This window comes from Rhinichthys klamathensis, unplaced genomic scaffold (assembly GCF_029890125.1).
Source record: "Rhinichthys klamathensis goyatoka isolate OS25496 unplaced genomic scaffold, OSU_Roscu_1.1 h1tg000223l_1, whole genome shotgun sequence".
In the NCBI taxonomy this organism is placed as follows: domain Eukaryota; kingdom Metazoa; phylum Chordata; class Actinopteri; order Cypriniformes; family Leuciscidae; genus Rhinichthys; species Rhinichthys klamathensis.
In genome coordinates this window covers 3,841,484-3,942,500 of record NW_026606747.1, presented here as the reverse complement: position 1 = coordinate 3,942,500, position 101,017 = coordinate 3,841,484, and the positions used below count along the sequence as shown (strand labels likewise).

The 101,017-nt window shown below is 42.5% G+C and overlaps 5 protein-coding genes across 6 annotated transcripts in view; 2 read left to right on the top strand and 3 right to left on the bottom strand.

Moving 5' to 3' along the window:
- The window catches only part of bud23 (BUD23 rRNA methyltransferase and ribosome maturation factor), a 14,487-nt gene extending 6,644 nt beyond the window's left edge, over nucleotides 1-7,843 (bottom strand). The window contains exons 1-6 of the mRNA XM_056264612.1: nucleotides 7,694-7,843; nucleotides 6,308-6,345; nucleotides 6,069-6,164; nucleotides 5,886-5,968; nucleotides 1,963-2,059; nucleotides 108-204 (exon numbers count right to left, since the gene is read on the bottom strand). Of these exons, the coding sequence (XP_056120587.1) occupies nucleotides 108-204; nucleotides 1,963-2,059; nucleotides 5,886-5,968; nucleotides 6,069-6,164; nucleotides 6,308-6,345; nucleotides 7,694-7,735 (453 nt within the window). The 5' untranslated portion in view covers nucleotides 7,736-7,843. The remainder of the gene's footprint in view (nucleotides 1-107; nucleotides 205-1,962; nucleotides 2,060-5,885; nucleotides 5,969-6,068; nucleotides 6,165-6,307; nucleotides 6,346-7,693) is intronic.
- A 1,130-nt stretch (nucleotides 7,844-8,973) lies between these two features.
- dnajc30b (DnaJ (Hsp40) homolog, subfamily C, member 30b) lies at nucleotides 8,974-9,777 on the top strand. The gene has a single exon (XM_056264611.1). It carries the CDS (start codon nucleotides 9,103-9,105, stop codon nucleotides 9,760-9,762), a length of 660 nt encoding a protein of 219 aa, XP_056120586.1. The 5' UTR covers nucleotides 8,974-9,102; the 3' UTR covers nucleotides 9,763-9,777.
- A 13,427-nt stretch (nucleotides 9,778-23,204) lies between these two features.
- Nucleotides 23,205-47,788, bottom strand: LOC130097742 (SH2B adapter protein 2). The gene is made up of 9 exons (XM_056264683.1): nucleotides 47,639-47,788; nucleotides 42,583-43,477; nucleotides 39,465-39,566; nucleotides 39,243-39,334; nucleotides 37,787-37,887; nucleotides 37,054-37,185; nucleotides 34,327-34,532; nucleotides 32,189-32,360; nucleotides 23,205-23,615 (listed from the first exon to the last, which is right to left on the bottom strand). The coding sequence occupies exons 2-9, from the start codon at nucleotides 43,444-43,446 to the stop codon at nucleotides 23,284-23,286; spliced, it is 2,001 nt and encodes a 666-aa protein (XP_056120658.1). The 5' UTR covers nucleotides 43,447-43,477; nucleotides 47,639-47,788; the 3' UTR covers nucleotides 23,205-23,283.
- A 12,876-nt stretch (nucleotides 47,789-60,664) lies between these two features.
- On the bottom strand, nucleotides 60,665-89,155 carry cux1b (cut-like homeobox 1b). Of its 2 annotated transcripts, none has more exons than XM_056264681.1 (23): nucleotides 89,002-89,155; nucleotides 87,291-87,401; nucleotides 86,744-86,791; nucleotides 86,581-86,659; nucleotides 86,334-86,471; nucleotides 82,862-82,985; nucleotides 82,406-82,482; nucleotides 79,961-80,027; nucleotides 79,354-79,402; nucleotides 78,355-78,447; nucleotides 74,986-75,177; nucleotides 71,907-71,965; nucleotides 71,543-71,591; nucleotides 71,381-71,477; nucleotides 68,976-69,103; nucleotides 68,433-68,496; nucleotides 63,761-63,873; nucleotides 63,540-63,656; nucleotides 61,996-62,079; nucleotides 61,851-61,907; nucleotides 61,061-61,141; nucleotides 60,916-60,980; nucleotides 60,665-60,832 (listed from the first exon to the last, which is right to left on the bottom strand). In XM_056264681.1, the coding sequence occupies exons 1-23, from the start codon at nucleotides 89,068-89,070 to the stop codon at nucleotides 60,781-60,783; spliced, it is 2,013 nt and encodes a 670-aa protein (XP_056120656.1). In that variant the 5' UTR covers nucleotides 89,071-89,155; the 3' UTR covers nucleotides 60,665-60,780. The 2 variants fall into 2 exon arrangements, with proteins under 2 accessions (XP_056120656.1, XP_056120657.1); XM_056264682.1 differs by having other exon boundaries at nucleotides 74,986-75,174.
- Nucleotides 89,156-89,930: 775 nt separating this feature from the next.
- Nucleotides 89,931-98,391, top strand: srprb (SRP receptor subunit beta). Its single transcript, XM_056264610.1, has 7 exons — nucleotides 89,931-90,112; nucleotides 92,058-92,152; nucleotides 93,553-93,630; nucleotides 93,722-93,804; nucleotides 94,147-94,283; nucleotides 96,196-96,250; nucleotides 98,141-98,391. The coding sequence occupies exons 1-7, from the start codon at nucleotides 89,971-89,973 to the stop codon at nucleotides 98,352-98,354; spliced, it is 804 nt and encodes a 267-aa protein (XP_056120585.1). The 5' UTR covers nucleotides 89,931-89,970; the 3' UTR covers nucleotides 98,355-98,391.
- Nucleotides 98,392-101,017: the final 2,626 nt, after the last annotated feature.

Below are 101,017 nucleotides of genomic sequence, written 5' to 3'. Positions count from 1 at the left end.
CTACAACAACATCATCATCATCATCATCATCCCCATCATCATCATCATCATCATCATCATCATCAGTCTGAGAGTTCCTGCCGTGTGAAAGTGATGACTGAACTCACCAGTGTGGAGTACAGCGAGCTGAAGAAGCGGTACAGTCTCTTCGGGGGAATGTGTGTTTTCTTATCTGCGTTACACAGCCACTGCAGCGCTGAAATACTGACGCAACAACACACACACACACTCACCATGTGACTCCACACAAGCTGCTCACACACACCTCTCCACGAGCTCATACCTCACACACACCTCTCCACGAGCTCATACCTCACAAACACACACCTCTCCACGAGCTCTCACACACACACACACACACCTCTCCACGAGCTCATACCTCACAAACACACACCTCTCCACGAGCTCTCACACACACACACACACACCTCTCCACAAGCTCATACCTCACAAACACACACCTCTCCACGAGCTCATACCTCACACACACACACACACACCTCTCCACGAGCTCATACCTCACAAACACACACCTCTCCACGAGCTCATACCTCACAAACACACACACACACCTCTCCACGAGCTCATACCTCACAAACACACACACACACACCTCTCCACGAGCTCATACCTCACACACACACACACCTCTCCAAGACCTCATACCTCACACACACACACACCTCTCCACGAGCTCATACCTCACACACACACACACCTCTCCACGAGCTCATACCTCTCACACACACACCTCTCCACGAGCTCATACCTCACACACACACACCTCTCCACGAGCTCATACCTCTCACACACACACCTCTCCACGAGCTCTCACACACACACACACACCTCTCCACGAGCTCATACCTCACACACACACACCTCTCCACGAGCTCATACCTCTCACACACACACCTCTCCACGAGCTCATACCTCTCACACACACACCTCTCCACGAGCTCATACCTCACAAACACACACACCTCTCCACGAGCTCATACCTCTCACACACACACCTCTCCACGAGCTCATACCTCACAAACACACACACCTCTCCACGAGCTCATACCTCTCACACACACACCTCTCCACGAGCTCATACCTCACAAACACACACACCTCTCCACGAGCTCATACCTCTCACACACACACCTCTCCACGAGCTCATACCTCACAAACACACACACACACCTCTCCACGAGCTCATACCTCACAAACACACACACCTCTCCACGAGCTCATACCTCACACACACACACACACCTCTCCACGAGCTCATACCTCACAAACACACACACACACACACACACCTCTCCACGAGCTCATACCTCACACACACACACACACCTCTCCACGAGCTCATACCTCACAAACACACACACCTCTCCACGAGCTCATACCTCTCACACACACACCTCTCCACGAGCTCATACCTCACAAACACACACACCTCTCCACGAGCTCATACCTCTCACACACACACCTCTCCACGAGCTCATACCTCACAAACACACACACACACCTCTCCACGAGCTCATACCTCACAAACACACACACCTCTCCACGAGCTCATACCTCACACACACACACACACCTCTCCACGAGCTCATACCTCACAAACACACACACACCTCTCCACGAGCTCATACCTCACAAACACACACCTCTCCACGAGCTCATACCTCACAAACACACACACCTCTCCACGAGCTCATACCTCTCACACACACACCTCTCCACGAGCTCATACCTCACAAACACACACACCTCTCCACGAGCTCATACCTCTCACACACACACCTCTCCACGAGCTCATACCTCACAAACACACACACACACCTCTCCACGAGCTCATACCTCACAAACACACACACCTCTCCACGAGCTCATACCTCACACACACACACACACCTCTCCACGAGCTCATACCTCACACACACACACCTCTCCACGAGCTCATACCTCACACAGCCGTCGAACGTGCCCGGTCTGAAGGGCATTCCCTGACCCATGTCTGCCAGCACCAGATCTCCCTCCACCTCCCGCCGCAGCGCCACGTCTGTACACACACACACAATATATATCATATCAATCTGATTCTATAATGAGAAGATGTGTGTGTGTGTGTGTGTGTGTGTGTTGTAGCACCTCTACATATTAATATTTAATTAATGTCAGTAATATATGTAAAGTGAAAAGAACTAAGGTCGTCAAGTCTTTATCTCTTAACTGATAAAACGATGATGTTATATTAACTCCATTTCCCATAATGCTGTGCTGGACTTGGACAGTTGTGTTCCCGAAGGCGTCGTAGTTTATTTAAACGAACCAAAAGTGAGTACGCTTGCCGAGGCGGCAGTTGTAGCAGACGAGTGTGTGCCGACAACCGTCTTCCCTTCTGTGCCTTCTGTCATCAGAAGAGAAAACTGCTGAGAAAGTCAGTGGCTAACCCTGTTCTCCAAGGCTCAGAGAAATACGAGGATAAGCGGGTGTGTTTCTACTGTCTCCACCCAGGTCATCTCTTTTCAAATTGCAAAGCCTGGAAACAGAAAAACTCTAAGTCTAAGAGCGTAGCGTTCGTCAATGTCACTCCGGAGAGTAGTGCCATCAGCTCTGGCCCGAATACTCTCAGTCCATTTGTAATGAGGTTCGGTAGCGCTCTCTACTCGCAGACTCTACTTTAGGACAGTGTGCTTTCGTTCCCTGCCGTCTCCTACAGTGGTTCTAGCGTTTCAGTCCGCGGGATCGAACTGGGCTGCATGCACAGAATTCATCTAGAGTCCGATCTGGTTTCGGGACTCGTGAACATTGCCGTGCGTTCGCAACTGCCTGTCGAAGGGGTAAGCATGATTTTAGGAAAAAGGAAAAAGTCTTTCCTTCACCAATTGTTTTCTGCTATTTTCCCAGCGTGTGCCGAAACTCGTGCTCAATCACAAAGCTTTAACATGTGATCGATCTCTCTGATTCCTTCTCATCTTCCCCACAGCCTGTAGAGAGTGAACATCATCAGTCCTGTGTCGTCAGAATCAAATGGCGCGGGCAGCGAAGGTAAACTCTCTTTAAGAGTGAACACAATTAGATTTTGAAATTGGCCCATGAACATGTGTGTTCAGGACATTTAGGTGTCACAAAGACATATCATCAAATTTCCAGACACTTCTTTTGGCCGGGCATGAGAACTGCTGTGTCTAAGTTTGTGCGCTCATGTCACGCCTGTCAGTTAGGAGGAAAGCCCAATCCAACAAGTCCACTCGCCCCACTACAGCCCCTTCCAGTTTTTGGGGAACTGTTTGAGAAACTCATTATTGATGGTGTAGGCCCATTGCCTAAAGCTAAAACTGGTCACCAATATCTTTTGCCGATCACGTGTGCTAGTACTCGTTATCCTGAAGCTGTTCCTCTGCAAGCTAAACCTGTAGCTTGTGAACTGATTAAGAACTGTTCAGTTTTTGGCTTACAGAGAGTCATTCAAAGCAACCAGGGGTAAAGGAGGTAACAAACGAGTTGAGCGTCGAGCACCAGTTGTCCACTGCGCACCATCCAGAGTCACAGGGAGAGCTTCCCCCAAACCCTGAAATCTCACACACTGCAGTGACACTGACTAAGACTGGGTGGAAGGGTTGCCATTTCTGATGTTCGCCGTGAGAGAAGCCGCTCAAGAATCCCTAGGCTTTAGCCGCGCTTAGCTGGTCTTTGGCTGTTCGGAGCCCGCTAAAACTCCTACGCTAGCAGTTCCTAGCTAAGGAATACCCTCGTAAGTCTGTGCTAGACTATGTGAGTACTGTACGAGAACATCTACACAAAGCGTGGGAGTTAGCTAGTTCATCTTGCTGAAGCCCAATCCGGAATGAAGCTTCGCTACGACAAGGGTAGTCTTCAGCCTGTACCCAAACCAGACGGCTCGAGGCGATCTTGTGCTGATTTCCGCAAGGTGAACGCCGTAACTAAGCCTGACTCCTTTCCTCTTCCTCGAATTGAGGACAGTGTTGATCGGGTGGGATCAGCTAGTTTTGTGACCCCCGACTGTTTCCTTCGGTACACGTCAACGGCTTTTGGATTCAAATCACTCTGCTCAGGCAAGAGAGACCTACCTTGGCAAATGAGTTGGCCAGGGCCAGGTGAGGCCTCTGCAAGCGAAGGTAGAGGCTATTGTGGAGTTTCCAAGGCCAAGTAACACGGGAGCTACGCCGATTTCTGGGGATGACGGGATACTACTTTGCTACTGTTGTCACACCCTTAACTGATCTTCTTAAAGCAGAACGAATGCTAAAGCTAAAGATCTGTTACGTCATGCTCGTGTGTTGTCTGCTCCAAATTTTGACATGCCTTTTAAGCTACAGGTGGATGCTAGCGGGACTGGCGCTGGCTACAAGAAGACAAGGCGGAAACACCCAGTATGCTACTTTCCGAAGAAATTCACCAGGTGCCAAAGAAACTATAGCCCCACCGAAAAGGAGCTCTAGCCTTGTAGTTGGCTCTGCAAAATGTTGAGGTCTACCGGCCCCTACTATTGAACACACCCACCACAGCCCTCTAGTCTTCCTGTCCCGCGTGGCAAACTCAAACCAGAGATTGATGAGATGGTCACTCGTCTGCAAGAGTTTGTTCTTGATATAAGGTTTACAAAAGGAGTGGACAATGTAGTAGCGGATGCTTTGTTAAGAGCTCATTGCGATGACTAGCCCACTCATGTAAGACGTGTGCTAAGCTCTTTCTGTACAAACTAAGATTTTGGCAAGTTCATAGTTTGTATCTACGGGTGGGGGTGTTACGTCCAGAGACACATTATTATTATCGTCATGGTCCATCAGAAGAGCTGTGTTCTTTAATGTGTTCTTTCTGTGTTTTCCCTTTGGCGGATCATCCTTAATCAGCCCGTCGTTGCAGTTTGCAATCTTGTTGTTGAACATGATAACATGAGTGTGAGTGTCTGTATGTGTGTGTGTTTAAGTGTGTGGGTGAGTGTGTGTGTGTCTGAGAGTGTGTATATATGAAGAGTTTGGTTCCAAAACACGATAAACGCCTTTTTTTTTTTTTTAAATAGTTACTGCAAAAATCAGTATTGTATCTGGTTGGTTTTGAAAAGTCAATGTTTAATTTTAAGTAAAATGCGATATCCGCCGTGTTATTCTGTCATGTTTTCTCCCTTTCTTTCCAAACCGCGACAAACGCCAGTCTCCCTTCTCTGCAGAATGCGATATATCCGCTCTCAACCAATCACAACGCACCATTCCACTCTCAACCAATCACAACGCACCATTCCACGCACTGTAAACAGTAACGGCAGCGCCTTAAACACACTCGGCTTCCTAGTTCTTCTTAACTATTTTGTACTTTTCGATCAACAAACAAACAAAAAAATGAATAATTTTGAGGGCATTGATGAACCTGTGGTTGTTTCTGCGGTGGGTAAGAAACGTAAGGCATCGAAATCAAATCATTTACGTGAGGAGATTAAGAAGACGAGGCACTCGGGAGGAGGACAAATGTTTCAATCTTCTTTACAGTTCTTAATAAAAATATTATACTAATAAACTTACGTTGTTGTGTATTTTCAACAGTTTCAATATGAAAAAAAAAACTTTTATATTGATTCAATGGATTAATTGCATTTTTATTTTAAAAAAATGGATTTATTGCATTTTGGGGGGAAAAATCATCTGTTTTTATAATAAATCTTTGAAAATCAAAACCTGGATTTACTTTTTTTTTGTTATTATGACCTACAAATGCTATGTGAAAGTTTGAAACAGAAAATAGTGGTTTTCATCTTTCCACTTTCTTAGTAAAGAAAACACATTTTTACTCAAATAAATCTAAATGGATTTATTGCGTTTTGGAACCAAACTCTTCATATATATATATATATATATATATATATTCACCCAGCATGGCTGTGCTGATGTCCACCCCGACCCAGTAGTGTCCGACCTCAGATAAATGATCTCCACTGAGTCCAGATCCACAGCTGACGGGTTCAAGCAGGAGAAACCAGGTCAACGTGATGTTACCAGTGTAATAACAGTGTATGAAAAATATAGATATTTTTTTCTTTATGTTTCCATTACCCCACATCCAGCAGATAACAGGCCTGATCCTCCGGCAGACTGAGCAGCTCCACCGCTCGCTCCGACATCTGAGTCTGGATCTGCATTATCCGGGAGCTGCCGACACACACACACACACACACACACACAGAAAGCAAGTAATTTGTTAAATATAGACACAAAAAATTAAATGTATCATGTGCAAACAATGCTTCTAACTGTGGATGTCAGACAGTAACGGCCGCTGATCCGCTACTCACTTCTGGGAGTACTTCTTGGCCTCCTCTTCATTATAGTACTGCACATGAGAAAACAACGACACGCATTTGTGTAAATGATACACACCAGCACACACAGTACAGCCACACACACCATGAATAACGTTTGACTAATGTTATTTTCTTTCAGCATGCCTACATATATGATTGGTTGTTGTTTTGTAAAATCTGATCGGCCACCGCGCTCCTTCACAGACACACACACCCGATCAAGCGCTGTTTGGGTCACTACACTCGGGCTCCTGAAGCGCTTCGGGTCGAGGTCACTCAAGGCCAGGGTCTAGCAGACGCTCTTCCGGGGTTTAGTTGCTCATGGTTGTGGTCAGCGACTGCTGGAGCTGCTCGTACTCTTCATCCTCTGTGCTCTGGTCAGTTCACTGCACGACCTGTCCATCAGTAAGGGCCGATGATGTTTGCCAGCTGAAACTGATCTTCAGGGCCCGGCTGTTCCACAGGGATCTGATTTCAGTGACCGGATTGGGTTAACCCAGAGAACGGGTTGATTTAAAAAAGAAATTCTGGATCAAACCTCTGTTCAAAACGCTTCAGTAAGATTCGGATACTTTTGACCCAAATAATCCAAAAGTTATACCGATCCCAGGATACTTTTGATCCAAATTAGGGTGGATTCAGGTACAGAACTGAATAAAACTAACAAATATTATTACAGTGTGTTCTTGATGTGGTTTAGATGATGTGTAGAGCACTTCAGATCGGGATTGCTCATCTGCGATTCTGATCCAGAGTAAACCTTATGAACAACTGTCCAGTGGATGTTTTACCTTTATAATGGCTTTTTTAAACACCTTATGTTATGAAAAAACACGATATGCATGTTTTGAGTCAGATTTTTATATGATCTATGCATCTTTTTGACAAATCCCTACATTTAACAGAATAATATGACGCTGTCTGTTACCAATCAGATAAAATCAACATCAACAAAATCAATCATTGAAAGGCTTATCCAAAAGGTTTTTTTTAAAATGTCTTCATTTATTCTGCAAAACTGTTCAAATGTTCACTGTCTTCTTCAGATATGAATGTCAAGATCATTCGGTTAATTAAAAACACAAACTGAATCCTGTTTCTTTAAAGACTCAATCATTGATCATTGTTATGATGAATTATTCGGATCATTTAGCAGTTAAACTCATGGAGAAGAACAGAACACAGAAATGACTGAAATATGCACAGCAACTACGGCGGAAATAAAGAATAATAACTCATAACTAGTGTGTCAGTGTCGCGGATATTAAAGGACTGGTCGTCAGGCTCGTCTGTATGTGTTTTGTATATCGTTTGTTGTGTACATGTTCAATGATAACAGCACATCTCAGCACTGGAAGAGTAAGTTAGTTCCCTCACCACCTCTGGAGGAGCCATGTGCTCAGGTCTGCGGCAAGACATGATGATACTGACGGAGAATAAACCTGTAACCAGCGACTTCAGATCACAACACTACTGTAACAACACATGTGGAGAACAGCGGAGTCTGGCGAGCGCTGATGGCGTCATCTCCAGGCGACAGACACAGCGCCATCCACCCTCGAGACCATAGGCAGTAAAATATTATATAATATTATATTTTTGTTTTCTTTTATGAGCATGTAATTTTAAAAAAAGTGACAGTTGCGACGTGCGTTATTTACATCGGAATTATGACAAAAATATTACAGTCGAGCGTTAAAATTGGAGAATGGTTATTTAGACCCAATTTAACTGAAAAATCAGAGACAACAATCGAGCCCTGCACTTTTGATCATTTATTTTACTTTCTTTTTTCTTGCAAAACATACAAAATGACATGTTTATGATTTGTATACAATATACTTTGTATACAATATACAATAATAATAATACAATATAATAATAATATAATAATAATACAATAATGCATTAATAATATGTACAATGTTATCAGAAATACACATGAGAAAAGAAGAGTTAAAGAGCCGAAAACTAAAAAAATAATACAAATAATGAAAGAAAAACACGAGGGTAACATATTTATATACATCATTGTTCAAATTAAAGTCGTTCTACTTGCTTTCTTATTTACTGAAGATGTAATTGTATTAAGATACATTTTAAACTCATTCAAAAACACACACAAAAATTGGTTTGTTGTTGGTAAACTTACATTTATGGATATAAAATTTGCAACGAAGATAAATTAAATTTATAACAACGCAAGCATTACTTTTAGTAGGGTCAGAATCAAAGTATCCAAAATTTAAAAGTTATGGATATATCTTGTTGGATATGATCTATAATAAATGTGTCAATATTTTCCCAAAGTTGTCCAGTATAGAAACATGACCAAAAATAAATGATTGACAGTTTCTGTGTTTTGCAAAAAAAAAAAAAAGAAGAAGAAACTGTAGAGCACATTATTATGAATGAAAGGAAATGTCTGATTTCCAACTTTAAAACAACAAACATTTTACAAAAGAATTCACATGATGAATGAAGGAATATCGGAAAATGATTTTTTATTGCAAATTTTAACAATCAGAAGATACAAAACAGAGAAACTTTCAGAAAATAAACTATTTATAGCTCAATAGTCAACAAGAAAAATTATATAATTAACCTATTGAAAATGATTTGATTACCCTTGACCAGCAGGGGGCGGCAATGCACCTACAAACTGCATTACACATAAAGAAGAAGAGCTCTTTAGCCAATAGTACGCCGTTTCCAGTGTATCCTGTCTCTGATTGGTTGATATTTTCATTGTTTTGCCGGAAGTGAGGTCTGGTGAGACTGTGGTGATGGCGGAGGTCAGCGGCTGTGTGAGGAGTGGCGTTCACAAACTCTGCGGTATTAAAACACTGCGGTCGCATTACTATCATCCTCCCGCGCCACCGGGAACACGCGCGCACAGCAGCCGCAGCACAGCCGCTGACTCGGACTCCTCCGCGCCGCTCCACCGCAGCCGCACCGCGTACTACGACATCCTGAAGGTTTCCCCGAACGCCACGCAAGCGCAGATCAAGAGCGCCTATTACGAGCAGTCGTTCGTGCATCACCCGGACCGGAACCTCGGGCGCAGCGAGGAGGCGGCGCGGAGCTTCGCGCTGGTCGCGGAGGCCTACAGTGTGCTCGGCAGCAGCGGCCTCCGGAGGCGTTACGACCGCGGCACACTCGAGCAGAGCGACGTGCAGAGCGCCGGGAGACCGGGCTCCTCGGACGCGTCCAGACAGCGGCCTCGACGCGCCGCCAACGCGCACTTCGACTTCGACGCGTTCTATCAGGCGCATTACGGCGAGCAGCTGCAGAGAGAGAGGGAGACGCGACGCCGGGAAGAGCTCCGCCGGAAGCTGCAGCAGGACAACTTCCGGAAGTGGAAACAGGCGAAAGTGACGGAAGTGACGGTGACGTTCCTGCTGATCTGTGGAGCTGCTGTTCTCATCAGCCTGAGGTCCTCCTGAGGGAGGGTGTGTGTGTGTGTGTGTGTGTGTGTGTGAAAATTACTGACTGACTGTTTCACAGATGGAGAACTCTTTTATCAGTGAACGGGTTTGTACATTGAACACTGTTCCTGTGAATGTGTGATTTGTTAGCCTAAGCAAGCTAAAAACAAGAATAATAAACCACAAGCCTGTTTATGGTTATGCTAATGTCCAGTATGATGGACTGGAAGCACTTGACAAGTTAAAGTCACCATGAAAGCAAAATGGACCATTCTTGTGTGTGTTTTTTGTTGGCAGAACTCAACGCAGTGCTTCGCTGCGGACAGGCGTCAAACTAATATCTGTTAATTATCACAAATCTGCTGGTTTGTCATGTTCAACAGAGGAAAACCAGGGATTGTGTCCCACACATGTGTGTATCCATCCGTTCAGTCACGTGACGTCTGCTCATCCCCCATATCTATGAGCAAAGTAATGACAGTGAATACAACAACAACTGAACAGGGGAATACATGTCGATCCTAGCAGGTCCCATAAGACATGTTTACAGATCTGAAGTCAGCACAAGCTCACCATATCTAACACTGACACACACTTGTGGAGGAGTACATGGAGACACACGGACACAGCGCCAGGGTTTCAAACATCAAGCTTTTAATGTTGTGTGTCAGGGCTCTACGCTTGCATTTCTTCAGGAGTATTTGTGCTCCTACTTTAAACAATGTAGCAGCGCCTTCTGATCACACAGAGTGAACCTTCCCATCATGAGCTGATATTCGACTCTTTAAGTTTAAAATGAGTTGCTGGGGCATTTTTTTAACCTCATTGAAATCTTTTTTTGTCAAATTCGTAAATTTATATTTATAAATTGAGTTAGAATAATAAACGTAATCAGGAAGAATAAGTTACCAATCAAATGAAATCAATAGAAAATTCGTCTCTGCACTGCATAAGAACCAAAAGGTAGCATTAGGTGTACTTTATATTTATATTGTATATTTAATGAGACTCAGAAGTGGCATGAATGTATTTAAATTCATAACAACAACGTTATGAGATTAATGTTTCAAACAGAAGGGTTTGAATATAGAAATATTAAATGATTTAAATAACTGAAGTGAAAGTAAACCGCCAGTAGGGGGCGGAGCGTCTCTGTCTCTGAATCATTCATTCATTCAAGTGATTTGTTCAAACGGCTGATTCATTCAGGAACAAATCAAGCGACTGTGTTTATGAATGGGTTTATTGAATCGTTGACTCACTAGATTCGTTTGAAAGCGCAGATTGATTCGTCAGGGAAACGCCAGTGTTTGCTCGGAGACGTGCCGCGGTTCAGCTGGGATTTTGTTTTGAACTTTTTTCGCTGACGAAACAGAGCAAAATCGGACAAAACTGTTTCCTAAATGTAAGTCGCTTAACATTAACTTCATGTTTATTTAATTTTTTGTATAAAAACAATATTACATTTGCAAACTCCCTTTATAATCATTTAAACGCTGTCACTCGTCTCCGTTCATCACGATCTCACACACTTCCCTTATAATCAACGAAGAAGTGGTCTAGACTGCACCATGCACCTGTTATTTACATGGTGTAAATTTCCTTCGTTATAATGCATAACTCGGCGCTGATGAAACTCCAGCGGTGTGAGCGGGTTTGAACTGAAACGCCTCTGATTGGCCATTGTGTCTCAAGATGTCAACAGATCTGTCTGTGATTGGCTACATGTCTCAACGCTGTAAAACACATACTCGTTACTCTCTCCAGAGTGCGAACACAAATACACACTGGCGCTTTTCAAAATCTGTTTGACCTATATATGCTGTCACTAGTTTTTAATTTGAGGGTGCGCCTCACAGAACCGGGCCTGATCGGGTCGGTCGCACTAAATACTTTCAGTCGCATGCAGTCATTTTCTGTGTCAAATGTGACTGAAATGGTCGCACTGGAGAGCCCTATGTGGTGTTTTTAATGTGCTTTAAGACACACCATGTGTAAGTTCATAAGTCGACAGCATTGCTGAGTATTTTCTGCTTAAAACTGCAGTGAACCAAAGACAGTCTCAAACACACGGTTTGAAATCGCTGGTGTTTCTGACGTCACAAACGACCTCGTAACCAATCAGATCAACGTGTGATCGTCAACCAGTAGATCTCTGAGGTGAGTGAGTGGAGGCGGGGCTCATTTGCATATTCATAGAACCGCGCATACTAAATGAGGCAAGGGTGTCGAGTTACATTCAAGCTATTTTAAAGGTGCATTGTGTAATATTTAGGAGGATATGTTGACAGAAATGCAATATCATACACATAACTATGTTTTCAGTGGTGTATAAAGACTTTACTTAATGAACCGTTGTGTGTTTATTACCTCAGAATGAGGCGTTTCTCTCTACACACACCGCGGGTGTCCTTACATCCACATGTTTCTACACACACTGCGGGCAATTCGCAACCTCACCACTAGATGCCGCTAAACATCACACAGTGCAGCTTTAAGGCATGAAGACATTTTTTTTCAAGGAAAAAACATTTAAATATGTAATTTTGGTGATCAAAGATGAGTTTTAAGGGATAAAACTAATGACTACAGGGGGGCTTTAAAAACCTTTAAATATAAAAAGTGGCCATTTACAACTTCAAATTACACTTGATTATACGGTCATTTTGCCTCCTCTAGTACATTATACCTCATATTCTTTTCAGTTGACATGGGCTTCATTATTCAGCATATTATGTGTATCATATATCAGTATTGATATGTGGCTTGAGAAGGAAACACAGACATGGACGCTGTACGATCACTGAAGTGTATGTTTAAAAGAGTGTGTTGATGAATGCTTCAGTCATAGTGTTTGATCTAGTGTGAGAACTTCACTGAGGACAGAGCATCTCTCTTCATTCCCCAGACGGTCTCGTCAGTGGCTTTATTCACAGAAATATAAAGTTTAATGTGAAGGTCATCACTTCATACAAAAGCTCAGAATGATCAAAACTCATTCCACCACTAGCATAAAAACCTAATATAAAATCAAAGACAAGAAATAGTGACTAAATAAAACGAGGGAAATGCATGCGAACTACAATGCAGCAATCATGTTCAGTTATTAAAATGATTATGATGATTGGCGCATGTACCAGCCTGTAATGTTGAATAAGACATCGAGCACAACATACTCTCTCCCCAAATGTGCGATTCAAGGACTCATAAATGTGAAATTTGATCAAGCTTTTGTGATGTGAAGTGTGTCCTCAGAGAAATGACTGACAAACCCGTTAAATAGAAGTGGGTTTCCACTAGGGTTCATGAAGATCTACCTCGAGAGAACAAGTCCACAAAACCACATCCACTCTACTTCATCTAAATAAAGCATATTCCAGCTCTGAAGCAGACTGTGGTGTGTTTAGGGGTCACTCAAGAACACACACCTGTGCTGCAAACAAGACGTATCGTGACTAAACAGCCACAGCGAAACACTATAGGCCACCCATGAGGAGTCACGTGACCGCCTCAGAAACAAATAAAGTAATCCCAGCATGACCGATCTGACCCTGAGACCAGCAGGCCTACTTTACCTCATCTGACAGTATATCTAGCATGTCACATTGAAATATATATATATTTTTTTTTCAAATGTAGTCAATTGAAAATTATACAAAAACTCTTGATGCTTGAGCGACCCCTAAATATTCACCAAAAAGAAAACAAAATGTGCAAAAAAACTAAATGAAGTTGTGGACGTCTTTTGGACCGCCCTAGAAAAAACCCTTTGGCATTTATAAATTGAGCACACTGCAGCCGCTGCTCCACAGGAACTGTGTGTGTGAACGGCCCGCATCGGTTCACCAGAGGCTGCAGGAAGTGGCTATTGTTGGGCTGACACTGTGGACACCAAAAACCATCTAGATTTAAATAGTGCGCTTCTGCATAGAGGTCCACCAATGTATTGTTTTTACTGATTAATCTGCTCAGATAGTCGTTTATCGTTTAGTCGTTTAGCCATCCATCCATCCACCCACCCATATATCCATCCATCCACCCACCAATCCATCCATTCACCCATATATCCATCCACACACCAATCCATCCATTCACCCACCCATATATCCATCCATCCATCCACCCACCCACCAATCCATCTATTCACCCATATATCCATCCACCCATATCCATCCATACATTCACCCACCCATATATCCATCCATCCATTCACCCACCCGTTTATCCATCCATTCACCCACCCGTTTATCCATCCATTCACCCACCCGTTTATCCATCCATTCACCCACCCGTTTATCCATCCATTCACCCACCCGTTTATCCATGCATCCAACCATCCACCCATCCATCATATCCATCCATCCATTCACCCACCCATTTATATCCATCCATCCATTCACCCATATATCCATCCACCCACCCATATATCCACACACCCATCCATCCATTCACCCAGCCATATATCCATCCATCCATCCATCCATCCACCCATATATCCATCCATCCATTCACCCACCAATCCATCCATCCATATATCTTTCCATCCATCCATCCATTCACCCACCCATATATCCATCCATCCATCCATTACCCACCAATCCATCCATTCACCCACCCACCCATATATTCATCCAACCATCCATTCACCCACCCATATATCCATCCATCCATTCATCCATCCATTACCTACCAATCCATCCATTCACCCACTCATATATCCATCCATCCATCCATTACCCACCCACCCATATATTCATCCAACCATCCATCCATCCATTCACCCACCCATATATCCATCCATCCATTCATCCATCCATTACCTACCAATCCATCCATTCACCCACTCATATATCCATCCATCCATTCACCCACCCATATATCTATCCATCCATTCACCATCTATCCACCCACCCATATATCCATCCATCCATTCACCATCTATCCACCCACCCATATATCCATCCATACATTCACCCACCCATATATCCATCCATCCATTCACCATCTATCCACCCACCCATATATCCATCCATCCATTCACCCACCAATCCATCCATCCATTCACCATCTATCCACCCACCCATATATCCATCCATATATCCATCCATACATTCACCCACCCATATATCCATCCATCCATTCACCCACCAATCCATCCATCCATTCACCCATCCATATATCCACACACCCATATATCCATCCATTCAACCACCCACCCACCCATATATCCATCCATTCACCCACCCACCCATATATCCATCCATCCATCCACCCATCCATTCATCCACCCATATATCCATCCATCCATTCACCCACCAATCCATCCATCCATATATCTTTCCATCCATCCATCCATTCACCCACCCATATATCCATCTATCCATCCATTACCCACCAATCCATCCATTCACCCACCCACCATCCATCCATTCACCCACCCATATATCCATCCATCCATTCATCCATCCATTACCTACCAATCCATCCATTCACCCACTCATATATCCATCCATCCATTCACCCACCCATATATCCATCCATCCATTCACCATCTATCCACCCACCCATATATCCATCCATCCATTCACCATCTATCCACCCACCCATATATCCATCCATCCATATATCCATCCATACATTCACCCACCCATATATCCATCCATCCATTCACCATCTATCCACCCACCCATATATCCATCCATCCATTCACCCACCAATCCATCCATCCATTCACCCATCCATATGTCCATCCATCCATTCACCCATCCATATATCCACACACCCATATATCCATTCACCATCCATATATCCATATACCCACCCACCCATATATCCATCCATTCACCCACCCACCCATCCATATATCCATCCATCCATCCACCCATCCATTCACCCACCCATATATCCATCCATCCATTCATCCACCCATCCATTCAACAACCCATTCACCCACCAATCCATCCATTCACCCACCCATATCTCCATCCATCCACCCACCCATTCACCCACCAATCCATCCATTCACCCACCCATATATCCATCCATCCATCCATCCATCCATTAACCCACTCATTCACCCACCAATCCATCCATCCACCCAGCCATATATCCATCCATTCACCCACCCATATATGCATCCATCCATTCACCCACCCATATATCCATCCATCCATTCACCTTATCCACACACCCATATGTCCATCCATCCATTCAACAACCCATTCACCCACCAATCCATCCATCCACCCACCCATCCATCCATCAATTCACCCACTAGGCTTGTTGCGATAATCGGTGTTAGCAGTGTTCAGCCTCAACACCGGTTACATCACTTGCCCACCGCGGCACCGCCGTCATTTTGATTTCTTTATAGTAATGACATAATTTAGTTTAGTTAGAGAACAAACACTAGAATGAAAAGCTGAACATGTCTGCTCACTGCAGCGTGAGCCGAACAAGAGTCGCAGCGCAGACCAGCAGCCGGAGTCAGATCTCAGTCATCACCAGAGAGAGGAGCTGACTGACAAGATGTGGGTTCAAAGCGAAATGTAAAAGCATCTATTTGCCAATATTTTGGATTTAAACCCAATGCTAATAGGGAACATTTGAAGGATTCATTTTGTTTTTCTGTAACTTTTATTACAGACTCAAGGTCCAAATCTAGGCCATTTTATTAGGAATAATAGCCCAATGAACACACCATTCATGCAATTGCTGCCCTTGATTTGGCGCTAATCCAAAAGCGAAAGTAAAATGCGCACGGCATTTATAGCAGACAGTGCATGTCCACTAGTGCGGAGCAGAGCCAGTGTTATCAGTTCATCCAGTTTTATCAGTTCATCCAATTTTATCAGTTCATCCAGTTTTATCAGTTCATTCAGTGTTTTCAGTTCATCCAGTGTTATCAGTTCATGGAAGCTCCACTTCCATAGGGATTGAAAACGCTCGCTCTGCTCCACACCGTTATAATGACCGGCCGTATTAGCGTTTTAAAAGCGAAGTTGAAGAGAGAAAAAAGCTCCAATGTCTCAACCCCCCATCATCCATCCGTCCATCTATCATTCACCCACCCATATATCCATCCGTGTACCCACCCACCAATCCATTCACCCCTCCATCTATGCATCATCCATCTATTCACCCACCAACGCACCGACCCATCCATCCATTCCATCCACCTATCATCTACCCACCCATATATTCATCCATCCATCCACCCATCATCCATCCACCTACCCATATATCCATCCACACCCATCATCCATCCACCCACCCATATATCCATCCACCCATCATCCATCCACCCACCCACGCATCCATCCATCATCCATCCACCCATCCATCCATCATCCATCCACCCACCCACCCATCCATCATCCATCCATCCATCATCCATCTATCCACCCACCCATATATCCATCCACCCACCCATATATCCATCCACCCATCATCCATCCACCCACCCATCCACCCACCCACCCATCCATCCATCATCCATCCACCCACCCAGCCATCCATCCATCCATCATCCATCTATCCACCCACCCATATATCCATCCACCCATCATCCATCCACACCCATCATCCATCCACCCACCCATATATCCATCCACCCATCATCCATCCACCCACCCACCCATCCATCCATCATCCATCCACCCACCCATCCATCCATCAACCATCTATCCACCCACCCATATATCCATCCACCCACCCATCATCCATCCACCCACCCATATATCCATCCATCCATCCACCCACCCATATATCCATCCACACCCATCATCCATCCACCCACCCATATATCCATCCACCCATCATCCATCCACCCACCCACCCATCCATCCATCATCCATCCACCCACCCACCCATCCATCCATCATCCATCCATCATCCATCCATCCATCCATCATCCATCTATCCACCCACCCATATATCCATCCACCCATCATCCATCCACCCACCCATATATCCATCCATCCATCCACCCACCCATATATCCATCCACACCCATCATCCATCCACCCACCCATATATCCATCCACCCATCATCCATCCACCCACCCATCATCCACCCACCCACCCACCCACCCATCCATCCATCCATCATCCATCCATCCATCCATCCATCATCCATCTATCCACCCACCCATATATCCATCCACCCATCATCCATCCACCCACCCATATATCCATCCATCCATCCATCCATCCACCCACCCATATATCCATCCACCCATCATCCATCCACCCACCCACCCATATATCCATCCACACCCATCATCCATCCACCCACCCATATATCCATCCACCCATCATCCATCCACCCACCCACCCATCCATCCATCATCCATCCACCCACCCATATATCCATCCACCCACCCATCATCCATCCACCCACCCATATATCCATCCATCCATCCACCCACCCATATATCCATCCACACCCATCATCCATCCACCCACCCATATATCCATCCACACCCATCATCCATCCACCCACCCATATATCCATCCACCCATCATCCATCCACCCACCCACCCACCCATCCATCCATCATCCATCCACCCACCCATCCATCCATCCATCATCCATCCATCCATCATCCATCTATCCACCCACCCATATATCCATCCACCCATCATCCATCCACCCACCCATATATCAATCCATCCATCCACCCACCCATATATCCATCCACACCCATCATCCATCCACCCACCCATATATCCATCCACCCATCATCCATCCACCCACCCATCATCCATCCACCCACCCACCCACCCATCCATCCATCATCCATCCATCCATCCATCATCCATCTATCCACCCACCCATATATCCATCCACCCATCATCCATCCACCCACCCATATATCCATCCATCCATCCACCCACCCATATATCCATCCACCCATCATCCATCCACCCACCCATCATCCATCCACCCACCCATCATCCATCCATCCATTTCATTCACTCACTCCTCTTTTCATTCTCCAAACCGTGGAGGATTTTAAACATCGACAGAGAAAAAAAAGCCAAGATATGAATACAAGACATGTTATCATTTGCCGTGTTCGGTTTGGCTTTCATTTATAATGTTAAAATCTGCCAAATAATCAGTTTTTGGCCCGTTTCCCCACTTATTATCCCAGAGTTATCGTGTTGACCTCTATAGCCGCATTGATACGTTTTGTTTAGCCCAATTTTTTTTCTTCAAAACTTCCATTTATAAGTTTAGGTTTGGTGACACTGACCTGCGGAAACACAACTAGTTCACATTTAACAACAAATAATCCGGTTAAAGGGGAAGTGCATGCCATTGTGCTTCTGTCATTATCAACAGATGAGAACATGGAGGTTCATGAAGCATGACGACTGCTAAAACATCCGAGGTTCAACCACACGAGTGAAAGAGCTCTGACAGCACACAAACCAAACACATGAGAAACAAAACCACTCGTCTTTAACGGGTTACACGGTTCATGAGAGCAATGACTCATGGGAACATGTACTCAAACAGATGCGCCACTAGTCACTGGTTAACACTGACAATATTGTGAAGGTCTGTTGATTTCATCCATTTTATGGATGATGGGAAGAATGTCGTAGATGGTCCACAGTGGGAATCACGTACGCAGGAACGAGTTCAGCACGTCACCCCAGGACAGGAAACAATGGTCAGACGGCTCGACATCACTTCCTGTGGAGATGAGAGAGAGTCTCCTGATATCTGATCCTCATCTGTGAACGCTCCAAAAGGAGACTTATTTAGCAAACAAAGCTTTGTTTTGAAATGTAACTGTATAAACCGAGTTCATACTGGTGACGTGTGTGTTTGTTAAATAAGCCCTTCGTGCAGAAAACCTTCGCAAAAAATGTTTCACATAAAAGTGAAGTGATGTGCAGGTCATCACATCCCGTAAAAAGGTCTTTTTTGGCTCTGATTTGAAAAATACAGATAGAAGAGTGATGAAAAATATCACATTTTACACTCAATTGTACTGTATAAGTCAACAGAAAAACAACATCCCAAATTCTATCCATGTCCTAAATGACAGATATTAGAAAAGCACGTGGTTAAAAAAGATGAACATAATTAGAATATGTTTAACATGAAGTTTGGATTGCTAATAGACACTTCAAGAATAAAATGAAGAACTGACAGAATGCCGATGGCTTATGAACGCATCTGAAACCATTAGTTGATAAACTCTATTGTCTACAGACTTCAAACAGGCTATCCCAGCAAGAACATCTACAGGAAACCAGTCCGACGCATGAATCCTGATGATGATGATGATGATGATGAAGGGTGTGTGTCGTCAGTTGTGCGATGGGAAGACATGTATCATCACTGAATGGAGAACATGAACATCTGTGCACCTGAAACACACGACTGAGTGTGATGGAGTGACGGATCCCACACACCAGCTCTGTGTGTGTGTGTGTGTGTGTGTGTGTGTGTGTTGATGACTGCGAAAGAGGATTTTCATGGTGTTGGTCGGTGAAGTAAAGATCCAATATACACTACTAATCAAAAGTTTGGAATAATTAGGATTGTTTAATTCTTTTGAAAGAAGTCTCCTCTACTCACCAGTGCTACATTTGATCAAAAATACAGTAAAAACAGTGAAATATTATTACAGTGTAAATCAGCTGTTTTCTGTGTGAATATACAGTAAAGTGTAATTTATTCCTGTGATCAAAGCTGAATTTTCAGCATCATTACTCCAGTCTTCAGTGTCACATGATCCGTAAATCACTCTAATATGATGATCTGATGCTCAAGAAACATTTATGATTATTAGCAATGGTGAAAAGAGTTCATAAAACAGCTTTTTTAATTTTACAACCACTCAAAGCTTGGGGTGAGAATAATTACATTAAAGAAATTAAATAATCTGACACTTTTATTCATCAAGAACACATTAAACAGATCAAAAGTGACAGTACAGACATTTATAATGTTACAAAAAATTATATTTCAAATAAACGCTGCTATTTTAGAACTTTATATTCATCAAAGAATCCTGAAAATTTTTATGTAGGGAGAGCGGGGTAATGTGAGACATCGGGTAATGTGAGACACCCCCTGTATCTAGTCAACGGAACACATTTGTGGTCATGTGACCATTATGCTTTAAGGAGAGGACCTCATGGTGCTGTGATAAACATGTTTTTTTCACAAAAAAAATTTTTTTGCACATAAAAGTAAATTTTCTTGCTGTCAACTTAATCAACTGTTGTGCCAAAGCAAATTGATTCAGGTAGAAAAACTTATATCAAACATGTTGATGAACTATTAACATATAAAACCATGTGATGATGCTAGCTGAAGAGTCTCCTGAATTACTAAGAGAGATCGTTTTTTTCTAAAATGTGGCAGTGGGGTAAAGTGAGACAAATGCTGTGGGGTAAAGTGAGACATGAGGCACAAGTTAAGTTTAGTCTTAAACATATTTTAATGTAATATTACATTGCATATGTTTTATTTTTTAATGTCATAAACATTGTAGAAAAGCCATCATGCCTAGGTAATACACCAGGAAGACAACCTGGGGCAAAACACCCCTCGAGGAGATGAAGAGTGCAGCCGCTGAGGTCAAGGAAGGAAAGAAGTCTATAAGAGCAGCTGCAAGGGATAGAAATATTGACAAGCCTGACAAAATATTGACAAGATATTGAGAAGAGGAGGCCTGTTTTAAAAATGTGAAATATTGAAGCCAAAATTTTTAAAACGCAGTGCAGCTGCACAGCAGACACAGATGAACGGCTAGTGCGGTCATTGGATGTGCTGCGGCAACTGCACAAACCTATGGCGAGGCGGCTCAGACGCAAGAACCAATCAGGCTGCTTCGCGCCCGGGCGTGTCAGAGCCCTCCAGAATGGGTGTGGCCTAAGCCTTTATATTTGCCAGATCAGCCAAAGGTAGTCAGGTTAAGTCGACTGAAGCGATCCCCTGATCAAAGCCACATACACTTTGAACGTGGAGGGGGTATGACCCGCGTCCAAACGCCCTTGTAAGAAGGCGAGTATACTCGTCACTTCGCACAAATAGGGGTCCAGGCTCCGTGCAGCGCACCAGCCAGAAAATACCACCCGTTTCTGAGCGTAGAGGCGTCTAGTTGACGGCGCTCTTGCCTCAGTGATAGTTTTCAGCACCCTTTCCGGGAGACACCCGAGTATCCGTTGAGGGGCCATACATAAAGGGCCCACAAGTCGGGACAGGATGGCAGATTAATCGTTTTGCCTTCATGAGGAGGTCTCTCCTCAGCGGCACCGCAGCTGTACCAGCACGGAGAACCATAACTGAGTCTTCCAGAGAGGTGTTATTCGTAGCACTGCACACTTGCTCTCCCTGATCCGTTCGATGACCTGTGGTAACATCGTGACCGGAGGGAATTCATACAGCGGGCGGCTCGGCCAATCATGGGCAAGCATGAGAAAAATACCCTGCTCTTGAGAAAAATATTCGGCAATGAGCGTTGTCTTCTGAGGCGAAGAGGTCGACCTCTGCCTCGCCGAATATGCTCTATATTAGCTGAACCGTCTGTGGGTGAAGAGACATTGTCCCTGGATAACATATCCGCACCCTGGTTCAGGATGCCTGGCACGTGCGCCGCCCTTAGGGAGCACAGGTTGTGCTGAGCCCATAAAATTTGGTTTTTGGCCATGGCGTGCAGGTTGCTTGACCTGAGAATGTCCTGGCGATTTATTTAGGACACCACTGCCATGTTGTCCGTCCGGACCAGGATGTGGTGGCCTTTTAAGTACAGGAGAAAGGCTTTCAGCGATAGAGCGACTGCTCTCATCTCTAGACAGTTTATATGTAGGCGCTTCTCCAGGCTTGACTATAGGCCAGAGACGGGCCTGCGCTTGTAAAGGGCCCCCCAACCTAGGTTGGAGGCGTCTGTCGAGATCACTTTTCTCCTCGTTACCACACCCATACTCACTCCTGACTGATACCAGTCGTCTGCTTTCCAGGGAGCCAGGGCTCTGATAAAAAGTAAGTGGATCAGTTTACCCCCAGCTGGTTCACTTTACCCCCTTGATTTCTCTGGTCTGTCTCAGTTTACCCCTAAGCTGGGGTAAAGTGAGACACAAGACCACTTTTTAAAAAACAATCATAATTTCACTGCCCTTCGTCCTGAATACATTCTGATAATTTCCATTGCAAGGAAACATCCTGAATTAATGGGAAATGTGTAAATTTTACTGATATATCATTTTAGCTCGCTTAGAGGAGAGCAAATGTAAAAAATGTCTCACTTTACCCCACTCTCCCCCTATCACAGTTTCCACAAATATATGAAGCAGCGCAACCGTTTTCAACACTGATAATAATCAGAAATGTTTCTTGAGCAAAAAATCATCATATTAGAATAAATGGTGAGCAGAAGAGATCTTTTAAAAACCCCAAACTTCTGAGTGCCAGTGTACATGCGTGAGGTGAATCGAGTCCGAGCTCGTTGTGATGTGTGTGTGTGTGTGTTGATAACGGAGCAGGACAGCAGCAGTGTGTGACTCTCAGCATCAGTAGAAGGAGTACTGGTTCTCCACAGCTCTAGTTCTCCGCGAGCCGTCGGTGTCGTGATAGTCTTCAGTGGCACCGGTGGGATCCAGCAGTCTCTCTGCGCTGTTGCTCCGGCTGTGGAGACCTGCTCCTGCTCCTCCTCCTCCTCCTCCTCCTCCTCCTCCTGTTGAGGCCGGCTGGGCCATCGGAGACGAGGACGAGCTGGAGGACAGCGCCGGGTCTGAGGGAGCGCCGGCACCGGACAGCTGATGCGGAGACTGGCCCGGTTCTGCCCGACACACAGCAGCGTCACACCGCGGGACAGCAGCTGGGACATGAGGGGACGCCACATCTGTGCACACACACACACACACAAATAATACTTGCACAACTTCAGGAAAGTATGTTATTGGTGCATATCAAACGGTTGACAAAATGTCAGACGAAATTTAGTTACAAAATAGAGAAAACAGACGGTGACAAAAGTGTAGTTTAATGCATGCATTTAAAAAAATAATCTGAACTATATGTGAGGTGTTTGTTTGAGAAGAATTCAACTACAGTGTTGAGGGTGGTTTCGTCTGGTCTGGTGTCTGTGATCATGTGGTCACTACATGTGATTTTAAGGAGTTAAGGCAAGTAACGTCTGGCGCACAATAGTGGAAAATAGAAATTTTCACATCAAGCGATAAGGCCCATTCACACCACGGACAATAACTATAATGATAATGATAAAGTTATAGTTTTTATATAGTTTTAGAAAATTGTCCTGAATATAAAAGAATAGCAGAGAGGAATAATTGCGTTGGAATCACTTTCAGAACAATTTATTTCCAGCTGATAAATGATAAAAAACACTGACAGCCAATCAGAATCCTTCCAGCTGTAACAATCGGGAGCTTTTAAAGCGGCGGACGATAAAACTGCAACGCTTATAATAAACAGAATTATATTGCGCACTGGTGTGGACGCTGATATAGATAGAGCCAAACTGTTTACTCAGCTTTTCTCTTGGAGATGACTTCAGTTCCCTTTCGAAAGGGAACTCGCACTGCATCAATGATGCTATTGGGGAACGCCTTCCACGTGAAACAGTGTCTGAAAAACTATCCAATCATGACAATCGAATTTGACCGGCGACAGCCAATGACGTCACTACTAGTGCGACCCAGAAGTATAAAAGGGGCTCCTAGAGAACATGTCATCCTCTTCGTCTTCAGGGACTGTTTTGTCTGATTTACAATCACTTGAAACGCTTGTTTTCACTTGCCATAATTGATGTGTGTGGATCCGTGTTTTAGGTTTCTGACACCAGATGACACACACGACTTGTGCGTTTACTGTTTGGGCGAAGAGCACGCATGATCAGCTCTTGAGAGACCTGATTATGCAGAATGTGAGAGTTTTCCTCTTAGAAAACTCTGCTCTCGTCTGGCCCTCTTCCCTCTTCGGGTCCGGCTCGTGCTGAGGCACTGCGGAGACTCGGATCATGGGGTTCCCATATGCAGCTCGCTGATGAGTTTGAGAGAGGTGTTTCTCTCACACGCCCGTGAGAAGCTCACGAGGGTCATCCTCCGATCCAGCAGCAAGTGCTCTGCTGGCACCCAGCCCAAGAGAGCAGGAGATGGCTGATGAGGGTGAAGAAGAGGTACAACCTGAACCCTCACAGCCTCCCTGCCCCGCGTATGATGAGCTGTTGGATGTTATGGAGGGCACTTCAGCTGCTGTGGGAGCGCGTGAAGGAAGGAGCCGTTCGTGGCAGGCTGGATGAGCGACTCCTTTCTGGCCATAACTCCCCAGTTCCCATGAGCCTTCCAGTCCTTCATTATCTGCATACTGAGATCAAGAGGGCATGGAAGAACCCATATTCTGCACGCATCCATCGTCAGCAGCGAGCAAACTACGCTGATGTCGAGGCCATGCGTGAACATGGGTATGTGTCGATGCACCCAATCGACGAGACGTTCCTGAACTATCTCGCTGCTGGAGAGGCATCGGCACTAAAAGCTCCGGCCCTGCCTTCCAAGCCACTCAAGATGACATCTCGCTTGAATGGCAGGGCATACGCGGCAGCAGGTCAGGCTGGGGCTGCCTTACACACTATGTCAGTGTTACAGGCATACCAAGCTGACCTGCTGAAGGATTTGGATAAGGGGCAGGGTTTCTCCCCTGATGCAGTGAGCGAGCTGCGCCGCACCACAGGTCTGGCTCTTCAGGCCACCAGACAAACCGCTGCCTCGATTGGAAAGTCGATGGCTGGAATAGTGGCCGCGGAGAGACATCTGTAGCTGAACCTGGCTGACATCGGGGAGAAAGAAAAGGCTTTTCTCCTTGTGGTAAGGGGGGCGTGGTTCTCGCGGCGTCTGTAGTGAGAGACGAGTCAATGAGCTGTGCGGTGAGTAAGTAGGTCAAGTGCAGATGATGAACACCTGTGTCTGATTGCAGTGATTGGCGTGGGGAGACCGATAAAAGCCACACAGTGGGAGAATGCTGGAGAGAGAGAAGGGACTGGAACTCGTGCGAGAGCTGTTCAACTGAGAAGCTGAGACCTGATCTATATCGGCGTGAAGAGAGTTTGTATGATTCTGAGTAATAAAAACCGTACGAGTTCCAGTTTCGCCGACCCCGTCTTCTTCTTCCCACCACACTACTTTGAACCTTATTACACTCCTCAATGCCCCGGTTTCGCCATCTGAACTTTTCGGCACCTCCGTTGAGACAGTGGTAGAAAAGTTCAGAGGCGAAGGTGCGCTTGGCTGCATTTAAATCATGCATTCCGCTCCGAATCCACACCCAGACAGCCAAGGGGTCCTGGCCCTTGAGGGCGCTTGAGGGAACGTGCACAGGCGAGAACATTTTCACGTAACTTGACAACTAACTAAAAGAAGAGGGACTTGTGTTTGTGTACAGACGGTGCTGGAGCGATGCTGGGGAAAAAGAAAGCTCTTAAAGCAAGAGTCTTGCAAGTGGCACCTCACATTAATTCCACGCATTGTATTATACACAGAGAAGCTCTGGCTCAAAACACTTGACCCAGATCTTAAACCGTGTTCTTGAGACTGTGATAAAAATAGTCAACTACATAAAAGCGTGTCCACTCAATATGAGGCTGTTTGCCACAAACTGAGATCGGAGCGTGAGTGCTTGCTGTTCCACACAGAAGTCAGGTTGCTTTCACGAGGGAATGTGCTCAGCCGCCTGTTTGAGCTGCAAGACGTGCGCTTATTTCTGATGGAGGATGGGTCCCAGCTCGCTGACCACCTCACTGATCCTGACTGGTTAACAAGGCTAGCGTATTTGTCTTGCATATTTGAAAAACTGAATGGTCTTAATATGTCATTGCAAGGTGAAAACACAAGCATCATGTCACCGAATGATATAATCCATGCATTCACGAGACAACTTGAGTGCTGGACTGAGCGAGTTGAAATGGGTAGGATTGACTTGTTTACTGAGCTGTACGAATTCATGGAGGAAAATTAACTGAGTTTTAACATAGTGAAGAAGTCTATCACTACCCACCTTCAAGCCCTTCTGGAACACTTCAACAAGTATTTCCCAGAGTAAACAGCTCTAGAACAATATGAATGGATAAGATCACTGTTCACTGTAACAAGGGCTAATCATCTGACATCCAACCTGGAGGATGCATTGTTTGAACTGTCAAGCTACCAAACCTTAAAGACAGCGTTTAATTCCAAGACGCTGGCTGAGTTTTGAATTTCAGTCGAGAGGGAATTCCCACAGCTATCCAAGGCCGCTATGGATGTACTGATGCCGTTTGGCACTACCTACTTGTGCGAAAAGACTTTCTCGGCACTCGCGCACATTAAAAATAAATACAGATTGTGACTGAATGTAAAAGATGAACTCCGAGGTCCGTGGCGGTCTCCAAAATTAAACCAAGAATGGACTTGCTGTACTCCAAGCATTGTGCCCACCCATCTCATTAGGTGATGTTAATATTTAAATTAAAGTAATGAGTAAATTACTATAAAACAATATTATAGTTGTTTGACTGTCGTGTTCTTTTGTGTTGTAATTATGCTTGTTTTTGGATTAGTGCATGTGCACAGTTTCACGCAACGTTTGTATACTTTAACCACCTCCCAGGATAGTAGGGTTCGCGAGTCACTCGCACCTCATAACTGAGGCCTCCACTTACCTTGGGCTTAGTGGCTTTTTGGCTACCCACAGCTCTTATTCGGCTCATTTTAGTACTCCCTCCCATTGGGGATGGGTTTGAGTACACTCCCTTAGAGCCTAAGCACTGCAATGGGCTGACGCTGTTGATAATTGAAGTTGTAGGCATTTCCATAGGCCTCCTCGATAGTCAGGTAGCGTAAGATTGTACTCCCCTTGTTTAAAGGGTGGATAGCGCTCTAGCTGAGTACACTGTCTATTGGCAATGTAAAGTAGGAAAAGCTGGGCCCACAGTATTTCTGTGAGTACACCTATGATATCTGAAGCTAGTTCTGCTAAAAAGTATCGCTATCAAGTAGCAGGCCTTCACAGGCCTCCTTAAAGGTGGCTCCACTATGTTGTGGATTTTAGCAATATTCATCATGTTGTAGGCTCCCTTTGAGGCTCCCTGATTCTAGCCCTAGAGCCTGGTCAAATTATATATATATATATATATACACACAATTTTCTTAGGTATCCTAAGTCTGGTTAGAAGGTTGAAGGACTCTCATGAGGCCTCCCTGTTTTATCAGCCCTAGAGCTGGAGGCACTCCCCTTATCTAGGGTCCCTTGTTAGAGTCCCCAGGCTCCAAAATGTTTCATACCACTGTGTAGATCCAGGATTGAGAAGAGTTACTCCCCTCATTTACAAGGGTTATAGAGCACTATCCTGAGTTCTACTCTCCAGGATGCCCGTCTCCATGATCCGGTCTGTGAGCGATTACTGCCACTATCTGCAGTCCTCCCTATCTATCGCATGCCTCCACAGGTTAGGCAAATAATGTTAGAGACTCTTTTTAGGAAACAGACAGGTTGTTGGCAAGACTAGGTCAGTAGACTTGATCAGGTCAGCCTCCCTGGTGGCATGTGACTATGTCCCCCTCAGAAAGTGACTGGACAGGACTCCTTCAGATGCCCTGGCCATATTCCCATAAAGGAACCCCTTCCATGGAAGCTGTTGGTTCAAGCCCTTAAGCGACCTTGGTAGGCTTTTCCGTGTTTGGAGGCCTCTTTAACACTTATAGCTTGGGCAGTGACCAGGAATAATGTCACTGACAGCCTGTATGTGACCCGAAGGGAGAGTGTGTTCTTGGCAGTTCAGGTTGAAACTGACAGTTCTGACGTTTTTGTCATGAGCCATAATTGGCATGCACTCCACTCAGCATGGTGGGATTGTACTTTGTTCCCCAATACCGTCATCGACGCAGTGCGAGTTCCCTTTCGAAAGGGAACATCTAGGTTACGACTGTAACCTCTGTTCCCTGAGAACAGAGAACGAGACACTGCGACGTTAGCCATAATGAAGTTCAATGCAAAGGACTACAACAAACGGCTGGTACGGATTACAACGAGCTTCTTCCCGGGTTGATGACATCACAAAACCTCAAATGTACATAAACCCTGCCCTCTGGAACCAAGGGGGTGAGGCTGATGTTGATGTTGGAAAAAGTCTGTCCTAAAGGCCTGTACACACCGGGACGAATATCGGCTCGCGTTATTCGTCAGCGTTTTTCAACGCGTTTTTTGTGTTCACACCCAAGCGATTTTCGCTGACGATGAGCCGAGTGAACACGCAAATTCATTCCCTGACATTAGATGGCGCTTAATGTAAAACAGAAATACCCCGGTCCACAAAGTGGCGCTGCGCAACTACGCTTCTGACACTCGCTTGTCACTCAGAAGAAGAGAGCAAGTTTGTCGCGTTTGTCATATAGTTCTTTATTGTCGTTGGTGTCTCTTTATAAAGACACCAACAAGACCAGCAGCTCTACATTCATCTAGCCTTGCATCTTCCTCGTCTTATTTCTTCCCGGCAGAGTATAGACGCTGTATATCTTCTTCGCCATTACGTATGTGTGCTCAGCAAGACCGTTTTGTGTTTGAGCGCCCCCAAGTTGTGTTTTACTGTAACTTCAGAAGCTCCAGACACGTGAGCAAAAGCGCCAATCTCATTGGTCGGATAGTTTTTGACGTGGCGCGTCAAACCAAAAAAACGAACCCGAGGCGTTTTTAAAAAAATGACGCTTTTACGCGTGGCGTTTTACGCGTTGGTGTGAACACTCACATTGGCGCCCTTTGTTTAGTCACGAGGCGTTAAACGTCGGCGAATAACGCGCGCGAAATTCGTCCCGGTGTGAACAGGCCTTAAGGCTGAAGAATTTAAGAGAGGTCAAAATGTATTTTTAACACTGCTCCTGAACATTATAACCTTAACGATTGTCTTTGAGCTGCACATTTTATGGAGAACAGTTTCCAGAAGAGAGTGCAGGCTAAACACACAAAAGCTTATCCTGAAATATGTAGCCACTCCCATTTTGTTGGGACAATCTGTTGTTCATAGATCACAACTTGTAGGTATGTCTTATTATTTGTTGTTGTGTTTTCTATTAACAGTTCCAATTATAAGCATTATTTAGTTGCTATGATGTAAAGCTTTGCCTCCGCTAGCCTGCTAACTAACATTACAGTATTGATGTAGTGTTTACTGTAGCTTTTGTAAGCTCTTGCTTTTGTAAGACTGTTTACTGCCCCTTAGGAAAATTATCCATGATTTTGTGATCAATTACTGTTTGTATTACCATCGTTTTCCGACAAATATAATTAAATGGTCGATATTATCGTATCTATAAGAAAATTACAAAAAAAAACATACCACTCTGAAACGTCCTGTGAAATCTGAACATCTGCTTAAAATCCGTTCAGCACAATCCTCTTGTTCGTAACATTGTCAGGGTCTGAATCGGGCTTGAAATTGTTTGAAATTGCCGCGATCATTAATATTTACATCTGAGTAGAGCTCGCGTTTATGAAGGGAAGTGACATTTCCCGAACACGCGCTAAGTTCACAAAATCCTGGGCCAGCTAACCAATCGCAGCACATTTCGTATTTCAGAAAGAGGGGCTTCATCGAAAACAGCACGTTCAACCAGACTGGGGAGAGAGGAGCTGTAATAATGTAAAAATGTGTGAAAATGAATTAATTTTTTTAACAATCAAGCATGAAAACATATTCTAGTACACCCTAAAAACAAAATCAAGACTCCATAAAAGGTCATACTAGGACCCCTTTAAAACAGGAAGGATTCTAATTGGCTGTCAATGTTTGTATTGTTCATCAGCTGAAAATAAATCTTTTTGAAAGTCATTCCAATGATATTGTTTCTATGTGATATTATCGTTACAGTTGTGGTGTGCTATTCTTTTATATTCAGAACGATTTTTAGAACTATACACTCACCTAAAGGATTATTAGGAACACCTGTTCAATTTCTCATTAATGCAATTATCTAATCAACCAATCACATGGCAGTTGCTTCAATGCATTTAGGGCTGTGGTCCTGGTCAAGACAATCTCCTGAACTCCAAACTGAATGTCAGAATGGGAAAGAAAGGTGATTTAAGCAATTTTGAGCGTGGCATGGTTGTTGGTGCCAGACGGGCCGGTCTGAGTATTTCACAATCTGCTCAGTTACTGGGATTTTCACGCACAACCATTTCTAGGGTTTACAAAGAATGGTGTGAAAAGGGAAAAACATCCAGTATGCGGCAGTCCTGTGGGCGAAAATGCCTTGTTGATGCTAGAGGTCAGAGGAGAATGGGCCGACTGATTCAAGCTGATAGAAGAGCAACTTTGACTGAAATAACCACTCGTTACAACCGAGGTATGCAGCAAAGCCACAACACGCACAACCTTGAGGCGGATGGGCTACAACAGCAGAAGACCCCACCGGGTACCACTCATCTCCACTACAAATAGGAAAAAGAGGCTACAATTTGCAAGAGCTCACCAAAATTGGACAGTTGAAGACTGGAAAAATGTTGCCTGGTCTGATGAGTCTCGATTTCTGTTGAGACGTTCAGATGATAGAGTCAGAATTTGGCGTAAACAGAATGAGAACATGGATCCATCATGCCTTGTTACCACTGTGCAGGCTGGTGGTGGTGGTGTAATGGTGTGGGGGATGTTTTCTTGGCACACTTTAGGCCCCTTAGTGCCAATTGGGCATCGTTTAAATGCCACGGCCTACCTGAGCATTGTTTCTGACCATGTCCATCCCTTTATGGCCACCATGTACCCATCCTCTGATGGCTACTTCCAGCAGGCTAATGCACCATGTCACAAAGCTTGAATCATTTCAAATTGGTTTCTTGAACATGACAATGAGTTCACTGTACTAAAATGGCCCCCACAGTCACCAGATCTCAACCCAATAGAGCATCTTTGGGATGTGATGGAACGGGAGCTTCGTGCCCTGGATGTGCATCCCACAAATCTCCATCAACTGCAAGATGCTATCCTATCAATAAGGGCCAACATTTCTAAAGAATGCTTTCAGCACCTTGTTGAATCAATGCCACGTAGAATTAAGGCAGTTCTGAAGGCGAAAGGGGGTCAAACACAGTATTAGTATGGTGTTCCTAATAATCCTTTAGGTGAGTGTATGTTTCTCATTAGAGTTATTGTCCTTGGTGTGACCGGGCCTTAAGTGGATGGTTTTTGACCAGAAATTACTTGTCTGGCCTTAAAAATGCATAATACCAGTACAGAATTTATTAATTTTTTTTTTTGAATTTTTAAGTTTGACTATGAGAGACTCATCATGGTCAGCTTGAGCAATAGTGCTGGTGATCACCGAACAGAGCCGTGACGGACAGACAGTAATCTACTCCTGCCGTTCGTTCAGGTGTTTGCTTCCCGGTCACGTGTCAGTGTGTTGTGTGTGTTGTACTGGTCATACACACCTGTGGGCGAGGGCTGCACCTGCACGTACGAGCGCAGCGTGATGTCGGTGGAGCCGCCCGACTCCAGAGGGATGGGGTGCGCGTGGAAGTGCCGAAGCATGTCGGACACCGTCTGGAACCACAGGTGATGCACGTGACACTGGCCGCTGTCGTTCACAGACAACCGCAGGTGCTGCCAAACACACACACACACACACACATACATCAACTCAACAACAGGCTTCACAATCCTCAACATCACCACCTCAACACCTCTCAGCCCCGATCCGGGCCACATCTGGCACATGTGGATTCAACACGCACGTGGGCCGGATCTGGCCCGAGACTATGTTGCTGTCTGGATTCACAATCCTCAATACATCACCAATAAATAACTTCAAGTAATTAACAAAATCAATCATTGATAACAGATTATACTTGTCCTATAAGTATATCGAACCTTCCCGGATACATACACCACATAAAGCAATACATACACTACCAGCCGAAGTTTTGAAGCGCTACGACGTTTTATGTTTTTAAAAGAACTCTCTTCTGCTCACCAAGGCTGCATTTATTTGATTACTAAAAAAAAGAAGTAATATTGTTGAATATTATTACTATTTAAAATAACTATTTTCTATTTTAATATATTTTAAAATATAATTTATTCCTGTGATCAAAAGCTGAATCAGCATCATTACTCCAGTCTTCAGTGTCACATGACCCTTTAGAAATCACTCTAATATGATGATCAAGAAACATTTATGCTTATTATCAGTGTTGAAAACAGTCGTGTACAATTTTTTTTCAGGATTCTTTGATGAATAGAAAGTTCAATAGAACAGCATTTATTTAAAATTGAATCTTTTGTAACATTATAAATGTCTTTACTGTAACTTCTGTTCAATTTAATACATCCTTGATGAATAAAAGTGTTGATTTATTTTATTTATTTCCCCCAAAAAATAAAAATACAATTCTTACTGACCCCAAACTTTTGAACAGTAGTTTTATGTTACAAAAGCTTCTATTTCTGATAAATGCTGTTCTTTTGAACTTTCTATTCATCAAAGAATCCTGAAATAAAAATGTAAATAACATTGATAATAATCATAAATGTTTCTTGAGCATCAAATAGTTTCCACAAAAATATTAAGCAGCAAAAACTGTTTTTAATATTAATAATAAGAACCATTATTAATAACCGAGTAATAATAATTGATCATCAGATCATCATATTAGAATAATTTTTGAAGGATCATGTGACCCTGAAGACTGGAGTAATGATGGTGAAAATTCAGCTTTGAACACAGGAATATTTTACACTTTACTATATATTCACAAAGAAAACACCTGATTTTAAACTGTCATAATATTTCACAATATTAATGGGGTTTTTTTGTTGTATTTTTAATCAAATAAATGCAGCCTTGGTGAGCAGAAGAGACTTCTTTTAAAAACAGTAAAATTCAAAACTTTTGACTGGTAGTGTACACTGTATAGCAAAACTCAACTGCTCGATTGTTTACATTGTAGCAAAATGTAACTATATAATCATCCAGCTCTAATCAGCTAAATATGACTATAAGGCATGAAGGTATTAAACATTAACATTATGATTTCCTGTAAAGCTGCTTTGAAACAATGTGTATTGTGCTATACAGATCTGAAAGTTTGTTTATCGGCTTAGAGGACAAACACACTTCAGCTGGTTTAAAGCGTTAGTTCCCCCATAAGTGGTGTGTGTGTGTGTGTGTGTGTGTGTGACTGTGTCCGTCCTCATTCACGGTCACTGTATGGAAAAGAGCAGCATGAACATTCTGCTAAACATCTGCTTTTGTGTTCCATTGAAGAAAAGAAGTCACATCGGTTTGAAATGGCATGAGTTTGAGTAAATGATGACACCAATAATGGGTGATTAACAATTTAAAGTTCATTCCCAGCTATCCTCAAATGATCTTCAAAGCCACAGAAACCAGCTCATAATGACTGTCCTTTCATTCAGACATGGAGGACGATACTCTGGCACTTCTCTCACACTCAGAACATACGGTAACTCAGAAACAGCAGAGCAGATTCATGCAGGCACCGTCTGAAGAACACTATGTTTCAGTGAGGGGTCAGGGGTCAGGGGTCAGGACCCCATGAAGGCTCACCTTGGCTTTGCCCTGGAAGTTAAAGGTGAGGACGTATTCTCCGGGACGCGTCTCGCTCTGGCGGATCACGAACAGCCCGTGACTGTGCGCTCCACCGGCGAGAACGAGCTGGGCCGCCCGCACCCGCGACAGGGTCCCGTGGAACCATGGGTAACCCGCCAAACTGGCGTCTCCTTCCACGTCCCTCGGCGTTTCACCTGGACTTCCTAAATGACAGAAGCAATGGGAGTGTGTGTTTACACTGTAGCGCTGCCAAGTGTTTGCAGAACTTAGAAAAAGTGGCTCTAGCTGGGTAAATCAGACCCAAACCTGCTGGTCTTAAAGGTGCAGTAAGTGATTTCTGAGAAACGCTGTTGAAAGTGGATTGGACTGAGCACCACAACACACTTGTACCCAATCAGCAGAAGGGGGCGTGTCACTCATGATGGGGGAGGAGAGAGAGTGAGCCAATCAGCAGAAGGGGGCGTGCCACTCATGATGGGGGAGGAGAGAGAGTAAGCCAATCAGCAGAAGGGGGCGTGCCACTCATGATGGGGGAGGAGAGAGAGTAAGCCAATCAGCAGAAGGGGGCGTGTCCACTCATGATGGGGGAGGAGAGAGAGTGGGCCAATCAGCAGAAGGGGGCGTGTCACTCATGATGGGGGAGGAAAGAGAGTAAGCCAATCAGCAGAAGGGGGCGTGTCCACTCATGATGGGGGAGGAGAGAGAGTGGGCCAATTAGCAGAAGAGGGTGTGTCACTCGTGATGGGGGAGGAGAGAGAGTGAGCCAATTAGCAGAAGAGGGTGTGTCACTCATGATGGGGGAGGAGAGAGAGTAAGCCAATCAGCAGAAGGGGGCGTGTCACTCATGATGGGGGAGGAGAGAGAGTAAGCCAATCAGCAGAAGGGGGCGTGTCCACTCATGATGGGGGAGGAGAGAGAGTGAGCCAATCAGCAGAAGGGGCCTGTCCACTCATGATGGGGCAGGAGAGAGAGTGGGCCAATTAGCAGAAGAGGGCGTGTCACTCGTGATGGGGGAGGAGAGAGAGTGAGCCAATCAGCAGTAGGGGGTGTGTCACTCATGATGGGGGAGGAGATAGAGTGAGCCAATCAGCAGAAGGGGGTGTGTCACTCATGTTGGGGAGGAGAGAGAGTAAGCTAATCAGCAGAAGGGGGCGTGCCCACTCATGATGGGGGAGGAGAGAGAGTGGGCCAATTAGCAGAAGAGGGTGTGTCACTCGTGATGGGGGAGGAGAGAGAGTGAGCCAATCAGCAGTAAGGGGCGTGCCCACTCATGATGGGGGAGGAGAGAGAGTGGGCCAATTAGCAGAAGAGGGTGTGTCACTCGTGATGGGGGAGGAGAGAGAGTGAGCCAATCAGCAGTAGGGGGTGTGTCCACTCATGATGGGGGAGGAGAGAGAGTGAGCCAATCAGCAGAAGGGGGTGTGTCACTCATGATGGGGGAGGAGAGAGAGTGAGCCAATCAGCAGTAGGGGGCGTGTCCACTCATGATGGGGGAGGAGAGAGTGAGCCAATCAGGAGTAGGGGGCGTGTCCACTCATGATGGGGGAGGAGAGAGAGTGAGCCAATCAGCAGTAGGGGGTGTGTCACTCATGATGGGGGAGGAGAGAGAGTGAGCCAATCAGCAGAAGGGGGTGTGTCACTCATGATGGGGGAGGAGAGAGAGTGAGCCAATCAGCAGTAGGGGGCGTGTCCACTCATGATGGGGGAGGAGAGAGTGAGCCAATCAGGAGTAGGGGGCGTGTCCACTCATGATGGGGGAGGAGAGAGAGTGAGCCAATCAGCAGTAGGGGGCGTGTCCACTCATGATGGGGGAGGAGAGAGTGAGCCAAGTGAGTCAAATGTTTTTTTTTAAACACATACTGCCCCTTTAAACCAGGAACCACTAATTCAGATATTCAAAAGCTATATTTGCATGTGGTTACACATTTCTGACATTTCACCCCTCTACTCGCTCGCAGACTGTGTGAACTGCTCTCTAACTCGTAGGCCCTGTGTTTGCAGTTACCTTTGCCTCAGTAAACAGTGTGAAGTCAGTATTTCTGTTAAAGAATCCTTTGAGAAACATCTAAAAAATCCTCATGAATTTTAACAAGTTAAAATTGAATCACTGAATCAAACCACTGTTCAGTGGACTCGACTGGTTGGCACTGTTGCCTTGTCCAAATACCCACACTTGCGGTCTTGGCCACTAGAGAGTGTGTGCAAGACTGTCCTGTCTTAAAAATGCCAAAGTGCCCTTAATGCACACTGAATACACACTTCGGAGCGGTATTCAAAGCTAAGCGTATCCCATCATGCATTATGTTCGGGAACTCATGTGCCCTGGAATCGCGAGATGACGAGGAAAACATTCCACTGTAATTTAAATTAATTAGATGCATATAATTTGGTAGTAAAACAAAGGGTTGCACATTTTATTGGTGCAAAGATGAGTATGGTGTGTGTATGCCTATTCTGTACAACATTTGCAACTGTTATCACTTAATTAGAAGCACCACGATTTTAAATTTGTGTCTTCTGTTAGTTAGCGACATAGCGACTACTAAACAGACATGTAGAGGTTTATTCTAAAATGCAAAGTATTGAAAGTATAATAAATAAAATATCTACACACACTTGCAGTCTTTACGCCTTCTTGAACACTTGGGAAAAAAGGAAATACGTCATGCAAGTGGTGAAGTGTAAAGACCGCAAGTGGGTTTTTTGGACAAGGCGTGTGTGTACCTGAAGGTGTGTCCTCTGGCGACTGCAGGAACCGCTCTAACGGCACATGTGAGGGATGCTGGGTAACGGGCGGCTCCTGGCAGTGCTGATCCGCAGCAATAGAGCACAGCCGCTCAGACCCCCGATGAGAACCTGAACAACACATCCAGAACATCAACACAATCCTCCTGTCTTCCGCTTAAAGCTGCACTGTGTAATGTTTAGCGGCATCTAGTGGTGAGGTTACGAATTGCACCCAACAGAAGTTACGGTGGCCGACAGGAAGTGATGTCGTCGTCTGAGACGGCAGAGAGGAGCCAGTTAAACAATGAGGTTTCTTTACAAAGATACATTAAGAAATTAGGTTTACTTAATTATTCAGTAAAACGATGTTATTGCGAATATTATTGTGACTTGTTCATCATTGTGTCAGTGTTATATTCGCTTCTTTGCACGAAGAACAACATAGTGACAAAACGCGTTTGTCCGTTCAGGGCCACCGCAGAAACATGTGGATGTACGGGGACCCGCGGTGTGTGTAGAGAGAAACGCCTCATTCTGAGGTAATAAACACACAACGGTTCATTAAGTAAAGTCTTTATACACCACTGAAAACATAGTTATGTGTATGATATTACATTTCTGTCAACATATCCTCCTAAATATTACACAATGCACGTTTAAGAAAGAGCAACAGAGCGGGCACTGTGTGCGAGCTCATCAGACAGATGTAAACACTGCTGAGCAGTCGTACCGTCACACAGCCGCTCGCAGCTGCAGGAGGACACCAGCGTCAAGTCTCGGGGCGGCTGGACGAGAGCGCACGACGCCAGCTCGATGTCATCGCCACTGTCCCTGACACACACACACACAGTGTTTCTTCTCTTAAAACATTCATCTGATGTCCTGGAATCAAGAGTTGTCTCTATGCAAGCAGTGTTTTTGCTATTTTTAACACATTAATGATGCAAAGGGAAAACGGTAACACTTTACAATAAGGTTCATTAGTTAACATTAGTTAACTACCTTGGTCAACATGAACTAAGAATGAACAATACTTATAACTTTGTCATTTCTTTTGCTCCCTATGTTGAAAGTAGAAGTGAACATTTTAATTGTTTTAGTTATGATTATATTATTAATCTTGAAAAAATTCAAACTAGTGAAATGTTTAAAAGGATGCGTCTCCCGTTTCTGTACACAAATCAGTTAAAAAGAGCTTGTGTACAGTGCAAAACAAAAACATTTAGAGATATGAAAATCAAGAAAAATGCCTAATAAAAGCATAATCATAAGCAGTTTGTTCAAAAACAGGGGTTATGGGAAGAGTGAGACAGTTAATATCAACTTGATAGTGAAAATTCAAAATTATACGTTTTTAAAGACATTCATACTCCTATGGGAAGTCACATGTGTCGAAATCCAGCTGTCACTGACTCGGTGCACATAGTAAAAGATACGTCACTGCAGTCAGGATGATGAAATACTGTAGTCAATAGTGATTTAGTGATCAACAATTGCTGAAAGGGAATTAAATGAACCAAAGTCAGTGGCCAAGTGCCCAACTATAATAATATGTTTAATTTATATAGCGCTTTTCCCAAACTATAGGGCTTCAACAACCTTTGTACATGTTCCATATGACAGAAATAAAGCCAAACTGGTTTGTAATTAGTGAATATGGTAATGCTGTTTTTGGAGTTGTTTAATAATCCTCTGGTGAGATATTGATTTTATTTGCAGTTGATGTCATATAAGGCTGTGTGGCTGTGAGTCAGAAGTAGTTGTTGTGTTTCTGTCTCTTCTCTTTTATCCTGTTCTTCCTGTTCCTCTAATCCTCTGTGATTCTGCTTGTTAACAGCAGGTGTTCATCACTAATGTTCAATCATCACTTATTTCACTAACTGCAACACTCATTCATTGCTTACTTTACTCTATATCCATTGGGACCATATGAAAACTGAGCCGTGTTTGTTTAACACTGAGGATGTTGCTGTGTACCAGTAAACATGTAACCATGTTTTTCTTTTGAACTCTTATCAGAGGAAGCATTGCGGCTTTGGTTTAGTGTTAAAGAAATGCTGCATAAGATTTAAAGAATTGTCATGGCCAGTCAGTGTGCCTCTTGTTTTAGTTTGTGATTGCGCCCCGTGATTCAGATGTACTGTGTAAATGTTCCCCATGTGAAAGTAAAGGTGTGTGAGGTTTACCCGGGGTCTATGCAGTCCTGGATGTCTGCGACCCACGAGTTCTTCTGCAGGGAGTCGATGGTCTCCAGAATGTACTCGGCACCATTTTCTACCTGCAACCCACAAGACAACACCACAGTTTGATCTGACAACACTGATCTAGATCCAGGAGGCAACATTCTTGCATTTCCCAGAGAACAGCTGCATATGTGATGTGTGTATGAGAGTATGAGATGACGGTACCTTGAGCACAAACGTGTTGTCTTTGTCGGGCATCTCCAGGGGCATGGTGGTCCTCACCTCCACGATAGCAGACAGAGGGACGCTCACTTTGGGTTTAGACGACTACAGACACACACATCAACACAATCAATGCCATTCCCACACACACACAGCCAATTAGGGCTGTCACTAATGATTACTTTGGTAATCAAGTAATCGGTCGATTATTTTTGACGATTAACCGAGTAATCAGATTTTTTGGGGTAATAAAAATAAACCTAAGCAAAGACCTTTATTTGTCTCATTGTTATTATGTACATTAAGTCATTTTAAAGTATCAAAAGCAAGTAATCACATGGTTTTATAAAACAACACTTAAAATACATAATATACTTTATATACGTAAATAAATCATCTTACATTATGTATTATAACAAAAGCCTGTAGAGGTGTTGTTACACTTCACAGCAGATCAAATCCTTGGTTAATATTAGCCAAACGACATTTAATTCAAATGTTCACTCGATCTTTAATATTTGGCCACTTCTAGGAACTACAGCCACTGGAATTTCCTGAACACAAACATGTTTTGATGTCCACATGTAAACTCAGAGCGAGGGTTTAAACGTTTATTTTGAAAGCGCGATGAAACATATTGATGTATTCACATAATAAAGATTATTGCAAAAAATATTTTTTTAAAAACGAACAAAACACAGCAGGCATGTCAACTGGCCTGAAACGGGACATGCGTACTGTGAGCCCTGTATCTGCTGTCACTTCTAGTGTTCACATCTGCTGGTTTCAGTGATTATACGACGAGGTCTCATGGAAGGAAAAGAGTGTGGTTTTGAAAGCACTGAACTGGTGAAACTGGTGCTGAGCATGATCTACACTGCCTGAAAACACAACAATAGTCAAACTGATTCTCTCCGGATGGGCTTCTGTATCTGACAAACCTCTGACTGTGGAGGCGATCTCACTGACAGTCGTGATACGCTACACTGTAGGCATTTATGAGGACAGACAGGAGCTTGACTCAGCTCAAACACAGACATACACAGCATTATAGTTAGCAAGGATACTCACTCACCCTCTATTTTTACCCTATCTTTAGTTTGTTCAGGAAGAGGAAGTTATTAGTACCGTCTTGAGGGACTGAAATTGCTCTGAGACCAGCTTCCCAAAATGTGGGAATAGGATTTTAAGAGGCCGGATCAAGGGAGGCTCTGACTCATTTTAATGAAGAAAACATTTCTATTAACATATGTGTGGTTCATCTGTTCATTCATGAAGCCATCTTACGCCTGATAGCACGATGAAGTTAGAAGAATAAACTCAACTATTAATGAGCCACAGCAATTGTCCAAATGCCAAGCAGAATCAAACGCCTCTTCAAATACTGAAGAGTTACCTGACGAATATCACCATCTCAGCCACTGGAAAAGCACTTGCTAGCATTACTCTACTTCTGGCAGTAAGAGCACACAAGTGTTTGCCAACCGTTCTTTTGAAGAAAAACTGCTCACTAGAGTTGAAGCCCATCAAATCTTTGAATGATATTAAAACAAACACAAAGTTAATTAATTATTTTCACACCAGTCTACCCTGTCAGATAATCCCACAGCTGAACACCACCATAAGAGCAGTCTTTACCTGGCAAAGTGGACGGTTTAGCCAAAGCTACACGAGAATAGCCTAAAACTAGCCAGTCCCTAAACCTTAACCCAGTGCTGCTCACAGTTATTGGATGATGCTGAAATTGCTCAGACATCAGCTTCCAAAAATCTCTGTTTTTATTGGCTTTTCAAAGTTTTTTACATCCGTTGACATCTGTAAGGATCAGCTCACCCTGCTGAACACCTGTTTGTGCCCTGCCGTCTGGCAGATGCTGTTCCATCCAATCACGGACAACCAGACTGACGATCATCTTTCATCTTCAAGCCAGACTACTGAACAGCCCACAGTTCTTCATCTAACACCGCGACACTTCACACACTCAGACACTACTTTCAGCATTTACCATTTACTATATAGTTCAACTATTTTGGTTGTATTGTTCTGATGATTTAATAGCACGCTACTTTTACTTTAGCTGCATTTCCATTACGTATTTTCTAAATGTCGATAAAAAACGATTGCGAAATGACAGCGTTTCCATTAATCTATGTTATGCGACTAAAACGTAATTTTTCTCTCTCGCAATAAGTACTTCCAAAAGTCATGGTGACGGATGTTGGTAGGTTTATGTATATCACAGCCGCCGCACTGGCCATTAGTGTTAATAGAAGGAGACGTGTGTGTGTTATCCAAGCATTAATGGCAAGGAAAGACCTTTATACTGAGAGCGGCACATATGAGGAGTTTCTCCACTTGATAAATTGTGGCATTTCTTTGTTGTTTAGAATCCAGTATTCCTGTAATACTTTTGTCTTTTATGAGTTTAATGAAGAACTCGCTCTCGTCTTCTGTCCAAACACAGCTCGCCTTCTTTAAAGAGTGATCGACTGTTACGTACGTCAGGTGACTGTAAATGCGGAAAAAGGTTTCCATTGCAGTCTTGCGAAATATTCCTTTATCGAATTGCCTGAAAAACCACTTCAATGCGAGCGTGTAAACTTTGTGATAAATGGGAGTTTTTGCGAAATTGTCGTGTTTTCATTGGGCGTATTTTCACTTCACAATTTTAATTTGAGCAATTTGAAGGGTAATGGAAACAAGGCATATGCCATTGCCCACTACTGTTTTTTTTTTCAGCTGTTATCTTATCTCAACTGTTCTCATCTAAATTTTTGATTGTTCAAGTCTAATACGGACCTGTACCTTCATTGTCTGAATCTGAGCCTCGTCACAAGCTCTTCGATGGCCAGTGTACCCAGTGCCAGTGACAAATAAGTGACTCACTCAATGTTCACTTTGCCCATGCAAATAACAGATTAAGATATATCCCAGACAGCAAACACAGTGTCGGCCCGATTCCGGCAATCCACGTGTACCAGAAGTGGGCCGAATCTGGGCCGACACTATGGGGATGCTATAAGAATGATCTGGTTATTCTTCCCCCAATCCATACACTTGCTTACTAATGTCACACACACACACACACACACATCAGGGCTTTATCAGAGAGCTCTTGTACCTTTGGTGGAACGTAGAACTCAAGCTGGAACTTCTCTCCCGTGTCCAGGTAGGCGCCGGCCGTCTTCCTCAGCAGTAACCGGCACTTCTGCCACTGTCCCGCCCCCATGCAGTGAGTGTCATCGGCCACCATGTACCTGAGCGCGCCCTCCCTCTGGATCTCCAGCAGCTCCACCCGGTGGCCCTGAGAGGCCCGCGGCAGCCGTAGCTTCTGGCTCCAGTGCTCGGAACCCATGGCCTCGGCTCCGTTGGTCCTCCGGGAGCCCCCCGAGGGGTCTGGTTCTGGGGAGGCCCTGCGGTGCCAGATCTCCTTCACCCCGTCCACCATGCTCAGACTCATGTTGCGCAGGGAGAAGCCCTTCTTGAAGCGCGCCTTGCGACGCCCCAGCGACACGTCTTCCGAACTTCTGGACTGGCTCACGGATGGCGTCTTACGGGTTGGCGTTTGCTGCTCCTGTCCGCTGGCTCCGCCTCCTCCGCTGTCCATGCTATCCAGCGACTCGCTCGACGCCCCCACGTCTTTGCGGCGCTGGTACAGGTTGTGGCCGAAGGGTAACGTGCAACTCTGTATGCCCACAAAGGGCACGATGCTGTACTGAGGAGCAGAAGAGTCTCCCGGAGAGCCGAGTCCTTGCACCTGCTCGAGGGCCGCAGAGAAGCAGGTCAAGAAGTGTTGCGCAAAGTGTTGCGAAAAGCTGGCGTCAGCACCAGGCGAGTCGTAGCTTGGGTTCTCGCTGATGAAACGCCGGAACTTGTGGGCGAAATCTGCAGCGGATGCTCGAGAGTGAAGCTCACAGAACTCCTTCCAGTCGGGCCGCGTGCAGGAGTTATGCTCCGGGCTGCTGGGAGCCCCGGCGCCGTTCATTACTAGGCCATGCCAATGCCCCGGCAAACCACTGGCACACAGACACAGACACAGACAGAGAGACAGGTCAGTAAACCAGAGAGTGTGACGGCCTGTCAGGTGTCTGAGAGCAACTGTAGTGGGACAGTGATGCTGCTAGATAAATCGCCCCCTTCAAGTCTAAGGCCACGTCCACACGGAGACACGTTTAGCTGTATACGTAAAAATGTAGTATCGTATCAGCGCTTCGAGAGCCTGAAACCGCTATTCTTTTTAAACCGGGTCCCAGAGTGGATAAATCTGAAAACGACACCCTTGTGTTTTCGTGTGTACAGCCAATCCGTATCTGTTGTGAAACGATGATGTCATCACCCCACGTGTTGCCCGTAGTCACACACCGCTACGTCACATGACCGCAACAACGGCGGACTACATGCTTATGCGCATGCTTCAAGTCTTCTTCTCCGTTTTTAGTGCATCTCAGTGGCAGAATTACAGCGCCACATACTGGTCTGGCATATATACTACATCGTTTTGAGTCGGTTTCAGTGGTTTCGTGTGTACGCAGATATTTCTTGAGACAACGCAATGTTTACAGAATTTTTTTTTAGAACGAGGGGAAAAAAAGATCGGATAGGGAAAGCTCTGGCTTCGTGTGGATGTGGCCTAAATCTGGTCAGTCCAATCAAATCACAGTTTTTGTAGATCAAAATGTATGCAGCTTTTTTACATACAAAGATAGTTCTTGCATGGGAAACAGTTTTTTCCCCCCAATCTTCAGAAAGTCTAAATCAGGCCAATGGTTTGGTTTATCGCAGCGAAACTTGGTATATGTCATATCCACCATGCCCTGAAGGTATCGGAGCAGTTTTAGTAACAGCGCCACCTACTGGTCAAGAACCATAACAAATGTCAGAGTATGGCTGAATCCGAAATACGCCCCCTCAACCCTCATTTACGATTCCCTACGTTAGTCCACTAATACCTTTTACTTGAAGGAGTGAATAAAAACGAGTCAGTGAACTCGGAAAGCCGTTGAGCATACATCGGTTGTACAGTTGTTATTGCAGTGCATTGTGGGATTGAATAAGTGCACTCAGTTACGTCCACTATGGTTTCGGACAGCACTACTAATGGCTGTTCCCTTAAATAATGCCCTATTTGAGGGTATAGGGGGTGATTTCAGATTCAGCCTATGTTTATAATAGATTATGTTTGTGTTTTAAAGAACATTTAATAAACCAAATGTGGTCGGAAAACTATAATCAGAGAAAATCCATCATAAACACACATGAGCATCTTTACTATATGCATGAGGCTCATTTTCCATGCAAGTCAATTTAATGTGGTTTTGAAACATTTTGTTTAGATCATAATTTGTAGAGAATTTTTTTTATGACACTTTTGCAAGTAGAAGCACTATTGTCATGCATGGTCATAGCCTCGGTTAATAACAATATTGACACTAGTATTAATGTCACCTTTAAAATGCTTCATCAAAATGAAACTGAGAAAGCGTCAGAACATCAGTGAACGAAGCCTAAATATGAACATGATCATATAAGATCTATTATATGTGAACACTTATGACTGCCAAAGCAGGACTGTATTTCTGCACTGATCAAATACACATTTTATCATCTGGGATGGTTGGAAGTCTAAAGGAAATGTCTGCAATATTTGATCTTATATGTCATGCCGAAGCCACACTACCGAAACACTACCACAGAACATACATGCAACACTTACGCAACACGCATTGAGTAAATGTTACAGCATAGACAAAGAAGAACACAAACTGTCATGAGACTGAAGCTGCTGCAACATTATTCATGTTAATCAAAGCATCGGCTCTCTCGGCTTGGATGACATCTGTATTATTTTTATTTTTTACATTAAAGCATATTTGTCATGCTAAACAAATACAGTATCTGCATATCCCTACTATTGTAATGAGTTTACTGTACTGGCCGTGTGTGTTTCCAACTATGTGACTAAGCCACACATAGCCTGTGTGTTATTAATATTAGCATCTGTCTGAAAATAAGACACTGACACAGAACAATACAGCACTGGAAACACTGGAACAAATGTATCTTCTTGAACTTTTCAAAATATTCACAAAAATCGAACCTTTAATTCAAGTAAAACATTTGGAAGAATAACAATATCACCAAACAAATGTTGCTAACACTTTATTTTGATGGTCCACTTTAGACATGAAGCAACTCCATGTCAACTAGAAGTCATTAGAGTATTATTAGAGTAATATCTGCAAACACTTTATTGTGATGCTCCCCACAGACCATCAGCAGTGTATGAAGTGTGTCAAAGCTCTTGTGGGACACATGCTAATAATACATGTCTTTATGGCAGCGGCTAGCCTACTGAAAAAAGCATATTTTCTTAGCAATATATTCTAAACACTATGTAAAAATACTATTTGCACCTCAGTATTTTCCATATTCATGGTTCTGCATATATTAAATAAGTCATTTTGGTGATCAAAGATGAGTTTTAAGGAATAAAATGATTGATTTCAGGGGGGCTTTAATTTAATGTCCGCTCCATTCATATGGGTGTATTTTATCATCTCTTTATGAAGGTTGTGAAGCATCAGAGTTTCTTGGTAATAGACTGTCAACAGAGGGACAGAAACATCTTAGGTTTCATTTAAAACATCTTCATTTGTGTTCTGAAGACGAAGGAAAGTCTTACGGGTTTGGAACGACATGAGGGGAGGAATTACATTTTTGGGTGAACTAACACTTTAACACCTCCAGTTGATTTAAACTTCGTAATTATTGGCTAAAAGGAGGAAAAGAGCATTTCAGAGACTGAACTATCCAGCATTTGGTGCTGCTGGGGTGTTTGAGGACTGTGTGAATCTGGCCTGTGTGTCTCCTCATATCTACAGCCCAGTGAAACAGGAAGTCATGGCTTGATCAATAAAGTGAACTCAGAAACACTTCCGCTAGATCTGGACTCAATACTCTTTTAGGTTATGGTTTTTGTGAATATTCTGAATAGGTGTTTGTGTACACACTCATGCTCATGTTTGACAGAAAATAAGTCATGGAAATGTTTACTTAGTTGACATTCAAGTTTACTGTTGAACTTTGAAAACACTTTTGGAATAATATGAGGAAGGTCCTCAGAAAACACAGTTCTGCCCCACTTTTTGCTGACACTAGTCTAAATGAATATGAACACACATTTTATTTACAGAAGTGACACAATTTCATTCACTCAGCATATCTGTATAATACTTATACATGCAGTTGCTATGTCCTCGTATTATTAGAGAGACTATATTGTTTATTTACTTGTAATAATTCATTTGTCAAACCATTTTTTGTTTGTGTACTGCGAAAGCTAAAAGGTGATAAAATGGTGAATAACTAAAAAGAAATAGCAACCAGTTACAGCATATCAAATACACATTTTGGTAATGCTTCCTTTTACAGTACAGTACTTAGGTGTACTTACAGTGTACTTACCTAGAAAGTACTGGCTAATATAAGGTAAGTACATGGGTTAGGGGTAGGTTCAGGGTTAGTACCAAGTTATTACCCAGTAATTATAATTACTATAATAAGTAGTACTAGTAAGTACATGGGTCACAGGACTGTAAAAGGAAGCGTTACCCACATTTTCATATTGAGCATAGTGTCAATGTAACCTACAATCTTGGTGATGAAAGGCGTCCTTGTGTGCAGTGGTGTTATGGATGTTTACGTTATGGCCCCTCAAACCCACAGAAGGGCCTTGTATGTGTGTGTGTGTGTGTGTGTGTGTGTGTGTGTGTATCACTTGATTATTCCAGGTTGTCTGTTATTGGGTGGGTGATGCATGATGCTGTGAATCTCTGTGAATGAAGCCGGTGCACGAGGCCTGAATCAATAACACACACACACACGCGCGCGCGCGCGCAACACTAAACACTGTCCAGATGAACCAGAACACTGAACCAGAACCAGCGAGTGTGACCCACTATAGCTGAACCAATCATCAGTTACTCCACATTAAGCGCTTAAACGCACACTGAACACAGGTACAGCAGCGCATAATGAATGAGTGCGAAGGGCCGTTCATTCAGGACGCGTTCTTCTTGCGCTCCAGCTCGCGTTTTTGAACGCGTCCTGTGAAAGCTGCGCGCTGAATCATCATCATCATCATCATCATCATCATCATTACACGCGTCCATTCTCACCTCCGTTAAATGCGTCACTGCATGTGAGGCCAGTGCTGTTAATCCAGGTCCATCGCCGCGGGTTTGTGGAGGAGTCCAACACATCGCATCGCTATATCATCCATCTATAGAGACTGATACATGACGCGTCAGGCGCGCGCATCTATTCTCCAGGCAATGCAGCTGCTCTTAAAGGAGAAGAGCGCGATTTCTGATTGGTCCTTAAATGAGCCACGTCATGAAGTCATCGGTCACCACTGAGTGAAGGTGATTCAGAGCACCATCCTCTTCCTCCTCCTCCTCCTCCATCAGGCCTGAGACTCACTGGGATCACATCACATCATGAGTGGACACACACACACACACACACACACACACACACTGCAGCTGCTGTATGTTCATGGAGACACTGACTGGAACACCATATGCTAACAGGCTACTATACTGTATGCTCTCACTATAATACAGTAATATTAAACAGCAATGGATGTGAGTGGTGTCCAAGTCTTCTTCAAAAAAATGCATGATGTTTCATTAACACAGTTTGGGAGGAGCATGTTCTAATGATATATCCAATCAACTCGTCATCAGCAATTATCACATCTAATCATATCAGCATGAGAGGAACCCTGTATTCACTCTAAAATGGCTGGGTTAAAAACAACCCATCTGGCAACCCAACGCTTGACATAACACATGCTGGGTTAAAGTAACCCAGCGTGATGGATTACACATTTTAACCCAGCAGGTTGGGTTGCGAAATTTAACCCAAATTCTGCTCATTTTGACCTCATTAATGGTTATTTATATTTCCTTGCAGTAAATGCTATTTATATGAAATTTAACCCAGCAGTGGGTTACACACAAAACTACCCAACACTTTGAAAATAACCCAGCAAAATGACCCAACAGGCAGAACCCAGCAGTCTGGGTAAAAAACTGTGTTCATTCATACACAGTTGACTCACCTTCGTTCCTCGTCAGTTTTCAGCATCCCTCCTCGGACAGCACGCCAAATACACACACCATTTACTCTATCTGACTACAGCTGTGTGTGTGAAATGCCATGCCGTTTGACAGTCTCTAAAATGAGTCAAAGTAGAGCTGTTACACTCAAGAAAATGCTGGGTTGTTTCTGTAAACAAATTGTTGGGTTGATTGTGCTGGGTCAAAATGCTGGGTTGTTTGGGGCACTGTAAACACATTATTGGGTTGCTCATGCTGGGTCAAATGAGTTGTAAGGGGGTAATTCACAAATAAACAGCTGGTTGGGTTATTTTGACCCAGCAACCGGTTTATTCTTTGCGGAACTTTCTGGATTCTTCACTTCTGACTCGAGGAGGACTTCACTCGGAGGTCGGAGCAGGCAGTGTTTTATGGTAAGTTAATATGTTTACCAATATTTTTAACAATAATAATTTCACTGTTCAGCATACAGTCTTTGATATGGAAGTGTGAGGGGTATAACGTATTTATTCTGTAAAACATTAGTAACAGCTAGCCGGTTAGATTTCTTTGACAAAATGCCACGTTGTAAACCAGCTATATCAGCAGCCTTAATGAAATATGCAGTTTAAATTGTAATTTCATCACGTAAATATCGTATTTATTGTGGACGTTTAGTAATTAAAAGCGAGGAAAGCGTTTTGAATGAACCCGTGCACGCGCAGTGTGTTTATGTCCCTATAGGGTCATAAAAAAAAAAAGTCTAGTCTGTGTGGAAACTAAAGTCTGCTGGCACATTTAAGAAATTCTCATCAGAGGAAGCGACGGGGGTAAGTTCCAGCACAGTCTGCGTGTTTCTTCTGTAATGTCTATGTCGGAACCAGGATCGTTTTTACCAAAAAAATAAAATAATAATTGTATGACGTCTGACGTGCAATCTTTACAAACGGCGACTGAGGTAATGAGAAATAAATCGATTTCATATTAAGCATGTTCTCGCCCTGAACCCATTACAAGTTGTTAGGACCTAGGCCTACTAAGAATAGTTTAGTAACGTTACTACTAAGACAGTGGTCATGGATCAAGTGTGCGCGATGTTTGAGGCCAATAAATAGTTTTTGCTATTGTCACAACAGCGCCATTTTAAACACCAGGGCAGAAAAGTCAGAAATGCTACTTTAGAAATATGAATTGTTATATACAGCATACTATTTAAATGTTAATGCAACTTTATGTTTTATGCTCATATTGTTTAGGTGCTGGCTTTAAAGGTCCTGCAAACTCTGCTTCCCCCATCCATCTAACGTTACAGGAGAGGAGGAAAGGGCTTCAGACCCACAGAGGCTCAGAGGTCCTTGACATGCAACCTGTAAGTTGCTTTAGTGTTTCTACTTCAATAAGGGTAGACGTTTGATATGCTTGATAACTATGAAATTAATTTAGGTTTAGAATATTTAAAGGTGCAATCTCTGTTTGCAACATAAAATAGCATTTTTTTTAAATAGATTTTTGTTAATTTTTAAAGCTGCAGTCCATAACTTTTTTTGTGTTCAAAATTTACAAAATGTTTATAATGAGCGAGTACATCATGAATCCATTGTCCAAATCGTGTTTTTGTCTTATCCTGAATCCCATTAGACTGCTAAATGTCTATTTAGATGTGTAAATATACATTTTGTTTGTTTTTCACATTTGGCCATATTTGGTAATGTTTGAGGAAAACTCTGTGATAATTAGTCGCATTGTAAATGTTTGTAGCTATTCTTAATAAATCAATAAAATCGTATAAGAGTTCAAATTAGTTGCTTATTGACTTTTAAAGGTGCATTGTGTAATACTGTATTTAGGAGGATCTGTTAACAGAAATACAATATCATATACATAACTATGTTTTCAGTGGTGTATAAAGACCTTACTTAATGAACTGTTATGTTATTTTTTTATCTTAGAATGAGTATACATTGTATAATTGTAATAATTGTTTACAAAAAACATTAAAGAGATGTATTAAAAATGTAAAAAAAATAAAATAAATGATTGAAATCACATATACAGTGGCCTCTCTGGTTTATTGTATTACAGAGACAATCATTATTTTACATTAGTAATATAAAAAAATATTTGTTACTAATTTTAATAAGGCAATGATACAGGAAATAACCCAGCACATGAGTAAGACTTAACCCAGCGAGATGGTCAATTTCACCCACTGGTTGGGTCAAATGAATGACCCAACCATATGGGTTAAATGGAAAAACCCAGCACTTGGGTCAAACCAACCCAGCGCGTGTTCTGTCCTATAGTGACCCAGCGGCGTGGTTAAGGTTGGGTTATTTTTTAACCCTGCATTTTTTAGAGTGTAAAATCACACTGGACATTACGTCCAATACGTTAGACTGGAGATGCACTGATGCAGTTTGCTTTGTCATACACTGAAACTTCACATATGTGCACACCATACACACTTTATACTGCAGAAACAGTGTCCACCCATCGAGGTGCAGCAGCACGTCACAGTTCGGGACGCTCACTTCTGAAGCTTTCAGCTTCTTGTTCTCATTTACACAGTCGCTGGAGAATCTCAGTGACCCTAAAGGCTGGAAAACACCTGTAACGTTACTCTATGAGCGTCAACACGAACAGAGGACGAGTGAGTGAGACCCACAAACACATTTTTGGCTATTTTAAGGCATAAAGAATATTTTTCAAGGAAAAAACGTTTAAATATGTCATTTTGGTGATCAGAGATGAGTTATAAGGGATACAATTATTGACTACAGGGGGACTTTAAGAATTCGTCTTAATGAAATGCTTTAAGGGTGTTTCCCATATAGTACATTTGAAATGAATCAAACCCAGATCAGTTGATTAAACCAGAAAGGAAACCCGCTGCAAGTGTCGATCAAACCACAGAAGGACCCCGAACAAACTCTGAGATCGCACACGCATGCTATATCGGCCCAAGAGCACACACACAGATATTATATTACAGTCTGCCTTGAATCTCAGTGTGAAGCGCTGAGCCGCAAAGGACTGTGGGAGGAGAGAGAATCCACACGTTCATAAAGACACACGTGCTTTTCTCATCATACGACACAGATTCATGGGAAAGTGCTCGGTGTCTCAAACACTCGTCGTACTCTGTGTGTCGACTGAAGACGAATGAAGCCAGAGTCTAGCTGTTACTCATTCTCATGGCACATGTGCTGTTTCATTCACTGAACCAGACAAGAATAGAGAAGAATAGAGCGTCTGAGAGGTTCATCATCACACGTGTTGGTTTAAACACGCAGAATCAAAGCTATGATCATAAATCTGTGGTTGTGATGAGCTCAGCATTATTCACTGGAGTTTGTTCTCATTAACATCATGTTCTTCAGACATATTCTTCTAAGTAGCCTGCATGAAGACAGCATGGCATTATCATCTGATCCCGCGGTACCACCTCAGTCTTATGGTTTTGCTGTTAATACTTCAGAAGAAACAAAACTGCTCAGATTCAACACTCCTGTGTCTGCAGTCAGACTGATCATCTACAGCTGCAGTGAAGAGCAGAGTCTATCGGACACACTGATTGGCACTGTGGATTGGCTTTGTTATTGTAAGAGGTTAGCGACCTCTAGCAGCGAAAAAAATATATGACATATTGTAGCTTTAAATAGTATAGGCTTATGTTGAACTTTATTCTTGTACAAACAAGAATTACTAGTGGAATGCCCGTGCAAAATGAGTTTTTATGTGTTTTTAGTAATTGTTGGTTTGGTATGTTTGAGTTGATTAATAGCCTAGGCTACTATTACACAGGAGCCTAAACTCTGAGAAAACGATAACGTTAAGCGCACCAGAATAAAATATAATATTCAGAATTAAACAGTGTGGCTGACTTACAGATTCAGTTAAATCGCTACTTTTTCAGAAATGAATCGCTACTTTTTCAAAATTGAATCGCTACTTTTTCAAAGGTGAATCGCTACTTTTTCGAAAGTACTGAATCACTACTTTTTCCAAAAAATGAATCAATACTTTTTTTCAAAAAAGAATCTATACTTTTTCAAAAGTAAATCGCTACTTTTTCAAAAATGAATCGCTACTTTTTCAAAAGTGAATAACTACTTTTTCAAAAGTGAATCGCTACTTTTTCAAAGTGAATCGATACTTTTTCAAAAAATGAATCGCTACTTTTTCAAAAGTAAATCGCTACTTTTTCAAAAATGAATTGCTACTTTTTCAAAAGTGAATCGATACTTTTTCAAAAAAGAATCTTTACTTTTTCGAAAGTGAATCGATACTTTTTAGATAAAGAATCGCTACTTTGTCAAAAAGAATCGCTACTTTTTCAAAAGTAAATCGCTACTTTTTCAAAAATGAATCGCTACTTTTTCAAAAGTGAATAACTACTTTTTCAAAAGTGAATCGCTACTTTTTCAAAAGTGAATAACTACTTTTTCAAAAGTGAATCGATACTTTTTCAAAAAATGAATCGCTACTTTTTCAAAAGTAAATCGCTACTTTTTCAAAAATGAATTGCTACTTTTTCGAAAGTTAATCGATACTTTTTCAAAAGTGAATCGATACTTTTTCAAAAAAGAATCTTTACTTTTTCGAAAGTGAATCAATACTTTTTAGATAAAGAATCGCTACTTTGTCAAAAAGAATCGCTACTTTTTCAAAAATGAATAGCTATTTTTTCAAAAGTGAATCGCTACTTTTTCAAAAATGAATTCCTACTTTTTCAAAAATGAATCGCTACTTTTTCAGTTCTATATAGTTTTTCATATTGTAATAAATGTAGAATTACATTGTAATAAACGTATAATTACATTGTATTAAATGTATAATAACACTGTAATAAATGTATAATTACATTGTAATAAATGTATAAAAAGACTGACAAATGTATAACTAAATTTTTTTACACTACTTTTTCAAAAAGAATCGCTACTTTTTTCAAAAAGAATCGCTACTTTTTCAATGTAACAAAATAATAATGTAACAAATGTATAATAATAATAATGTAACAAATGTATAACACTGTAATAAATGTATAATTACATTGTCATAAACATAATAACACTGTAATGTATAATTACATTGTAATAAACGTATAATTACATTGTAATAAATGTATAAGGCTGTAACAAATGAATAATTACTTTTTTTACACTACTTTTTTCAACAAGAATCGCTACTTTTTTCAACAAGAATCGCTAATTTTTCAAAAAGAATCGCTAATTTTTCAACAAGAATCGCTAATTTTTCAAAAAGAATCGCTAATTTTTCTAAAAGAATCGCTACTTTTTCAAAAAGAATCACTAATTTTTCAAAAAGAATCGCTACTTTTTTCACTAAAGAATCGCTACATTTTTCCAAAAGAATCGCTACTTTTAAAAAAAAATCGCTACTTTTTTTGTTTTTAAATCGCTACTTTTTTCACTAAAGAATCGCTACTTTTTTCAAAAAGAATCGCTACTTTTCCAGAAAATAATCGCTACTTTTTAAAAAATAATCGCTACTTTTTTCAAAAAGAATGTAACAAAATAATAATGTAACAAATGTATAATAACACTGTAATAATGTATAATAACACTGTAATAAACGTATAATTACATTGTAATAAATGTATAACAACCTTGAAAAGAATCGCTACATTTCTCGAAAAGAATCGCTACTTTTTTTCTTCAGAAGTAAACAGAGTAGCTGACTTAATGTTTAGCTGACAGAACGTTTATTTTAAACCACATTTTTTAAACCACAACCCTCTCTAATGTCAGAATGTTTATTTTTAAACCACAACTTCAATGTGTGCTGCTTTTACCGATATATTTTGAATTTCTGATCCAAACAACATCAAACTCGGCACTGCACTTACTCGTGCCCGTAGCAAGACACCTGTCAAGTTTGAAATCCATCGGACTAACGGTTCGAGAGATATTCGATTAACAGACAGACAGACAGACACACAGACAGACAGACTCACAGACAGACGTTCCTGTAATTTATAGATAGGCTTATGTTGAACTTTATTCTTGTATAAACAGACAATGTATTTAGCAGTACATAAAGGTTTAAATGGAAAAGTATCTGAAACTTGTGGTAGATTTCCCCCTACGCACCTGACTTAGGTTGAACCGAGGGTCCTTGACACCTGAAGATATTATACTCAGTTGAGTCCACGTCTGAACGGCGGGTTGGCACATAAGAGTAGCGATTCTTACTGCATGAATAAAATGAGAATTATAGTTACCTGACTGCAATCTAAGCCCGCCGAAGAGTCTCACAAAGAGTCGAACGACGTCTCGCCCCCTTTGGACACTATCACTTGGGAATAAGGTCTTTAGTGTCTCACATAACCTGTAACTTGTTCCACTAACTGGACAGACTCCAGACAATGCCTTCGAATAAGCTTTAATCACAGCCGGAGGATATCAGATATATTTCAGAGAGAATCCCACCAGCAAAAAGTATACAACAGTTTAAAATGACATGATACATTACATAATTTCCCTACAATTTGATTGGTTCTTCATGTGCAAAGCCTTCTGTTACTGGACAGAAGCAACTTAGATCTCAAATCATTAAAGAATGAAAAGGGTTAGAAGTTCAGTTGATTACTCAATATGTCATGAGACTCTTTTAGACTGTTATATTTTTGATATTGTCTAACCAGCATCTCAGAAGTTTCCACTGGTTTCGACACAAACTTCAGAGTACATTTTGTTCAAGTGGTAGAATGTTAGGCCTAGAGGAGAAGTAAGGTTAGATGTTAGAATTATGATTAGTTTGATATACAGTTTACTATTTTATTTATTGAAAAATCCATCCAACTCACGTCTCCATTTTCTGCTCCTCCCGCCTGCATGCGCAACTCTCGCCGATCGCTTACATCCAGCCGACGTCGATAACACACCGTTTTTTGTTGAAGTAAAAAATAAAAGTGAAAAAAAGTGAAACAAAAAGTTCTAGAGGTTTAAGTTTAGGAAAATGATTTATGAACATTTATTTTATATAAAACATATTTAATAAAACATGTTGAACTCAAAAACTGCTAGAAAACCAAAGCCATAAATCTAAACAAGTCGTGTTCAAAATTTGAGGTTGATATCTCAAAAAATGAGCTTTCAGTGAGATTGTGTTTGGGCGCAGTATCAGATTGGGTGTGGGAACTCTTCCCCTGCATAGAAATCCTGAACCCTTATAGGATAACGCCAGTGAATTAACTCAGTAGCACCTCATTGCAGTACGCGAGATCCAGGGGGCGGAGTTGGATCCAGATCTAAGGGGTGGAGATGGGTAGGATTAGGGTTAGGGATCAGGGGGCGGAGATGGGTAGGATTAGGGGTGGGGTTAGGGATCAGGGGGCGGAGATGGGTAGGATTAGGGGTGGGTTAGGGATCAGGGGGCGGAGATGGGTAGGATAAGGGGTGGGGTTAGGGATCAGGGGGCGGAGATGTGTAGGATTAGGGTTAGGGATCAGGGGGCGGAGATGGGTAGGATAAGGGGTGGGGTTAGGGATCAGGGGGCGGAGATGGGTAGGATTAGGGTTAGGGATCAGGGGGCGGAGATGGGTAGGATTAGGGGTGGGGTTAGGGATCAGGGGCGGAGATGGGTAGCATTAGGGTTGGGGTTAGGGATCAGGAGGTGGAGATGGGTAGGTTAGGGTTAGGGATCAGGGGGCGGAGATGGGTAGGATTAGGGGTGGGGTTAGGGATCAGGGGCGGAGATGGGTAGCATTAGGGTTGGGGTTAGGGATCAGGGGGTGGAGATGGGTAGGATTAGGGGTGGGGTTAGGGATCAGGGGCGGAGATGGGTAGCATTAGGGTTAGGGATCAGGGGGCGGAGATGGGTAGGATTAGGGGTGGGGTTAGGGATCAGGGGCGGAGATGGGTAGCATTAGGGTTGGGGTTAGGGATCAGGAGGTGGAGATGGGTAGCATTAGGGTTGGGGTTAGGGATCAGGGGGCGGAGATGGGTAGGTTAGGGTTAGGGATCAGGGGGCGGAGATGGGTAGGATTAGGGGTGGGGTTAGGGATCAGGGGCGGAGATGGGTAGCATTAGGGTTGGGGTTAGGGATCAGGGGGCGGAGATGGGTAGGATAAGGGGTGGGGTTAGGGATCAGGGGGCGGAGATGGGTAGGTTAGGGTTAGGGATCAGGGGGCGGAGATGGGTAGGATTAGGGGTGGGGTTAGAGATCAGGGGGTGGAGATGGGTAGGATTAGGGGTGGGGTTAGGGATCAGGGGGCAGAGATGGGTAGGATTAGGTATATGTAAGGTGGGATCCAGATCCAACTCCTCCCCCTGGATTTCGTGTTCTGCAGTGAGGACCATCTCGGCCAATTCTTGCGACTTTTCAAATACTGTCGAGCCTTCGTACAGTATAAAATGCAGAGGAGCAACAATGACGTCAGAATCTTTTCCTTCACGCTGCCATCGCTGAAGACGCACCTAAAGAATTTCTTGACTTCTTGACCACATCCGATGGCTACTTTCTGCAGGATTTGTTCGGGTCCCTTCGAACCGGGTCCCATCATGCCCTGCTGTCGCTTCATTCCCCAGTCCATTTCTCCGACGAGAGCTTCCGCCCTCCTCCAGTTGTCGCAGACTCCTTCGGCGCTGGCAGAGAGGAAGACTCCCTGTCCCTCTGGGCGTGGGAGAAAGACTGGGCAGCGTCGGAGCCGGAGCGCCCTGACACAGAAGGCCCAGGAGGAGCTCGTCAGGGCTCTTGAGAAGGCGGCTAAGGAGCTGGGCCTCGCCTGGAGCGCTCCAGATGGGGCTAGAGTCCAGATGGGGCTCAGCTAGAGTCCAGGTACCTCCATACGGGCCGCCAAACTGCTTCTAGGAGGAGGATACCGTTTTTCCCGGACGTCCATGAGCATGTGGTAAAGTCGTGGTGTGCACCCCAGTCGGCACGCGTCCATGCCTCTTCAAAGGCCTCCTTTTCCCACATGGACATAGTGGAAGCCCACGGCTAGGTGCGCTGTTTCTTCCTCATCCTAACAATCCTGCATTGCTTGCCCTGCCTCAGAGCTGCGTTCAGTGCCTGTCATGACCTCCCAGCGCCACCGGGTTGCCAACATTCCTATTCGAACATCCAAACAGCAGCCAGCTCATCCATCCCAAGCCGTTTCCCCGCCAGCGTCGGCGATCAGAGAGGTTTGGCCACTATCTAATTTCCTAGACACACGGAGAGCTATTCCGGGCATTTCGCGTTGGCTGCTGCAGGGCCGGATTAACCATTAGGGCAACTGGTCACTTGCCCAGGGGCACATGACATCTAAGGGGCCCTGCGCACCGTCAAATATTATGTTAGATCACGTTATAAACGCAGTTCTCTGCACTTTCCTAATTATATGCAGATTTTTGCAACCTATTCGATCAAAATATAATGTTAAATCGCGTCAAAAACAGTGCCTGTATTCCTGCGCAGTGAGCGAGAGCGAGCTATCATGTCGACTCGCGTCGCGTGACTTGACGCTCTGAAATTTGAAGTGATGGAGAAGCAGTTGCCTACGGTTGCCTAACATAAAGGTCTCGACTGTCTAGCGTTATATTTTGCCAACGAACTCAAATTGAAACTGTGATATTGCTTTGTGCCGTTATAAAACAGCAAAAGACTTTAAGTAGCCTAGGCATTCTGTTTGTGCAGCGTGATTTTAAGAGAAGTGCGCGCTTTGCTCACGCGATCAGCATGGTGATCTGGTGTTTTCTCCAAAATGAAAGCTCAAGGGTTTATTTCTGGCAATAGGCTTTATGCCGAGCGTCACGTGACCAAGCCGGAAAACAGGTCACATCGCTTCCGATTCAGGTCTTTTGGATGTGCTTCATGAAATTTTTTGCGGTTTTACTCAAGACAACTTAAAAGGAGCAAGCAAAAATGAGCACAACCAATGTCCCTCGCATGTGCAGATTGATATTTAAAAGTTTTTTAATTTTTCTTCTTCACACTAACGTTTAGATATTTAAACACCATAAAACACCAATAACAAAGTGAACTTAGTAGGTTAGCTGATTACCTTAAAAATCAATAGATATCGTAGTTAGTTATTACGGCCGTTAACACTTTCTCTGACAAGCGGATGCAATGAGACCCGTTTTCCGGTTTGGTCACGTGACGCTCGGCATAAAGCCTATTAAAGAAATTAGGACAAAAGTATTGTAATTTTCCTACTGTGTAATGTAATGCAAAATACTTTTAGGCTACATTTATAGGAGGTATATATGGATTTTACATCATAGGAATAATAAATCATTATTATAATAATTGTTTGGCATCCTAAAACACCAGTGATAATGTAATGTAGACTGAGACTCTATCATAACTAAAAAGATGTTTGAACCCTCTTTAATGTCCAGGTACAAGTCAATGCTTTTTCTTTGTTCAATGTGCACAGTTAATGGATGCATGGGTTAAAGCCGGTTGAAGCTCTTAATTTTGAGCTCTCAAAGTGCACCAGATTGATGCATTTAACCTTAAAATGTACACAATTTTCTTGTGGGGGAGCATGCCCCCTAACCCCCCTAGAGGGATAGAGGTCCACCCAACATAGTTTTATAAAATCCAATGGGAAACACAGATCATTTATGAAGTAATATGTACAACAAAGTTCCTTTTAAGTCAGTAAAACAGTTAATTCCAAATTAAAATGTCCTTGGACAAACTACATTTGGCCTGCCTAAGGGGGGGCCTACAAGACATTGTGCCCAGGGCCCTCTGAATTCTTAATCCGGCCTTGGGCTGCTGGATTTAATTCAACGCGGGTATTCCCTCCAGTTCAAGGCTCCTCCTTGCCGGATTTCCTTCTGTCTCAGTGAACAGCACGATATGGACCCCCGCCCGGAGTTGTGGAGTCTTCATGCCTGGCTGCTGGAGAGGCTATTGGTGCACTACCTGCCCATGTGCTGGACACACACAGTCTCTTGCACCTTCCACAAGGCACCTTTACACTCTGAAATGGGGCGTGTTTGTGAAAGGGTGTTGTGATAACGATATCGACCCAGCGAGCTGTCCCGTGTCGGAAGTTTAACGTTTCCTTCAGCACAGGTTGGATAACGGGAGCCTACCATCCTGCGCTAAAAGTTAATGTGGCCGCTATCGCCTATCGATAACGGGGAGTCGAGCGGAAGGCATGCACTGGTGGTCAGCTTTCTCAGGGGGCGAGACCGTACCGTCCCGGCGTGGGACCTAGCACTGGTTCTGAAGGCTCTCTCTCTTCCCCCGTTCGAGCCCTTGGGGTCTATCGCTGTTTGGGGGCTCCCTCTCAGAACTGCTTTGCTTCTTGCCCTTGCTTCGGCTTGCTGGCTGGTCTTCACAGAACACTTTCGCCAGGTTTTACCAGTTGGATGTGCCGTCTTTTGGCATCTCTAATTTTTTTTTTTTTTAAAGAACAAAATGAATACTTTTATCCATCAAGGATTCATTAAACTGATCAAAAGTGACAGTAAAGACATTCATAATGTTACTTAAGATTTCTATTTAAAATAAATTCAGTTCTTTTGAACTTTCTATTGTTCAAAATCATTTAGCATAGTTTCCACAAAAATATTAAGCAGCAAAAACAGGTTTTAACATTAAATAAGAACAACCATTATTAATAACCGAGTAATAATAATTGAGCATTTCTGAAGGATCATGTAACACTGAAGACTGGAGTAATGATGCTGAAAATTCAGCTTTGATCACAGGAATAAATTACACTTTACCATATTTTCACATAGAAAACAGCGGATTTAAATTGTTTTTCTGATCAAATAAGCGTAAGAGACTTCTTTCAAAAGTTTTATTAATAACTGAATCTCATAATAAACAACCACACACACATTCCCTGAAAGCTTTAACTGAATTGGAAGAGACTACATCTAAAGCCCCATCAACTGCATATATAAATGAAGGGATACAGATATGGTGTCAGATGATCTAAGTATTAAATAAACCGTTAGCACTGATATCAGTCTCTGTAAGACGTCAGAATCACGAGAGCGAGTTACAGAGGATTGCTTGAGTCATTCAAGTCAAGTGAACAGTAAGAGAGAGAGAGAGAGAGAGAGAGAGAGAGAGAGAGAGAGAGAGAGAGAGAGAGAGAGAGAGAGAGAGAATGACCATCACACCTTTACACCTGCTGTCTATTTAATCAAGTTTAACCAACTATTCTCCCAACGGTCCTGGTCCCAATAACTCATGACAACCTCTGATTCTGATGTCATCTAATGTGATGATGTGAAGAGCTACTGCCAGGTGTCTCCGTTCTCATGGAACTGGTGCAGGTGATCCGAGTACCTGTGGGAAGAGTGTGTGGATCATTAAACACACACACACACACAGAGCTTCAAAAAAGTCTCACACTGGGTGAAAACACTCACTTCTTCGCACAAAATGCAGCGCAGTCCCGGCCGATACTCTCACTCCAGGCGGTTTTATACAGCACCTGACACACACACACACACACGGTCATAAGGCTTTACACCAGCAGTAATGGACAGTTAGTCTGAGGGTCATGTGACGCACCAGGAAGACGAGGCAGTGCAGGATCAGTGTGTAGAAGAACGCCACAGTCCTGGCCGTCTTATTGGACAGGATAACACGACCCTGAAACACACACATTTTAACAGAATAATTACAATAGTAATATTTATGGCTGTCATCATTTCTGGGGTTAAAACAGAGATTTGCTTCTGGCAGAAAACCTATGAACTATGAACCCTTTTCACAGTCGGTGATGATGCGTTTCCACAGGTATCACTCGCAAACACAGTCAATTTGATATATTTTCAATGTTTATGTACTTTTATAATGCTATAGTTTGCTATTTTGTAAGTTGTACGACTTCTGCCTCCGAGAAGCCTGTAAATGTGACCAGGCTCCGTTGTGGGGTTGATCCAGGCGAAGCACGGACCACATGTAGGGCGGGACTTGATCTGTCCAGTGAGGCCTGATTGGACTGTATGCTAATGAGGCGCTGTGATGTCATGTGAGTGACAGGCTGCTGGAGGGGCGGGGCTACTGTGGATGATTCACGCTTCTGATTAAAGGTTACGAATCATTCAACAAATCTGTGATGATTGTAAAACACTGCAATATTCCGTTCAAAATATAAGGATTTCATGATGACTTCTCTTTTTATAAACTATAAATCTTCATAAACTATTCTCTATTTTCTTTACAGCTTTAGGAGGATGTTTGGCCGTTGGTGTATGCTGAGTTTGCAGAAGCACGTTATAATCCACTGAAACTCACAGACTGTGAACTCTGAGGAAACAGCCGCTCGTGTGTGTGTGTGTGTGTGAGTGATACACACCAGGCTGAGCGTGGCTTTGTCCCACGGGCTGAGGCTCTGATATCTCCTCTGACGCTCCTAAAGGAGTAAATCACATTAAAAAGCATCACACCTGAATCAACAACAGCAAACACACACTTTCAGAAGCGAGAGTTCATGTTCTCACCCTTTTGCTGAAGGAGGCGAAGGGATCGAGTCTCTCCTCGTACTGAGACGAGTAGCGCATCACTGTATCATCACTGTCTCCAGCCTAACACACACACACACACACACAGAGATGATCTGATCACACTAAATCAAGTCCATGTTCAGACCATTATTCACGCCACTAGGCATGGGGATTTGTATCGTCAACAATAATATCACAATATCACAAAAACGCCCCTGTGAGTTTTGTCTTATATTTATAACCTATGATATAGCAGAGGAATATCACACAAACAAGAGTGCTGTTTTATCCCAAATATCAGCACGATTGCTAATGGGATTTTGATTTTGTCCAATAGTTCAATAAACAAGTTCATATTGTGAGTTACATTTTAGACACAATATTATACTTGTATATTCAATGATGCTGATTTGATTTGATTGGTGACAGCCCTATTGTGTCTCATTATTCTAATTCTATTTACTGAGTAAATCTAAGAATTTGACATAAAGATGTTGCATACATCTAATAAGGTAAGAAAAAACCCACTCATAAAGTTAAAAATAAACCTGGAAGTTTGAGGTGGGAATTATCAGCCATTAACCCTTGTGCGTCTTCATGGACATGTTTGTCTTTTCCAGTTTTCTTGATCAGTTTGCCTGTGTTAATGCCAACTGCATACATCGTGGCACAGGTGTGTATTTTTATATGTATTTTACTATTTCACACCCACTTCCTTTCATTAATCTATTTTGCACTAGTAACACAAAATAGTTCAACTCAGGACCTGAAGGAAAACAATGTCCCCATTGAAACCCATTAAAACTGCAAAATTTTAATCCCAGGGCCATTTAACTATAAAATATAATTATTTTTCTAACAATTTTTTACCAGATGGTGGCATTTTCTCAGGTTTGGCCTATAAAGCAAATACTCGCTTTATTCCTATTTTCTGCTTCTGCATATTATAGAGCTAATTGGATAAATTATGCAGCTATAATTGTGTGTGTGTTGAATGTCAGAGTGTGGTTTGTATGTGTGTAATATTTGAGAGAGAAAAACTGAACTGCAAATCCCAAATCCATCTCTGTGTCCCAGTGGAGTTTCACTGCATCTAATGGGGAAATCCGGTACTGCACCCAAACTAACTCTCACTGAAAGCTCGTTTTTTGAGATATCAACCTCAAATTTGGAATACAACTTAGATTTATGGCTTTTATATAATGTTCATAAATAATTTTCATAAAAATTAAACCTCTATAACTTTACACTTTTTTTTTACTTCAACAATAATCTGCCAAGGGTCTTCTTTAAAATGAGACCACACTTAAGTCTGTGCTCATAAACTTCACATTTATATGACAGTTTTTTTAATTAGGTTAATGGAAGAGTAAATTTGTGTCACAGCTGTGAACTGACCATCGCACAGAATATAAAGCATATGTAAAGCTTGGGGAGTCAGCTGACCACGACGGGCCGAAACCAGCACAGAAACACCCTCAGCAGAATATCGTCACACACGTTATCCCAGGGAGCGGTTAATGGTGTCGGGAAGGACTCACTCTGCTTGGGTAGCTCTGCAGGAACTTGATCTTCTCGTAGAGCTTGATGTTGTCGGCCCGCAGACTGTCCAGCTCGCTCTGAAGAGCCTGTAAGGTCTGCTGTAGGGATCCGCTCGCCTGACACACACAACAACAACACTTACACTCTTCCCTGAGCCACAGGAACCAGGTACAGTCATGCGATGGTAATGTGATGGTACAGTCATGTGATGCGCACTCACGGCCTCCAGCTCCTGGTTGCGCAGGCGAAACCTCTCCCTCTGACTGGAGATGATGGACAGCAGAGAGTCCATCTGACCCTGAGGAAGATCCGCCTGAAGAGAGCCGCCAGCACCTCAACACACACACACACACACACACAACTACTGAGGGATCTGCTTGGCCAACTGTAGGGCTGTCAAAATGGCTGAAAAGCTAAATTCGAATTTCTTTCTTAAATATTAGCAAAATTCGAATTATATTCGAATTCTAAAGGCAATACTTAAAGGGTTAAAAAAAATGTCAGTACACAACCTGAAGGCATCCTAGGTGTATATGACTTTCTTCTTTCAGACGAATACAATCACAGTTATATAAAAAAAAAAGTCCTGACTCTTTCAAGATTTATAATGACAGCGAATAGCAGTTTTTGTTTTGAAGTCCATAAAAGCACATCTATCCATGATAAAAGTGCATCTATCCATGATAAAAGTGCATCTATCCATGATTAAAGTGCATCTTTCCATCATAAAAGTGCATCTATCCATGATTAAAGTGCATCTATCCATGATTAAAGTGCATCTATCCATGATAAAAGTGCATCTATCCATGATAAAAGTGCATCTATCCATGATAAAAGTGCATCTATCCATGATAAAAGTGCATCTATCCATAATAAAAGTGCATCTATCCATGATAAAAGTGCATCTATCCATGATAAAAGTGCATCTATCCATGATAAAAGTGCATCTATCCATGATTAAAGTGCATCTATCCATGATAAAAGTGCATCTATCCATGATAAAAGAGCATCTATCCATCATAAAAGTGCATCTATCCATGATTAAAGTGCGTCTATCCATGATAAAAGTGCATCTATCCATGATAAAAGTGCATCTATCCATGATAAAAGTGCATCTATCCATAATAAAAGAGCATCTATCCATGATAAAAGTGCATCTATCCATGATAAAAGTGCATCTATCCATGATAAAAGTGCATCTATCCATGATTAAAGTGCATCTATCCATGATAAAAGTGCATCTATCCATGATAAAAGTGCATCTATCCATGATAAAGGTGCATCTATCCATCATAAAAGTGCATCTATCCATGTTAAAAGTGCATCTATCCATGATAAAAGTGCATCTATCCATAATAAAAGTGCATCTATCCATGATAAAAGTGCATCTATCCATGATAAAAGTGCATCTATCCATGATAAAAGTGCATCTATCCATGATTAAAGTGCATCTATCCATGATAAAAGTGCATCTATCCATGATTAAAGTGCATCTATCCATGATTAAAGTGCATCTATCCATGATAAAAGTGCATCTATCCATGATAAAAGTGCATCTATCCATGATTAAAGTGCATCTATCCATGATAAAAGTGCATCTATCCATGATAAAAGTGCATCTATCCATGATAAAAGTGCATCTATCCATGATAAAAGTGCATCTATCCATGATAAAAGTGCATCTATCCATGATAAAAGTGCATCTATCCATAATAAAAGTGCATCTATCCATGATAAAAGTGCATCTATCCATGATAAAAGTGCATCTATCCATGATAAAAGTGCATCTATCCATGATAAAAGTGCATCTATCCATGATAAAAGTGCATCTATCCATGATAAAAGTGCATCTATCCATGATAAAAGTGCATCTATCCATGATAAAAGTGCATCTATCCATGATTAAAGTGCATCTATCCATGATTAAAGTGCATCTATCCATGATAAAAGTGCATCTATCCATGATTAAAGTGCATCTATCCATGATTAAAGTGCATCTATCCATGATAAAAGTGCATCTATCCATGATAAAAGTGCATCTATCCATGATAAAAGTGCATCTATCCATGATAAAAGTGCATCTATCCATGATAAAAGTGCATCTATCCATGATAAAAGTGCATCTATCCATGATTAAAGTGCATCTATCCATGATAAAAGTGCATCTATCCATGATAAAAGTGCATCTATCCATGATTAAAGTGCATCTGTCCATGATAAAAGTGCATCTATCCATGATTAAAGTGTATCTATCCATGATAAAAGTGCATCTATCCATGATAAAAGTGCATCTATCCATGATAAAAGTGCATCTATCCATGATAAAAGTGCATCTATCCATGATTAAAGTGCATCTATCCATGATAAAAGTGCATCTATCCATGATAAAAGTGCATCTATCCATGATAAAAGTGCATCTATCCATGATAAAAGTGCATCTATCCATGATAAAAGTGCATCTATCCATGATTAAAGTGCATCTATCCATGATTAAAGTGCATCTATCCATGATTAAAGTGCATCTATCCATGATAAAAGTGCATCTATCCATGATAAAAGTGCATCTATCCATGATAAAAGTGCATCTATCCATGATTAAAGCGCATCTATCCATGATAAAAGTGCATCTATCCATGATTAAAGTGCATCTATCCATGATAAAAGTGCATCTATCCATGATAAAAGTGCATCTATCCATGATTAAAGTGCATCTATCCATGATAAAAGTGCATCTATCCATGATAAAAGTGCATCTATCCATGATTAAAGTGCATCTATCCATGATAAAAGTGCATCTATCCATGATAAAAGTGCATCTATCCATGATTAAAGTGCATCTGTCCATGATAAAAGTGCATCTATCCATGATTAAAGTGTATCTATCCATGATAAAAGTGCATCTATCCATGATAAAAGTGCATCTATCCATGATAAAAGTGCATCTATCCATGATAAAAGTGCATCTATCCATGATTAAAGTGCATCTATCCATGATAAAAGTGCATCTATCCATGATAAAAGTGCATCTATCCATGATAAAAGTGCATCTATCCATGATAAAAGTGCATCTATCCATGATAAAAGTGCATCTATCCATGATAAAAGTGCATCTATCCATGATTAAAGTGCATCTATCCATGATTAAAGTGCATCTATCCATGATTAAAGTGCATCTATCCATGATAAAAGTGCATCTATCCATGATAAAAGTGCATCTATCCATGATTAAAGTGCATCTATCCATGATAAAAGTGCATCTATCCATGATAAAAGTGCATCTATCCATGATAAAAGTGCATCTATCCATGATAAAAGTGCATCTATCCATGATTAAAGTGCATCTATCCATGATAAAAGTGCATCTATCCATGATAAAAGTGCATCTATCCATGATAAAAGTGCATCTATCCATGATAAAAGTGCATCTATCCATGATAAAAGTGCATCTATCCATGATTAAAGCGCATCTATCCATGATAAAAGTGCATCTATCCATGATTAAAGTGCATCTATCCATGATAAAAGTGCATCTATCCATGATAAAAGTGCATCTATCCATGATTAAAGTGCATCTATCCATGATTAAAGTGCATCTATCCATGATAAAAGTGCATCTATCCATGATTAAAGTGCATCTATCCATGATAAAAGTGCATCTATCCATGATAAAAGTGCATCTATCCATGATAAAAGTGCATCTATCCATGATAAAAGTGCATCTATCCATGATAAAAGTGCATCTATCCATGATTAAAGCGCATCTATCCATGATAAAAGTGCATCTATCCATGATTAAAGTGCATCTATCCATGATAAAAGTGCATCTATCCATGATAAAAGTGCATCTATCCATGATTAAAGTGCATCTATCCATGATTAAAGTGCATCTATCCATGATAAAAGTGCATCTATCCATGATAAAAGTGCATCTATCCATGATTAAAGTGCATCTATCCATGATAAAAGTGCATCTATCCATGATTAAAGTGCATCTATCCATGATTAAAGTGCATCTATCCATGATAAAAGTGCATCTATCCATGATAAAAGTGCATCTATCCATGATTAAAGTGCATCTATCCATGATAAAAGTGCATCTATCCATGATAAAAGTGCATCTATCCATGATTAAAGTGCATCTATCCATGATAAAAGTGCATCTATCCATGATAAAAGTGCTCCACACGGCTCTGAGAAAATAATAAAGGCCTTCTGAAGTGAATCGATGCGTTCGTGTAAGAAAAATATTCATATTTAAAACTTTATCGACTAAAACAACTAGCTTCCGGCAGACGGCCAGGACATTTTTTTTTATATATATAACTCCGATTTTAATATAACTCTGTATTTGTCTGAAAGAAGAAAGTCATATACACCTAGGATGGCTTGAGGGCGAGTAAATCATGGGGTAATTTTCATTTTTGGGTGAACTATCCCACTATTAGAGGGGAAAAGTACTGTATTGTCTCCTATGCCCACAAGAGGGATTGAGCGGGCGCAATGAGCCAATATAAACCAAATCAAGCATCGCACCTATTATTGAAATGAAAAAACATTCACTTTTTAAAGTGCATTAACTTTTGAAACAATTGTTCTTAAATAAAATATAATTTCCTTAATGTGTATGCAAGAAAAATGTAGTTACAACAGTGTGTAAAACTGTGTAAGTGCATCAGTAACCTGAGAAAACACGTTTCTTGCATTCGAATGTGCTGTTTTTTATTTTTATTCAACGAATATTCGAAATTCAAATTTTTATTTGACAGCGCTAGCCAACAGTCATTTACATTCAATCATTTATCAGACGGTCTTATCCAAAGCACTTACACACGAGGAGAGCAATAGAAGTGTCACTTGCAGTGTGTATTGTGTTGTGTGTAATGCATGTTTACCTGAGAACAGAGCTGTGGCCTCTTTAATGGGCTCCGGGACGATCACTGCGCTGCTGTCCGCACCCTAGACCACACACACACAATGTGACGCGTGTCAAGATGCTTTTTTTGAGCCACCAAACACTGTTGTCGTACAAATGAACGGCCAGACCACATTAAAAGTGTTGTTTTCTGTTAGAGCGGTGTCGTGTTAGTTAATAAACGCCTCTAAGTTAATAAAAGCCAAACCAATCTGTGTTCCTGTAATCTCCTATCATCACTGTAAAGCAGCTTTGAGCATATCAGACACTGACTCTTCAGTGTTAGACACCAGTTCTCCAGAAAACACCTGCTCTTAAAAAAAAACTTAAATATAATTTATTCTGAAGCAATATTCTCATTCTCATGGATCTTTGTTCAATCAGCTTTGATATATTAATATAATTAGAATATAGTATATAATTATTTTATTCTTCCAAAAAGTTGTATGATGAGTTTCTGTGAGGATTCCCAGGACAGGATGTGTGTGTCGTGTGCGAGTGTGTAGATGGTCTGCCGTCTGACCTCAGCGTCGGGCCGTGACATCGTCTGGATGGTGCTGAGGTCCTGCTCCAGTTTCAGGATCAGGTCTTTCTGATCAGCACTGGTCTTCACCGCTGCAGAGAACTCCAGCTGTAGAGACGCGTACCGGCCTGAACACACACACACACACACACACACACACACACATCAGTGTGTGTACCGTCTCCTATCGCAACAGCTTACCAGTCAAGAAGATCAACCTTCACAAGACTCTAACCTTTACATCTTCAGCTTGTGGTTCTCCACCACAGCCACTGTCTGCCTCTTAGCGCTATTAGCCCTAGCCTGTGCCATGTCTGCTTCTGTGCTGCGTTCAACACGCATCTTCATATACCGGCTGTGCAGAAACCCATGAGCTTCCGTCAGCATTTGAGCGCTTCGTTTGAACTGCCGTTTCCATCCAGCAGTTTTGATGCGATATCCCAAAGTGCACATTGAAACAGGTGGATAGCTTAAGACATTACTGAACACACTCGCTCCCTTGATAACCCTGTTTCCACTGCCCATGACATCCACACCCTTTATAACTAGACTTGTCCTATCCACACACTCGACTCCCTGGTTTACTCCTGCACTGCTGGCCATCTCTATAGGAAAACCGGCTTAACCGCGCACTTATCGGTTCACATGAACCATTTCCAGTCATACCAGTCAGCACGCTCAGTTCACTACTCTACTCCTGTTAGCAATGCATCCTCTCGACCCAAAACATTGCTTTGCATTGCCAGTAACCTCACCAACCCTCCTGTCCCTGACATGAGAAACTCTCTGGGAGCTCTGGGAGTCGTTTTTACACTTCTTCCTAAATGACATATATGTAGTATAATATCGCAGGACTTCCCCACTGCTTCACACCTGGTACTTTCACTGACTTGGCCTCCTTCTTCTGGCTGTTGACTCTGGCTTCATCTGTCTCCTAATGCTCATAGACCTGTCCTCTGCATTTGACACCATTTCTCATAGTTTCATTGCTATGCAGACACACACTCAACTTTACATTTGTTCTCACGATAGAGGGTGTGTGTGTGTGACGTTACCCTAGGCCGGAGTGACTGCGGTTACACACAATGAGTGGCAAAAACACTGGGCGGCAGCATTGGTTTTCATGCCGCGAAAAACACACAAAACGCATCTAAAACAGGAAAGAGCTTTGAGATTGACTGTACAAAATACAAATAGATTTGACAAGAAATCTGAGGTATATTTTTACAGACTTCTGAAAGCTACAGAACAGAGAAGCAAATGGATCGCTGCAATTCACGGAAACAACTGGATCCAGGCAGCGAAAGGTGAATTTGCCGTTCTCATTTTGTGTCAATATGCTGAATTTAGGGGAAAAATCATACCCTATATATTATATATTGTATTGTTATAGCCTAGAAATTTAGATGCAACCTAGCGGCAGCAAACTTTATTTTGCAGCCAGTGTCGTCTAGCAACTGTCCGTTGGCTTTCGAGCTGGAAAAACCAAACTCTAGTCAGGCCAATCACATCGTGTGTAGAGTCGGCGGGCGGGCTTAACACAATGACTGCAGAGTTGCAACGGTTCTCTGCCACTTGAAAACACAGAACGGCGAACAGCGGTCTTTCCAATCGGCTTTGGCCGCGACTCTGGAGGACTTGGAGTTAAGCTTCTCTTTGAGAAAAGAACAAAGAACGCCACTTAAGTCATTCTTAAAAAAGAAAGATGTGTTCGTAGTTTTGCCGAAAGTTTAATCTGTCAACTAGCTCTGCTGGTGGGAAAACGCTCTGGTTGGGTGTAGCGCTATCCTATTGCGTGCGGAGGGAATCTGAAAGACGACCGTTTATCCGCCCCTCGGATTGAGCCCTGCCAATGGGGAGTTCCCAGACCCAACATCTTGATGTGAGTCAGGCTTGCCAGGCTAGTATTGCTATATATTGTATTGACAACTCATCAATTACATTTTTACCATCATATATTCTGCATAATTGGATGTTTTTAAATAAACACTGACAAAAAAACGATACAAGTTTTAAGACTGGACGATATGATGATATATATAGCATTGATATGAGTTAAACATGGATTTAGACCTATATTGTATTTATATAAAGCGTTCACAGGCAAATTTGCTTTATGTATTTCCCCGGCGTCGAAATCAGGCTCATATAAATTTAAGGAAACAGGATTCCTGCTGCATGTCAATATCACTGGATCACTGGTAGGTTGTAAGGAACACTTTATCGAGTCCAACATTTAGTTTAAACTGCTAATCACTTGCTTTACTCTCGTTTTCACAGTTTCTCCTATGAAAATCCAGTCACTCAGCAGCTCTTCTGCCACTCAGTCCGGCTGAGGGAAAGTGACGTCACTGCATTCCCTCTATTCTGCCCCTTTCCCCACTTTAAATACCCCACAGACTCACTGCTCAGCTCAGTGCTAGCGATGCGCAGAGACGCGTTCTCCGACTGAAGGCCTCGGTTCTTCTCCAGCAGCAGCACCTCCAACGGCTTGCATGAATCCTGCGAGAGACCAGCACATCAACACCTCCAACAACACACTGAAACACACAGAAGACTGTGTTTACCTGCACTGTGGCGCTGTCACACGGCCCGAACTCCATCGACTTCAGGATGCTGTCGATAACAATCGGAGCCGGTCAGTAAGAGGCAACCAGGAGCCAATCGAATCTAGTCTTTCTGACAGCCGTACTTCAGCCACGATTAAATACAACATACAACATGTTCATGGACTCGAGCACTCAGACTGGGCATGATCTTGACTTGAACTCATGACTTACAATTTGCGCCAATAATTAAAGAAATGTATAAAAAAATATATATCAGAAAGTGCAGATATTTCTTTAATTGTGGTTTACCCGTCAATAACTCGAGTAGACAAATCGATTAAAATGGCCAATAATGTTTCCACGGCCAAGCGTGGACTCTCACCTGAGCTCTTTCTTCACCTCCTCATAGTCCATCTGCGTCTGCAGCTTCTCCTCCAGTTGCTGGAAGAGATGAAGAGACCGTGATGAAGACACATGTACAGCACTGGAGCTCAATCACACACACTATGGAATTTATATTGTGCCATAATTAAACAAACAAATCCAGCATTTCAACAAACTTGATCTGCATTGCAAAGGAAAACTCGATTCGCAAACAAACAGAAAGCGATGTGCAAATACAAAGGTCAATTTGAGCGAGAATGCAGTGGAGTAACACATGCATTGTGTTTTACAAATATAAATAAATGAGCCTAGATAATATTTGACAAATAAATAAAAACCATCCTACAAATTGCATGTAACCTTTGAACAAATACCAAATCTAGTGCATACAAATGCAATATGTCTGTTATGATTGTGAGACACTTGGCTCTCTCGGCTCGATTTTCTCACAAATGCAGTTGAGCAACTTCCTCTTCTAGAACAGTAGATGGCGCTAAGCTAGGGGATTGATTTAGCACTAGTCCCCCGGGAGAAGCACTGATTTGAAACGTGCTTGCCTTTGCCTACAGCTGAGGGAAATGAGCGGTGAACAGGTGTGTTTACTGTATCTTACTGTATCTATAATTAACCTTTTTGAGGTTTTCTTTTGCAAAATGTTATTACATATCTAGACAGAAATCCACATTAGCACTTAGTAGCACTTCACTCTCTCTAGGATAGGGGAATCTATAAGCTGAAAGCTCTGCCATCTTATGTTGCTTTTTTACAAATTGGTCGCACTCCAGAGCCCTGCACCTTCTAGATCAAACCCCTTCACGACAGCGGCCATATCGTATTCCTGAGAGGCTGGCGGGACCCTGAAGGCGGAGATCGAGACGGTGCTGGAGTTGGGAGGTACTGAACCCTTCAAAAGTGAGTGGAGCAGCCCAATTGTTATCATCCCGAAGAAAGACGACACCTTACGCTTCTGCGTTGACTTCATAAAGCTGAATGCTCAGTCAAGATTTGATGCATATCCAATGCCACGCATTGACGATCTTCCGGAGAGGATCGGCCAAGCCAGGTACATTACAACCTTGGACTTATGGAAAGGGTATTGGCAAGTACCCCTGAAGGGGGCATCCAGACCCTATACTGCATTCTGGACCACGCTGGGGCTATATCAGTTTACAGTCCTACCGTTCGGGCTGCATGGGACACACGCAACGGTGTGACCTGGGAGGACCATCTTCTACACCTCAAAAAGACCCTAGGCAAGATCCAAGAGGCTGGCCTGTCTTTGAACGTGGCTAAATGCTAAACTACCTCGGTTACCACCTGGGAAATGGAGAGCATTTGGACAAGGTAGAAGCTGTTCGGCGCAGCCCAAGACCGAAGACAAAGAAGGAGGTCCGATCCTTCTTGGGACCGGTGGGGTGGTATCGACGCTTTGACCCCAACTTCTCTTCCACCGCAGTCCCTGAACACCAAGAAGCTGATTATCTGGACTGAGGAGTGTGAAGCAGCCTTCAACACACTGAAGGAGCCCAGTCCTCAAAAGTCCAGATTTCACAAAGGAGTTCATCGTTCAGGTCGATGCCTCTGCTGTGGGAATGGGAGCAGTCCCGGCCCAGGTAGATGCGGGTGAAGGGAGGCCCATTGCGTTCCTGAGCAGGAAGTTGCTGCCAAGAGAAACCCGGTACTCCACAGTGGAGAAGGGCGGTCTGGCACTCAAGAGGACCTTGCAGAGCCTCCGCTACTCCCTGCTGGGGAGAGTTTACCAGTTTCGCCGGACAGCAGGTCTGCGAAGAAGACCCGATGTCTCACAGGCACAGTTGACTTCCATAGTATTTTTTCACAGTATTCCTACTATGGAAGTCAATGGTGCCCCATCAACTGTTTGGTTACTGACATTAGGGGTGTCGCAATATACCGGTATTGACTATAATCGTGATATTCAAAGCTTGAAATATCGACATCGTGTTAATTTAGAGTGTGGCAATATACCGGTATTGGCGATAACCACGATGTTTATAATGAGTAGGACTTTTATGATAACATGACACGTATACTCCAGCGACAGTTGAGGTGGCAGTATTGCACCCGCTGACATCTATCAAATGAGAAGAAGACGCAGTGCGCGCCCGCGCAGCCACTCTGGTATGGGAGTTCTTCGGCTTCAAAGAAAACCGCACTTTAAAGGGGGTCGCACACCGGACGAGAAGCGCAGAGAATTCTTTAAAATTCGAACACATTATTTTCTAGGAGTTTACACACACCACCTGCACCATTCGGCGTCTGTCCGCGATGCCCAGCAATGGCTCGGATTTTCAGGTGAGATTCTCAAATCATTCAGTAAACGGATGCCCAATTAAGCCCAATCTGCAGAATCTGTAGCCACCAACCTTTTTACCCATCTCCGTGTCCATCACACTGCGGATTACGCTATTTTACAGAGTAAATTGCGATTATTTTACTAGTCATGGAATGGGAAATGTGACATTAACCTGTTAACAGCGGGTTTTTGTTTTCATATGTTTAAATAAAGGGTGATTATTAAGTACCCCGTTTTCTTTACTCGTCTTATTTTTGTATTTTTGTGTTTGCACTTGATTTGTTTTGTTCAAATCTGCATGACTTGCACCGGCGCAACAATAGGTTTAAGAGCTTTTCAGTTCTTCAGGAAACATTCAGACAGTGTTTCGCTCCAGTTTGAAACCCGATATACTTCACATGCTTGTCTTACTTCACAAAAATGTGCATTCAAATATAAGAACGCAAGAAGTAAAAATGCAAAAAAAGAAAAATTAAATAAAGTAAAAATTAATTTGACTGATTTGACATTTTTTCCCCCAAGGTTTCTATAGATATCGCGATATATTGATATCGTGAATTATTTTGGCCACAATAACCGTGGTGTGAAAAATCTAACATCGTGACAGCCCTAACTGACATTCTTCAAAATATCTTCTTTTTTGTTCAACAGAAGAAAGAAACTCATACAGGTTTGGAAACACATGGGGGTGAGTACATTTATTACAATTTTTGGGTGAACCGTCCCTGTAACCCAGCAGTGCACATGAGTGTGTGTTGCGCACCTGGAGCGCGGTGGTCTTGTCCTGGAGCTGCTGCTGCAGTCGGCTGGAGTGTGTGTCGGATCTCTCTCTGAGCGAGGACAGGCTGGCCTGCAGTCTCTGAACATCCTCCACCAGCTGCAGCATCTCACGCTCCTTCGCACTGAGCTCCGCCTCCACACTGGAGCGCGGCACCAGCTCCGCACACTCGTCCTGCTGAACACACACCACAATACTGAGCATCGTATGAACACACACACACACACACACACACAGTGGGTTCAGAGGTTTCCTGTGAATGTGCTGCGGTGAATGAGGTGAACGCTGAACAACACTGACATTAGCATTTCTAAGTCAACAACAGGGTTTTTCCTGCATTGAAAATAATTTGGCAGCTGCCAAAATGAATCTTTGTATTTGATCATTTACTGTGAAGATACCTGCTGTCCTGCAGTGTAAGCGCACTGTGAAGAGCATCAAATGTTTATATTTGCAACATGTGTCCGCAGTGTTGAGCTTTGTAGCCATTCAGGCATATCTCTTGAGCGCATGAACGCAGTGGCCAATCAGATGTGTTTGCTAGTCAGATTCCAGTTTGAGGGTTATAATGAAAGGATTTGCGAGTATGCAGAACTCAAAGTATAAACACACTGTCAATAAAAGATTCATAGCACAGCTTCATTGATTATAACTTTTTTGCTTGTATCTTGCGTTGTGATTGACCGCTTCAGTGATTATAATAGCAGCGATCTTTGCTCGCTTTATCCACCTTATTTTTCAAGCGGAAGTAAGGAGTTTTCTGTGAATGTGCGAGACTACAAACCAGCGTGTTTATAATTAAGACACTACATTAAAATAATATAGTAAGACATTACAGTTTGCAATATCAAGCAGAATAAAGAGCTTTTTTGTACAGCTAAAAATAACTGGAAGCGAATGACAGCGGAAGCCAGACACATTAAAATTACAAATGGTGCGTAAATTACAAAATTACGCGCATGTGCTTCCTCTGAAAAATGAGGTGTATAATAGTGCACACTTTTCATGCTGTTAACTACACATTGCAAACTTTCTGGCCTGACAATCGTATTAAAATGCACAATTGAGTCTGATTCACAGTGATAACTATAGCAATGGACGTAAAAAAAAATGAATCTAAAACTGTTCTACCATACCGCTGGGCATTTTGAGATGGCCTAAGCTTACAAGAAATATGCACAAGAATATTTTAAAATACCCGTCTTAAAGAGCATTCACTCAAACGCAGTCAGTTATGTCACAGGTGAATGTAAACAGATGGGAAAGACATCAGATGTGTAACAGTGTATTAGATCAGTGCATTCGCTCTTAAAGTGACAGTAGCCTTTTATTCCGGCTGCTGTGTGTCATGTTAATCAAACAGAGAAAATTACTCACTTCTGTTGACTGAATAACTTTAATAAGAATCAATGTGTGTTTAATTTATACAGTGAGGAATATGTAGGGTGTTCACTTTATTCACTATTATTTCTTAGTTTATGACTGACTGTCTTCAATAAGCTTGAGATCCTTTTACTTGTATTAGTTAGACGAGTGCGAGTTTTTACTCCTGTATCAAAAATGTTATCAGGAAATGTGACATTTCAATGGCATCTGAAAGTATGGTGTCGTAACAATGTTATTTTCCTCAAGAATAGCTATAAACATTTTAGGAGGAGCTTTGACAATCCAGAGCCACCGAATGACGGATACGAACATTTCGGACTCAGTGTGCGAGGACCTTTACACGGGAGTTTGGAGAACACAAAGCGGCTTTCAGGCTGAAATAACCAACTAGGGCTGCAACGACAATAAAAATTTGTCGACAAATATCTTTGTTGTCGAGTAGTCGTTTGATCGCTAGTCCCGAGGTAAATAGCGTTCGTCAGCTCCAGTTTGTATCCAGCCTCTCACGGAGACTTCAGATGCTCCAACACCTGCGATGAGACGACTCGACGCCTGTGAAGAGACGACTCGACGCCTGTGAAGAGACGACTCAACGCCGGCGATATGTTATGCCCTAAATTAATACATGTTGATTAACTAACTATATTCTTCTATGTACATTTCTGAAATGCACTTTCTGTAAAGCTGCTTTGAAACAATATGTATTGTGAAAAGCGCTATACAAATAAATTTGAATTGAATTGAATTGAATTGAATCTCACGTGACCTAATGTAAGGGCCTGCAATCCTGTGATTTGACCGCTACGGCGCTGTAGCGCTAGTGTAGTGCAGCCCTTACAAATGCTATTGCGGTAGAAGAGAAAACAGCGCGAATTATGACAGTGCAAACGAATCCGAACTAGCAAGGTTTAGGTTTGGGAAAGTTTCACAAAACTTCAAATCAAGAATGCTGTCGTGTGCAATTTTCACGGGAGCACAACATGCATGTTGGAGTGCAAGAGGAAACATCCCGGCAAAAGAGGAGCCGGTGAGAAGTGAGTGTTCTCCCGCTGGAGCTTACTAACCAGCGGTAAATCTCTCTTTATTAGAGAATGCAATACTACTAATAATAGTAATAATATTATCAATAGTAATATAATTACAGTAATGTGATGACTTATTTTGCATAGAATAAAGCTTGATCGAGCTTAGGAGTCAGGGCTGTTTTTATTATTTTAACACTATTAGTATATTAGGTATTATTATAGTCTTATCACTTGCCTGTATTTTGTTCAATAATCATGAAGACTTACAAAACGAGATGTTATATCCTTCCTATGAGATAGGAAGAATATCATGGCAGTTACTATCATACTATAAATTAAAAGGTGAATGAGAACGTCTCTGTCAGCTCAATTGTCATGTAAAAAAAGATTGTAATTTTATAATTATAATAATTGTTTGCAGATTAATATTTTACCATTCTTTGTGTCCTGAAGTAAATGTCCCTTTTTCTGTTTCAGTTCTAAGAAAAGCAGTGGGCCTATTAAACAATGCTTAGAGAGCATTTGTGTGTGATTTGAGTTGGACCGAAATCTGAAAACTTAAAGAGAATGACCTGTTTAGTTGGCTCAAAGTTCATTAAAACAACTATTTCAAAAGCTGAAGTGATTTTCTTTTTTTATATTATAGTTAGAATATGTATAACTCAATGTTTTAACTAATTGGAAAAGCTGAATAATCGTTCCAAACTTACTGATTAGTCTGCGAAATAATCGACGATTAGTCGATTAGTCGTTCTAATAATCGTTAGATTAATCGATTATCAAAATAATCGTTTGTTGCAGCCCTATAACCAACAGGAGGAAGGTTTGTTTGACTCAGAACTATGCTTTTATGTTGATGGCGGTGTTTATCTGGTCATGTGGTAACAGTGGATGTGAAGACAGCATGTGGAGTATGCATGAGTGTTATATGGTGAGCTGGTACCGTGTACGGCGTGTTGTCCGTGCGGGTCGGCGCTTGTGTGGATCTGATCTGCTCTCTCAGAGCTTCAGCCTCTCTCTCAGCAGCATCTGCTCTCTGCAGGAAACACCATCACACCAGTTAACCACTCCACCAGACTCTCAGCCTGGCTCACACTTAACGGCGCAAAATGAACCTTTGGTCTAATAACACATTGGTACCGTGTACAGACAGTTTAATAAGAAGATACTTTATAAAGAAGACAGTCTCCACCAGTCGAACCACGAACGCCGTGCCAAGTGAGCTGGTCGATCGGAATTACGTTTGTGAAATCTAATTACATGGAAATGCATGAATTATATCTGTTTATTAAAATATATGGGTGACTAACTATAAGGGAAGAAGGGCTTCAAGTGAGAATCCAAGTCACAGTTCAGCTCACTCAGCACGGCGTTCGCGGTTCGACTGGTCGAGACTGCTCTCCAAGATGGCTACCGCCTGTATACGTGAAGTGGACTGTCTTTATAAAGTATCTTCTTATTAAATGGTCTGTACACTTACACAGTTCTCAATGCTTCGGTTTGCATGTAGGGACCCTCATTACGCTACAGTGGTGTTAACTAGCGATTTATTTTTACTTATTCTATGCCCTACTGGCGTTATACGCTAAACAGTTTTTAGAGATAAAACTCTTTACATTCGATTATCATGAAAACAAATCCCAGAGAACGGTCGACCAATGTGTTATTATTAGACCAAAGGTTCATTTTGCGCCGGAGTTGTCCTTTAAGGAGAATCTTTGCAGATTTTCTTCCCTCAGATATTAAACATGCACACACTACAAGATTTGAAAACCGCGGCGCATCACACACTACACAATGATCTTAAGATGATCGTGCAGATCGGAAGAGGAAAAGCGGATGTAAACAAAATGGAAATCTGTGTTTAATGGGCCTAAAACTGCTGTAGTGTGTGTGAGCCGGGCATTAGAGGATCTGCACTGTAACACACGCATGACTGCACCTGATTGGCTCGCTCCACATCCGTCATCACCATGTCAATCTCATCAGCCCTGAGAAACACACACATCCATCATGACACACACACGTACAGATGTGCTGTAATGCAGCACACACTCTGAAACAGCTGATATATGTAATATATGGACAATGGTCTAATGTTTAACAAACATGTTTTCATTACTTCAGTGAGCTCATTGTTTCTGCCTTAAATTGTTTAAATTAATACATTTTTCGCTAACTGTGATCTTGTATATGTTCATTTCTGAAATGCATAACTTAGACAGGGTCCTCTGATAACAGATCACTCTAGATTGTGGACTATGAAAATAGTCGTGCTGTGAATGTTTGTGAGTAAACCCTGATCTATTTTACTTTACAGAACTCTCAAAAGAACAGCATTTATTTACATTATAAATAATGTTTATATAAATATTTACCGTCACTCTCTTTCAATTGAATGCGTCCTTGATGAATAAAGGTATTGATTTCTTTCAAAAGCTACTGGCCCTAAACTTCAGTGTTGTACTTGTAGTACTTCGCTTGATGAATACATGAATATGAATGATGATCCGCGCATGAAGTAGTTTAACACACAAACACACACTTACTTTGCAGTCGACTCTTCGTCATATTTAGTCTTCAGGTAAAAAAGCTCCGTCTGAGTGCGTTCAAGAGCTGCAGACACACAACATCATGATGAGCTATATAATAATGCAGAGGATTTCATATCTCCAGCACGCTCACACACACACAACTCACAGTCACATACACACACACACTGACAGACACACACACACACACACACACACTGACAGACACACACACACACACACACACACTGACAGACTCAGACACAGTCACACACACACACTGACAGACACACACACACACACTGACAGACTCAGACACAGTCACACACACACACACACACTGACAGACACACACACTGACAGACTCAGACTCACACACACACACACACACTGACAGACACACACACACACACACACACACACACACACACACAGACAGACACACACACTGACAGACACACAGACACACACACACTCAGACACACACACTCAGACACACTCACACTCAGACACACACACACACACACTCAGACACACACACACACTCAGACACATATGGCGTTATTATCCTGTCCAATGTCGAGAGCGCATTATTGTAGCGCGAAAGAACATTAATATTATGCGCGAGCGTGAATCTCTCTGCTCGCGCGCGGAATATGATGTGCGCGAGCGTGAATCTCTCTGCTCGCGCGCGGAATATGATATGCCCAGCGCGAATCTCTCTGCTCGCGCGCGGGAACTGGGCGCGCGCTCTCAGATACACTTCTCTTGTAAGAATTCTCTCTCTGGGCTGATTGGGCTCGCTGCCTTGCTCAGAGAATATGCCTGCACTTAAAACGTGTTCAGTGCAATCGCGAATTGCTCCTCTTCCCCAGCTAACAATTTTAGGTTCTAAGAACGTTTTCATAACGTTCCCATTAAGTTATAAAAACGTTATTTCTGAATGTTCTAGGGAATTTCAAAAAGTCCAGTTTTTTAGACGTTGTATTAACGTTATTTCTTGGTTATAAGACCGTTCAATTCTCCCATTATGTAAACAGTATTAATGTTATTTCCTGGTTATAATAACGTTAGAACGTTCAATTCTCCCTTTATATAAACGTTGTATTAACGTTCTTGCTTGGTTATAAGAAGTTATTCAAACGTTCAATTCTCCCATTATATAAACGTTCTCTTAATGTTTTTCGAAGATAATGAAAAACGTTTCATTCATAACAAGGTAGCCTATAATAGGCCTATATGAAGAACCTAAAACAAGAACTTTCAGATTTTAAAATTAAGATAAAAATTTTAAAAAAGACCCATGAATCATGTCTATAATATGTGTAATGTAGTCCACTGAAGTCGAGTTGAATTGAACCCAAGTAGGCCTATAGTTTATTCCAATAAACCGATTTGGGTTGAAGTGACCATATGAAATTAACATGAACATAAACTTGGAAATTGTTGTATAAATGAGCTATATAAATTAAATTAACTTTAACTTGTGGATGTCATTGGTTGTTTTTGGTCATAATCCTTGTCCTTGTGTTCCCATTGTCTCTTGTCTAGCTTTGTTCCCTGTAGGCAACCATTGTTGGTGATTCTATGTTTAGTCCAAGTTTATGTTCATGTTAATTTCATATGGTCACTTCAACCCAAATCGGTTTACTGGAATAAACTATAGGCCTACTTCGGTTCAATTCAACTCGACTTCAGTGGACTACATTACACATATTGTAGACATGATTCATGGGTCTTTTTTTTTTTAATTTTAGGTTCTTCATATAGCCTAGGCCTATTATATAGGCTACCTTGTTATATAAAAAACATTAAGAAAGGTTTTAATAATTATTAAAACATTTCTTAATGTTTTTTTTTTTATTGAATGAAACGTTTTTCATTATCTTAGAAAAACATTAAGAGAAGGTTTATATAATGGGAGAATTGAACGTTTGAATAACGTTCTTATAACCAAACAAGAACGTTAATACAACGTTTATATAAAGGGAGAATTGAACGTTCTTATAACCAAGAAATAACGTTAATACAACGTCTAAAAAACTGGACTTTTTGAAATTCCCTAGAACATTCAGAAATAACGTTTTTATAACTTAATGGGAACGTTATGAAAACGTTCTTATAACCTAAAATTGTTAGCTGGGGAAGAGGAGCAATTCGCGATTGCACTGAACACGTTTTAAGTGCAGGCATATTCTCTGAGCAAGGCAGCGAGCCCAATCAGCCCAGAGAGAGAACTCTTACAAGAGAAGTGTATCTGAGAGCGCGTGCCCAGTTCCCGCGCGCGAGCAGAGAGATTTGCGCTGGGCACATCATATTCCGCGCGCGAGCAGAGAGATTCACGCTCGCGCATAATATTAATGTACTTTCGCGCTACAATAATGCGCTCTCGACATCTGACAGGATAATAACGCCATAGACACACACTCAGACACACACACTCAGACACACACACACACACACCTGTCTGCAGGCTCTGAGCTTTGAGTTCAGTTTCCTGTAGTTTACACAGCAGAGACTCATGTGACTCCTGGAACTTCCTGTTGGACACAGACATGACAGGATCCAAACTCATGAACACAGAACTAATAATATCTAACACACAGCTGAACGGGACAATGGCAGTCTTCAGGGTTACTAGAGCAGGACAGTTGATGAGGACTGGAGTTAAACATTTCAATAATGACAACTCGCACAAACTGACACACACACAAACTGACACACACACAAACTGACACACACACACACACACACACAGAGTGGCAGAGGAGAAATACCAGATCATTCTTCTGCATGAAATGTGTGTTGTTGGAGTGTTTTCCTGCTCTGATGACAGTAAAGTCAAGTGATGTACAGACCGGCTCTCACACACACACACACACACACACACACACACACACACGTGCGACGGGAACTGACCTCTCCTTCTCGGCGTAGTCTTTATGGATCTGCTGCTGTTTCTCCAGGGCCAGACTCTCCGCCTGGTTCCTCACGCTCTGCTCATATTCCCTGATCTTCTCCTTCAGGGTCTTAATGGTGACCTCTACACACACACACACACACACACGGCACATATCAACCACACTGTACAAGCTCTCAGGACACACACATCACTGTGAAGCTGTGACACACACACTCAAACATGTTTTTTTCTAGAATGAGTTCGATACATAGACTGCAAAAAAATACCGGTATTTTCATTGCATTTTCACTTATTATTTTTTTATTGGGAAAAGAAACCAAAGGAATATGAATAATATTACTTGGCTTAATTTGTTTAGTAAATGTTTCCTTTACTCATTTTCATTCTTAAAGGGGTCATATAATGGTACATGCACTTTTACAAGTTGATTGTACTGAAATGTGTGTTGGCAGTGCCTGTACACAACCATCATATAATGATAAAAATCCATCCAGTGGTTTTGTTTTAATCTCCTTATATGTTTTCCCCTGCCTTAAAGGAGAACTCCGGCGCAAAATGAACCTTTGGTCTAATTACACATTGTTACCTAGTCAACCGTTATCTGAGATTTGTTTTCATGATTATCGAATGTAAATAGTTTTATCTCTAAAAACAGTTTAGCCTATAAAGCTAGTATAACGCTAGTATATTGGGCATAGTGTAATGACAAATAAAAATCGCTTGTTAATACCACTAACAAGGCTGAAAATAGCCCCACACTAACACGGTAGCATAATGAGGGTCCCTACCTTCAAACCGAAGCATTGAGAACTTGGTAAGTGTACAGACAGTTTAATAAGAAGATATTTTAAACATACAGTCAACTTCGCGTATACAGGCAGAAGCCATCTTTGAAAAACAGTCTCTACCAGTCGATCTACGAACGCCGATCCAAGCCTGCTGTTCGCGCTCACCTTATCACAACTTATAGCTCGTTCACATCTCACCAGCGCACTTGGATCGGCGTTCGTAGATCGACTGGTAGAGACTGTTTTTCAAAGATGGCTTCTACCTGTATACGCGAAGTTGACTGTATGTATAAAATATCTTCTTATTAAACTGTCTGGACACTGACAAAGTTCTCAATGCTTCGGTTTGAAGGTAGGGACCCTCATTATGCTACCGTGTTAGTGTGGGGCTATTTTCAGCCTTGTTAGTGGTATTAACAAGCGATTTTTATTTGTCATTACACTATGCCCAATATACTAGCGTTATACTAGCTTTATAGGCTAAACTGTTTTTAGAGATAAAACTATTTACATTCGATAATCATGAAAACAAATCTCAGATAACGGTTGACTAGGTAACAATGTGTAATTAGACCAAAGGTTCATTTTGCGCCGGAGTTCTCCTTTAAATCGAGCCGTTCGACCGTGTGACGTCACACGCTCGGAAGCCCCTCCCACGATTGTTGATTGACAGCAGCGTTTCAACACAGACCCGCCCTCGCTCGTGAGCCAGCTGTCAATCATAGTCTGCGCGGACCGGCGCGGTCATTGTTGATATGCTGGAGCACTGTCTATGAGCAGAATGGCGTCTAAGCGATTGTGGTGTTCTGTTCTTGGGTGTAATAACGAACACAGTCATTTTAATGTTCCTAAATCCGAACCGCTGAAGACGCAGTGGCTGAGTTTGTTTTCGAAGGGAATATTCCCCACGAGCAACGTCAATGCTCTCATGTTTGCGCGAATCATTTCTCAGCAGACTGCTTTATAAACGAGGGTCAGTATAAAGCTGGATTTGCTAAGAAGCTGCTCCTGAATAAAGGATCGGTACCAGATATTCGTGTTCCTGCTGAATCTCCAGAAGAACTGAAGTGAGTGTAACGTTTTATTAAACTTTATATTAATATATTAATCTTTGCAAATCGCTAGCTGCATGCTTCACAATGAATGCGTCTTAGGTTTACACTCAGGGTACATTATGGCATGTTTTCTATGTATGACGTTCTCAATATAATTCATAATCCCCCGTTTATAATGAACAACGTGTTATGGTTATTGTGTTATTGTGTTACAAACGGTGTACGCACAGAACAGAGGGGCGGAGTCAGCAAAACTCATTATCATTTAAAGTCATATGCACTGAAACGGCGTGCTGAAAACAGAGCTGTTTTTGACCAGGTAAAATAAGTGTTTTCTTACAATACTAATGAGAATTTTTAATTAAAGTATATTACAAACTTTTAATTTAGACCCTAATGAATCATATTAGCTTGTACAAAAATGGCATTATATGACCCCTTTAAAGTCACCATAAAATCTAAATGGATTAGTTAGTTTTTCCGGGGAAGCAGCCGAGTTTGTGTGTTTGTGTCTTCCCGGCGTTCCCGTGACGGATCATGGAGCTCGCCTGCTTTCAGGAAGAATCGCTACAGCATATCTGTGTTTTATTAATCTGATCAAAGATGTATACACTCTTCGGAGATATGAAGGATGAACACTACTATAGTTACTCTAGATGAACATGACATGTGCCCTTTGATCATTTAGGGAAGCACTCGTTAGACAGAAATCAAGGGACAGTTAAATAAATCATTCACTCACTCTCATGTTGTTCCAAACGTGTGTGAGTCTCTGAACACAAAGGAAGATACTTTGAAGAGTGTCGGAAATCAAACAGCTGATGGACCCCATTGACTTCCATAGCATTAAAAAAATACTTCAACACTTAATTCAGAATATCTTCCTTTGTGTTCAGAAACTCACACAGGTTTGGAACAACACGAGAGTGAGTAAATGATATTCATTAGTGGGTGAAGTGTCCCTCCATTAATGTGTGTGTGTGTGTGTGTGTGTCTCCATTAATGTGTGTGTACTGTGATGAGTGCAGAATCAGGCCTGACGGCGATACACAGCCCAGTGTGTGTGTGTGTGTGTGTGCGTCTCCAGGGGTGTGTGTGTGTGTGTGCGTCTCCAGGGGTGTGTGTGTGTGTGTGCGTCTCCAGGGGTGTGTGTACACTGTGATGAGTGCAGAATCAGGCCTGACGGCGATACACAGCCCAGTGTGTGTGTGTGTGTGTGTGTGTGTGTGCGTCTCCAGGGGTGTGTGTGTGTGTGTGTGTGCGTCTCCAGGGGTGTGTGTGTGTGTGTGTGTGTGCGTCTCCAGGGGTGTGTGTACTGTGATGAGTGCAGAATCAGGCCTGACGGCGATACACAGCCCAGTGTGTGTGTGTGTGTGTGTGTGTGTGTGTGTGTGCGTCTCCAGGGGTGTGTGTGTGTGTGTGTGTGCGTCTCCAGGGGTGTGTGTGTGTGTGCGTGTGTGTGTGCGTCTCCAGGGGTGTGTGTACTGTGATGAGTGCAGAATCAGGCCTGACGGCGATACACAGCCCAGTGTGTGTGTGTGTGTGTGTGTGTGTGTGTGTCTCCAGGGGTGTGTGTGTGTCTGTGTGTGTGTGTGCGTCTCCAGGGGTGTGTGTGTGTGTCTCACCCTGGTTCTTGACCTCAGCGAACTCTTTGTTGTACTCCTCGAGCGTCTCACGCAGCTTCTGGTTCTCCGTGTCGATGTCATGCATCCTCTGAACCTTCAGATGCAGCTGCTGAGACAGCTCCAACACCGGCACCGGGTCTACACACACACACACACACACACACACACACATTAACATATCCACATCTGTATTATTACGGCCTATGAAGGGGAATATCTGTGATTGTGGTGTTTTGATGAGACGTACCCGGCACATCGATCAGCCGTTTGTAGACGTTCAGAAAGGCCGTCTCCGACTCTTTACTCCTCTTACTCAACGCATCGATCTAGAGGAGACAGAGAACACGCGCGTCTAACACACACCGACAGCGTCGCACACACACACACACTCGTGACGTGACGGCACTCACCTCGGCCTGGAAGCTCTTCAGCAGCGGAGACACCTGCTTCCTCAGATCCTACACACACACACACACACACAAGAAGAAGAAGCTTCAGTACCAAACACTTTGGTATATGTGTGTGTGTGTGTGACCTCAATCCCTCTGCTGACCTCTATTGCCCACTGCATTCACAGAGAATGAGCGCTAGTTGAACTGCTGCAGTAACTAGACGTGCTCTGTGGTGAAAGTCCAGCTTTTAATGTTGTTTATGTGTCTATGTGGTGTTTTTAATGTGCTTTAAGACACACCATGTGTAAGTTCATAAGTCGAAAGCATTGCTGAGTATTTTCTGCTTAAAACTGCAGTGAACCAAAGACAGTCTCAAACACACGGTTTGAAATCGCTGGTGTTTCTGACGTCACAAACAACCTTGTAACCAATCAGATCAACGTGTGATCGCCAACCAGTGGATCTCTGAGCTGAGGGAGTGAGTGGAGGCGGGGCTCATTTCCATATTCATAGAACCGTGGGAATGATCCTGTAATCTGGTCTCTCGGCTGCGTCACACACACACCTCTGACGTGCTCTTCTTGAACTCGCGGCTCTGCTCGATGAGCCTCTTCCTGGACTGCTCGCTGTCGTCCTGCCGGCTGGCCAGGAGTGTGGCGCTGCCGTCCAGCTCTCGCTGAAACACAGCAAACACACACACACGCTTACATCACAGCCGCTGAGAACACACTCTCACACCCACTGACTATTAAACACACGTCTCTATGCTGGCTCTATTATTGATGTCAAGTCAAGTCCATGTTTATTGTCATTCCTCTATATAACATGTACTGGAATGAGATGGCGTTTCTTCAACACGCAACATTACATAGTGCAAATAGCAGGGTGTCTACAGATATAAACAAGGTAAATTTAAGACCTTTTTAATGCCACTTTGAATGAAATTTAAGACCAAACCTGTTATGGAAATACACATTATATTACGTATATAATGTATAAAGCCTTTGACAGAAATCACACAGAAGTACTGGGATTAAGTTTACAGTCCGGATAGAAACGGGCAGTGATCAAAATAGAGTAAATCATCTTTTGAAAGTAACTTAGCGCGTTAAATATTGAGTGTATTGATGACATTGTTACACCAGTAGGTGGAGACAAGAGACCGTTACAAATGTGCTTGTCATTGAATCATTCATTCTAGAGATTCGTTCAAACGAAACAAGTGAAGTATTTATGAGCGAGTAATCGAACCATTCATTCAAACCGATTTTTTCTTAAATAATTCATTAAACATTTTAAATAATCTGCAGCAATTAAAATTAGTCAGAACCTCCAGTAAATGACATGTTATTTTGTTTGGTTGTCTGTTAACATCGTGGGAGAATCGCGATCTCTATATGAAACAAACAAACAAAAAATCATGATTCTCAGTTTATCCAGAATCATGCAGCTCTAATATTTAGGCTAATTATTGCAGGTTTGCGTAAGTTTCAGAATTTGCTTTTCACTGTTTTTATTTGTATTGATACTGAATCTGTTTTGCACAAGTGAGATAAGTAAATGCCTCATCACATTTATTCTAGAACTACAATAACTATCATTCAGACGGTCAATATCTCAAGATAGCCTATCTCTCAATATGGGCACAGAAGAGCTGTCAGCCACAACACATAGGGAAACTAAATAACCTCTGTTACTTGATTTTTGTTGTAAATTTAAAAGTAATGCGTTACTTTACTAGATACTTGGAAAAGTAATCTGATAACATAACTTACGTTACTTGTAATGTTGCGTACTGCCAACACTGCAGCTTCAAAACATACAACAGACCTATGATCTTCATACCATATAATCCAATCACAATTTGAATAAAAGTTTTATTTTTGATCATTCTAAGTTGACATACTGCAAAAGTTTTAGGAGTGAAACTGCATTTAAATATGACTAAATTATAGTTCCGTGTGTGAGTCTCTGACAAAACTGTGATGATAGACTGACTTTTGCTCAGAAGAACTGGTTATTAATCTGGCCTGGTAAAACACTGAGATGTGACAACAGCACAGACAGCATCTTTAGACCAAATGAGTCACACTGTTAAGACAAATAAGTCCAGCATTAAAGGACCGCTGATATCTGTTCATGTTTCTATAAGTGAGTACTACTTTTGAGGGTGTTGTTTACATCCCAGCCGCTGATCGATGACTGGTGATCGATGACAGATCAGCAGCCGATCACACATGAAGATGAACATGTCACAGGGATCGAGACCCACTGACCTGCAGCTGCTGCAAGTCGAAGCCCTTCCAGAACTGACACATCGATGATGCTGCGCTGCTGGCCGCCATCTTGGCGTCTTCACCACATCACAACACGATGACACGCGGCACGCGCACGCGCAGCACGGCTGTTTCTGCGGGACGCGCGCGGCGGCTCAAACAACTGTGATTGGCTCATCCTGCTCAACGCTGAGAAAAGTAACAAATGTCTTGACACACTGGCGCGAGCCAACAATATTCGACCTAAGTAATAACGGTAATAATAACAACGACAGCTCAATACTAATAGACATTCAATTAAAATAACACAACTAGGTTTATCTATTTTGTAATTGACAAATTTGTACGACACATTTCACGCTACTCCAACAGCTGGTGAACGAATGCTACTATGGCAAAGGATCAGCTCATTAATATTAATTAGACAATCCGGGCAGATTGGCCAATCACGGCAGCGTATGCTTATTATTATATTATTTTATTTGTTTTAAACTATTTATTCATTTTAAAACATTACAAACATAACCTAAAATACAATAAATCAATCTGAAAGGTGAAAGAAAGAAGAAAATTAAATGATTGTACAAACAATATGCCTTCCATATTAACACTTGAATATACCTTACATATTTAAACCTTATTAAACAAGCCCTCTAGTAAGAATAGAGGACATATTTAAACCATATCGAGACTGGATCGCATGTGGACCTCCTGTGAATGTATAAAAAGACTGAAAAAATAATGTATAAATGCACAAAGTATAACATTGAAGGGGCTTTATCCAATAACCAGTTCAGAAGAATACATTTTCTTACGCAGAATCTTAGAAACTTGCAAAGTGTCTTTTTTTCGTTTAGCGTATACCTATTAATATTCATGAGAAAAGCCGTCACCATAGTAGAAGCGTTTAGGACACGTGTCCTTCACTTCCGCTGTCTTCTGTTCGCTTCACATGTGTGCGCAAACATCATGGACGAGAAGATGCATCCCGATCTAGAGGATTTCTCCGAGGAGCCGCTTCTGGAGGCTTTCATCAAGGAGATCCAGAAAGAAGAGGTGGTGTTCCTCATCGGGATATGTGTGGCTTTAGCGCTCGTCATCCTCACTGTCGGTAAGAAGCAGGAGAGCCAAGTCAAACTTTATTAATATATTCATTATTACTACTTTAACACCCTTGTGTCTTTTTGCACAAGCACATTAGATCATGTTTCACAAATCTATTGGATTTAGGACAGGCCAAATAACCTTTAACCAGTGAGATTTTGTATGAATGTGGAGTGTTAAGAGAACAGATGGTTTGATCATCTTCAGTCAGTGTGGGATTACATGAGACACCAGAACAGGTGATTTAAGTGTTTTAAGATTTAAGTGTTCATGAAAACACAACAAAACGCTTGATTTGCCAACATGAGGATCCTGTGGAAGGAGATGCTATCTTTAGTGTTGATGAAGATGCTGTCAGTGGGCGGGGCTGAGCTGATGATGCTGTCAGTGGGCGGGGCTGAGCTGATGATGCTGTCAGTGGGCGGGGCTGAGCTGATGATGATGCTGTCAGTGGGCGGGGCTGAGCTGATGATGCTGTCAGTGGGCGGGGCTGAGCTGATGATGCTATTTGATTACTAACAATGAACATGAAAATAGTATGGAAGCTTGTTTCTGCCAAAGAATAAAACAGATAATTGTTACTTTTTATCTCACAATTGCGAGTTTACATCTCGCAATTCTGACTTTTCTTTCTGTAATTCAGAATTGCGTGATATAAAGTCGCAATTGCGAGAAATAAACTCACAATTCTGACTTTTTTCTCAGAATTGCATGTTTATATCTCGCAACTGTGACTTTATAACACAGTTATAAGACAGTCTAAGAAAGTCGAAAATTCGACCTGTTGTCTGTAACGGTGATCCAATGTGAAAGGCCAAACGCTGCGTGAATCTGTTCCATTGCAGAGCCTATAACATCATATGTACGCCTGCCCTTTATTCTTCTGCATGCGATGGCAGCTTTCTCACGAGTCGAGTTGTGTGGATTGATCCAGTGCACAGTGATTCCCAGAAAGCTTCTGTTATGGCTACTCCATATATCCGCAGTGGTTGACGCATACTGCAAACTCTCGAACGTTTTCTTTAATTCAATCTCCATTTTTAGATAACATTCGTGGAAGTCCTCCGATCTGACCATGGCCGCCTGTCTCCTGTCATAGGTGTTTTGCTAAGTATTTTTCTGAAAGTGGGAGATTCGACAGTATTGATGGGCAATATTTCATCGACGATGAACGAATCTCTTGTTTTGCTTCCTCCTGGTGGTGAAAATGAAGTTTTAGCTGGTTATTTGGGGTTGGACTCGACATATCATCATTTCCCCGGGGATCTTGAGTAACAAGCTTCATGTTAGCATGTTTTCCTTTCAAATGCTTGGTGAGGTTGGCAGTTGAGTGAACGGCAGTGGACAAAAGTCTCTCGCCAGGACCCAGTGTACCCCTTCCACTCACATCCCTCCCCTTAGCTTCAGGGGTTTGAAGGAGTGGGAATGCCTCCTCCATCCCTCAAAAGTTAGCGCTGGCTGCTTCTCGCTTGCCTTGATGGCTCTGCTACAGCCGCTGTGCGTAGCCTGCCGCGTGGAGCTGGAGACTATAGCGCCCGCAAGCAGCTGAGAAGGCAGAGTCGCGGTCAAATCTGCCCATGGGAAAGTAACTTTGCGCCGAATTGAAAAAGGAACTACGTTTCGCTAACAAATTTTCAGTAGTGGCGTTACACTACTGTTTACCCGAAAAAGTAGTTATGTTACTGTAACGCGTTACACAACACTGACTATACATGCAAGTATGACTTTTTATCTCGCAATTCTGACTATATCTCGCAATTCAGAGAAATAAAGTCAGAATTGCGTGATGTAAACTTGTAATTGTGAGATAAACCGTCTCAATTATCTTTTTAAATGTTTTATTCTGTGGCGGAGACAGGCTTCCGTACAGTAGTGATGTCCAGCATGTAGTGTGAAACATGTATAGGCCACCGGCGCTGACTGATCTGAGCTCATGTGTGCTCCTCTTTCAGTCTTCTTTGGGAAGTTTTGGGGCTCCAGTAAAGCGAGGAACGCCGTGCTGCTCCTGGGACTGTGTGACTCTGGGAAAACTCTCCTGTTCACTCGAGTGAGTAACACTCAATACATCATGCGTCCATACACAACACACACACTTGGACAATACATTATGCATCCATTCACAACACACACACACACTTGGACAAAACATCATGCATCCACAACACACACACACACTTGGACAAAACATCATGCATCCACAATACACACACACACACACACTTGGACAAAACATCATGCATCCACAACACACACACACTTGGACAAAACATCATGCATCCACAACACACACACACTTGGACAAAACATCATGCATCCACAACACACACACACACACTTGGACAAAACATCATGCATCCACAATACACACACACACTTGGACAAAACATCATGCATCCACAACACACACACACTTGGACAAAACATCATGCATCCACAACACACACACACACTTGGACAAAACATCATGCATCCACAACACACACACACTTGGACAAAACATCATGCATCCACAACACACACACACACACACACACACTTGGACAAAACATCATGCATCCACAATACACACACACACTTGGACAAAACATCATGCATCCACAATACACACACACACTTGGACAAAACATCATCCATCCACAACACACACACACACTTGGACAAAACATCATCCATCCACAATACACACACACACTTGGACAAAACATGCATCCATCCACAACACACACACACACTTGGACAAAACATCATGCATCCATTCACAACACACACACACACACTTGGACAAAACATCATCCATCCACAACACACACACACACACACTTGGACAAAACATGCATCCATCCACAACACACACACACACACACACTTGGACAAAACATCATGCATCCATCCACAACACACACACACACACACTTGGACAAAACATCATTCATCCACAACACACACACACTTGGACAAAACATCATGCATCCACAACACACACACACACACACACACACACACTTGGACAAAACATCATGCATCCACACTACACACACACACACACTTGGACAAAACATCATGCATCCACAACACACACACACACACTTGGACAAAACATCATCCATCCACAATACACATACACACACACACACACACACACACACTTGGACAAAACATCATGCATCCACACTACACACACACACACACACACACACTTGGACAAAACATCATGCATCCACAACACACACACACACACTTGGACAAAACATCATCCATCCACAATACACATACACACACACACACACACACACACACACACTTGGACAAAACATCATCCATCCACAATACACATACACACACACACACACACACACACTTGGACAAAACATCATGTATCCACAACACACACACACACACACACACACACACACACACACTTGGACATGATTCGCTGTGTTTCTCCAGTTGTTACTAGGGAAGTTTGCAAGAACTCAGACGTCCATCACAGAGAGCAGCGCCACATACAAGAGCAAGAGCGACCGCGTAAGTTACGATCTCATATATACGACTGTACACGCGTGTGATGTCATACAGCTGAGATGAGACTAGTTTAACAGTGTGTTTGATGTTGCAGGGCAGCAGTTGGACTCTCATAGATGTCCCTGGTCATGAAAGTTTAAGAGTTCAGATAGTGGAGAAGTACAAGGCCGTGGCTCGGTGAGTGATGAAGATGAAGATGAGCATTATGGCCTGTTATTACACGGCTCTGTGGAATGCTTGATTCTGATTGGTCAATAGCGCCGTCCAGCGGTGAGGGATTCCCAGATAACAGCCGCTGAGAACAGAAACACAGGCTCATCCGGTCACTGGCGGTGCCGCCGGCTTTGCCCTTCATCGCTGCTCGCAGCTATATTTATATATAAACAAGCCGGCGGCACTGCCACCCCGGTGCCTTTAGGGTTACTGAGTAGTCTTTACTTTAGTCCATCTCTCGATTGGCGTGACTGGTTGTTCATCGGTGTGTGTGTGTGTCTGAAGGCTCTTTGTGGGATGTTTTAGAGCCGTGGTGTTTGTGGTGGACAGCAGCGTCTTCCAGAAGGACGTCAGAGACGTGGCCGAGTTCCTCTACTCCATCCTCACTGACGGCACCGTGGCCAAGAACACCCCCGCTCTCCTGGTGGCCTGCAACAAACAAGGTCTCTGCTGAAGTCAGCCAGCATTATGTGGAAGGAGAATAATGCCTGTTGTGTGTGTATAATGAAAATGTGTGTGAAATGTAGCCACAGCTTAAATATGCGACCATGTTAAAGCTCCAGTCGGCAAGTCTGGCAGATTGAGTGGATTTAGGAAAATGTTGAATGTTTACAACTCTCATGCCCCTCCCCCACTATCAACGGATACCCTCCCACCCAGTTCATGCTCGTCAGTGCGTGTGCACCAGATTTTCAGTGAACGCCAGGACTCTCAAGTGTCACGCATTGAGCGTGACAGTCACTCATTTCGGTCTTTTGTCACGCTCTCCCGCCACACATTGTTTTTCTCACGCTGAAAAACTATTTGAAATATATTTAATATGCCGCAGCGCCGCTCTCACTGTGGAACCGGCATGAATCAAGCGTGTTTCCTCTGGTGTTGTTCGTCGAGCTACACAATAGCCAATCAGAAAATAGCACTATTGTATCTGGGTAAGATTTAACGCAACAACCAATGACAAAAATGTATCCAACCCCCCGTCGGCTGGGTGTCACTCTTACCTGTCTTCAAAACTTGAGAGCCCTGGAACGCGCCCGTCTCATCAGCATCCATCAACACCATGGAGTATTTGGAGGTATGCTGTCCTGGCTAATGTACCGATAGATTGCAATTGCTAACGTCATTTATACTCTAAATGAGCGTACTTGATTTTCCGCCATCACTCTTCGTTACTGCGCGAACTTCCGCGAACGTCAGGCGTGTGCATGTGATTGTAACGTGCGCGAGGGGTGGCGTGAGCCCGATCTGTGATTGACAGTTAGATCTCACACCCCCCTACGCTGATTGGACATGATGAACCGGGAGCTGTGGATTTTTGCAAAACAAATAACATGCTCCAGGTGGAGTTAGAAGCTCAGGGTTTTTTCTAAAACCACTTTATTTATGTTGTTCTGTCAGATTATAGTGTCGATTTCACTGAATATGATAAAAAAAATGTTGCCGACGGCAGCTTTAAGTTTCGGCTCATTAAAATACAGAAACACCAGCGATTTCAAACCGTGTTTTTGAGACTGTCTTTGGTTCACTGCAGTTTTAAGCAGAAAATACTCTGCAATGCTGTCGACTTATGAACTTACAATTTATTAAAAACACCACATAGACACATAAACAACATTACAAGCTGGACTTTCACTAGAGGTTGATGTTGCATTGTAAAATGCAAGCACGGCTAATTTTTTCAAGTTGTGCAATTCAACAAACTTTTTAGTTTAAAAAACATTGGCATTATTTTCCTTCCATAGCATCCTAAAGAGCATCCCATCCCAGATGCTTTAATGTGCCGTGTATAATTAATAAACGCCTCTGCACCACAGAGAAAACACTGAACATCGCTAGCTCTGCTTTTATAAAGACACGTATGAAGACGTGCGAGTGGGAATGTGTGTGTAGTGCACTAGGCTTGCTTTCATGTCTTCAGATAGTGAATATGATCGCTGCACACCACTTACGGTTTAAGAAAAAACATTTCTTTGATAAATTATTATTATTTATTATTACAGGCTCAAGGCCCACAGAAGACAATACTGAACACAGATCAATAAAAACATCACACATTCATATATACACATTATATACAGCAACAACAGAAGAATAGAGCTAATGAAGGCACAAATACCAGTGATCCCATGTTTTTGACATGTACCTCACAGAGCTACGACTTGGATCTACTATCTGAACAATAAGCTCATTCATGGATCGGTCCAGCCTGTTCATAAACTTGAAAGTTAGATTTCTCACACTATGCAAATAAATATTTGCATAGTGATCCATTAAAATGCATTTGGGTTTTCAAAAATGTATGAATGGATTTCAGAAGTCTGGAGTGCTTGATTGTTTTCTTTCTTTTATCTCCAGATATCTCTATGGCAAAATCAGCCAAATTAATCCAGCAGCAGTTGGAGAAGGAGTTGTGAGTATCTACTTATTTCTGGCTCTCTTATGATAGTCTTAAAGGGGTCATATAATGCCATTTTTGTACAAGCTAATATGATTCTTTAGGGTCTAAATTAAAAGTTTGTAATATACTTTAATTACAAATTCTCATTAGTATTGTAAGAAAACACTTATTTTACCTGGTCAAAAACAGCTCTGTTTTCAGCACGCCGTTTCAGTGCATATGACTTTAAATGATCATGAGCTTTGCTGACTCCGCCTCTCTGTTCTGTGTACACCGTTTGTAACTCAATAACACAATAACCATAACACGTTGTTCATTATAGACGTGGGATTATGAATTATATTGAGAACGTGGTACATAGAAAACATGCAGTAATGTACCCTGAGTGTAAACCTTCATCGTGAAGCGATTTGCAAAGATATAAATATTAATATAAAGTTTAATAAAACGTTACACTCACTTCAGTTGTTCTAGAGGTTCAGCAGGAACACGAATAGCTGGTACCGATCGATCCTTTATTCATGAGCAGCTTCTTAGCAAATCCAGCTTTATACTGATCCTCGTTTATAAAGCAGTCTGGTGAGAAATGATTCGCGCAAACATGAAAGCATTGACGTTGCTCGTGGGGAATATTCCCTTCGAAAACAAACTCAGCCACTGCGTCTTCAGCGGTTCGGATTTAGGAACATTAAAATGACTGTGTTCGTTATTACACCCAAGAACAGAACACCACAATCGCTTAGACGCCATTCTGCTCATAGACAGTGCTCCAGCATATCAACAATGACCGCGCCGGTCCGCGCAGACTATGATTGACAGCTCTCACGAGCGAGGGTGGGTCTGTGTTGAAACGTTGCTGTCAATCAACAATCGTGGGAGGGGCTTCCGAGCAGGTGACGTCACACGGTAGATGGCATGAAAAGTGCTTTTGTGTTCAAATCAAGTATTCGTTTTTGAACTCCGTTGTTTGCCTTTCATATTCCTTCCGTTGTCGAAGCTTTGCCCTCTACAATCATTAATGTCTAAGCCCAGCATCTCCAGATGGTGTAGGGAAGTGTTCGCCTGTCTTGGGCTCGACTGGGAGAAATCCAGTTAAGTGTTCTGTTATTAAAACATCAGATGTCTCGCAAGCCACACTACGCAGTATAACTGACATGTGTTCAACGTGAGAAACATCAGGCGTACCGTCCATGATCACGGCTTAATATTTAGCATCCGTATGATCCGTTCAATTAGTTCCTTCTGAATGTCCTTGCTCAAGTAGTGACGACGGCGTGTTATGTCATGTCTCTGAATTCTTCACAAGTGCTCATTCATTACTGGGTCACACTTAGCAAGCAACTCCACTTCACCCAAGATATTAGCATTGGAGGCTCAAAGAGTTAACCGGACGTCCTGCGAAAGGCTAAGTTCTGTTCAGCTAAATGGCATGTTATGCTGATGATTCTGGTTAGTACGGCACGCCACTGATTTCTCTCGCTCTCGATCGAAGTGGGATGTTTAATAACAGGGTTTGCAAAATCTTTGTGGAACAGAGTTGTTATTCTGCGGGAACACACAAATTTTGTATGAATTCGCATCTCCTTCAGCCTGAGACTTATTTTTGGTGTGAAAGGACCTTCACATTTGCCAATTTTTTTTACTTTTTTGTTAGTAAAGCAAGTCCACCTTAGATGAGGAAAAGTAGCGCAAAAGTAACGTAACGCATTACTTTCCATAAAAAACAACTAAGTAATGCAATTAGTTTCTTTTTTAGGGAGTAATGCAATATTGTAATGCATTAATTTTAAAAGCAACTTTGCCCAACACTGCTGGTGGAAGAAAACTTACATGAACTGGCCAGCTTTAGTCTGTTGGAGTGTGTGTTGAGGGTGTTGTTGTTCACGGCCTGATTCTCCACAGGAACACACTGAGGCTGACGCGGTCCGCGGCGCTCTCCTCTCAGGACGGGGCGGTCGGGGGATCGGTGTATCTGGGCAAGAGAGGCAAGGACTTCGAGTTCTCTCAGCTGCCGGGCCGCGTGGAGTTCATCGAGTGCAGCGCTCGCGGGAGCAAAGGGGAAGACGGAGACACCGCTGGCATCGACGCGCTGGAGAAGAGCCTGGCCAGACTCTGAACATCTCCAACTCCTCCTCTGAATCATGAACTTGCTGTCAGATCTGGATTGTGTCTGTTATTGCTGTGCTAACCCAGCGGCGTACATCATGTGTAAACTGATGCAGCACATCGTGTGATCGGGCAGAGTCAGTGTGTGTGAATGCAAACACTGCCTCGTCCATATGCTTTTCCTTGCCCTAGTGTGTTGAGTTTTCACTCCAGGGCTCTTCTAGAACCGGGGGCCGGTCCAGATTCATCTCCTTTTTTCAGATCTATTGTATTTTGTTCTGCTAGAGGCAAGTGAATGCTATTAAAGATGGCTTATGCCTACTTGTTTTCATGCTGCTTCTCCGAAGGCTTCTGTTTACAGTTTTTTTTTTATTCGCTTTGGTACTATTTTCACAAGTAAGGTGTACATTTTCAAAACTCTTAGTACAAAAATCCAAACTGATCACACTTGTAACGCAGCTAGTCATTCTTTCAAAACCTGATGTCATGCTTTTAGTCAGTTGCACATGTTTTCAGTCCACATAATCATTGTTTCAAACACAAGATTTTGTAATATGTAATGAGAACATTTGGTTTAATCACCGAAACACAACAGTATGATCTTCTTTCAGTTTAGTACTTTTAACAATCAGTTCATCCAACAGCAAACAATGCAAGATACATGTTTCAAATCGGCCTTAGAAGTGCTAAAATTAATATGCTACAGTACTATAAAAGACAGATTACACAGTTTTCACATTAGGCAATACACTTACATTACCAAACATTTACATAATCTGTCATTTCCAAAATATCCATCCTATGTGTATATCAAGTGAAGGATCAATGAAGACCTCCTCTACAATCATTTGAGCAAATTAGTTTTTATTTTTCAGATATAATTGTAACATAGGTATACTTTCTATAATGAAATGTAACGAAATGAGAACAAAACATAACATTTAGTGCACACATTACGTAATTTGGATCAAGCCTGTCTTGAGCATTTGGCCATAGATTCTCGTCCACATCACAATGAATGTTATCATTGTTCATGCACCTTGGGAAAAACCTTTTGGCGTGACGAATCCATGCTTGACATTGGTCTACACTGATGTCATCACATGCTTCATCCATGGCCTGAAGGAGGGTGGCACGCTCCAGGGGTCGGCGATCATAGACCTTCCACCTCCATGCTGAAAGAAATTCCTCAATAGGGTTGAGGAAAGGAGAGTATGGAGGCAGGTAGAGGGTCATGAATCGGGGATGGGCCTGAAACCATGCTTGAACTACCTCTGCATGGTGGAACCTGACATTGTCCCACACAATTACATAGGTGACCCTTTCACCTTGACAGGCCGGCTCAATTTCATTGAGAAACTCAATAAGATGTGCAGCATTATAGAAGCCAAGTAATGTCCTACGACACCATCTTCAGAGATAGCTGCGCACATGGAGATGTTTCCTCCACGCTGTCCAGGCACTTGGACTGTGGCCCGTTGGCCGATGATGTTCCGTCCACGGCGACGAGTTTTGGCCAGGTTAAAGCCCGCTTCATCAACAAAAATGTATTTGTGATGGTTCACATCAGCGTCAAGCACCATAACCCTCTAAAAAATATATTTTGGTTAGTTCTTTTTACAGTGTTGTTCCATATATATATGACATAAGTGATGCATCAAATAGTAACAGTAATACAATATATAGTGCTGTACCTGAACATACTCAGCCCTTAGTTGTTTCACCAGGTCATTGTTTCTCTCAAAAGGCACCAGGTAAATTTGTTTCATTGATACCTGGTGCCTCTTCAAAAGGCGGCCTACTGTTGGTAGGCTGATGGATGCCACATTGGCAAAGGTGTCATTGTTCTCCTCAATTGCCTGCTTTATTTCTGACAGCCGTATATCATTCCTGGCCCTCACCATTTCCACCACTGCCAACTCTTGCTGATTGGTCAGCACACGGCCGCAGCCACCACTATGGGGTTTTCTCTCAATTCTAAGCATAGAACAGAGTATACTGTCAATAAATCATACTGTACCAATACTGTAACATGTCTGATGAATTTACATGCATTACAATTTACTGTAAATGTAATACTGTAGTATACGTCCTCCACACTTACCGGTTTTCTTGGCGAAAAGTTCGGATGATAGAATTGACAGTTGATCTTTTTAGATTTGAATCAACTAATCTGGCAGCCTCTGCCATAGTAAGGCCTCGGTTCACCACATGATCAACGATGATGGCCCGGACTTCATTAGAGACAACAGTTCTGCCTCCCTCTCTCTGATGACCAACCCTTTGACGGGCCCCATGCCCACCTCTCTGACCTCTCTGTTAGTGCCCATGCCCACCTCTCTGTTAGTGCCCATGCCCACCTCTCTGCCCACCTCTCTCACCTCTCTGATCTCTCTGCCCACCTCTCTGACCTCTCTGCCCACCTCTCTGACCTCTCTGCCCACCTCTCTGACCTCTTTGCCCACCTATCACCTCTCTGACCTCTCTGTCCACCTCTCTCACCTCACTGACCTCTCTGCCCACCTCTCTCACCTCTCTGACCTCTCTGCCCACCTCTCTCACCTCTCTGACCTCTCTGTCCACCTCTCTCACCTCTCTGACCTCTCTGCCCACCTCTCTGACCACCTCTCTCACCTCTCTGCCCACCTCTCTCACCTCTCTGACCTCTCTGCC

What these genes read in the sequence shown, in the direction of transcription:
- srprb (XM_056264610.1), top strand. Translation starts at nt 89,971, where the DNA reads ATGGACGAGAAGATGCATCCCGATCTAGAGGATTTCTCCGAGGAGCCG. An exon ending in AAGTACAAGGCCGTGGCTCG is followed by an intron (nt 93,805 to 94,146) that starts GTGAGTGATGAA and finishes GGGATGTTTTAG; the next exon opens with AGCCGTGGTGTTTGTGGTGG. An exon ending in GGTGGCCTGCAACAAACAAG is followed by an intron (nt 94,284 to 96,195) that starts GTCTCTGCTGAA and finishes TTTTATCTCCAG; the next exon opens with ATATCTCTATGGCAAAATCA.
- LOC130097742 (XM_056264683.1), bottom strand. Translation starts at nt 43,446, where the DNA reads ATGAACGGCGCCGGGGCTCCCAGCAGCCCGGAGCATAACTCCTGCACG. An exon ending in AGTTCTACGTTCCACCAAAG is followed by an intron (nt 39,567 to 42,582) that starts GTACAAGAGCTC and finishes GTGTGTCTGTAG; the next exon opens with TCGTCTAAACCCAAAGTGAG. An exon ending in ACAACACGTTTGTGCTCAAG is followed by an intron (nt 39,335 to 39,464) that starts GTACCGTCATCT and finishes TGTGGGTTGCAG; the next exon opens with GTAGAAAATGGTGCCGAGTA.
- dnajc30b (XM_056264611.1), top strand. Translation starts at nt 9,103, where the DNA reads ATGGCGGAGGTCAGCGGCTGTGTGAGGAGTGGCGTTCACAAACTCTGC.
- cux1b (XM_056264681.1), bottom strand. Translation starts at nt 89,070, where the DNA reads ATGGCGGCCAGCAGCGCAGCATCATCGATGTGTCAGTTCTGGAAGGGC. An exon ending in CGCTGAGGTCAAGAACCAGG is followed by an intron (nt 82,986 to 86,333) that starts GTGAGACACACA and finishes GTGTGTGTGTAG; the next exon opens with AGGTCACCATTAAGACCCTG. An exon ending in GACTACGCCGAGAAGGAGAG is followed by an intron (nt 82,483 to 82,861) that starts GTCAGTTCCCGT and finishes TGTGTCCAACAG; the next exon opens with GAAGTTCCAGGAGTCACATG.